This window comes from Glycine max, chromosome 15 (assembly GCF_000004515.6).
Source record: "Glycine max cultivar Williams 82 chromosome 15, Glycine_max_v4.0, whole genome shotgun sequence".
In the NCBI taxonomy this organism is placed as follows: Eukaryota; Viridiplantae; Streptophyta; class Magnoliopsida; order Fabales; family Fabaceae; genus Glycine; species Glycine max.
Window position 1 is genome coordinate 8307025 of NC_038251.2, and position 127723 is coordinate 8434747.

Genomic DNA, 127723 nt, shown 5'->3' on the forward strand with positions numbered 1-127723 from the left:
CCTTTTTCACATTCTTGAGGACGACATACTTGGCCTTGGTGAGTGTGAATGACGACGCTTTCATGATGTCTCCCATGGATTCTTATGTAGAGACGATCTTTTCTAGGATTTGGTGGAACTCCATCTTGAGCGTGTTGCTCTTCTTCTTCAGGAGTGTGTGGCAAGTCACTTTAATTTTTTTTAATAAAATAGTTTATTAAATTAAATATAAAAAATCTAGGTGATACGTCATGTCATTGATACCTCTGGCGTGGCTCCGCACGTATATCACTAACATGTCCAACTAACGGACACGTCATCCTATTTTGAACGGAGATTGACGACAAGGATCTTTCACAAAAGTTTCGAAGTTTCAAGGACCCAACGAGAAATAAAATTTTTCTAGGGATCATTTGCGAAATTTAAGTATATTTTAGAAATCTCCAGCATAATTAAGCCAAAAAAGAAAGACACTAAGCCTTTACCTATGTGGTCTCAACAATAAAAGATTGTTCGTATCTCAATATCCTTTCAATTTTGTGCTATTCCACCCTTCCCTCCCCTTCGCTCCAACCAAACAAATGCTTAAAAATCAAGTCAAAGCATACAATAATTGAAGAAGTTAATGTATATTTTCTTAGTTTCAAATAAATTATGATAGATAAAAGATAGTAAAATAATTTTTCTTTATTTTAGAGTTAGTTAAATTATATTATTTTCATTTAAAAATATATTTTCTTTGGAGTGTTTAATATATGCTATAAATTAATTTATTTTAGGAAAAATATTCATTTTGGTCCTTAAGTATCAAAAACGAACTGTTTGGACCCTCAAAGATGAAAATTTTGAATTTAATCCCTGGATATGCAAAAAGTACAACAAATTAATCTTATTATTAACTCTTCTCCGTTAACTTTAGTGTTTTTGCCTATATGGTAGCTCACGTGTACATATAGGATACTATGTCATTAATGAGTGTACTAGCCTAATATGTCATGTTTATCATAGACTAAATTGTCGGTATTAAAAGTTTTATTTTTCTTTCTTTTATAATATCAAAGTGCTAACAAATTAGTTCCTGAATATTACAATTTACTATCAATTTAGTCCTTCAAAGATATAATTTATTAACTAATTAATTCACAAAAGATAAAACACCTAATTAAATAAAGTGAGACACAACACACTTGCATGCATACAAATTGAAATTACTACTATAAAATGGAAAGCTCGACTCTAGTTGTCATCAACCTAGCCTATTTCAAAATCTTAAACATATTCTTTTTATTTATGTGTAGACCATAGTCTTCGTTTTTATGTTCATGTGTCTGAACATGAGTTAAATTTGAATGATCTCTTAACTTATCGTCAACTTTTATGCAACCCATTCCATAATAGCTTGCTTGTTTTTTAAGACCTTACCACAACCATGTTCCACCACAAAGGTTTTAATTTGAAATCTTTTTGTAACTTTGGTTCATGCACAATAACTCTTCAAAGGGAGTTCATAGTTCGGTTTGGTTTTATTTTTAGATGAAAAATTATTCAAAACAAACATAAAATAAATATGCAATTTGATTTAAATATAACATTATTTTTAATCTATTATTATGATGTAAAATCTAATGACTAAACTTACACAATTATTATGCTATATTATTTTAAAAATAAATTTTATTTTTCATTAAAATTTGTTTAACATATTTTTGTTGGAAATTATTACTTTTTACTTCTATTTGGCACTATTAAAAAATAGCATAACCAACACTTTTTGTAACATGATAATAAATTGTGCATCACTTGATATTTAATATTATTTTTAAGAATATTGCTACATTCTTTTTTAACAAATGAAAGTATAATATGTACCTTGATTATAAAGTAAATGAATGTAATAAATTATCTAATACTTATTATTAATTATCAAAACAAAAATAAATATTAAAAAAAACTTATTATAGATAGAAGTACACTTAAATCACATACTTTAATCATTAAAAATTTAAAACAATATTAGCTACATAATGCAAAACATACATTACTAAAATTAATATAATTATAATATGTGATTTGATTCGATTTTATGATAATAACCAAACATTAAATCAAACCACAAAAAAGTATATGATTTCTTAAGTTTTTTATTTTTGCAAGTTTTTATTTAATTAATTTTTTGGGATCAATTTGACGATTTGCAGACAATTTGATTTAGTTTAATTTGAACACCTAAAAAAATCTCATGGACACCCTTTTATTTGCAAATTGCTGTACCTTTAATGTGATTTTTTTTCCACTTAATATCTCATCCATGAAATATGGTGTAGTCTCTTATAACATCAATAAACATTCTAACAATGGCAAATTCCATCCCTACCTCCAAGTGCACATGTCTAAAATAGTTTTTTGCATTGTATTATATTTCTTGTTTGATAGTTGTCATTTCAGTTTACATTCATGCAAGTATGTTGTGCATGAGATTATCTAATTAGGTATTTTATTTTTCATAGATTAATTTGTCAACAAATTATATCTTTGAAGGACTAAAATGACAATAAATTATAATATTTATGAACTAATTTGTCAACAGTTTTTTTTTTTAATGGAGGGAGGGTGTTGTAATTGAAACAAAACATTCAATACTAAGCATTTAGTCCATGATAAACATATTAACATAGTCTAATACAATCATCAATTGTGTGACATCCTATATATACAGGTGGTCTTCCATGTAGGGAGGTCACATGTTACAAATATTAACGTCAGCGGATAAGAGTTAATAGTAAAACTAATTTGTCACACTTTTTGTGTATTCATGAGCTAAATTCAATTTTTTTATCTTCTAAGGACCAAATTGTTAACACTTGACATTTATAGGAATCAAAATGGGTATTTATCCTTTATTTTAATATGAATAAGTTTTACAAAGGCTTCTTTTTCTCTCTTTTTGGTTCCCCTACTTTTCCAAATTTATAATTTTGGTCCTCCTAATTTTTAATTGTAACATTTAGTCACCTAATTTTATAAATTAATGATTTTAATTCATTAGATTATTAACTAATGATTGCAATTAGTAAAGTTAATGGATTGATTATAAACTTTTTTTTTTACCAAAGTTAATTATAAATAATTTTTTTCTGAATGTATTATAAATGAATTAAAAACCATTAATTATAAAAAAATGAAATTTATTATTACTTAATAACTCTACTAATTATAAATATTTGCTAATAATTTAATAGATGAACCAAAATCGATAATTTATAAAATCAGAGGAACCAAATATTAGAATTAAAAATTAGGGTATCCAAAATCATAGATTTTCAAAATTAAAAAGATCAAAAAATACATTTAGCCAATTATTTTTTTTATCTATATAGTGAATATTTTATATGAAATTCCAAAACTGATAATATGAATAATTTTAAAGTGTTATTTAATCAAATAAAATTTAAAAATTGATGATGTAATATTTAGAATTAGTTACAGATAACCTTATTATATTTTGTTTGATTTATGAAAGAAAGTAAAAGAAAAGAAAGGGAAGAAATGGAGTGGAAAGAGAGATTATTTAGTAAAAAATAATGAAAATAATGAAACTTAATTTTTTTATTGTGAAAAAAGGAAAAAGTATGTACATAAAATAGTATAAATATTTTTTATAAAAAAATTAAATATAGTATAAAACAAGACTATTTTAGGCTTTCAATACCCCAAAACTTTTTTTTTAATTGGAGAGAAAACAAAATGTATAGACCCCGTATATATTTTATTGTTTCCTTTCATATTATAAAGAAACCAAAGTTGAGAAGGTTATCTTTCCCACTCCTCTTTATTTCTTCCTCCTTTTTCATTTCTTCTAAGAAACCATAAACGTCCAAAGAAAAAGAAAGTATTTTTTAGAAGTTGGTTCACATGTTCACCGCAAAAAGTATATATATACTTATTTATGTTAAAATAGATAAAAGTGTAACATATATTAATCTTTTAAATACAAATCTAATTTTCAAAATAATAAGAATCAACAATACATACTATAAAAAATGAATAGTTAAAAGCAACGATATAGCTTTTTTTTGGATCAGCTCCAAGAATTTGTTAGTTGAAAACTAAAAATTAATCTCACAAAGTATTAAATTCTATTTAAAAATTAATTTCTTTTATGAAATGATTTTTTGTACATACAAATTTGAAGATCAAAACTCTGATCACAACTTAATTAAAATGTATAGTTATTTATCAATCATATTACATTATATTGGTATATAATTTTAATAATATTTTAACATCAAGATTATTAAAGATATCAACCGAAGAATTATAAATAAATTATTTTACTGAAAATTATGATAAAATATACTATTAATATTAAATATTAAAATTAATTTTATTCCTTAATTAATATCTTTAAAATATTTGTTATCTTCCTTCTTTTTATTTTAAAAGTAATAAATAAGTAACACCTAATTAAATTTTTATTAAAATTTATCATTAATCATCCGGATAAATTTACACGTAAGAATTGTCTTATCTAATGGTTTTGATTTTAAATTCTAGGCGCATAATTACGTTAAATATTCTTACGAGAAAATATATTTGTAAAATAAATAATACATGCATCGTGCATGCCTTTTATAATAATTGTAATTGCAATTACTGCATGCATGGCTTTTATAGAAGGAGTAAAACATGCATGCCTTCTATAGAATAAATAATACATGCACGTTTTTCAGTTTTCATAATACAATCAATTATAAATGACACGTAAGTTAAGTTTCATTAACTTTTATAATAATTCTTTTAAAAGTTACATTTAAAATAATGTTTTATTGGTTAATTACACATAATCGTGCAGCCTATATATTAAACTCATGTCTCTGAGGCTTTCAAAAGCAGTGCTCAGTTTGGTGTGGTTTTGGATCTCACGACTCTCCCTTCTGCTTGCAAATCTGCTTCTTCTGCCACCAACTGCGGATGTGAGTAAATTCTGCTTATTATCTCATTTGGGGTCTTTAATGTCTCCTTTGTTAATTTTTAGAAAAATATTTCATGGATACCTATTATGTTATAAGACACTTAGTGTGAAAAAAATATAAATATAAAATTTATAATATGATAGGAAGAAAAATATAAAAATAAATGAGAGGTATAGATGAATTGTTTAAAATAAATGAGTGTTTGTGTATCATTGTTTTAATTTTTATGTTTTTCATTTTTTTAGTGGATTTTAATTTTTATGTCTGAATTTATTTATTTTTGGTGAATTATGGTGTTTTAGACTGTTGTGTTGATGGAAGATTTCATTTTTATGCATATATGAGATGGATCGGCCATGATCACTGAACAATTTTGTTACAAGTGAGAAATATACTAGAATAATAATTACTAACAATAGGATTCAACATTATTTTTTATGTCTATTAATTTTACTTTTGTGTTTATTTTTCTTAACGTCGCCCTATACTAAGTAAATAGATGAGAAGATCATGGTCGTACGTGAGATGCCCTGAGTTTTTCTGTCTGTACATTTGATTTTGAACATTGATCTTAATTTTACAAACACCTTTTTACTTTAGGAGTTTCCCCACTTATCAGTAACCGTGTCTTTGTTTTTTAAGTAATGATATATAAATATTTTATTATTTTAAACATTTTTTTTCTATCTCTCTTTTTATTATATTATAAATCTTTTTATATGTATAATTTTTTCTTTCTTTTTCTTTAGATGTCATATAGTACATTGGATGTTGATGTAACATTTTTCTTGATTTTTTTACAATAGTGTCTGTCGCCTAGTATGTTTCTCACTTACCATACTCCTTTTCTACGTTATGCCATTTACAAAGTCTTAGTCTTGATAAGTAGTTTCATGTTGAATTTCCTTTCAAATCACAAAGGGGGCACATGCTTTGTTTTTTTTTTTTTCTGTCCCTTGATTAAGCTTAAATAAATAAGAACCATATTTGATCTTGTGGTCAGTTTCTTCTCTTGCTGTGGATAATTTAAATTGAATAATAATTATATTATAGTTGTGATCTTGTGGTAGTGTTTCTTCTTAGGCAATGGACAATTATAAAGATAAACTTATTATTAAAATTTTCTAATTTAATTTTGAAAAAATATTAACATGTTACAATGTTTGGTCTTTTTTTATAACAAGAAACAAGTTCTTTTCTCTAAAAGAAAACAAGCAATAATGTTGTGTTCTGCATTATAACTTGTTTTTTATAAAAAAAAAAAACTCTAGTTAGTATTTGTTTTATATTCTTAAAACAGCTAAACAATCAGCTATAATTTTTTCTTTTCTTCTAATTTTTAACTGTGAATAAATATCCTAGTTAAGAAGTTAACAATTAAAAAGTTTTATATTAAAAATTAAATGTATATTGAAAATTAAAGTATGGTATATTAATAATATTTCATTATCAAAATTTTAAATGTGTTAAAATAAATTATTTTACAGAAATTGTGATAAAAAAAATATATTATTATATTTTCTTATAATTTTTTATTTCTTAATTAATATCTTCAAATTATTTGCTAAATTGATTATTATTTTTAAGTAATAACCAAGTAACTAATAAATGTTTTTCATAATACTTATAATAATTATTTTGAAAGTTATATTAAAATATTTTTTATCAATTAACAATCTGCAGGCGTATTAAACTCATAATCATAACATTAATTAATGTTTTTTTTACAGAAATAATGGTATATCTACTAATTTTTTTTTATTCGTAGCTTATTTATGTTTTATTTATTAATAAAGAAAATTATTTTTTTCATATTTTTAATTCTTAAATTATCGTTTAATACATATAATTTGTTTTTATTTATTTCATCAACCTTTAAAATATAAATGTTATCATTATTTTCTTCAACTTCTTTTTCTTTTTATTTTAGAAAAATATATATAGCAGCACAAAAGTGTCTTTCTTTTGTATTAAAGTTAATATTGAATCTTTAAGATCTTAATCGAATTTGATATTTGATGAAAATAATTATTGGTCAGACTTTAATTATCTTTCAATCGACTGAATTAGTTAAAATAATTTTCTTCTAACAAATAAGAGGATCTTTTAATATTTATAGTAAGTGGATGTTTGGCTCACATCACATAATTAAGTTTATAATTAATTTTGAATATATTTTTATATATTTGATTTTATGTTTAAAAAAATTCAAAATTAATTATGAATTGGAGTAATTTTTTGGTTAAATCATGTAACTATACAAAAATATCCACTTAGAGTTTTCTCATTTCAACTAATTTATTTTCATCCAAAAGACTAAAATTTTGAGATATTACTTAAAAAAATTGAACCCATCACTACTTAAACCAATGACTTAATTAAAATATCTTCTACCTTAAATCTAAAATTTTATATTCAATTTTATAATAAAAAAATATAAATATAGAATAGATTACTTTAAAATTAATCTTATTCAAAATTAATTTTACTAATCCAAACATAAAATAACAGTAGTATTAGAGAGAGAAAAAATAGAGATGGGACATTGGGAATCAAAAGTCCTGCGGGAGGGGCGCTATTGGTTTGCGTGAGCCATATACATAAGCAACCAAACTCATCGTTTGTCATTCAGTTGCATTCGTTCATTCACTCCCTAACATAGCAATTACTACCATTTACCAAAGTAAACCCAGAGATGGAGTGGTGTGTGTCAATGCCAAAGATTGAGCTGCATGCTCACCTCAATGGATCCATCCGAGACTCCACACTTCTGTAACTTCCTCTTCTTTTATCTATCTCTACCTTTAATTTCTATTTCTTTTTTCTCTGTCTTCAGGATGCAGTCAGAACTTGATGATTATTGTTGTTGTTGTTGTTTTTTCTTTCAGTGAACTCACTAAGGCTTTGATTGGAAAGGGTGTCATGAATTTCTCCGAAGTGGAGCATATCATCCTCAAATGTATGTATGCCTCTCTCATTTGTTTATTTTTCATGTTTGGTTGCTTCAAAAGACAAGACCGCCAACAAACATGTCCCTCTCTTTGTGTTTTTCTATGCTTATTTATCCAACCTCTCTCTTTTTCAATGTACTCCATTTTCCTCCCTTCTTTTCCATTTTCAAATTTATCTTGACATTTTCCTCCTATGGTTTCTGTTCCTAACAAGACCACAAATTTCATCCAAGGATAAACATACTCACACAACCATCCATGAATTATCGTTTTAATGAAAGAAAAAAAAATCACACAACTATCTACTCGGTTCTTTTGCATAACTGTTGCTGGATTTTGCTTTTTATTCTAATTCCTTTATGCCTAATTCCCTTTTGTTTATTCATATTTACCTTTGTTCGTGCTTACACTGATGTTAATTATGTTGTTGAAAATACAGATAACCGTTCCCTAAAAGAAGTTTTCAAGCTGTTCGACCTAATCCACATTCTCACCACTGATCACAACACTGTTACAAGAATTACCAGAGAAGTATGGTTGCTACATAAATTTTTGTTTTTGCCTAATTTATTGCCTTTTCATTGTGCAAGTAATAATAATACTTAAAAGCAGGTTATTGAGGATTTTGCATCAGAGAATGTTGTCTATCTGGAGTTGAGGACCACTCCAAAGGTAACTGAATTTTGGAGCTTGGTAATTCAGGGTGTTTTTGTTGTTTTGCATTAATGACATTTGATTTTGATGAAGAAAATGTTTTATTTTTCTATTCAGAAAAATGATTCTGTGGGAATGAGCAAACACTCTTATGTTGAAGCTGTACTGAAAGGTCTAAGATCAATCACTTCAGTTGATGTGGATTTCATTCCACATTGTGAAGATTCAAAGACTCTTTTTACTCCTGCACCGGTTATTAATGGACATGTGAGAAAAAAAATCTTTGTTAGGCTTCTCTTGAGCATTGACAGAAGGGAGACAACAGAAGCTGCAATGGAAACTGTAAGATGAAATGTGCAATTAATTTGAGAAACTCACATTTTGTTGGGTGCTGGTTTTGAATGTTACAATTTATTGCTGCAGGTCAAGCTTGCATTGGAAATGAGGCCTTATGGGGTAGTTGGAATTGACCTCTCTGGAAATCCAAGTATTGGTGATTGGTACATCAACCTGATCCAGGACTCGAGTGTTGTAATGCATTTTCAATTTTGAGAATTGATGCTTGTTCTAACCCATTTTCAACTTTTGTAGGACCACATATTTGCCAGCATTGAAATTTGCTCGAGAACAAGGTCTTTATGTAACACTTCATTGTGGCGAGGTGGGCTAATTTAAAGCTCTCACTTGTTTTTTTTTGGAGTTTCCCTGACTTGGTCTATTTTTCTGACCTAGTGTTTTTAGTTACCTAATTCAAAGGAGATAAAAAATATGCTTGACTTCCGTCCCCAAAGGATTGGACATGCTTGTTTCTTTGAGGATGAACACTGGAGACAGCTGAAGTCGTCGAACATTCCGGTCAGGCTTTTTTGCCAACCTTATAGTTAAAGTAAACTAGTAAAAGTAAATAATGGTTGAAGTTAAAAGGAAAATTTCAAGTGTGAATTTGATTATCACATCTGAGAAGTTCCTCAAAGATAATCAATCAAAAAGGTTATGTATACTCCTCATAGATAAAAAGGTTATGCTTTTACGGATCAACACTTCAGGGCTTCTGATCGTTGCTAAGTTTTAATGCTTTATATAATATCACTTTGCAATTTATAGCCAGCTATTTACATATTATTTATTTCATCTTAACTATTTTCAGGTTGAAATTTGCTTGACATCAAACGTTAGGACAATGACTGTTCCATCTATAGATGTTCACCACTTTGGTAGGTGCTTTGTTATTTATAGTTGAAGTTGATGATCATAAATATAGAATCAATGGGGGAACTGTTTAACTTCACAAGCAAGAGGATTATAAATCCAGTGTCAAGGCATTTTAGGCTACTTAGCTAGAAGTCTATAATACTCTCGGACATGGTTCATGCATAAATTCTAACACTTCTAAAGTCATTTCAGAGTTATGTAAAACGTTTATCAGAGAATCTGGTTCAAAAAATATCCTCTCTTAACCTCATGCTCTTGCGGATGCAGCTCATTTGTACAACGCAAAACATCCTTTAGCCCTGTGTACTGATGACTCGGGAGTCTTCTCTACCTGTCTCTCCAAGGAATACAAAATTGCTGCTGATTCATTTGGTATGTTTCACTTTACTTTTGCAGCTAGTAATTGAAATTTGAAACTAAGTATGTTCAAAAGAGTGTGTTATGTGTTAGCATTTCTCTTTAAACTAATTGACTATGTTTTGCTGACTACAAGCGTGATTGATTATTATATAGGGCTGGGAAGGAGGGAAATGTTTGAGCTATCAAGGAATGCTGTTGAGCATATATTCGCAGATAGCAAAGTAAAGGAGGATTTAAGAAAAATTTTCAATTCAGTGGCAAAAAAATATGGAAGTGTAACCACAGTTTCATCTTTAGAGAATATCTGCATTTAGATATAATTAATATTAGAGCTTTGTTGATAAAAAAAACAAAATATTAGAGCTTAGCTAACGATCATGCTGGGGATTGCCCCTTATCCTAGTTTGAAGTTGGTAATCGAGTCCTTCACGTGCAAAAAAAAGAATGTGTATAAGTGATAAAATAAGGGTGTAGGATTCACATTTGATTTAATGAGTATTTAAATTCAAATCAGCAGCAATGTTGTCCTTATTATAATTTTATATCCATGCAAATGGTCCTTGATGGAAATTACTCAATCAAGTGATTATTCATCTGGGAGGTTTCGGTTGATGAACCATACGGCATACGCCATTGCAATGGTCAATGGTCACGTCATTGGATATATGCTGACTAGTGGCAATCTTGGCTAATAATGCTGCAGTTACCACTTTCTTTTTTGGTGCCTTGCAATTACCACTTTGAAAATCTGACCATGACAAATTGAAAATGAACTTTTCCATTATGCCATACGCGGGTGAACATAGTGGATTCGGTACATGTTGGCTAAACACGAGTTTAATTATCAAGATAATTATTATAAATTTTAATAAACTTATTTTTGGAGATCAAACATATTGTATTTCAACAAAACAAGTGAATAGATACAATATGATATATTTTATGGTATATGATAATTTTGTAATTGAATGATAATATAAAAAAAATACTTATATTGTTAGTATATTTTTAATGAACTTTAAAAATGGAAGTTAAAGTAATTACTTTTAGTAATGTTGGATTGAGATTTTCTTTAAAATTCAACACGAATCAATCTACTAATTATTTAATTGCCTTTCGGTTCGATGGTTAAGTTAACTCTTAATTTTTTGTGTAAATTTAAAGTCATGTTTTCTGTTACTTTTATTAAATTAAAATATTGTCTATATTTGAATAAAAAATATGGATATTAAATATTTTGAAAAAAAATAGTAAATTGATTGGCTTGGGTTTAGGATTTAATTAAAAGAATTTGATAAACTGATTGGGGTTGTGTTAGTCTGAATTACACAAAAAATAACTTAGACCAAAAGATTAAATTAGTGGTAATTGAATAACTTTATAAGGATTGCCGAAAAAGAATAATTTTATCAACAGACAAGTGCAAAATCATCAAAAGAAGAATAAAGAAAAGATGAACAATATGGGGGGACTAGGTCAAAATCCAGAGAAAGCTAGGTGAACCTATAATTAGGGAGCGCTTGTATATTCTTAAAGAATTTACTCCTAACAAAAAACGGGGTGTTATCCCACCAACAAAAAGAAACCCAGTAAATAAATATGTGGTTGACAAACAAATGCACACAAGTGTTATCCAGCCTATAAAAAGAGTTTTTATGCATTTGATGTTAATATTGACGAAAACTTAACGATTTTACTTTGATTAAAACTAGAGGAGGTTCAGTGACATAAAAAATAATTGACATTAGTTTTGATAAATAAAAAAAATGTAAACAGTTTCATATTAGTCTACTCTAGAATAAATGAAGTTGAATGACACAAAAAGCTTAAGAGAAATAAGCTAGGAAAGTGCTGAGCTAAACTATAATTTACCCAGTTACCCTCATTTATATTTATATATAAAAGTAAAATTCTTGAAGTGAAATTACCAAAAAAACAACTTGAAAAAAAACAAGGTTTTTTTTTTGGGGAGATTGAGAGAAAATACGGGGACGGGATTTATCAACCATATCTGAAAGTTTACAATGTTTTGCTTCGTTATTCCTTGAAAGGGTGGGTAATTTGGACGGGAAAATATGACAAATGAAAATTTACAATGTTTTGCTTCGTTATTCCTTGAGTATTATATTATTGCTTCAAAGTTTTTTTTTTTAAAAAAAAAATAGTTTATCTTCATTCATGTCGTGGCCTAAAATATATATGCATCTTCTATGCCATTGCCAGTTGTTAAACGTATTGATTGAAAGTGACAACAGTCCTTTTATTTTTCTAATGAATTTTAACCTTTAGTTAGGCGTCATGGGACAGCTACTACTCTGTAAATGAGTTTTATGATGCCTTGATGCTATGCTAGTAATAGTATCATGACAATAAGAAAGGCAAAGATTTGACCATCTTCCACCACACAGTGCTGATACATCAGTTGAGTTCACACGAGGTTGTTTTTATAATAACAAATTTGATCATCTAGTTTTTTAAAAATTTATTTATATATTTGTATACTTTAGAAACCGAGTTTATTTACATAACTCAGCTCACTTCTAGAATTGTAATATTACCCGATAACGTGTTTTTCCGTCGTTTAGACAAATTAAATGGACGGTAGTCTGGAAATATAATTTGATCTTTGAAATCATCACAGTCAAACTCAAACTTGTTTTTGTATGCCGAACAGAATCTATTTGCATCACAGTGATGTCGTCATGAGATCTTGAGTATAATATGCGAATCGAGAAAATGATACGTTATAATTATTTCAATATTATTTTCTTTTGTATTATTTGTTACAAAACTACAAATGCTCTCTATTCAAAATTAAGGTTATTTAAAAAATATTTTCTTTAGGAATAAGAGTAGTATATTACAAATTTATTTGTGTTCTAAATGATAGTATAAATTGGAAGGTTTCAACTCAACAGCTATAATTTCCACAATTGTTGTCTATATTTAATTATGGGTCCAAAAAAGTTGAGAGAAATAGAAGAAAAGAAAAAGTCTAAAAAAAAGTGTAAACATTAATTTAAATAGATAGTTACGTGTAAATATATTTAAATTAAGTGTATTTTGTATGTTAAAATACAATCTACAATATCTAACATATCCCAGCACGAAAGTGGGAGATTAGAAGGAATGAAGGGTTATTGTGAACAAAGATTATGGGAATGCTTACTGCATCGATTATTCTATTCCAAATCACTTGACCAGCTCCCACCTGCTTGAGCGGCGAAGAAGCACGTCAGGCATAGAAACAATGAGCAGAGACAGCTGGATTGTGGGCTGGCCCACACACAACAAAATTTTAGGGTTTGGGTCAAAAACAGCCCACTCTCTATGGCAAAAACAAACAAACTGTGGGCATTTGAATCCTGCACCTCTCATTTTGTATCCTGCACCTCTCAGAAATGTTTGAAAGACTAAAACATCTTAACACCTCCCTCAGACTAATCTCAGTCCTAACACATGTGACAACACCTCCCTCAGACTAATCTCCGTTTATGGTGTAAGATTAACATTTGTAATCATTCATCATTTTCATGTACACCCACTAGCCAGTACCCACAAGCTATTCACGAGCAGCCAAACATACAAAACTCGAGTTTGGTTCCTTCATATAATGAAGTCCAAGTCAAGTTGCTCATTTCATAAAACCTTTTTTTATGGCATTTTTTCTTAAATTACTTTTTCATTTTGAAAATTTAGTATTTATAAATATTTTAATATTAGACGATAATTTACAAATAAAAATATATGATCAACGTGTGATATGTAGAATTAAAAAACCACCGGACTATTACATTTTTGAAATCCAGTCAATAAAAAAATAATTTCTTGATTACTAAAAAAAGTAAAACTTCAAAATTAATTTTGAGGCTCTTAACAAAAAAAATTCATATTTCATAATAAATATATAAATAACAAAGGTTGGTAAAATTCTCATAATCAATTTATATAAATGAGTTATTTACGAGTCGTTAATATGAATTTGTAAAGTTTTAGTTCAACTCATTCAAATAATTGAGCTTATTTTCAAGCTTAAATTTATTTATTTGATTAAATAAACAAATTTAAATAATTGATATATAAATAATTCAATTCATTTTCAACTCTAGTCATGAGAGATAAAATTTATGTCCCGCTACAAAATTAATAATTTATCTGATTCAAGGAAATGTCCTCTTGTGTTTTTTATTAATAGAAAAATGACTTGAAAATTCCTTTTAAAATATTTCAACATTAGGTAGGGTAGGAAATCCAATATTTTATTTAAATTTATCTTTTTAATTTGATCAATTGGAGATATCAACTGCACTGGACAACACAACAATAAGCCAACAAAAAACAATAGAACCCATCCCCAAAAAGGACCCTCACAAAAAAAAAAAAAAAATTGCTTCTCTTTCCATTAGCCAAGGCATGGAAGGCGGAGAATAACTTTGACCTGACAAAAGAAAAAAAGTGAACCATTGAGAGCCGAGGGAAATTAAAGTTTGTATATTTTTTATGCGTAGCAAATGCAGAGGAATTTTATTTCAAGGTTAAAAAAACCCCCATTTCATATGATAAGTTACCCTACCAAGGGGTCTCTGTTTGTTATATGTAAATATTATAAATTAATATTTTCTTTGATTTTGTAAATATTATAAATTAATATTTTCTTTAATTTTTACGAATAAAAAAAATAATAAGTACCCTCATCCAAAAAGTAACATGTACCATTACCAATAAAATTCCTGGCTACAGTAATGTTCAACACACTGTTCAATAATGCACATGTGTTTGGGATGTTAAACGCTAAAATTGCACCAATCTCTCTAGACTCTTCCACATATGTTAAATATGTAACATAATACCCTAAAAATTTCTCAAAAATATGATCATCATGTCAAAAGTGCACAGTATGATGTCCGGAAAAACAAGATAGTTTTTATCAGGACACCCGGAGATCATGATAATTTCAACTTTTTAAAGTTTCAATTATGGGAAATTTCATGCTTTTGCTTTTCATAAAGCAATTCAGTATCTACCATTTAATAAAAGACCAAAAGATAGATGCTCTAATTTGAAAATTAAGAACCATGACACAACAATGTTCTTCATGTGGAAGCCTCACTCACATTAACAGTAAATTTATGCACTATATATAAAGAGTAGTGCCATAACAACTAGTGCAGTTGAAATGGCTGCTCCTATTGCTGTAAGGAGAAGGGGCACTATTGGATCTCTAGTCAGGAAGGAAATTGAATACTTCACCAAGTTTGACTTGGAGTGAAGAGCAAGTTCACAAATACCTCAGCAACATTTTGTGGACAATGACATGGTTTCTGGCAGAATCTATTCCTTGCCAAGGCATAGTTTCTGGGAGTTGCTAACAACATGGAAGAGGAAGAAGAGAAGAGGCACAAGTGGGTTTCTTCCAAAAATCTGTTAAGTTTCAGAAGTAGCCGAGAGTAATCACTTAAATAAGACTCCTGGTTACAGCTACATGATCCTCAGGAATGATATCAACAACTTTCATCTCTAAGTTACTCTCTTGTGTTAGTCTGCACTTGTCTTTTGAAGGGAACCAAAACTTGCAATATATTCATTTTATGCTTCATTGTGTCATATCCTGTGTTTCATGCGCCTTACTACTGTGGCTTTTCAGATCTCAGATTCAGTTTAAAATTAGTGTTCTACATACATTTAGCAGATAGAATATTTTTTACTGAGGAATATGCATTAATGTTTATCAGACAAAACAAAACTTAGATCCAATTCTTTATGTACTTTTTGCGATATGTTTGGTTCAGTTAGGAGGTCTCCAACGTATTCAAAAAATAAAACTGAAAAGACTTCTTATTTGATTTTCAGGTGAATCTGATTATAAACTGAGTTTTGTCTCAATTTTATCTTGAAACTCTTTTTGAAATGAAAGGAAAAGGAGGGTTGTTTTTGCAAACTCCAGTTGCAAAATAAAGTTCATTCAAACTTAAGTTTGCAAACTTTAATCTAAACATGTACTTGTTCTTCGATCAGATTTCAGTTTAAGCTCATTAACCTATGCTAATCTTTAGTGAAAACCTTAATTTTGTTGAGAAATAACACCAAAAACACTTAATTTGTGTATCTAAGTTTTGTCTTTTCAGATCTTAGTGTCAGATGTTCAAAGATGAAATGAAATAGAAACTCGATATAATTGAGGAGCATACGTTAATGTTGATCGGACAAAACTTAGATGCGGTTCTTCAGATACTTTTGATATTCCTCATTAACCATTTATTATGCAGATTACTGAAGTGAAATTCTGATTATGACTGTAGAATAACATCAAAACATTTAAGCAAATATATAAAAGTTTTGTTGTTTTGGATCTTAGTGTCAAAAGTTCAAAGATGAAATGAAATAGAAAGGGAAAATTGATATAACTTAATAAAAAAGAAAAAAACAGATGAATTAAAGGCATCCCATTTCAGTCCTAGGGAAGAATTACAGCCTAAAATTTAACTGCAGGATGTTACACCTACAGAATTACAAGTAAGCACTTCAATCTTTCTACAACAATTTTTTTTTGTGTGTGTGCTTTTCAATTTTGCAGTAATCCTAGTCTGTGGTCTGGTCAATGAAGCTACGCCCTCTCAGATCCAGCTGAACTTATAGCTTTAAAATATTCAACATGCCCGGCACATTTTACAGATTCACCAGCTGTGTCTTTTTCTTCAACTCTTTGCACTGCTAGATGTGCAAGAGCCGTCACAACATCATCCATGTAAGGTCGTGTGTCAGCTTCCTCTTGGAGACACATTGCTGCCACTGCAAGGGCTTGAAATAGACCCTTCACAGGGAACTGACCTTTAAGCAAAGGGTCAGCCATTAGAGTGAACTTCGTTCTGTCCTTAAACAAAGGTTGTGCCTGCCAAATGAAAAACATGGACAACCATAAATTCCATTGTCCAAGATTAATTGTAATTGACATCAATGCTTCTCAAACTTATTAATTATTGTATGGCTACTTGTCTATGGTCTCAGTCAATCTCCTCATGACATGTAACTGAATCTTTCAATTTACAATAAAGAGTTAATAAAACTAGGTTATTTGTCACAAGGAGATCAGAACCATGGACACGTGTTGGTCACGAACTATATAATAATTTCTCCCTTAAAATCACATAAATCATTTAAGGAAAATAAAGATAAAAACAAAAAGTAGGTTATGAAACATACCCACTCAATCAAGTTTTGCTCTTCTGTAGCTCTTGAAGCGTCAAATACCCTCCTACCTGTGATTATTTCCAAAAACACAACCCCAAAACTATAAATATCTGATTTTGTGCTAAGCTGACCCGAAGCAGCATACTCTGGTGCACAATAACCAAAAGTCCCCATCACCCTAGTTGACACATGGTCCTGACCATCTTTTGGACCAATCTTAGCAAGTCCAAAATCAGAGAGCTTTGGATTAAAATTTTCATCTAATAGTATATTAGATGATTTAAAATCACGGTATATAATAGCTGGTTCTGCACTGTTATGCAAATATTCAAGTCCTCTAGCTGCTCCCTCAGCTATTTTCATTCTGTTTTTCCAATCCAAAGGCTCCTTATATGCACCTATGTCTGAGATAAATGAACTCTAGTCAGTGTTGCATGTCCTACATGTGTTTCAGTAAAATTTAAATCCACAACTAGAATGTTTTTGGCCATCATACCTAGAAGGTGATTTTCCAAACTCCCATTGGCCATGAATTCATAAACCAAAATCCTATGATGGTCTTCTGCACAATAACCAATGAGCTTCACGAGATTTGGGTGTTGCACCATGCTCAACATCAAAATTTCTGCGAAAAATTCATGTGTTCCTTGCACTCCTTCCCTGTTCAGTACCTTCACAGCTACAGTCTGAACACCAAATATTTAACGTGAGATTTTCATAACCTTGTAAAACGCTAAATATTAGATTATAAAATATGGGTGTGTTTGAGAGGGTATTAAGAGACATACTTGATCAACACTTTTTAAGAATCCTTTGTAGACATTCCCGAATCCACCTTTGCCCACCAGGCAATCAGGATTGTAGTTGTTTGTAGCTTCAGCAAGTTGTGCATATGTGAATACTTTGACATCGTTTTTTGCAGATCCATATTTTCTTATCTCTGCATCTATTCGTCTTTGCCTGCTGCTACCTGCAATCAGAGATCACCTAGTTATTATACCAATGATCCATTCACATTTACATTTGAAGCCTTGGATTCAAATATGAAATTTCATGCATGTTGCTCATGTAATAAGGAAATTCATTGCTATCAAGGAAGAATTTAACACTATTAAAGTATTAATTGTTCATGAACCATCTTTATATAAAGAACAATGTTGGGCAGGGAGGCCTAATATCCTAAGCCAGATCACATTCAAGAGCATGACAGAAATTGATATAAAAATTAAACTGCTACAAACGCTCTCTCAATCATATTAAAAATGATAAAAAAAATGGATTTGTTTTCAAGGTATAATGAGGAGGGAATCATCATGTAACATTTTGATAGAATTAGAAAAGACTAATTAATGTCTGTTATTATCAATAAACCATACCACATACCTGTTTTATGTGACATAGCTGAAGCCAAAGATTTGAATGTTCTCCTTCCTTTGGAAATTTTGCCGGAGGATGCAGTTGAAGAGGATGATTCAGCTTTTGACTTGCAGCATGGAAGGCAACCCATTTTCTCAAGCCTTGGTGGGGGTGGTGCCTGGTTAGGCCCTCTATTACAAATCCTTCAAGAGATTTGTAATTGGGCACCAACACAGTAATCTCCACAACAATTTGCATGCAAAAAAGATTGTCGAAAAAACAGAATTGATGGTTGGTTCGACGTGGCTTAATTTTTGGAACTGAAAATGTAAGTTGTTATTCGGGTTCAATACTAGAAGAATATGTTTATATTTGTGTGTGACGAGAATAAGATTACTTAATTTAGTTTTGGGCATCAAAATGGATTTACTTTTAACATAGTTAATCTTAGCTGGTTTTCTTTAACACGAAAGAAAAGGAACTCGGGTCATCTTTTGCAAGGTAATTATGACAAGGATAACAACTTGTTCTTACCTTGTTTTGCAAACTCTTTTTTTCACTTGGAAGTTGGAATAACAAAAAAAAGAAAAAAAAAGACGTAGACAACATTTTTCACTTCTTTCTTTGACTTAAATCTTCGTTTTTGTAATTGGCCTTATAGATTAGAAAATTTAGTAAAGTAGAAAATAAGAACGAGTTAGATGCAAATAAGGTAAATTCATTCTATTCTTAAAACTTGGGAGGACGAGAATAGATTATTTATTTATTTTAGTTGCTACGAGATGTATCCCTATACTTTTGTAGATAAGATTAATCCAAGTTTGAGGTGGCATTATTCTTACAAATGTTTTTTCTTCTTTTTTCTTTTAATTTTATTTGACTTTCTTTTTTTAAGTATCTGTATTTAGTAGGTACCTAGGCTAGGCCTGCGGCAAAAACTCCTATCAACTTGAGGTATTATTTGAGAGTTTATATTTATGATTAGAATAAGATTATTTTTGTTGGCGGTTACGCGTAGTATTTTCGGTTTCTACTAACTCGAATTCAAATATGCATGTATTTTTTACATGGCATGTACATACACGAAACCTTAAACAAGTTATTTAATGAAATTCACAAACACTTCAAATTTCTACATTCACTTATTCAACTGAATAATAAAATCACTAATTGCATATTTGGTTCATCATGGGAATTACTAGAATCGGCCTAATGGTGAGAACTTAAGTTAAGTTCAATCCTTATTGTCAGCTTTGTGGATAAAATAAAACAGTACATAAAATAAAATATTTCCTTCATCGTCAATATGACAAAAAAGTGCAAGATAAACGTATATATTTAAAGCCAATAAGAAACTTCCATGTTAAATGAAGGGTAAATACTTACTTTGGTCTTTAAAAGTGTAGTTACTACAATTTGATTACTGAAAGATTGAAAATTCTGATTTAGTATTTGGAAGTGAAAAAAGTGCAATATTTTCATCCTGCCGTTAACATGTTTTCATTTGACTATCGTATTAGGTCATGGCTACAGTTAAAGACAAGGACTCGTGTATATGCATAATTAATATTTGAACTGCGTTGGAATACATACTCATCACATGTTAACTAAGTTCAACCCAAAGTCCTTCTGCGTGATAATTTATGCTTATCCACAATCTTTTTGTTACCTATTGTGACTGTGCAGGGTGCTGTTAGTATGTAAACTACAACCTCCTTTCCTTTAAATAAGAAAAAATATAGTAAATTATAACTTGTTTCTTATATATAAAAAAAAAAAAAAAAACAGAGGTAGTATATGTTAATAATCCGTTTGCTTTTTAATTGTCATGACAAGGCAGTCAATTTAATATATACACTAAAATTTGTTTTACCAATGCCCACGCAGAGTAGAACAAGTGGCTTAAAAATTTTCATCCATTCATTTAGGTGCAAGTAAAAGATTTCTATAAAAATTCAAAGTCTGTGTAATGTCTAATTAAACACCGATATGAGCGATATGTGCACCAAGGAGTGTGTGAGTTGTTATAAATCCCCTAATACTTGTTTTCTATTCTCACCGATTAAAAAAAACACCACTATGTGAACTACTTTTTTCTCTTTAGCACGAGATCTTTCATTGTTCTCGGCTGACAATCAAGTGCACAAATGTTACGTTTTCCTTAATGATTTCAGTGACTTCATATATAGCATTTAAAGGGTAAATGACCATTTTGGTCCTTCAATGTGTAAATGCATGCTCCCAATGCATTTTAAATCATTTGATTCATTTTCAATAGCCAAGAGGAAGGGCAGAACCATTACATTAAGAGTGAAATGATAAAAACTCAAACACACCATTTGGCTTGCGTTCTGAGGAAAATGGTTTGGAACGCATGCTATTAAGTGAAAATATTGTAACGGGGCTAAATGAGGCAGTGTATAATAGAGTTTGTAAGCTAAACTGCATGGTCACGAGACTTGAAGGTGGTGATTAAGTGTTTAACATTTCTATCTACTATAAAAAATGCTTGAGCTTGCATTAAAATGCAGAGACATACAATACGGATAAGTGAACAAAAACAATGAGGATCTACTATTGACTCTACATTACCTACACAACTTATAATAGCATCGTACAACACGCAGTGCCCCAAGAAGTTAACTGTATTCAAACAATTATTGTATTCGATTAACATTTAAAATTAATAGACCTATTATATCAACAACAGCTACTGGTCTTTAGCAAACTATGGAGGACGAGCAGAACAAGAAACCAAAACAGAAAGTAATAAACTAATACAGAAATGAAATATACAGGTCCATAAGAGCTCCCATGCAGTGTATGATCATTCTCCCTTCGGAAAAAAAGGGGGTAATACAATTTTAAAGAGGCAAAACAGATGGAAACAAACAGAAAACTGTCTGCAAAACCATTTCCAAATCTATTTATTACTCAATCAAGGAAAACAAAGCATGCCTAACAACAGCGAACATGTTAAACTAACCTGGCAAAATTACCAGTCACCGATGAATTCATTCGAGCAAGCAAAAAGGCCAATGGCTAGAAGAAATGGCAAAACAAAATAAAGCTATTCCAAAGCTGATATTCCATAGTTAATTCAATTTTCAGTGCTCCCCTCCAATTGATCAAAGAATTGTACAATACAAAGGAGACCACACTCTTTCTCACTGAGGCAACCCAGCTTCAATCTCATCCCACTTATCCCCACTCTCAGCAAACTTCTCCTTAATCTGCTTAATAACCTCCTTCGCCTCATCCACCTTCAATGCACCAGCGAGCCCATTCACGAGACTCTTCATGGTAGTAAAATTCGGAACCCAACCTTTCCCCATACACTCCTTAGCAACCTCCAACGCGGCCTCAAACTCACCACCGCAACACAGAAAATGCACGAGCGTAAAATAACACTCCCCATCAGGCAAGTAACCTCTCCTCTTCATGTCCCTGAACAACCTCTTGGCCTCCTCAAGGTCCCCCTCTTTACAAAACCCATGGATCAAACACGCGTAGCTAACTGAATTCGGCTTCCTCCCGTTACAAACCATCCCCTCGAGCAACGCCTTCGCCTCCGAAGACCTCTTCAGCTTACACAAACTCTGAATCCTAACATTGTAAGTACTAATAGAAGGAAAAACACTATACTTCTCCATTAATTTCAACACCTTCCCTACATCATCAAACTTCTTCTCGCGGTAAAAGCCAGAGAGCGAGTTATTCAGAGTGGTGACATTAGGTGCAATGTTATTCTTATCCATTTCAGCGAGAACGGAATAAACGGAGCTGGTTGAACCGGATTCGGCAAAGGCCTTGATTACGGTGTTGTATGTGTCTAGGTTTGGTTGAATTGAATAAGTTTTGGGGAATTCGAGGTAGATTCGAGTGAGCTCTTTGTAGTTCTTGGCGAGGAGGGCAGCAAAGAGGAGGGAATTTAGGGTTTTGACGGAGCGAGGGGAGGGGAGGTCTTCGGTGAAGGTGCGGATGGCGTGATCGAGCATATTGGCCTGGCCGTAGAGGACGATGGCGTGGGAGAGGAATTTTTCGTTGCGGAGGTCGGGGCGGGTTTTGAGATCGTCGAGGAAGGTGCGGATGCCGGCGAAGTGGTGGGCGGCGGCGAGCTTGGAGACGGCAAGGGAGAAGGCACGGCGGTCGATGTGAGAGTCAGGGGTGAGGGCGGCGGCACGGCAGATGTCGAGGATGCGCTCCGGGTTGGTCTCCGATTTGAGGAGGTGGATGGCGCTGCGGGTTTTTTGCTTTGAGGTTAGGGGGGTGGATGAGTTCGGGGAGAGGATGGAGGTGGTGGAGTAGTGGCGGAGGCGAGAGAAGATTGACATGTCTAGGGTTAGGGTTAGGGTTTTTCAGCGGAGGAGAAGACGGACACTCGACTAGCGAGTGAGGTTTAAAAGAAAAGTTGAAGCAGAAGAGTAGGGGTTTAGGGTGTGAAGACTGCAGTGTGAACAGTGATTGCTACAAAGTTTCGGAAACAGAAGAAAAAAAACCACTTATCCCTAAAATAAAATAATAAAAAAAAACTTGAACCTGACGTGAATCGAACACGCAACCTTCTGATCTGGAGTCAGACGCGCTACCATTGCGCCACAGATCCAATTAATAATATAACTGTCTACTCTTTTAAATGTTATTATTCCTATATATAATATTATATATAAGTGCAAAATTTATTAACTTATATAATTATTTGTTTAGTATGAGTATATTAATAAGTTATAATTAAATATTTTCTTAAAATACATTAATGATACTTCTTAATATACTTTTATATTTTATATATATATATATATATATATATCATTGATCGATTTAAAATTATGAGAACTAAACTAAAAATATACCAAAAACATATTTTATCCTAAAATTTAATCAACAAGCAACTTATTAGAGCTCGTTTGCAGGCCATACGAGAGAATTAATAAAATGCAAATGATTAGAATATTTTCAAGACTTTTGAGAATTATTCTCTAACACAGTTCTCAATGTAATTTTTACACTTTCATTCTATTAATCAAGTTCTTTAATCATCTTCAATTTTTATTAGGAAATAAATTATAAAAAAAATTTCAATGACTGAACAGCCTAGGAGTTTATCGACAGAAAAGGTCAAGATAATTTGTCTCTGTAAACTCTTGTCATAAACATAATAAGTAGGCGCAGGAGAGCATCTTTTAAACAGAAGAACAAAATAAAATGAAAAAAAAAAGATTTAATTGCATTTTAGTCTTTTTAATATTTCAAAATATTTTCAAGTTAACAAGGTCTCAATTTTAAAATTAAGCAAATTTAATGTCTGTAACAATTTTCGACTGTTTAATTACAACTCAAATTTTTATTTTTCTACTCAAATTCTTCATTTGAATTATTTAAAAAATAAATCTTCTGACTCACTACCCAAAACATCATTTTTTTGCAAAAAATTCTCATACTTTATCTTCCAATCCTTATTTCACATCTTACAAAATACTTCAATATTTATCAAATTTCCACTAATTTTTTTTACCTTTAAACTTATAAAATTATTTTAGATCTCAAAATCATCATAAAATCTCAAATATTTGGATTAAAAAAAGAGAGAGGATTACAGAGTTTTAAATAGAAGAACCAAATTTGCTGACTTAATTAGCTTAAAAAAACTTTGTGGAATACAAGAGTATATAAATATCTACAAGGTAGTGTCTGACAAATTACGATGAGAAAAGAGGATCTCATTCAGTTAAAACTCTGAACATTCGACATAGTTGCCCCTTAAATCCTAATAATTAACAAATGCACGCGAAAAAAGATGTTTAAAATCTATATATTACACGGTCAACCGCTTTGCTGTTCTGTTGCTAATCCTCTAAACATTTTGATTGCCATTCATTCAATCTTGGTGAAGTTCTTCAGCAGGTGGGGGAGCAAATCTGACATTAGCAGGCCGTGCCACAACAACTGGGTCATCTGCAAATAGTGCTTTGATGAATGATGGTGTTTTTAGCGGCCTACGACCCGTCATCCGAGGATAAACATCTTCAAGAAAATAATATGCATGACCAGCAATCATCCCCTGAAAAATGTGGTCAAGATTCACATTAATTAAGCTGTTGTTTACAAAATGTATAGATAGTAATCAGGTGTGAATGTTAATTAACAGAGGCATTACCAGTAGATCCACCCAAGCACTAGCACCAACGAGTACAGAGAACCCCAAGAGAACCTACAAGCAAAAACTTGAAGGTTAGGTTGCCTTGATGATAAGTATGAACTTAAGCAAAAGACAAAACCAAAGATCAATTAAGTATAAACCCAATTAGATGTTACCCTATCCTATAGAGCTTACGCACCCATGGAAGGTAGGCAGCAGTGAAAGTAAAGAGACCCAGGAAGCTCATGTGAATGAAGGGATTTTGTTTGCTCCACACGTAAACCTGAAAAATGAAAAATTAAGCTTTAATGTTCGTGAATTATTGGAAAAAATCCAAATCTCACATCGATTAAAATTAAGGCCAAAATAAAATATATAAGTGGGGGACAACCCTCACTTCATAAGCTAGTTTTTGAAGTTGAGTTAAGCTCAAACACATCATAAGATGGTATTAAAACCTATCTTGATTCATTAAATGAGTCATCCACCATATCATTCACACACCAAGTCCAAAAGTGTTGTACTTGAGGAGGTGTATTAGGAAAAACTCAAGTCTCACGTCGGTTAGAAATATGATCAAGATAGAATATATAATTGGAAGACAATTCTCACATCATGAGCTAGCTTTTGATGTTGAGTTAGACCTAACGAGGAGTGAAAAATACAAATATATAAAAATGTGACTTACCATCATAAATGTCAATGAGTTGCTAAGGAATATTATTTTTGCAAACGACTCTGATAAATAAGGTATCATGCCCCCAAGAAGAACAATTCCAGTCAATACAGTGGCACCAAATAAGAGCATGTAAAAGAAATCAGCAGTCCTCCCCCTGAACGAGTTCTCCTCAAGAAGCTTGCAGTAACGGGCAAGAAAAAACATATGAAACAGGAAATCCAAGTCTGCCCATTCAATAAGAAAATACCATGTCAAATTTAGAAGATGCACAATTTTCTAATTAAACATCAAACGATGATGAAACAAAGAGAGCAAAGAGAATATGGAAGGTGTGATTGTAATTCAGGAAAATCATAGGGGGAATGTCAAGAACTAAAGAGAGTAAATGGCCATAATAATAAATAAATCATATCAGGATGCGCTGAAGGTTTGAATACAGATATGCATCTGATAATCTAGTCCACAGACATGAGAGCCACAAAAGAAAATAAGGGGTGTAAGGGATGAAGCAACCATTTTATACAATAGACAGCCATTTGAATCAAGAGATTAGTAACTTGTTAACTAATACACATCAAACCATCACTGCAAACTTCAGTCTCCCTCTTATTTTACTTCTAAGAGGATAGGTTGCAATCTGGATTGCATACCACTGCAAAACCACCTCAGAAATGCATGATCTAATTTCCAATACATAAGGGGGTGAGGCAAAGTTGGTAACCACATTTTCATTGCTTCAGATAAGCCCACAAACTGACAAAAGCTCATATCTTTAATCAAATAGTTTAGTTCTGGGAACTATCATGTCCATAGTCATATCTCTTATGATTATGTCAGGGGCAATCGGATTGACCCCTTTTTCCAAAATGTAGGTATACCACCCATCTATAGCAATAGCCTTTCTTCACTAGTGCTCCCTCTGAAAACAGTTACAATTTATTAATGAAATTGCTCTCGTAATGTGATTTACTGATTTTCATCATGTAAGGATTAAATTCATGATGCTTAAAAATGTCCACACTCCCCATTTACCAACGATCAATATTCATTATCACATACATATGTAAGTGTAACTACCCAAGAGCGGGGGACTTTAGTACATGATCTACCTAAACTAAAAATAAAATGAGTTCCTCACAGGTGGCATCAGCAAAAGAATGCCCCAAACATGTGAGCATAAAAAAAAATCGAGACTTTTTCTACATTAAAACTGAAATTGAAATACCCGTATCTGATGAATAACAATTCACTAAATGGTGAACGGCAGAAATTTTACCCATTTTACGAAAGTACAAGAAATTAGTAACCAGACGCCAAAACTGATATTGCTTCACCACCAATCTAGGGTTCAAGTACAAATGATACGGAGAAATTATCTGCAACACCACAAAAATGAGCATCAATCAACAAAGAAACAGTCACCTACAGTTCAAAAATCAGCGCGATCAAAACGAAATTAATCCTTCAAAATACAAAATTTCCAAGGAAAAATAAAACAATAAAACACGACAACTTTTCAACAGACCAAGCTAACAATAAACGCGATCCAACCACAGCTTCATTATAAACTCCTTAAAGTTAACGATAAATACCCACACAACCGCATTCACGATTTGATTTCAAATCGAGATATTAAAAAAGAATAAACCCAAATCAGACGCACCGAATTCATAAAAAAATAAAATTGGAAACCCTAAAAGTGAGAGTGCGAAGAAAGGGGATTACATCAAGGGAACATCCGATGGTGGTGACAACAGCAGCGGTGAGATAAGAGCGCGTGATGACAGGCATCTGCTTATACCATTCTTCAACCGCTTGAGCCATTGTTGCGTTCCCTAATTTCTGCTTATTGAGAATAGGTTAAAGGGCTCAAAGGATTTTTTAGCTGCGATTGGGAAAATGAGAAACTGAGAAGCGGTATGAGAATGCTTGATGTGACAGAAGCAGATGAAGATAGCTGATGAAGGAAGAGGCGATGCAAAGAGGAAGAAGAAGAAGAAGGGGCACAAGAAGATCAGAACACGACGAATGACAAAGACAACACGAATCACGAAGCGCGTGCTTGTTACGAACCAATCGCGTTCTTCTTGCTTTGTTTGCCCTGCTTTTGGTCACACAATGGATTAATTTTAGGGAGAAAAAAAAACATATAAATAAGTTTTGCATTTAATTTAAGGATAAAAAATCATTTAATTAATTAAAATATATTCTTTTACAATTTCATTTAAGGCTGAAATATAAGAATAATTTATTTATTAAATTCATCCACATAAAAAATTATTATAGAAATGAACTAATGTAAAAAAAAAGTCATAAATGTGTCATTAAATAAATAAGAATTATTTTTAAACTTTTAAAAATTAAGAAAATTAGAAACAACAATATGACAAGAGACCATGCTTATATTTTAGCTTTCACTTAATTATAAATTAAAGTTATTATAGAAAATGTTATTATTTTTATAATAGTTATTAAGAATTTGATTAAAATATACCCCTTCTAATAATTTATATAGGAAAAATAACTATTTTATTAAGACAAATGAAGGTAGTTAAGCTAATTAATTTTAATTAATCCTCATATAAAAGGTTATGACGGCGGACACAACAAACGTCATGGTTCAAGGAGAATAATGTTATAAATTGAAATTTTTTAAGATATGATAATTGATATTTTTTCATTTTTGTTACATTAATCTTTTAATTATAAGAGATTTTGATTTAAATTGATAGATATTTAAATCTAAGTCTTCATTTTAATATAACGATTGATATTAATATTTTTTATTTTTAATTAGATATTCTCATAATAGTTATTTTTTTATCATAATGTTCTGTTTTATCAGGATAAAAGAATAATGATTAATTTAAAATTTAATTAAAAAATAAGTAAAGTTTGATAAAAAAATTATTTCTATCAATAATCAAATCCGGATACTATATTTCCAATATATTTATATATATCTAAGTTTATATGCTTCTTCATGCGTCAACTCTTCCCACCATTGTTCATCATATTCACTCATTAACTCTCATTTGAATATTTTCAACTCATGAGACATGTAATGGTAAAGTGAGAACTCCTTATGTTGCACCTTTTTTATTCTCATACATGGATTTGGTTTTCGTATAATGAATAGTATGACAATATGTAACTGAATATTTAAAACTAATTTTAAATATGTGCCTAACATGTATTTAATATATCATCTTATAATTTTAATATTAATGAGATTATTTAAGTTAACTTTTTATCTCTTTCAATCAATTAGTTTTAACAACTTCAGTTCTAAATTGAATTTGAAAGTTTTTAAAAAGAAATTATCAATAATTAAAAATAACAACATATCACTACATAAATTATTTATTATAAACATAGAATCTAACTTGTGTTAAAAAATTGATATTTATTGTAGGTTTTAATTATAATATAATTTATATATTTAGAAATATTTATTTATTATAAATTAAGCTTTTACACTATTTGTGCATAATATTTTTTCTCTAATAATTTTTTATTATATATAATAAATATTTTAATTTGTTCAATGCACATGTTAAAATACTAGCAATATGATAAATTTAAATTTATTTCAAAAAATACTCAAAATTAAATGAATGATGTTTAAGAATAACAACAAATAAGTGACTTATTAAACTAATTTTACAAAAATATTCTTATTATCCATAAATGTATTATTTGTAACTATTGAGTAACTAATGATGGTGGTTGAAAAGTCCATAAGCATGGTACTAAAAAATAATTAGACAAATAGAATTTATTTGGGGTAAATTTTGAATAAAAGTTTAAATATTTTATAGAAAACTAAAAACATTACTCAATGAAGAATTATTTTCAATGCTAAAATATTAGTCATTTTGAAATAGAGGGAGTATTGATTATATTTAATGATACTACACATAATTTAAGGGATAACGTTTTTCACTAATGAATCTAACTTATATTGTCAATAGACAAATAAATTCACCCACTTGCATGGAGAATGAGTGATATTAATAATTTTGTTGCGATTTTGACAACTAGTATCAAATGGCTTAAGTAAAATAATAGTTAGTTGTAAAATATTGTCTCCACAAGAACTTGTGTGATAAGTGGGTAATTAATAATATAATTTATATAGATTACAAAATGTAACCAAAATTAAAGACAAGTACTTAAAAATCAAGAGTTAAAAGGAAGAAACTTAATTTGAGAATTTTAACAAACACTTGGTATGTGTATAAAACGAAATTTGTATCAATGGTGAAAATTGTCGGAATTTGACTTCATTGAATCAAACCTAACATGTATTAGTAATCATTCATATTCAATTAAACCAAAGTTATTATCAACCCACAATTTATTGAAGTAAAGAACTTAAATCCCTTAATCACACTATTAATCCCTTGACTAGTATAATTATTTGACATGTATTAAGAATGAGAGTTCTAACAATGACCAATAACTTCTACCAATCCCTTGACTTAAAGTTCATTGTTTATTCACTTCAATTAGCAATTCAATTGAATTTTTCAATCACAAACAAATAAAAAAGAATCATGCACTCCGGTGACATAAAAAAATAATATGTATGAAAGAGAAACAATAATAATACTTTATTGAATAAAAATTAAGGTACAACATTTTGTGAACTGATAATTTCTTTGGTGGCCCATATTAGCAAGCAAATCCACACAACAATTTGCCTCTATATACACATGAAAAAGGGAAGTATTCCAATCATGCAAACATGCAAATGTAAGCTCCATTGGATGTCTGGATGTTGAAGCATGCGGGAAATTTAAATGACCCTTCAATTATAAAATACTCATTTTGTGTGTGCTTATGATCTTTAACAAATATTAATTATCACTTTTAACCAGACTACTTGGTACTGATATAAGAAAAAAAAAGTATTCAATGAAGAAAACTTATCTGATTATGTAAATGATTCACATTTGTTCCTTTAGAGTGAGGAGGTAAGTTGGTAGTAACATGCAGCTGGATAGTACGGAGTATTATTTATCTCTATTCTCTATTACGGAGTATGTTACTGTTAAGGCAAGTTGTACTTAAATGATCCAAGTTGTTTTTGGTTTTGGTTGGACGATCGATATGATCACGTGAATGTGTTGCATTTCTAAGTGGGAGTGGACAAGGAAGTCCATGGATTTTTTTCCATTCAAAGTTGCCCTTGAATAGAACTTGAAAAGCCAAAATATCGATTACGCTACCCAAAAATATCTGGCCTCCACGACCTGTTTGATGGGGAGATTTTTCCCTTATTGGCATTTTTATACAGGAAACAATTGACCAACAACTCCTACAAAAATATTCGATATTTCCGAACGGACCAAATTATTCAGAGACGTGTAAATCATATTGATTTCCAAAAGGCCATGAAACAACACTGAGGACATTAAGTGATGATATATACTAATACAAGTACTTCTCCGTATATCAATTAACAACTTATTAAAAATATAATAGCATTTAGTGTCTACCTTGTCTACTTCCATAAAAGTTAGGTAAAGTTATGAACGTGTGGCAAATTTGATATAAAAGTTAGCTAAATATCTGCGAGTTGAAATCTTGGATGTCACTTCTGAAGATATAATTGAAAACAATGAGACCACAATTCATAATAATTTTGTACACAAGAATCACTAAGATAAGAAGAACATGGCCCAAATCACGCAAAGACACCATAACCAATGTTTCATTAATTAATTCCCTTAGAATCTGGAAGAATCAATCACAATCAGTAAATGGTAGTTCCTACCTAAAACAAGGACCATTCATTCATTAATTCATTCAAGCAGCTCTTGCAAGAACTTCCAAATTTTCAGGAACATCAGCAGGGTCAATGTAGAAACCTCTCCTAAGTGATCTTGGAACTGTAATAGTTAAAACTCCATCTTCATACCCTGCAGAGATGCCATCAAGATCAACCCTCCCAGGCAGCCTAAACTTCCTCTCAAACTTCCTCGCTGGTTCTGTGGATTCATCCACTGCTTGAGTTCTGATTATGAGGTACCTTGAGTCCTCAACCTCAACTCTCAGCTCCTCTTTCCTCACACCTACCACAAGCAATCACCAATGAAATAAATAAAGACACCAAGTTCAAAAGACCCTAATAAAAATTATGAGGAAAATAAAAAAGAATTTAATTTGTATACACTATAGAGTAAAATAATATCAATCAATCATAAATCATCGATGATAAGATTTTTAAAATAATTATTATAAAAAACAACAAATTTATAGTCAAACTGAAAACAAAAGACTATTATTATTTTCCAACATGGCTAATTAAGGTGCTCACCAGGGATGTCAGCTGAGAATATGTGAGAGTCAGGGGTTTCTGTCCAATGAACATAGTTTTCAGGGATGGAATTGTAGGGAAAGAGAAGGTGAGAAGGGATGCGGTATTGCCAGGGAAGGGAGTGTGGGAACTCCATTGTTTGGTGGTTATGTGAGGGAATTTGGAGTTTCCTTGTTGAGTTGGTTTCTATGTATGGTGTTAGTGGAAAAGGACATATAGGTAAGTTGGTTTTATTTTTTTTAATAGACAAGTGGGCAAGTTGGGGTGATGAACTCATCAGAGTCTTCTGACCACTGCTTTTCTTTTTTGGTTGGTAAAGAGTTGGATACTTGGACCTCATTGTTTTCTCTCTTCTCCCATCGGAAGCTCAACTTTTAATCACCTCTAATAAAAGTATAAAACTCTCTTCTTTATTGAGTTTATAAGGGGAAAAGGGAAAAAATAAGAGTAATGTACTACTCATATATCCTTATAAATATTAATAGATAAAAAGGGAGGGGGAGTTAAAGAAAATAAAATCTCAATAATTTACTTAACACAATATAAATAATATAATTATTTTTCTTTTCTCTAAATATGAAATATCAGCAGGGAAAAAATGAGGGAGATTTAAATTTCGTCTATCTTTTTCCTCCCTTTCGAACTAAATAAGAGAAAACTATAAAAATATTATATTTATTTTATTTTAATTCATTTGCCCGCAACCAAAGGGTGTAAAAAAATGTCTTTTTAATGTTAAAATGATAATATATATCATTATGTAGTGCTAATAAAATTGATACAATCACTTTAAGTAAGTCCTTGAGTATATTGATTAGAGTTTGATTCTTATTTATATGTATGAAAATGTTTATAAAAATATATATAATTTAATATTTTCAATGTATTATTATATTTCTTTAATATTTTTTATTTATTAAATTTCTAATCAGTATTTTTGAGACACTAGTTAACAACATCCATTGATAAATTGTATATATTACGAAGCATGTGGGTCATTCATTGATTGGAAATATCAAGGCTTCATCTTTTAATTTACTCTGAAGTCTGAACAATAGAATGGATTTGAATTCTCAGTAATCTATATAAAACAAAAATATATTTATTTTTAATTCAAATTAAAATAATTCATAAATTTAATTCATGTTAAACTAATTAGGAATATTCTCTTACTTTTCCATTTTAAAAAAGTTAAATCTAAATTAAAAAAAGGTGACATCAATAGAAAATAAATATTTTCTTATAATTCTACTTTTTTTCCTTTATTATTTTCTAAAAAATTCAAATGTCTAAGGCAGATGCAAAACAAACCATTTTGATGTTTTTTTTTTAGATTTTAGTGATCTCTAGAAATTACTTTCTGTACTCTGTACCCTTTGTCTTTAAAAAGCCATGGCATAAACACAAAACAGCTCCGATGATGGAAACAAGACGTAAGTTGCTGTACATTTTCAGTTCTATTACAAAAGGCATTCATCAAAGAAACTTTTCTCACGATCCCCAATTTCAAATCAACGACAAAATGGCCATTTGAGTTGGTAATTGCAAATATGGATACCTAGTTATATATCTATAGGTAAAACTATAGTTGAGAACAGCAGTCATATATACTTGATGCAATGTAAGCATGAACTTCATTGGATAACTTTTAACATTGGTTTATTTCTCTCCAAAACAATTGGGCCACTACGGGTTGAGCAGAATGGTATTGATTTACCACAACAACTGACATTTGATTTCAACTTATACAGACAAGGTTCTGAGGATTCTGAACAAGATTTTAGGAGAGATAAGTGACATAAACAGATAAACTTCAATGTGATAAGGGGAAAACAACCAAAGAACTCAGCCCACTGGAGGCTCTACATAGAAAATTATATAAAAACCACAGGGTCCATAATTCAGAGACTTTAACAAGAGCTCTGGCCAAACAGAATCAATATACATAATTCAACGAGACATACAAGGATTTTCGTAGTTTGCTGTGACTGTGGTGTTCAGCAAATTGCACAACAACCGAGACAAGTTGAAGTTGGCTGCAATTTGAGAATGCATGACAGTAGACAGACTTGTTTTTGGATTTTCTTGGACTGCATTCAAGTATTCACCCCAAAGACAAAACCATTGCTGTATGAAGGAAGATTGCTAGAAGCTGTGAGATTTTTCACAGGTGACCGGAAAGGATTTGGAGTTACTGGATGTGTGATGTGCAGTCCAGCATTCCGAAGAACTTGTTTAGCATTTACACACGAAACTTCGGATTGATCAGTGAAGAAGGCAGGCACCCCAATTGATTTGATTACATCAAGAGCTCCACCCCAACTAGAATAGATTGCTAATCTAGAATTCAGAGCAATGACGACATGTGGAGTAGGTAGGTAGGAGGCTTCCACCTGATAAACACCCCTTACAAGATTCACTCTAACTCTGCTACCAATTCCTGAGGTTGTACCTGACAAATTTGTTGGAACTTCTGGTCCCACCATCACTATTTGTACATTGCCTAATCCATTAAGCAAGTGTCCTACTTCTGCGAATGCTGGCATCCAATCTAACTCTCCTTCAGGTCCAAGGTAGTGGACAATCACCTCTTTCCCTTTCAGTATAAGGTTCTTTGAACTTATATTAAGGGTGGTAAGAATGTGATACACGGTCAATGGATGTGAAAGAATGTCGGCTACAGGACTTGACAATGGAAGTGAGCGAAGGTTGTAGTACTCAGACCAACCAGAGAGAAGAAATGGGCTTGAGATGAAATGGTTATTAAATGGAGAATCATGAGGGTATTCAAATTCATCAATTCCACCCCATAGTTCCTGCAGCCCACCTTTCACAGGAAGGAGACCAAAAGGGCAGTGTGAATAGCAACTGCACTTTCTCCTCCACATACCCTTCTGGTGGACACCTAATGATTCAAGCCACTTACAAGGCTGGTCAGCAGAACATGGGAACATGAAAATCATTATAGCCAGCTCTTCTTCCCTCTCCATCATGGCCTTGTAAAGTCCACACATGCTTTTATGTGTGTCATTCCAGTGTTGTTTCTGGCAGATTGAACTGCAATAAACAACTGCTCTACACCGGCCACAACAAAGAGACTGTTCTCCATTCACTTCTTTCTCACATATTGCACACTGTCTCAAGCCAGTACTTGAGTATGCTTTTGTGTCATTGAATATGTCCTCCCTAGGTGGTTCTACATACTTGGTGGGGGTCGAGCCAGCACTCGCACTATTAGATTTTTCATCATATGCCTGACCGGGTGGGTGGGAAACAGTAACAGCAACAAGGTCATAACCTCCCTTGGCTACTTCTGGAGGCCACTGAACATCAACAGTCTCTATAAAAGGTTCAAAACACACCACTGTTGAATACTTTGGACCACTTTCCCTGTCAACCTGAAGTAAGGAGTGCACCAGGGAAATGGCCTTCATGAATGCATAGACAAATCTAAGCTCTTCAAGGTTTGGATTTCTAAATCGAAGATCACCAGATGGCGTGCATCGTGCAACATCAATAACTGGAAACCGATCTGAGCCTGATGCTTCCAATGACAAAGACTTGATCATCTTCCGGTTAGAAGGGAACATCAAAGACTCCACTTCATATGTGACCCTCAGAAGCTCAACATTTGGAACATGAATGGTCTCTCTAGACCCTGTCATTTTCTTAGCATCATTCTCTGATCTAAACATGTAAAATCCAACATCTCCTCCATCCCCTCCAATGAACTGAACACATGGAAAAGGTTGTTTCTTGCCAGGCCAATCCGAATCTTTCCCAACCCGGACGCCAAACAAGTGCCCTGGACGCAGCCTCTTCCACGGCTCAGCTCTATACAAAGCTGCAGAAGCTTTGTATATAGATTTAATGAAATTTGGAGCAATGCCATCCACTTTCATCATACATGTCCCAGATCCAGGGCCAAGACCAGGACCAGACCCAAATTGCTCCAGAAATCTGTTAAACAAACTCTTCAAATGCAAATCCATTGTCTTTGTCTCCCCAATTCCTCAGATTCCTTTTCTTTTTATGCTCACTATTTACTCCAGTTAAACTAAATCTGTCAACTTCCACACTTGAAATTATGCAATAACTCTGATCTCACAAATTCTCATAACACTGCTCAACTTCAACAACCCAAATTGCCACTATGAACTTTAGCACTAGACTTATCAAAGCAAAAAGCCAAAAAGCATTTGGGTACATGAGTCACATACAGCTTATGAAATCAGCACCCATTCTGTTTCATGCAACAGACAATAAAAACAAAAACTGATAGGACCATAAGATCAATTGTGTCAAATGTTCAATAGAAAGCAAAAGAAAAAAAGATCAAAGCTTTTGTTTTGTACCAGCCCGCAAAAACAGTGACCGAGTTGAGCTCCAAGACCCAATTCCGGATCGTTTCATTTTCGGACAAATGGAATGAATTGACGGGTAAAGTCATAACATGCGGGCATTCGTATTTGTGATCTGTGGGTTCGGAATTCCCATCAGGAAATTGAAGTGAAGTAATCAACGGTCAGAAAACGCTTTGCTAAAAAATAATCAAAGGTCATAAACTTATTGCAAGAGTTTTTCTTTTTCTTTTTTTGAATTGAAACTGCAAAAGTTTATTTACGACTTATTTAAACTTATTTTTCCAAAAATATTTCTGTAAGTATTTGAAAAATATATAAAAATAACTTTCAATTTATATGAAAAAGTTTAGTTCTAAATTTATTTGATTTTAAAAATAATTTTTATATAAATATTAAATAAATTTTATTCAATAAATTTTTTTAATTAATCTCACTAAGTTTAAAATTGATTAAACTGAATATAAAAAATAGAAAATTTTGTTTATTTAGAACAATTTAATTAACTAATATAATTCAAAATCAATTTTGTTTATATGTATAATTTTAAAGTTGATATCACTTTCGTTAATATATATGTCTTATCCTAATTAAATCTATTAAATATTTAATTTAGTTTTTTCTTTTTATTTTTTCAAGTCTATCTTTTAATTTTGATTTTAAATTTAATTTAATAATTACCTCAATTTTTTTCTCCAATTATCTTAGACAACTCTCATTTGATGATTATCTGTATATTTAATTTTTAATTATTTATCTATCATTTTATCTTTATTTTTAGACTAAAATAAAATTTTGATCCTCCTATTTTTTGTAATCTTTAATTTTATTTTCTTTATTTTAAAATTGAGACATTTAATCTCCCAATTTTAAATAATCAGTAATTTTAGTTCCTCGGTCCATTAAAAGATTGATTATTAAGAATTAGTGTTGATTCTCATTACTTGGGAAGCGAATTACTCTTATTCACACGAAAGTCATCTGAAACACCAATCACAACTGAACCTGTCTGGCAAAGTCATTTTCATCATAGTCATCATCTCCAAGCATTTTCTCGATACTCAAACTACCTCCTTCCATAAAAATGCTATGTGGACTCTTAACTGATCCACAATCATCAACTTCCTCCTCCTCTTTCACTGTCGAATACGAGCACTCTCCAATAGTCATCAACATTTCATAACCTTAATTTCAAACCTTGGAGGTTTTTAGTTCAACCTTGCAAGCCCAAAATCGTCAATTCTCTACAAGAAATTGCATGAGATATTAGGGGTTTTATTTTTTTTTGGGTTGAACATCAAAATCAAGTTTGGAGTTTATTCGCATGGTTTTATGTGATTTAAGGTGTAGAAGTGTGGTTCTAATTGGACTTACATTATGCACGTTGTTAGGGAAAGGGGGTTCGTAAGATTATTTAAAAAAAAAAAAACTTCTGACATTTGTTGCCCTTTCCATGTGTAATCTTTTATTTGGCTCCTTTCAAAATCTTATGTAATAGTCACAATTCTAATCATAGACTTGGTATCGAGAAATAGATTGATGTGTGTTTGTTAGAGCTTCAAAAATAGGATAAAATGGTAGTGACGAGGATACTTCAACAAGATTGCAAATCATCACTCGTGAAAATTATGCATTTGTAATGGATAAGTGTGTTAATAAGAATGTGAATAAGAGTGTTGGAGTACTAGTATGAGGTCAAATTTCATATCGTATAAGAATCTGAAGGTTGAACATCATATAAGTGAAGACAAAACTCATAAACATGAACCTTAAGATTTGTGATTAAAGTTTTGTTTCAAATTCACTTAGATGAGTAAGATGACGATGATGGATCCTAGACCTAGGAATCCCTTATATTGAAAGTAAACCTTGCGGTAGGTCTAGGCGGCGTGTCCTGTGGGTGGATTGTTGAAGTACAAGTGTGAGGTAAAGTCTCACATTGTGTAAGAATGATAATTGAACATTATATAAGTGAAGACAATACCCATAATCTCGAGTGTTAAGTTTTGGGATTAAAATATGGTGTTAAGTTCAGGCATGTAGTTACTTATGATCCATTGATGTAAATCTTCATAATATTTATTCCATTAGTTATACAACAAAAAAGAAATGAGACATCATGTACTTCGATTAAAAGTCTAATAGGTCTTTGACAAAGTAATTTTTAGAAAGTCAAAGAGAGAAAGGTATGAAGAATATTTATTAATGAAAAAAACATTAAAGAATAATTTTTCTCATGTAACTAGAATCAACCTTAATCCTTGACCATTAACCTTTTAAATTTGTATCAAGAAACTAAAATCACTATTTTTTTGAAATTGAAAATCAAATAATTTAATTTTTAAATAAAAAAATAAAAATTATGAATTATATAAAATAAGATATCAAAATTATAATGTTATTTTTAAATTAAAATTTGAGATTCTAATCTCTCAATTTTTTTGACAGCAATCAAATCAAATAAGTATTCCTCAAAAAAAAATCAAACTCGAAATACGTCTGCGTTGAGGAAGAGGACGTCAATCTCAGACACGCGTCGTTTTGCACCACTAGCCAATCAGAATCTCCCACCTAATCCCCAAACGATAAAAATCCAATCAATCTTTTAATTAATCATTAACATAAAAAAATAAAAAAATTTAGTGCCCATCACTCGCCACGTACCATACCTTGTTAGGGTTAGGACTAGGTTAGGGTTGGAGTCTTCCTTTAAAGGGGCATCCAGACCTAATTTCATTTCCTCTGTCTTTCTTTGCCCTCTCCTTTTCTCTCTCTAGAATTCTCAGATTTGCGGGGCGAGATGATGCAGCAGCCAGGACCCGGCATGGCACCTCCCACCATGGGCCAGCAGCCGCAGCAACAGTACCAGCAGCAGCCTCCGCCGCAGCAGCAACAACCCTACGTCATGATGCCGCCGCAGCATCAGGCGCCGCAGCCTATGTGGGCCCCATCCGCCCAGCCTCCGCTGCCGCAGCAGCCTGCTAGCGCCGACGAGGTCCGAACCCTCTGGATCGGGGATCTGCAGTACTGGATGGACGAGAACTATCTCTACACCTGCTTTGCTCATACCGGCGAGGTATAATAATAATAATCAATAACCCTTCTGTTTCCTTTTTTGATGCTGATTTTGTTTTGATTAGGCTCTTTTCTTTTCACAGAATTGAATAGACCTTTTGTTTTCTACGTGAATTTTTATTCACTTTTAGGTTTTTTAAAATGTTTGTGCTTTTAGTTTGAATAGGGATTTCTCCTGTGTTAATCGTGGTTTGAATTTGATATTGATTTAGACGTGTGGCTGTTCTGTTGTCGTGATACTGAAGTGTAGGTTTTTGGTGGATTGAAGGTTGAATTATTGTATTGATTTTGTGTTAGCTGTTTTTGGCTAAAGTGATTAGGGTTTTCTGTAGCATGAATTTAGGTCCTTTCTAGATTTTGTTTTAAATACCTGTACTTGTTGATTTATGCTTTTAGGTGTAAGACTGTTCTGTTATGATACTAAAGTGTGGATTTTGTTTTAGGTTGGATTTCGTATTCATTCAGTGTTATTTGTGCTCGACTGAGTTGAATTTGGTTGTTTGTCCGATCTAGTTTTGCATTGAGCTAGACGATCTGTTGTGATATTAAATGTGTTCGACAAAGTTGAATATGGTTTTCGTATTGTCTGTTTTAGGTTTTTTAAACACGTGTACTTGTTAGTTTGAATTTTGTATTTAGTTAGACGCATGAATGCTCTGCTGTGATAGTAAATGTGTTCGACAAAGTTGAATATGGTTTTCTGTTTGTCTGTTCTAGGTTCTTTAAACACGTACTTGTTAGTTTGAATTTTGTATTGAGTTAGATGCACGGATGTTCTGTCGTGATACTAAACTGTGAGTCTGTTTGATTGTAGGTTTCGTCAGTTAAAGTGATTCGGAACAAGCAAACTAGTCAATCTGAAGGTTATGGGTTTATTGAGTTTAATAGTCGTGCTGGAGCTGAGAGAATTCTCCAAACATATAATGGGGCTATTATGCCGAATGGGGGGCAGAGTTTCAGGTTGAATTGGGCAACTTTTAGTGCCGGTGAGAGGTCGCGTCAAGATGATTCTCCTGATTACACCATATTTGTTGGTGACTTGGCTGCAGATGTTACTGATTATCTTCTTCAGGAGACATTCAGGGCTCGTTACAACTCGGTGAAGGGTGCAAAAGTTGTCATTGATAGGCTAACTGGCCGTACCAAGGGGTATGGCTTTGTAAGGTTTTCAGAAGAGAGTGAGCAAATGAGAGCTATGACTGAGATGCAAGGGGTTCTTTGCTCAACAAGACCCATGAGGATTGGACCAGCCTCTAATAAAACCCCTGCCACTCAGTCCCAGCCAAAAGGTATGTCTCTTTCTTAATGTTGTTTGTTCTTTTTGCTGCAAATATCTCTTTCATATGCCGCATAAGGGAAAATTGAGCTGTCTTCGTTAGATGAGTGATACTGGCTGAATATAATGCTGTATGTCTCAGAATATTGTTTTTGGTGTATGCTAAGTGTTATTAAGTTATGATTCTTTTCAGTTACGCACTTGAAGATTTGCAGTCCAAACATTTCTTCCTGCAATTTCCTTTAAAAATTTGGGCTAAATAAATTATATATAATAATAAAATCTTATAGAACTCATGTTGTCTCGAAGCAGGGTGTCAAGAGGCTCTGTCATCCCGGAGCCTGGAACTGATTTCAGCTGAAATGGTTACCATTTTAGTGCATGTCCTTGCTTAGGTCAGTTATCCGTTTATGTTTTGCCCGTTATTTTTTGTGGCATTTTCTTTTTCGCCTACAATTTCAAGTTCTTTTCATTCCAGTTGTTGGTTGAGTTTTTACTCAAATTACATTTGCAACTTCTCTCGTTAATTATTTTTTCAGTCCTCCATTCTTAATCTTTGCTCCTTTAAAATTTACTCCTATTAGTTTGTCATAAGAACTACATCTTTGACTTTCTTTGTTAGCGTTCCCTTGTACCAAAGAAGACCTTATTTATGTTTTAGTAATTTCTTCTGTTCTTCTATCAAATGCCTATTAATTTCAGTTTCCAATCTCTAGTCCACGAGGAAAAAATGTTTAGTGCCTGTGTTTATTACTTTGATTTTCCAGAAACTACACTTTTGCTGGCTGGTTATGTTTGTGTTGTCGTGTGGTTTCATATTTTCATGATGATTAGGTTCTATTCCCATTCAGTTGTTCCCAATTTCTAATCGCAATGCCATTCAATTGACATAGTAATTTACTTTATATTGCTCATTCCTTTCAGTTAGCATGATCTTTAGAACTTGCTGTTGATATCTTTTTTTCTCAAGTGCTAGAAAATTTTAGATATAGGATTGCCGATATGATCAAGTCCAAGGCTGTATCTATAGGCTTTGCTTGTGTATGGTATTTTTTTTCATTCTTCTTCTATTCTGTCTTCACTTCTTTCCTTTTGCTTGCCATTTTAGATTTTAGATATTTTCTGCTTGCATGGACCAGTAATATTATCTTACTTGTGCTTGTGATTTTAGATTAGATATTTGTGGCTTATCAGTTACCATGACTATATTTATCTTTAGTTGTAATTGTGCCTCTATTCTGCCACTGTCACTATATAACAATTATCTTGTTGAATTTACTCTAATTTTATCTAAATGCGCATTCAGACTTTTCTACTGATTTCATTTATATTGGTGAATAGTGTGTAACTACTTATCTAAAGGTTTGTGATGCAAGTTGTTATGTATATATGCTCATGTTAACTGATGGATTTATTGATATATTGTTTACTTATAACATTACTTCTATCGTTGCGTATATGTATCTTTTCTTATTTGAAGATCTGTGGTGCCTGGAAAATTAAGGCACTGGCTAATTTTGTTCCTGAGATTGCACACTAAATATTTGCATTGTATAAATTTCACCTTCAAAGAATATTTTGGTTCTTTTATCAATAAGTTTCATCTTTAACTTGGTATATGTTTCCTCTTTTTTTGTTATACTTTTTGTTCTTGGTGTTTTTTCCATGAATTGCTTCCATCCTTGTTTTACATAATTCATCATTTCACTTCACTTCTATTTTGAACATGCAGCTTCATATCTGAATTCTCAACCTCAAGGCTCACAGAATGAGAATGATCCAAATAATACGACTGTGCGTGCTTCTTTCAATATAAAGACTTCTTTCTTTCCAGCTTGTTTGTGACTTTGAATCTTAATTGCAGATTTTTGTTGGCAATTTGGATCCTAATGTAACCGATGATCATCTGAGGCAAGTTTTCAGCCAGTATGGAGAATTAGTTCATGTGAAGATTCCAGCAGGCAAGCGATGTGGGTTTGTCCAATTTGCAGACAGGTAATGTAACCTCTCCTATATTGAACATTCACACATTGTGTGGTAGCATTAGTCTAGGCAGCTCTCTGACTATGTCTTGATTTTTCATGCATCAGGAGCTGTGCTGAAGAGGCCCTTCGGGTGTTGAATGGGACGCTGTTGGGTGGACAAAATGTGCGTCTTTCATGGGGTCGCAGTCCTTCAAACAAACAGGTAGTTATATAGTGTTGCATCTCTGTACTTGGCTTCAATATGTTCCTGATTCTTTTTAATGACCTTGAAATTTGAATGCTTTGTTTCTCAGGCTCAGGCAGATCCAAACCAGTGGAATGGTGCTGCTGGTGCTGGTTCTGGTGGTGGATATTATGGGTATGCTGCTCAAGGATATGAAAATTATGGTTATGCTCCTGCTGGACAGGATCCCAACATGTATGGCAGTTATCCGGGATATCCTGGTTACCAAGCTCCTCAACAACAGCAGCAAATAGGATATAGTTGAGAAGAGTCTGTTCCTTTTCTTCTGTAATCTTTTATGATACTTATCGACTTGCGTATCTCTTATCTCGTGGAAAACCCACTCTGCTACTTTTTTCCTTTGTTTGCTTAGTAACATTAAATTTTATCGGAGCCGTCTTTTGTATCCATAAATTGCTTGCTGAATACTTATTTATGAATTGATCTCTATTATGCATTATGGTTTTACGATGCTCGTTCTTTCATATTCAGATTGTCTGTCAGTATATTTTTGAAGATTAGATTGTGTAGTTTTGAATGCTAAAAAACCTGTTTAATAGTTATTTTGACTTTAGAATCAGTTTCTTTTGATGGATCAGATATTAAAGTAATATCTAGCATTCATGGTTATACGAGTTTTGGATTTTTCAGATGGGATTGCCATTTTGTTAGGATTGTTTTACATTATATTTTTAGGTGTGTTATTGACATAACAAACATTTATGTTTTCATTGCATTATTAATATTTATACATTTTACTAGAAAATTATGACATTCATCAAAACCTATTCTAAAAAATAAACTATCAAAATTTGTATAAAACAGACTCAAAACATAAATCTTAAATTTAAATCTGGAATAAATGATAAGATAAAATTGTAGAAAATCTAATCCAAACTAAAATTTGAATTTAACCTTCTGTACTACGTAATTTCCTCCATGAATCACCACCATATTGCTTGACCCCTAGTTTTTGAATCATCCCATGTTTCATTGCATTTATTCGAGCGAATAATGAGAATTTTAGTAGAACCTGAATAAAGCTATCTTCATGTACTTAAGTTGTTCATTCTCGTATCATAAGATATAAAAAATCGAATTGAACACCTGAATTTTGTTGTCATCCTCGAAAAAATAAGGATAGTCTTGATTGAACACAATAAAACATTTATATTATTCAAAAAGTTGATTGAATATGAAATTTTTTTGATTGAACACCATAAAATATTTACATTTTTCAAAAACTTGATCGAATACGACAACTTTTAAATGAAAAATATAAAAAAATTCTGAAATCTTTATCCAATACGCCCATCATTGAACATTTTTTACTACTGGTCGGGACCTAAGAGTGCGAGAAGGAAAGCCCTGTAGTGGCCGGATGTTACTGAGTGAACTGCACCGTCAAGCGGCTTCTTGTAATTGTTTAAATATTCAGCTTTGATATACTGTAAATCAATCTCAGCCCTTGTTACTATCACCCTCATTGCCTTGCGTAAGACCTGTAAGTGCCAAAAGGGCAAAAGTTTAGAAGGACTAAAATTTATTTAACCCACAAATATTTTAACAATAAGTCTAACACAGTCATGTTATCTTGAACCACTTATTAATTGTTTCTTACAAGAACATTGTGACAAGTATAATGACATTACAAGAAGCAATTACATTAAATTGAAGCCAAGGGAAATACCTTTGCGAAATACTTTGCAGGATTCTCTGCACATTGAACTATTGTCAGAAGTGCATGAGCATAATTTCCTGATGTTTCATTCTTTACTGCCTGATATAAATTCAGCTAGGATAAGCACCGATAAAGGACCTTAGGAGAGACTACATACAAAGGAAATAAAAGTGATAAAGATACCTTTTCCAACGAGCGTCCATACATGGTATTGAAACTTTGAATATCTTGGAAGACGTGATTAGTGTAGAGACTAAAAAGAATGAGGCAGAATTTTTACATCCATCAGAAATCTAAAACAACCAACTGAACAAGGTTTCCCTCAAGAGACATATGCATGAAACAGAATAAATGGATAGACCTCCTGGAAGTTTCTTTTTATCAGCAGATAGACCAAAAACTTAGTCAACATCCAATCCATAGTTGATTTTAGATTGAAATCTTGCAACTGCCAACAGGCATTCAATCTTTTTGTAAGTATCCAAAATCATTTTGTTGGCCTTGTAGCTATATTCTTAACGGAGTAACTAGAGACAGTTGCCTCAAATGATTTGGTAGAAGTCATTCATCAATAAATTTATGAGCAGAATACAGAGACCACAAGCAATGGCTTTATTGGAAATATCCACCAAACATTTCAGAAATATCTTAATATAACTTTGATGAACATCTGGAGTCTTGTTGTGGTTTTAATTTTTTTGCCATTCCTGATACTTCAAATAAACAACCGAAAGTGCCTCACTAATGCCGTGCTCTTTAACAGGCCAGCATATAGAAACCTTAATGTGACTAATTCGTGATAGCAAGGATGTCTTTCATGGAAGCTAAACACAGAGAAGAATCACCTTTTTATGATCCCCGGAGGTGCATTTTGCAATGTCATCCTCAAGATCAACACCAAATTTAAAATGGTACATCTGCCTTAAACCTTGCAGCTGGGATGAAGATTGCCAACATCATGACTTCAGTAGCTGCGTCAAGATTTTTGGCCCCACATAGAGACTCCTTAAGGATTATTGCATCACGTTCGGCAGGGTCATGCATCCAGAGCAGAACTCCAGTCTAATCACCGGAAAAATATAAAGCCAAACCAGGTATAAATTGTTAGGAAATGGAACATATCCGCTTCACTTGTCTAAATTCTGAGTTACATACAGTTTGGTTAATTGGCTAGTTTCGTAAAAAAATTCGATGAATAAATTACTAATTTGATCCCTCTTTTAATAAAAGGTCCAATATAATTTCTTATTTAAAAAAAATGCTTCAATGTTACTTTTTCATCCAATTAAGAATGATGCATTGAAGTATTTTTTGAAAAATAAGAGACTAAATTGTGTACAAAGAGGGTCATTTTGAAAAATAAGGAATTGAATTGACCTTTTATTAAAAGAGAGACTAAATTGAATAAAATAAATTAATAATTCCGTGAGATGAATGGGTGTATAATATAACTCATGAAGTAGAATGGAGTCCATACCAAACAAAGTTGATATAAGTATTAAGTACCTTCAACTTGCCAGAAAGCTCTTTCAACAAGGTCCCTGGAATATGTTTTTTGTATGCCTCTTGGGTATAGGCACGCTGTGTAGCATCTGGATCAGCAAGTAATTTGATGACAGCGCTAGTATCACATCCTAATCCTGTAAAAACCATTGAGTTGGCACAAAAAAAATGGTTCAACAGGGGCCTTCTTATTAAGTCTAAGAAGAATATCAATAAACTCTTCCACGACAATTTTCAATTTTGCCAAACTTCAATGCGTAAGAAATGTATGTTTCTATCGATAGGCATGCATAATAATAATAAAATCGTAGAGTAATGATACAATTAATGATAGAATTTATACCATCATGCATTCATGCTGTTTTTTAATGATAAAATTGTCCCATCTGATCCCACAAAACATAAAAATGGTAAAATCAAAGGGCAATGAGGAAAAGAGAAGAGCTTGGTAGAGTAGTTTGGCATCGTCTATGGGGGAAAGAGGAACATCCAGGGTGGCCATCCAAAGTCCAAACACATCAGATGCCAATTAAATCAATTTATAGACTTACCAAAGATATCCACATTTCCTGTCCTTACTACCCTAAGCTGACAAGTGTGCTCACGGAGTGAAGTTTAGTCCCTCCCTCCTAATTATAATTATAATTATAATCATAATGACCTTTAACTAATTTACACCCTTTAACAAAAAGTAATTAATTTAATTATTTATATTAAATTTATCAATTATTTATACTATTATTTTTAAAATTATCTTTTTATTTTTTATTTACTTAATTGTTTTTCATTAATATTTATAGAAAGAATAATTACATAAAGATATATAGAAAAAATAATTAATATATCTAAAAATTTAAAAATAATCTAATAAAAAGAGTAATTTTTTTTGAAAAAGATCTTATAATTTGAAATATATGAAATATATATTAAGAAAAACTTTTTTTTCTTCAAAAAATTGGCTTAAATATTTTTTTCTTGTAATTTAGTATTTTTTTACTTTTAGTTCTAGTAATTTTTTTTAGTTGTTATGACATTTTGGTTAATATTTTTTTTTAACCGTTAAAAATATTTATTTTCCTTTTTTCACAAATTATTTGGAAGAGCTAAAAATATTTTTTTTTATAAGGATGAAAAGCAAAAAGCGCTAAATCGACAGAATCAAAATTTTATTTAAACCAAAAAATTTGACAACTCCTGCAGGAACGCAACACTTCTCCATTTTATGTTACTGGTGCTATGTTCTCCTTAACGGGAAAACGTCTTCTATACTTGATTAATAAGATATCTCCCTTCTTCCTTTATACAAAATATAAAGAAAAAAAAACTTAAATACAATTTTGGTTTTTTTATTTTATTTAATTTATAATTTTAGTCTTTTATTTTAAAATAGAAATATTTATTGTCTTATTTAAAAAAAATTGTAAACAAATTCATAATCATGATTTTGAAAAGTACAAGTGTTTTGAAATTGAGATAAAAATTATTTTAGCTCCATTTTAGTTAAATATATTTTTGAAAATTATATTTAAAAATAAAAATTTAAAATTCGCCATCATACCAAACGAGCCCTTAATAATCATATGCAAGTGTTCATAACTTGTTATAGTAATTAAATTTGAATTCATGGATACTCACTTTGACGTAACTTGTCTTATACTAGTAAAATTCGCTTATCGATATTGGGTTTGAATTTGAATTTTTCTTGTTTTGTAGAAGTCGGGTAGTATTTTTTTAAACTATTTTATAGTTATTGCATGTATAAATATTTTATTATAAAAAATTAAATTTAATAATTAAATAATAAAAATTGAAATGATATAATTAATTATAAATAATTTAGATCTTAATTTATTTTCGCTTAATAGTTCTTAAATTTCTTATTTTGTGAATGAGTCAATTCATCACATAATTGAATGAGGTGCTTTTTTTTGGGTGATATCCATCGGTTGGAAGCTCAAGACTAATTTAAGTATTAATATCCATTTGAAAGGGTAAGTTCTCCCAGGTCCAAATAGATGTTTTTTTCATTCTTTTCATATACATATACTTGCCATTGAACTTCTGACCATATATTTAAAAAATAAAATGATCTATTAATTATGTCACATTATATTTATTTATAAATTTTAAATGTTTAATATAATGTTTGACATATGATTGTTTCTTACGAAGGGTGTACGTGAAGTAGAAAAATCATTTTGTAAAACATACAAAAAATATTTTTATTGATTTATTTTTTTACAGGAGATTAAGCTTTATAAGTATGTAAATATGATAATAATTCATTAAGTGCTTAAGAGTACAGCAAGTCAGCAACGCACAAGTGTGAAATCTTTCTATTCTGTTAGAGACTTAGAAATTAGAATACATATAACGTATTTAGTTGTATTTAGGATTTGCTATTATACTTTTAAAGTTAGAAACAAGTAAATTATAAGGATTTGAGTTTATAAAGATCATTTACAATTCTTGTAAATATTTAAGGATTCATATTTATACTTTATAGGTAGAAATGCATGTGTAAATTATAATATTTTAAAATTGTGCATGAGCTAACAATCAAGGATTTATTGTTGTTTTTCCCTCATAAAATGTATACGGATATCTCAGGTTAAGATGTGCAAACAGTAAAATTTAGGGAGAGTTTTGCCTATGCATAACAGAGAATATTATTCAAAAGAAACTTATCAAACTTATCTTCCGTTTGAGTTTGTGGTGTCAACGTTGGTTATAGTTTCAGTGATAAGCTTGGTTTTAGCATCTTCTTGTGTATCTGTTTCTGGAAAGCCCAACTTATCAAGCCCAACTTCAGATGGCACGGATTCATGCTCAGCAGATACAGGGATTTGGTTGAATTCAATAACTGAGCACTTTGGTTGATCAGGACTTGAAGGAGCATTAAATAGATCTCAATGTCTTGAGCGATATTAATCCTTCACTTTTGATCCTTGGTTTAAAAAAAATTGATGATCTAACAACATTCTTACTAGTTCATTGTTGATCATAATGGTCCATAAATACCAAAATATTTGAAAGGCAATAACTATTTACATCTTTCATTTTCGTAAGTGCACCTCATCCCATTTTTATATTTTTCTACCAAATATACTCTTTAAAACTCTTACTTTACACTACCATATTTTTTAGTTTTAAAATCTTATTTTCCCCATATTTTTATTTTTCTTTATACTCTAATTTTGAACTCCATTTTCACTGCATATTCATTATATAATAGTGTGTTTTCCATTAAAATTATATGTAATATTATGCATTTTCCTTCATGTAATACTATGTTTCAAGATACATTAATCACTAACTTCATCTATTATATATATTATAAATTAAACTCCATTTTATTTACATAGTAAAAATAAGATAACAAAAAAAAATATGTTTTCAGCCTCTTAACTCCAAGTCTCTAGCATGCTTCTCAACTCCAAGCCTACAACATTCAAATAAGTGTGCACGACAACGATTAGCGCAACTCGTTAAGCTATGTTTAAATGATTCGAATTTTGTTTTTTACTATGACTACTGGAATGACTTTTTGGAAACAATGTATACCAAGTGTGGAAAGTAATTTCCAGAATTGTGTTATAGTTTTGGAAATTATTTTTCTGAACAGGTATACATTGTTCCAAAAAGTCCTTTTTGATACTATTTTGTTTTGTTTTATCTCATCACAATTTTATTTCTTTTCTAAATTTATTTTTCAAATGCTAACATGAACTATGAACTATTGTGTTAGTAAGATGTCCGAAGAGATGGATATACCAATCGAGGGAGGGAAATAAGATTGTTGATTGGAGAGATAAAACAAGTGCCTATTTGAAATAAATTTATTGAGGGAGGGAAATAAGATTGTTCATTCACAATACAGAAAAAAAGAGGGGTTCCAAGGGGTGTATCGGTGTAAAGGAAAAGGATATAATGATATGTAATTAAAAAATAAAGAGAGGGCTTGGGGGTATACTTAACAACAAGTGCCTATTTGAAATAAATTTATTGGGTCAGTTCATAGCCCAACCCACAAAGCCGCCAGATGAGTGGTTTCACCGCTCTGAATCCGTCTCACTTCCTTCCTCTGCAGAAGTGAACTCTGAAACCGTAAACGTATAAGAGAAAGAAAGAAAATTCATACCTAAAAAAAGAAAGAAAGGAAAGTATCAGTAACAGTAACTAGTAATTTGCATGCAAAATTGCAAAACCAAACCACGTGTGCTGTCTCTTCTTCCTATTAGTATTAGATGTGTTGGAGGGATTGCCTTTGTCATCAATCAACAATGAACTAGTAAGAATGTTGTTAGATCATCATTTTTTTTTAAACCAAGGATCAAAACTGAAGGATTAATATCGCTCAAGACATTGAGATCTATTCAAAGAGTTTTTTTTTTCAATTTTACTAGAGGCATGGACTTGAAATTGAACCTTTGACTTTGTGGTTTGTTGCTGATTTTGGTATCAGATGTTTTTGATTATCAACACTCTTCTCTCACTCTCAACTCTTGAGATTATCTAAAACTCATTTTCTCTCAGATATGTTAGGGTTGCCACGGAGCAATAACGATAACAACGTAGAAGAAGAGCGCAACCAAGACATTAAATAAGAAAATTGTAATGCTTTTTTTTACACCGTCACCAATATTGTAATGCTTCGTAAAAAATTTCTTATTTAAGAAGCATTACAATATTATTGACACTGTAAAACTATAATAATTAGTTTCCCATGTTGTTATTATATACAGTATTTAAATTTATAACATAGGCGAGAACGTGAAAACCAGTAAAATTGGCTCACATCCTGATATATTATAATTAAGGGTGTACATGTTACTTTAGTTCTTTTAGTTATAAATAATTATATGAATAAAATTGAATTAGTTTTAGGCATAATAAGTAAATTTGAACTCATGAATATCAGTCTGATTCCAGCTTGACTTTGATCCAAATTTTTTTTTTCTCCTTAATTCTATGTTTCCCCAGGAAAAAGAGATTCAAATTAATCTGAAGATCAACCAAAAGATAAGTAAAATTATTTTTACCAAGAATTAAATTCAGATATTAAATAATTTAATTTTAACTTTAATACAATAAGCACTTATGTCCAATTAAGATCGATTTTGATTAAGTTTTAATTTTCTTTACATATGTAATTGAACTCGTGTCATAATTATCTAACAATTTAAAACAACAATAACATGTTTTTTCAAGTTCTGTGTGGCACTAGTTATTACTATTTTGATGCTGTTTTTATTTTTAAAAACAAATTGAACATCAATAGTTGAAACATTGTAAACCAATACAGTCATAGATTCATCAAATAATTTTAAATAAAACATCGTTAATATATTTTAAATAATTTGATTGACATAGATTCATCAAATACTACATCTTAAGAAAGAAGAAGAAAATATTAAATAGTAGTGCCAACTGGGAAAGATTATAAAAAAAAACTGTGAAAGGACAATAAATACACAAAAGAAATAAATGAGTAGTTATCGGTAGAGGCTAATTCCCAACCATGTGATGCAAGGAATGCCTTATTTAGTTTCCTTTTGATGTCTGTGGTAGCTACGTACGATACTATTCTTTTAGTAGTGTCCTAAAAAGACACAACTTGTTGTAGTAATCTATTAATAATTGAATATGATTAGTAATCTTCTCTTATAAAACAATCAAATAGTTTCATTGTATTTCTATTATAAAACATGAGGGATACCAAACTGAATTTTAAGATGGGTAGACTTCAACATGACAGTTGATGAAGTATCATAGTCTAACTAATTACAACGATAAGGAAACTAAATGAATAACAGGAGTACTTTTTCTTTAGAAGCAATGAATGCTAATTGAATTTAGTGAAAAGGATTAATTTCCTTACAGATACGAAATAAATTATGTTTAAATTTCTCGAGAGAAACCCACATGCACATTAAGTACCTAACATTTAATACTTAATCGTAGTACCTTAAATAAAATAATGAATTATGTTTTTTTAATAGTACAATACATTTTTACACCAAATATATATAAAAATAGTGAGACCTTTTCTTTGGGCCAGTAAATATATATGCCGAGTTTTGTGTTTTGTATGTGCAAAGTTTTACAATTTTTTTCCTTAATTAACGATAATTTATAGTCTTTTTCAATCAATTTTTTTTTTCGCTTTAAGAAGTCTTGCTAAATAAAGTAGGAATGTACCAATCGAATTCAAAGGCCCCCCCACCCCGGTGGAAATTTGGTCTGTTCTATACTGTGCAACTCATGCTTTTCTCCTTGCTGATCTTTGACTCGAGCTTCTTTGACTTAGAGCTTCCATCAAAAGAAAAAAGAATGCAACTAGGTAGCTAGCGCAGCAATCAATGAATGATTGAATTTCAGAAGAATAATTATAGAGATCCTCTTCAGTGGCAACGTGATGCTTCTCTTCTAGTCGGTGATATTAGAATTAGAAAGGCTATTCACACCACATCTACAAGATACAGCTACCCCCTTAATTAACATGCTATGCCAAATCTTGATCTATTGTAATTTCACTGACAATAGCCTTTGCGAGTAGGTGAAGGACATGCAGTGCCTTATAGTTTATTATATTTTTTAACTAGTATTATTAACTTATTTATAAATAATTTCTTTTTTTTTTTTACTTACAATCTTATCTAAGAATTAAGAGTTATAAAATTGGCTTATTATAAATTGGCTTATATAGTAGTGAAAAAAGAAGGAAGGAGAGGAAGAGATTATAAGCTTGAATCTCTCTACTAACAAAAATTAACAATTAATAAATTAATATTTATCGATAAAAAACTTATAAAAATAATTGATTTCAGGAAATTAACAACACAAATACATAACAATTAATCATTTATTTGTTATATAATTTTTAAATCATTTTTACACAACAACTTGAAATGTAAATATGCAACGTTAAGTTAAGAATATTGTCGACGAATCTCAAATACTTTTTTATTAGTAATATTATTAAATAAATCAAAATAATTTATCAATAAATAACTGACAACTATTGTGGTCAACGTACAATTATTTAATTAGTATTATTGCACATATAACTAAACCTTTGCCCAAGGACGTCAATAAGGTCCCCCCTTTTACTTCTTTGCCACATAAAATTTTAATCCCATGTCACAATGTTCAATTAAAATGATTTAGCAACTTCCCCTTTCCGACTTTTCTTACTACAAACTGAACAATTAAAAAAAAAATAGTGGCTGAGCCCGATTCCCTGAGAGCTGGGATAAATGTTTTAAATTGTGATGACATGTTATAGTTTTGTTAGTAAGAGATTACTAGTTAGTTTGTGGTAATTTGTTAGCCTATACAAAGGCGTGATGTTATCATCTTATACTTATTATTCAGTTTTACTACTTTTCTCCCGTATAGAACTATATTTTCTAAATATGATATCATAACGTTGACACATACTGTAAATATCTCAAAAACTTAGAAATTTTCTAAAATCATATTTCTTAACATGTTACCAGAGTATTTGCACCTATCCTAAAGACAAAAACTTTGATGTTATGGTCGAAATTATAGTTATAGACTAATTTTTAAAACTTTGGCTGAAACTATTGGTTGATATGATGATATTTAAAAAAAAACACACAAATTATGGACACATTTCATGCAGGTTTTTCTTAGTAGCCAAAATACAAACCTAAAAAAGGCAGCATTCATGCAAATTTACACTTGTTGGGGTGGCACTATTTAATGATTAATTAATTATGATTGAATGAAGGTCCTATTTTCTAAGGCAGTTTCTATTTGATGCCAAGGTTTAATTTTGACAAAATGATACTCCTATAGGCCAGTTCAGGCACAGTCATCATGCCCATTATTTTTCAACAAAAAATTTAGTGCACATGATCTGCTTCATCACCATGTATGACATCGTTCCTATGGCCCCACCCGCCATATAGTTTAACAGCACTAGCCAAAACCATACTATAAATATTACTTTCAAACCTTCTATATATGCTTACCATATATTCCTCTTTCTCTTTCACTCTCTCACTCAAGGTTAGACTCTTTTGAAGAAAAAAATGGCTCTGTGTAGAAGGCCTTATGCTTACTCAAAGGTGGACAAGGAGGACCCTGAAGACATAATCCATAGAAGGGCACAGTTTTTGATCCACAAAGTGTTGGAGCAAGCAGATTCACGTAGAAAGCCATCATGCCTTAGAATCAGAATCTCTAAGATGAAGGTGAAGATTGGAAAAAGGTTAAGGAGGCTCAGGAGGAGAATTATGTCCGGTGTGTCTGCTGCTAGACTTGGTTTTCATGGACATGTTATGAGTCAAATCAAAACGTGGAAGAGACTCTTTAGCCGAGGAAGACAATCTCAAACCCTCATAACCCTTCCTCCTCTTATCAAATGATGATGTGTATCTATGTGTAAACATTTTACTAGGAAACTCATGTTTTATGCAATACAATGTCATGTTAATTTCTGTCCTTTTTCTTTTTGTGTTTTCTTCCCAGTTTTCTTTAGTCTATACAAAGAGTGAAACCATAAGCAGTTCTGCCTGAAGATCCATTGAGTTGTTCTTTTTTTTTTTTTTTCAATCTCTCTCTCTCTTGGTACTTTCAGATTCTGAACTCTGATGCAGAAGTAGATGAAACGGCAATTTCTGTCTGTTGTCAATTATGTTTCTTTATTGCACTCACTAGCGGTGGAAATGTCTTTTACTAAAATGAATTGTCAAGTTTGGAAGAGAGAAGGGTAGCAATAAATATTAGAACTAAATATCTATATATATAAAAAAGAAACATGAAATAATAGAAAGGTTTGTACTAGGACATATAGTTACAGTCATATACAACGTGCCATGATTTTAATCAAAGACAACGGACACAACTAAATATCTATAAAGACAATCTTTTGCATTTTAAGCTGTGATTGACATTATTTATGAATAAAGTCATCTATATTATACAAGTAAATTCTTTACTCTTTAGTAATCATCCCTTTATATATCATTTTTCCTTAATTACCTTTTGCCCTGTGAGAATATCTGTAGAAACTTTTACATATATGAAATATGAAAAACTGTGAAATTTGGGGGACCATGACTGCAAAGTCTTCCCATTCCCTCTGACACACTGCAGTCATACCATTCTATAAAAAATTTAAATAAAAATTAAAAACTTAAAATGAAAGTTACCTTTTTCTTCTCTTTTATATGATGGACTTACCCTTTTTCTTCTGTTACATTGAAACGTACACTTTTAATTAAAGAAGTCTTGAAATACTGCAGATGCTGATGTGGCTATACACAAAGTGACAGACACAAATTTGATGAGTAATAATCATGAAAAAGACACGTTATGACATTGGGTGTGGACGGTGCAGTAGTTAAGTTTCTGATATTATCTGCCATCTGCTATTTCATTATGCATTATGTAAAATACTACTAAATAACATCCTAAGCCACATCAAATCTGGAACACGTTGTACCGATACAATAAGGACGTACATGAGGGAAAGACTTTCTAATTCATTGTCCAGTTTATCTCAACTTGTGTCCAATAATATATTAGCAATAGAGACAATCACAAACTTCCCCAAATAAGAACGTTCATTCTGATCAATCAACTCAAAGGATATTATAATCGTGGTTTATTAGGAAAGATGGTGATAATGGGGGACCCTATTAGTAGTTTATTCATTACTCAATTGTAAAAGATAGGAGGTTTTAGCTAATGGGTAGGAAAATCCTCAACTAATTGGTATTTTTCTTTTATTCCGTTACCTAAGAAGGTTAGCTAGGCACTAGCTCAACGAATGGACTTACATTCTATATTACTAACATTAAATTTTTTATATTACTACCATTAAATTAAAAGTGTATCACTTAAGTTATATTATCATCAAGGAATCTAACTTAGTTTATTGAATAAAATATGTGAGTTATTGTAAATTTTTGATAGTATCTTCGATTTCTCCATATTAAAAAGTTATGTTGCCGCTAAGAATTTCTCCTATCTAATTCTGGATAATGTACATAATTTCTTAGATACGTCTGCCTCACTCTCTCTATGGAACATGAACTTGATTAATAGAAGTCTTAATTCTTAATCTGAACCCTTACCCGGTAAACATGCCTGCAAGTTAGGATTCTTTCTTTCTAAGAACTAAAATTGATTTTAGAAAAATAATAATAAAAAAAAAACTAGGCGTGTAAGTTAGTGCAGGCATTGATGACAATAATTGTTGGTGATTATTGGAGAAAAGAGTCAATTCGTCAAATACACCTTCCACTACACTACCTTTGTGATGATCCAGCAACTACTTCTGTACACTCTACTATATTAAATAATTAGTTATATACAGGTATCTGCAAGCAATTGCACCTATGGGTCTTACGAGAACCCAGCCTGGCTAGTAAATCTTGCGACATCTTTTATATTTTCTTAATTAAGAATTGTCCCTCTTGTGAGAAAATTTCGGTAACTTGCAGAATTTTGACCCTCATCCAGGCCTATTTAATTTGTAATTTTTTTCCCTAGGGAAGACTTCATTATTATTAAACACCCTTTTGGATTCTTCAAAGATCTCTAAACTTTCATTCGTTGGATCATTCCTTAATAACACTTACTAACCAATTGATTAATTAATTTTGTTTTAGGTAGTTATGAATCTGAAAGGACATGGAGGACCCGCGCGGTTCATGCATAGCACACATTTCTTTGAAAAGCACAGCTCTTTGTTTCAACACACCACCCCCACCACTATATTAGCGGGTAGCAAGCTTTCACGTTTTTGGAGGGTTTGAATCTGACCAAAGTCAATTGTGGGGCATGAATATTCTCAGCTCTCGTGCCTCGTGAGCGTGATTTCAATTTTCTTGACATTGACTTATGACATTACACATCAAACTGAGAATGAATGGATCCTCTTAACAAAAAATTTTAACTTCACCTGTTAGTGTACACGAGACGATACATTCTCATTGCATACTACTTCCTCTCGGTCTTATTAGAACTGTTCTCATTATCAACTTGTTATGGTATTGGTTTCTCATCAAGTTGTATGTATTCAATTTGTGCATAGATAGATAGGTATAGAGGGATCAAGTTACTCTAGGAATAATTCTGGATATATATCCTTACTATTCATTTTTTTAAAATTTAATTTCACGAAGTTAGATTAAAGGCAAGCTTGTGGAAAGGGTTTTTTTTTTACTCAAGTTGAAGGTGTAGATTTTAATAATGAGGTCTTTTTTCCAATGGTCAAACATTGTTTTATGAGGATATTATTATTTATAGTTAAAGTCAATTAATACAACTTTGAACTAGATCAATTAGATGTAAGAACAACATTTCTTCATGGTGATCTCAAAGAAGCCATATAAATGGAGCAACTTAAAGGATTTGCTAAGGACAATAAAAGGTATGATGAGTTCATGATGATGATGGGATTCTTGAGAAGTAGCTATTACAATTGTGTATACATACTAAGAGGAGAAGACAAGTGTCGCTTATACCTACTCTTGTAAGTGGATAAGATCTTAATAGTTGGTGCTGGTTCAAGGAAGGAAAACATTAAGAAACTCAAATTCGAGTTTGTTTATGAGTTTGAAATGAAGGAGCTTAAGTTTGAGAAGCCAAAAGGATTTTAGATATGGATATAATTAGAGATAAAAAAGAGAATTGTGCGTGTTTCAACATAAATATTTGAAGGATTGTTGAGAGGTTTAGAATGCACATGTCTAAACCTGTGGCAACTCCCTTGGGGTAACTTTATAAATCCTTGTCACTTGCCAGGCAAGCACTAAGGACTGATGAAGAAAGAAGGAGGATGGATACAATTCCTTATGGAGTTGAAACTTAAAAGTATCTTGCATGGTATGGTTTGATATATAGAAAGCTTGATTTGGATCATGGTGTAAGTGTGAGGACATCAAGCAGGCTCTGTGGCTTAGAGGGGTGATAGGTGAATTGAGAATTATGCAGAACAACATAACAATTTGTTGTGATAGGCTGATAGCCAAGGTGAAATATATCTCTCAAAAAATCAAGTGGATCACAAGATATAAAAAGACATATCGATGTCAAAATTCATTTTATCGGAGATTTTATTGAGAAAAATGTGGTTTAGGTGGAGAAGTTGGCACTAGAAACAATCCTACTTATGCATTCATGAAGACAATACCTCAGGAAATGTTTAAACATTGCTTGGATTCTCTGAAGCATAATTCATAAGTGGGAGGGAAATTTAACGATGAAAGGAATTCTTTGGTTTATAAACAAGGTGGAGAACTATAAAGTGTGTCTCAAAATAAGTTTGCAAGTTATTTGTGAAATAATTGACAAGCTCTTAATTACCAGCCATAACAAACTTGTATAATGAAGTCCTCTGTTGAGGGGGTCATAGGCAGTGATACAAGTACAAGTTTATATATATTATGTAACTATTAAGGTAGATGTATGTTATCTACTTCTACAACTTGGAGGACAACATAAAGATTGAGGGTATGAGCTACATATAGAAGGCTTGGGATTCTTACAGAAAATTTCTCTATATAGAGAAAAGAGAAGAGACAAGAAAGTCATGGAAAAAGGGTCTATTTTATAGAAGATCTTGGTCACTATAATACAGTGTAATTGTCCTTTCTCGTAGATGTAAGCCTCATTGGCTGAACTAGGTATATCTTGTGTTAATCTCCCTTATCCTAATCTTTACATTGTGTTCTGGTTTACTGTTTTTGGTGTTGGTGTTGGTTGTTATTAGGTTTTGCCAAAAGAAAAACTCAAGTGTTCATAATAGTTTTAATATCCTCTGAAACCTAAGTTGAATCTGAGAATACATTTTTCAATGGCCTACTTGAGCTGAGTTGTTAGATTAAGGCTATGTTTGGTTTGCCCGTAGGAGAGCTCCAAACTCAGTTACAAATCAAAGTTTATTGGTTCAAAGTTAACCGATTTTTACTAAATCAATCTTATGAATGATCCAAATACTTAATTGAACTTGTTACGAATCCAATTCCCAGTCAACCCGAGCCGAGTCATCATTGGCTTGAGTTGTCAATTCTTTTTGGTTCAAAGTCAAGTCATGACTCTGGTTTTTAGTTCAATGGTCCAGTCCTTGTAACATTGTTTCCTCTTGTGTATATTAATCAATAACATACATTTTTAAGAAAATTCTTAATTAAGTAAATTACAATCATAAAATAACCATCCTGGACAAAAAATATCCTTATTACAAGAGTTATAATATAATTGTGAATCCATTCAGGCATCTAAGTGAAAATATTAATAAATGAAGATATAATGAAAAAAAATACTTAATATTTTCTTAATTTTTTAAATGAAAAATATTTTGAAACAAACTAGGAGAAATTAAAAAAAAAGGCATAAATTCTAGACTAAGACATAATCATCCGTCACTACTATATATCTTGTGTTTTGATGAAATTAATTTTTCATCAATGAATAGAAAAATCAGCCTTATATAAAATCACCAAGATAAAGGATATATATATATATATATATATATATATATATATATATATATGCAAAGATTCATCATCATTAGTAATATAAAATATATTAAGTTCAATTTGTCATCTTATCAACTTTGCTCAAAAGCCATTAAGAACACAACTTATTTGATCTCTTAAATTATTTGAAGCATATTATTACTTGCAAAATTTCCAAGCATACATAAGAAAAAACAAAACAATAATTCATCAACTTTTCTTTTCTTTTAATTTTCCAGTGAGAACTCGAAATCCGAACCCACAACTATCTGTTAGGCCAATGGTCAGCAGAAGAACCATTTCAACTCTGAATCTTAGGTTCCTTCTTGTACCCCCACTTATTTAATCGTTTCTTTGCTGTATTTACCTGCATGCATCATAATGTACGATATATGGATGTTGACTTAATTTTGATTAACTATTAGTATAAAATATTTTTATATTTTCTTTTAATCATACTTTACTATTGCATTAAGGAAGTACGGAAATTTTGATGTAAAAGACTATTGAATTAATTTAAAAATATCCAACTATAAAATTTAATTTTCACTCAATAACTATTTCTATGTATTAACTTTCAATCATTGAATATTTTGGTATTATCCTAACAATCAAGCGCACCAAACTTTGCATAAATAAGACATTTTTAGTCAGGTAATCTTATTGTCGATATTTTCTTGTATTTAAAGAAGTAAATTTTATCGTTAAAAGATACACCTGCTTAAAAATTTACAGGTAGATATACTTATAGTCTTGATAGACCATACGGTTATTGAATTTTTCAAAAAATATGATCTATCAAATTTTCTAAAAAGTAAATATATACTTATTTTTTATGAACTTGATAGACTATATTTATTGTCGATACTTAAAAGATACACATGGTCTATCAAATTATTATGGAAAATTAGATCACAAAATGGACCATTAAATTCTATTTAAACTATCAAGATTAAAAGATAAAATGTATACAACTTTTTTAAGCATAACTGATAACAATTTTTTTGTTCTTGACTATTTATGTATAATTATATAGTTTTGATTAAAATGATAAAAAAAATTGAGTTTCACGTGCTATTTAATGATTTCTCTTTTTGATTTTTTATTATTTAATAAATTTTAATTAATTAGAGAAATAATGTGTTTGAAAAACTATCTTCATAATATTTTCTTGTGAAAAAGTAATATTACCTCTTTATTCCAATCAGTGCGAAGTGTAATCCATAATAAAATAAGGGTCTGCAACATTGTTCCCCCGATCATGCCAGACCATATTCCCTGTATTATGTATCAAAGAAAAGTTTTCATCAATTATTATTTGAGAGGTCAAAGACAGGCTTTGTTGATCCACACTTAAAACGTTGCTCAAAGGGATCGAACGTAGGCCTCTCAATAGATTTTAATTCAACTCATTAAATATTAGCAAGATAATTAATGAAATTTTTTATTAATTATTTTCGTAGGAAATAGTAAATTAATAAATAATAATGTAGAAAGATATATTTAAATTATGTAACCTGCAATAAACTAATAAATTACTGATAAAGCCCAATATAACAATATATTACCTGCACACCTAAGCCGAACGTGAAGCCCAAAACACAGCCCAACGGAATTCCAATCCCGTAATAACAGCCCACGTTTACATAGGCCACAATGGCTTGCCATCCGCACCCAACAGCCACTCCTAAAAATAAAAATTAGAAATGTACAGAAAAACATTTGGGGAGATTTCAATAGAGAATTTTAATTGAGTAAAGTAATTTATCAGAAAATTTAAATTTCTGTAATTTAGAATTCATTGTTTGGATGTTTTTATGAAGAATTTAAAATTTTGGAATTTTAAAACAGAATTTTAAACAACTAAAAATCTAAAATTTCAATTTTTTCCTAAAAGGTGAGAAATTAAATTTTTTTTCTTACAGTCTTTTTCAAAAGAAACACCTCCGAGCTCCTAAAATATCGATTGGGTGTGAACATAAAGGGACACGTATAACTAGCACACCAATTATATTTTCTCTTTTTTCATTCATTTTTTTTCATCCTCATAATTTTAATTTTTTTATCTAAACACAAAATTTTGAAATTAAAAGAATTTCAATTGAAGTATTTGAAATTCTTAAAATTTTAAATTTATCAGAATTTTAAATTTCTCCATCCAAACATTTTAACTAAGGAAAGTAATTTATCTGAGAATTTGAATTTCTATAATCTAAAATTCATTGTTTGGATGTCTTTTTTGAAGAATTTAAATTTTTGAAATTTTAAAATAGAATTTTAAACCACTAAAAATGTGAAATTTCAATTTCTTTCTAAAAGGTTAGAAATTAAAATTCTTTTTTTATAAAAGAACATTTTAAAACCTTTGTGTATTCCCTTATTAACTTTCATCATCTCTTCTACCTTGAAAGTTCCGGAAATCCTTAAATTATTGAAAATTTCTAACTTTAATTTTTTTAATCCAAATACAAAATTTTAAAAATTTAAAATTTATCAGAATTTTAAATTTCTCCATCCAAACACACCCAATGTATCTTAAAAATATATAGACTTACTCACCAGATAACACCGGTTGGATTCCATTAAGAATGAGAGTGACGGCCAAGTAGGGACAGAGGTCTGAGACCGCATTAGCGACGGTTTCACCATCTGTGAATGCATAGCTTACAACCCGACGCAGTGCAAGGACCACCACTGCTTCTATCACCGCAATTATGAAAGATATCATATTCACTACAATCACTGAGAATGCTGCAGACTTTGGATGCTCAGCTCCCAACTCGTTACTCACCCTCACGCTGCACTAATTATCAGTTTACAACTATCACATGCAACATATTAATTCAAACCATGCATATAGATAATTAGTCCAACTAACCTTGCAGCTGCATTAAATCCAATTCCAATATGCATCGTCAACCCTGTTATTGCCATGCTGCACTCACAAGTCATAACCATAGTAAATGTACGTGATTAATCATGCTGTACGTCATATTACGTTCAGATTAATTATGGTTGAAAGAAGTTAATGGTGGTGTGTAATACAAAACAAAATGAGATGAAAATGGGAAAGATAGATGATTTTATTCCATTCCTTCAAATTAGATAGAAAGAAAAGGGTATTGGATAAAATAAAACGAAATTATTTTAACAGGTTATATTTCTCCCTATTCTTCAATGCACATATAGTAATTATATTCCTAACCCATGATTTTTTATTAATAGAGAAAATTTATTAAATTAAATCTAAAAAAATCTAAATTTAATAAAAGATAGAAAAGATATAAAAAAAAGTTAAAAGATAAAAGATATTAAGAAATACTTCTAAAACTCGATCACACACACCATAACAAAATATCATCATTAGGTGAAGGGGGGCACATCAATGGATGTGCTATAACAATTTATCAGTGTCTTTTTTATGGGCTATAACAATTGATTAGATGTCAAAACTATTCCTTTCATAATGGAAATGTTTACACCGTAATAGAGAGATAAGAGTGTAAAACAAATATTAAAATTCAAGTCTGAGAAGTTAAAATTATTTAATCTAAATTGTATGAATCCAAGTAATTAAAAATTCAGATTTTGACACTTCAGAGTTATCCTGAAAGTTGTATGAATCCCAGTAATATAAACTTAAATACAGGTTTCTTAATTTAAGTTGAAACTACAGAGGATCGATAAGGTTCAATTAGTATTTTTTATTTTAATTCTTTGATTTTGAATCGAAGAAAGAAATTTTAACTCGATTCAGAGTTTTATCAGGACATAAGTATACCATGATATCCTTTTATTTATCATTGTTAAAAGTGACCCAACGACTTACCTATGAAGAGACGTAACGTAATGTCATTACTATGTGACTGGCAACTTGGATAAATACCTTTCTTGTCTTATAACAACATGACAGCGGCCAAGTGCCAACTATTCTTTTATTTCTTTTATTAATTCCTGAGTTTTGAAAGATTTCGTTTCGATCCATTGTGCTTTGTTTGGATGACGAAATAAAATGGTTAATTTAACCAGAGTACCCTACAATTTTAATTTAAACATTTTAGAAATATTTACGATCATTAATCAAAAATATTTTTACTTGACGATCTCAGACCAGATTCCTTATACCATGGTCCTATAAAAATCATTAACAGATGTTATTTTTACTATAAAAAAAGCATGACATTGTTTTATAACTCAGTTCTTTATATCACTTTTTTAAAAATATTTTTCTCTTTCTTTCTCCCTGTTTCTCTCCTTATTGTAAGGATGTTCATGTTGTGAGGATGTGTTGTGAAAAGGGTAATACTATTTCTACAACAATATTTTACAATTTTTTTACCATCCATTTTTTTTGTCTCTTTTCATAAATATCATCTATTTTATCCTCATTGTCTTTTCTGATCTCCCTTTTCAATTCTAAAAATAATTTACGATATGAAGAGAAATGTCGTGGGATTAGAATTATCCAACTAATATAAGGTACGAGCCTAGCCTCTCTAAGTTATTAGTTATGTACGTTGAGGTATTAAAACTGATCATTATATATTCTTCATGCTTGAGCTTGTTTGGAGAATTGATATTGTGTAATTTCATTTTAATAAGAGAAATTATATCAATTTTTCATCCAGAAAAAAAAACGTATTATATAATATAATTAACGTGATAAAAAATAGAAGACAATGTTATAGAAATATATTTAAAAAGGGTTAAATTAATTTTTTTTCTCCTTTAATTTGTTTTTTACATTTAATTTGATTCTTCATTTTTTTTTCGAGTTCAATTTGATATATTTTTTTAAATTGATTGATTTACTCTTCTAATTTTTTTGTTCAGTCTTATTATGGTCTAAATTAATTTGAGTAAGTATATTGTTTAAATTTTACCGTATTATCTAAATGAACGTTTTACACGATTTAAAATCAATTAATTTAAGCTATATAAAAAAGGCAGTTTCAGACTTTCAGTGTCCCGACACAACGAACTTGACAGAGTAAAGTGCTCGTACCTATATTAGTTTTGACTTTTGTGCATATGAAAAAGAAAAAGGCCTAATTAGGCAAAGGAAAACACAGTGCAAGACTTTCTCTGCACCACTGAACGACAAAGTAAAATACACATATGGTACAAGTGGTCTCACTCTCAGTCTCACCTCACCTTCCCATGTGTTTTATTTCAGCCCAACACTGCCTCGTGTTTCTTTCCTTTAATATTTTTAACGTACGTCTTCTGAGAAATTATTACATGATTTAATATTATCATTTATCTATAATTATAACTAACCCCACTAAGTGATATATATGTATTTGAGTTTTTTTAATTTATAAAAAAGGTTAATAAAATTTTATTACATGTCATATGAAAATTGTTTAAGATCATGATAATTTTATATTAGATTTTTTAAGACAAATTTGGATATATTTCCTAAGTTTTAGTTGTACTCTTTTTTTTTAATTAAAATTGAAGTTCAATTTTGTAGTTTACAGACAAACTCTAATGTTGATTAGAAAACAACACAAACATGAAACATGTATGAAATTGTATATAACTTTTATCCTTTCTTATAAGATTTTAAAAGACATTCTACGACCATAGTTCTAACTGGTTTTAGAGGTGTTTGCAAGGTGACACAATTATAATTGTAGTTGTATTAATCACAATTGTCTTTAATTTTTTTATAATAAATAATTTCTTATATGCCAACATCAGTTTAGTTGTTATTTTTTTTGTTAGAATGTTAGAAAAAAAAAATTGAAACTACAAATTTTTCCTTTTTCTTCCTTCAATCCTTGAATCTCCTTAATTTTTTTTTATCAGCAAGTTAACTTTATAACTTCTGGGTAATAAACGTACCGTGATCATGATTTTATATCTTGGTTTCTGATAAGGTGGAGAGGAAGCAAGTTTAAGAAAGTAATTGATTAATGAAAGCATTAGTACTTACCAAACTGAGATAGAATCAAGAGAGAGTTGAGGGTTATCAAGCAAGCCAGTAATGAGCACGAGCACCTGAAAATACCAAGTCTCCAAACACAGCATCACCGCGGACGCAGCCGATAGCTTAACAAAATCCCAGAGTCCAGAGAATGCCTCAACACTAAACCCACTCCACGTATCCTTAAACTTTGAAGCACTAACAACATACAAAAACTGTGCCCCAACAATGATCCACCAAGACAAACTCAGCATCAACGACGAACCCATGATCCCAAACCCTAACTTGTACACCACCACCCAGCTCAGCGCCACGTGCAGCACCAGCGTGGCAGCGGAGATGTATGTGCTCGGCGCCACCACGCTCTGCGCCTGCAGAAACTTCTGTATGGGGAAGTTCACTGCGTAAGCGAAGATCTGCGGGATCAGACCGTACACGAACATCGCGGCCACTGATGCCACCTCCGGTGGCTCCCCCAGCAAGAGAAGAATTGGTTTGCAGAAAATGTACACCACCGTTAAGGGAATCCCTGTTATGGTTAGCACGATAATTGCTCTCTGCATGTATATCCCTAGCATTTCATATTTGTTCGCTCCGTACGCTTGTCCACATAAAGTCTCCACCGCACTTCCCATACCCAACTGTACAAACAAATCGGAAGTGCATGTATCTATGTTAGGTTTTGATATTCAATGGGTATTCTCTCTGACCTTAAATATAAATGATAAATTTTTTTTAATCTTAAATATTATTTGATGAAATTATCTTCAAAACTTTCTTCATTCAAGAAGATTATAATTTTTTTTAAGTTTGATATTAAATTATAATGAAGGATAATTTTAAAAAAATATTTTTTTATTTAAATTAACTAATTTAGTTAATAAGTACACAATTTGCATTTTTTTTATAATCAAGATCAGGATAATAATTGTTTTCATTGGAAGAATTATAGCATCATGATTGGATAGATAGAGTCTGAAATAGTCAACAAGGATTTTGTCTTCTGTGTGTGACTACTCGCTAGTGGAACATATATCATATGCAAATCAATTTTAAGTTTAGATGTTCATTTAATTTTTTTTATTCCTATAAATGGAACCCAACTGAGGTGAGATAGACCTTCTAATATGAGAAATGAAATGAATGTTTACCATTAGGCCATAGGCGAAGAGCTGAATGCCACTGTTGCCGAGGTTGGCAGCGGCGAGTTCGAGGTTTCCGAGGTGGCCGGCGAAGGCGCGAGTAACGTTGGACATGAGGTTGTTGAAGACGTAAACGAGGATGGCGGGAGCGGCGAGGGGGAAGAGGAGGTTGAGTTCGATCCATGTGGCGGAGAGGATGCGCTTGGACCAGGGTAGGGTGGGGTCAGAGAGGACCTCTTCGAGACGGGAATCAGCAGAGTGATGATGATGATGCGTTGAGTTTATCAAGGGTTGGCGTAGTAGGTTCTGGTTCTGGGATTCCATCATGTGTGTGTGTGGGGTTGTCGTGTGTGCTGGAACTATAGAATGGGGTACTAAATACTGTTGGGAGGGAGCAGTGAAGCTGATGCATGACATGACGCAGTCCAATAATTAACGTGATCAACGACAACAAACAAGGATGAAATCAAAACGAATTGAAATTCATTGACAGCTAAATTATTATTGACATTTAATTGGAGCAATAAACTAAAGTGCTTATATATATGAATTACAAAAAGTGTTTATATATTATTTATATTACAATATGGTACTATGGTATATCACTGACAGATAATCCTTGTTTTTAAGTATATATATGATAAAATGTTTATATTATAATATGGTACTAAATATGGTATATTACTCTTACATAATCCTTGTTTTTAAGTATATGATAAAGGTTTATTAAAAAAAGACTAAATATGGTATATCAGCAATTTCATCTTTCACAAACTCTAATCCCTTTTTTCTCAAATTGAAAATCATAAACCTCATATTGAAATTGGAATTCTCAAAATCACATAACCAATTAGACTTGAAAGGCCATCAGACCTTCAAGAATCAAAACTCCTCAGATTTGGGTGCTAAAAAGGTTGTGGGTCTACACTTTTGTGAGTTGAGATGAGAAAACAATTAAGATGATGTTGTGAAAGTGATTGTAGGAAAGGTAGATTGCACATCAAATTTTACGTGGATGATACCGTATTGCAGTTGAATTGTTAATTAAATTGTGTGAAGTTTCTGATTTTTTATTTGGAAAAAATGAAATTATGATTTGTGAAAGATGAAACTATTGATGCATTGTTGTTTCTTCCTTATTTTTTTGGTTTGTAACGGCTTTTAGCCACTAGTATTTGATTATGGTTATTGACATTAACTTCAAGTTAATGGAAGAATCATTTTGAATCTTTTAAAAAAGATAAAAGATCAAAATAAACTTTTTAAAAGATAAAGAACCAAAATAACTAAAAAAAAATAAAACAAAGGAACCAATAGGTCATTTAGTCTAAAAATAAAGGATATGGTGAGGGTTTTAATTAATTCTCTATTTTGTTTGTAAATAAAAATTATATTTTAAAGATGTTAATTATTTAAATGAATTTTAGTACTTATCTCAATAAAATTAATCTTTAATTCCTTATTTGTCTACTATATTTTTTTTGTCTTTGTTTGCTCATTTTGCTTACATATAACATATGCATGTGTAAAAAGATAAAGATATCTGGGCATTTCATGTTGTTGGACATTTTGAGAGAAAGAGACAAAAATATAAATATAATATGTGATATAATTTGGTAAAAAAAAAAGAGATAAAGAAAAATGGTATGAAATTAGTATTTGTGATATATAGATACCCATGTATTATTACTCATACAAAAAATATTTTTACATATTATATATTCTCTCAATAATTTATTGACGTGGAAAATATATAAGGCTCACACAATAGTCGGTGTACCTCACACAATAATAATAATGAACTTGAAAGTTCAAATGTCGAACTCAAAAGATCAATTGTATTTCTTATTAGTCAAGTTTATTAAAGTGACAATTGAGGTGATTAAAAAGAAAATTTAAATATTTTTATGATTTTGATTTTTAGAAGAAAATAAATAAACTAACGCAAAGAAAGTTTAAGTGATGATAAGAGTAACCATATGTTATGATTCAGTAGTATTAATTTTCTCCCAATCTGAGTCCCAATCAAATTCCTTCCCCAGGTAATTATTGATTCTCAAAATCAACCAAAACCTATGATCAAGGTCAGATGATGTTCTTTGCCTTAAATTAATACATCAATGATCATAGGCCTATCAATTTAAGTCAAATGATATAATCAATTCTATGAATGATCAATTAAATATTAACTAATATATCAAAGATTACACAAATAGTTTGATCATGCAATTTGGTGTAAAATATTATTTACCTAAATTGACCAATTACATGCAAATGATCACTACTATGCAATCGATTAAATATTAAAATGATCGATTCCAAATACACAATAAAGATAAGGAAGAAAATTAATTAATATAAAATAATGAGGAATTTCATTAAAAATATGGAGAAAACTACAACTAGACAATTACATCATAACCCCATATTAGGGGGATTAGCCTCTCCTGATCAAAACAAAACTAACAATCTTATACAAAATAGACATAGACATACCAATAAGGCAGATATGATGATCCCAATTCGTCATTATGGTGTTGTTCATGCTTCACAAGTCTCAAAAACTCTTAAGGTTCTCTCAAATTCATAAAATGATAAGAGTGAACAAAAGATTGTTTATATAAAGTCTAAAGGTCTATATATAATTTCCTAAATATATCAATCCAAAAAGGCTTATTACGATAATGGTAAAATCTATTACGGTCGTGGTTGGAAGTAACATTGAAACTTAGGAGCAGGATTGACTACAATCCTCATAGTTAACCACGACTCTAATGAATTGACCATAACTATTGTTAAATTGTTGATATTGTTCTGAATAATTGTTATTATCTTATTGTGGTCGCACTGATTATCACAACTGTGATAAATACACCATGATATGATTAAGTATAGAGTCTTTAAATCTTCGTAAGTTCATACAATTTTTAATTCTTTCACTTAAATGAGCGACTATATTACTGTAATAGAAAAATAATGTCTAAATATGAGTTTTATAAAAAAAATACATGTAAACTAACACAAAAACTCATACAAAATATCATTAAAAAAAGGTTTATCACTTATTATTATTTTTTCTATATTTCTCTTGCCTATTATATTCTCTTCCCCTTTTTAGATGTAGATGTAGATATTAATTAAAAATTGGTGTTCGTTAAATTTTTTTCTGTAATTTTTTAAAATATTTTTTTGTGATGATAAAAGGAGAAATGCGGATAAAAATGTGAGATAAGATGCTTTAGGTGATAAAAAAAAATAAATTTTGAAAAATATCATAAAAAATTATTCGAGAACTCTTAATTTGATTAGAAGAAGAAGAAACATTCCTTTCACCATTTGTTTTTTTTTTTTATCAATATCTTGACTCGTGTAACTCGGGTACGTACGTCTTGATATTCTTATACGTTTAAAAACAAGTATTTTAATGTAGTAATGGACATATGTATTTTCATATAATTAATAAATATTTTTAATATAAAATATATTATAATTAAATTTATAATAAGTATTTGGAATATATAAATTATATTTTATATATACAATAAATAATTTATATTTGTGACGTAAGATTATTTTTAAATATTGATATTTGAAAAAAAAATTGATATTTAATTTATATATTAAAAAAACTAAAATTAAAGTTTATAATGTAGGATTAGATTTAGTTATAAATATTACGGAGTAATAAAAGTATTGAGAGAAAAAATTATACATAAATATTTTGGTAATGTGCAATTATTACCTTTTCAATTTTACATTTATTAGGTAATGGGACGTGTAAAATTTAAATGGCAAACGGTTTTCTATTTTATTTTTTGCTTTACCTGCTCAACCATAATATTATGGATACAAATTCAAAGATCATCCTAAGAAAAGAGATAATTATTATAGTGCATGTATAGAAGGAATTTGAAAATTACAAAGTAATAGAAGATGAAGTTGTATATAGCCAAACTCCACCAAAAGGAAGAATTTTTTTTCTTTCCAAATTCTAACAAATTAAAAATAATGTATTGGACATTATCCAGAAAATTAACATTGTATGGATGAGGATGCATATGTTATATACGGATTGAATCCGTAATATTAACACAGAAGAATGAGATAAAGAGCAAATTAAATAATAAAGCTTGAGCAAATAGTAAAACTATATATTGCTTATTGTCTTATTAGTTTATTTAATTTATTCATTTAAAATTATTAATTATTTGTTTATTAACAATATTCTACTGTTTCTTTAACTTGGGCACACCTAGTGACAAATTATGCTTCTTTAATAAAATTAATTTGCTTTTCAATTTTTTAATAATATTCTAAGAAAATAATATATTGGTAGATGTATAACAACTAGATTATCTACATATGGGTAACACAATTAATTATTTATTAAATTAGGATATTTCGATTGAATAATAGTATTTGATTTATATGTTATCTTAAATGGAAAAATCGTAAACGATAAATATAATGAGATATTCGTAAACAAATAGAAAAGCCAACATATTACTGATGTAGCCACATTAATACACAACAATGGAGTCGGTCAGTCAGATAATGCCCATTAAATAACTCTGAACCTCAAAAACTCATTGATAAGGGGGACACAAACTAATGACACGTTGCGTTATATTTTTTTAATTTAATTTATTTTATTTATTACAATAACAACAATGAGATTATATTCGCAGAAAAAAAAAACTAGAATTTCATACAGGCTATCCTAACCCTCCACCAGTAAGTCGATCTAAATAGATTTACGTTACGGTTTGCTTAATACTATCTCCTTCTCATAATTATCGGTAATGTTTAAGGTTAATACATGTAGATTGAAAAGTACTTAATAGATTGACGTTACTGTAACTATTGACTGTTGATAAGAAACAAATTAATCTAAATAATGAATTATCAAAAAAAGTGTGAACCAGAATTAATTAACATTAGTCATGTTAAGTCTGAAACACAAATACAAGACCAGATACAAATAATAGCAATATCTAATCCCACCCCCAAATACATAACCACCAATACCCCCGATGCCATTAACAATGTTCAGAAAATACAAACCAAGGCATTCCCGAAAACGTATTATATATTATTATTGTTAGTATTAATTTAAATAATAGCATTAACTAATAATTAAAGGTTAAAGATTCCTCTCTCACAAAGTAGCAAATTATAATTCGAGCCTTCATTGAGATGAAGATACTCATATAGTATTTTTTGTATACTCATATGTAATTATAAGCGAAATAAAATAAATAAATTTTATTATTGCTTCTCATATTTATAGTTAATTACTTTTTCAAAAAGAAAAACAAAATATTACCAAAGTTTGATGCCTAACCTTGTTAAAAGGGGAACATCAACGTTTTTTTGGGATCAATTTTAAGTAACTATATATTTCTGTGTCTCTGGACTGGTATTACTTATACCTTGTCCTTTTTAATGTATCTCTTTTTTCGCTGATTTAAAAAAATTACACTGATAGCTAGTACATATATAATTATTAAACTAAATATTTTTTTTTTTTTTTATAAAATTGACTCTTTTAACAACTATTTTTTTAATAATGGAATTTTGTCGTATTTGGTTGGTTGTTGTTGCATGTCCCAAACGAGTTAAACTCAAACGTAAAGGTTCTCGACCCAACATATCATCATTAATTTCTTGCTCATCAAGTAAGGGATTTTTTTTTTTTTTTTTATCAATTAAGGGATATATTTTGACAAATTGACAAAAGAATATATATAACCCATGCATGTTAAGATGAAATTCTAATTTCCATTTCATTATTTTGCACTAATTTAATTTCATGCTGTTAAGGTGATATTAAATTAAAATTTATCTCTCTCAACTGTAACAATAACAAAACTGCTCACGATAAAAGCAGATGTCAACTTCTACTTCAATTTTTTTTTCAGCCGACTATATTAAATTATTCTAATTATGTTGTATTCTTTTTGGTGCGCTGCACAGGAGTAACTTTTCTACTTTTATTAAAAATCTGTTAAATGTATGAAAAATAGTCCTTTGACAACCTTTATTTAATATTTTATTTTAAGAATTTTCATTTTGATTTGTGTAAAATTATACACGAAGTAGCTCACAGCTTTTGTACTTGACACTTACAAACTTTAATTTTGAGCATCTTTTTTACTACACTAATTTTTTTATCAATCAATATTAGTTAATTTTTATTAACAGAAAGTTTTAAACTTGACTTTTTTTTTCTCTTCCACCTTATTTCCCTGCAAGTCGATATTAATTATAACTCTTTATCACTCTAATCTTTATTTCATTATCAGGAACGTGAAGAGATAACTCTGTTTTATTTGGGCATCAAAAACTAAGAAATAGCAAACATTACTGTTCATAAATATTGCGGAAAAAAAGGTTATAGGAATATAAATACCAACTACCAACAGTACAGATGGATGGGTCCAAAATTTTTATAAAATAAAAATGACTTTTTAATATTTTGCTACGTGTACTAAATTGACATTATTTCACACTATTGAAATTAGTTTCAACTACCAAATTAGTTAGACTAAATCATTATAAAATTAGAGACAGTTCTAAAATGTAAAAATAAAAAATGATACAAAAGAACTAACTTTTTTTAATCTAAAATTCAGAACACAAAGTACGAATTAGGATTCGATAATGCAAAAATAAGTTAGGGGTTGATTTGACTTAAATTTCCACAGCTACTCTTTTATATTCCCTTCGCCCAAGACGACTATTGTTTAAAAAATTTCACACACAAAAAGTAAGTATTTCAAGAAAATTAACATTTATTAAGAAATAATTTTACTAAAATAATTTTTTTCTTAATTTCAATAAATATATTATTAAGTCTTCTAAGATAACATTATTTATTACATGATAAAATTAGAATAGATATTTTAATATCTCATTAAAAAGTGAGAAAAAATCAATTTAATTTTTTTTTCAAAGGATAAAACTGTAGTTATTTTAAGACGCATGGAATGGATTTTAACTCAAACACGTCACCTTCATTAATGGTTAAATTCACTAAATTCGTTTAAATCCAATCCAATTCCTTCACTCATGAGTCATGAACCCTTTAACCTAACTCAAGATTTCAATTTCTTGATTCTCCTAAATTAAGGGATGTATTGTAGTTCAAGAATTCATTGAGAACACATGCACATCACATATTCCTAGACTAAACATACATGGTGAGAGACTCAATTTCCCATCCAACTACTATTTTCCAATTTGTACAAGTGAATTTTAAACCATCCATGAGTGGTCAAGTCATGAAAGCAATAAGCAAATGAACAACCACTTAATGGAAAGTAAGTATTGACAAGAGAAAAAATAAGAAGAGAAGAAGGTCAATAAAAACTCTTATGAGATTCAAGAAATGGAGATTCTTGAGTGTCTGCAAGTTCCTTACTTCTGTTGCCCTTGAGCAACACTGGTGTGCCCCCAAGATCCAAGAGAAAGGTCTTTTTAAAGCTCTCCCAAAGTATGATTTTAACGTAATTTTAACATGTTTCATGTAGCTTATTTAAAATAGTCTTGATGGATGTCACTTCCACAGATTTTCGTAAATGTTCATGAATTTATGAAACCCAATAACTATATAGCTCTTTACGCGATGAATTCATGTGCAATGACTGTGTCTGTTTCTAGCACGTTATAGTCTTCATATGGGGTCAATTAGACAGTCCTATAAGAACTACAGGATTTGAGTCTCTGACCCACAATTTATTGAGAATTAAAATGGAAAAGTGCATCAATGAATCTTTAATATTATCTCATTGCTGAGTAAAGGGCGAGAAATTAGAGCTTTCATGCTTAACTATGAAATTGGGGAGTTTGGGACACACCTTAAAAACTTAGTTCTACAAGGAAAGAAGGGAGAACATTAAGAAGAGGTGGCATGATGATGATTGTAGAAGATCCTATATTGAACATAAAGAACACTTCTAGCACTGGAAATTCCTATAATACTTAACATGTATGATTACAAAACCTTCTTCGACTGAACTCCAGGTTTACATATCAATCTCAATAAGTTCCTGTATAACCTATGGTTTCTAGATTTTCTATATACAAAAAATTTATTACACAAGCACACAAGAAGAATCATGAATCAATAAGATCCGAAACAGATTGGACATCACCTCCAATTGAGATGTCTCTTTCTCATAGAACCGGTCACAATTAATTAACCTTTGGCATACCACCCGTGCAAAAAACTATCCTTCATGAAGAACTAGGAAAGCTTCATTTAACAAGGAAACCCTCATATAATTACACGGTTGTCATCAAGAGAAACAACAAAGCAACAAGCACAGAGAACAGAATGTCACGGCTGTAAAGGCCTGCAGAACATAAAATACAGTCAGTTAGTGGTTGAAACCAAATTAATAGAGTTGCTGAGATCATTGTATGCAAGGATATGGTGTTATTCAGTAGTATGGCTAACAGTTCCAATCTACTAGAGGTATTCAAACCAATCAATCCAATTAAAACTGAAAAAAAAAATGACTCCAAAAATTGTGAATAATCTGAAAAACCAAAAAAATAACCAATAGAATGGGTTGTGGGTTTCAAATTTGAAAATATATTATACGATTGAAGATTAATTTTGAAATTATATTTAGAATTTAGATTGTATTTTGATATACAAAGATAAGTTTGAACCTGTATTTAGTTTATTTTCATAAATAATCTTAGCCTTGTACATGATGTATTTTTATGAAATTATATTTCTATATTTTGAAGAATTTCTATATTAAATTTTTTAAAAGAAAACTGAAAAACCAATTCAATTCAAATGAATATTGGATGGGATTTACATTTTGAAACCAAATCATTGAGTGATATTGTAAGAAAACCAATTAGGTTGAATCAGGTGGCTTTTCCCTCAAAACTGATTCAATGTGGTACATGAAAACCCATGCAATATTCTTTTCCTTTAAGGAAGTATATAGGTTCATCACTTCATCGTAAGATACATTTAAACACCCATATATTTATCACATACATATATTCTAGCTTAAATTTTGAACAGTGTTTGAAAACTTCATAGATTACTGAACAAACAATACAACCAGAAAAGGTTCTCTTACAACTTTGACTTGATGCTGCTGCAGGAAGAGCAGGGATGTAGATAGCTGCAGTTCCAGTAATGTGGAATTATCAAAAGTTTATAAAAGAAATATAACATTTCACATAAAAATGAATTAAAATGAAAATTGTGAAGCTAAAAAGAATCCAAAATAAAAGGATTTTCTTCTCTCGATAAATGGAAAAATAATAAAATAAAGAGCAGTTTTCCTCTTATAATTATATAAATTTTCAATAGGGTCTACGTACATTTATTGCACGATGAAGAAGTCAGTTGAGATGTAGAAGGCCAAGGAGCTGGAATATTATCATTTAGATCACAAAGGAAGCTGATCCCAGAAATACTGTCAAATGTAGCATCTGAAGGCAAACTAGGTAATAAACAACCAGCCTCTGTTTAGGGTAGACAATGCAGCAAGTCACCTCTCAGTATAACATTAATGCAAGAGGGAATATAATTATAATGCAGCCGATCAGGTATCAGCAGAACAATAATAGAAGAGCATATTAAAGCAGACTTCAATGATGAACAAACAGGCCATTTCAAACGTACAAAAATTTTCTTACCCCCCCCCCCCCCCCTTACCTTACCTTCCTTCCCTCCCCTTCCGTCGCCCAAATATGGCACTTGCATATAATTTATATTGACACAATGTACATTGCGGAATTACCTTGATTTCCAACTGAAGCATCCACATTGTCAATTTCCACACCAAGTTGAATAAGAGAGAGAAAAGAAGAATTATTAACATCAGGTACAAAATATTATGGGTATTGAGTGTGAGCTTAGCATACTAACAAGAAAAGAGAAAACAGAACCTTGGAGGGAAAAGTCTTTAAGGCTTATGTGACAGAGACCATAAACATCTGCAGTAATATTCGATCTTTTCAATTTCATTGCCAAAGCCTCTGCACAATCCAAAGCTTGCAAGTTCGTGATGAAGCTCTGTTTTTGCAAGTGAGACACGTAGCTTTCCATAGCATTACAGCATGCTGTTTTGTTACTTATCTCATCCACACAACCCTTGGCAACTTGCTTTGTGTTGGGGAAAACCAGTGGACAAGCTGGTGTAGAAGACAAAGAGAAAATTTAGGTAAAAAAAGGCAATATTAAGGGGCCAGAAGGATTAGCATCATTAGGAATTATCACCAAGTGATTAGAAAGCACCTAATGCAATCAGCTATAGATAATCTACTAGAATCATCACAGGATGAACATTGCACATTGGGCAAGGTTTTTCATCTATAGATAGACAGAGAAAATAAAGACATGAAGGAAAAAACATCCCAACTCACAATCTACCCAACATTTGTCACAGAGGAATGATATATTATTTTTACTCAAACTGACCTTTGTTCACGTTGCAATTAGACAGTCCTCTAAGAACTTTCTTGGCATGAGAAGGTTCAAGCTTACTAGCTAACCACCGGAGGACAACATTTCTACAATCATTGACCCGATTTGAGTGCTCAGGTTGAACATGTGGTGCATCTATGGCCAAAATATCAGAGCCTTTTGATGCAATTGCTTTAGCTGCTTCTAATATAGCATTCTGACAGATTTGGTAGCAGCATTCTTTCACAGGATCAATTTTCTCACATGCAGTAAGGAGCTTAGTAGTATCCACCGTGTCATAAAAATCATTCACATTTTTTACTGGGCAAGATGCCTCAGTGAGATTTGAAGAACGAATTGAACATACCTGCTTCAGATTATTAGTGGCACCCTGGCCCATCAAAATTTGTTCCACATCTGCAAGGCAATGTTTAGCAACGGTCCCGTTTAAGGCAAGTACATTGGTAAGTTTACTGGATTGACCAATAAGAATTGTGAGAGTGGCTTCCAATTGGGGACAACATATTACATTAGCCAGAAATGGTGCAAAAACTTCCCAGCAATCAATTGCTGTCACACTTATCAAACTTTCAGCAGTAGTAAAGTTCAAAGTGCAAAGTCCTGCAAGATACATGGATAAAGACAGTAAGAGAGAAGGGGAGAGAACATCCAAATTCAAGCATTTGAGAACCCAAAAAAAAACCCAAAGTCGTCTAGGAAAGAACCTGATAACTTTGGGATAGTGGTATTAGTGAATGGAGCCAAAGGTGAAGGTGCGAGAGGAAGAAAGGGTTGCGGAGAACCAAGAGGTGAGGGTTTGATGAACATAGAACCTACACGGCTATCCAGTCGTACAGGACCCTGACGATGATTACTGCTAAGGGATTCAAGTGCACCTACACCAAAACACGAATAAGAGAGTATCCTTGCCTTCGTGTACATGTTTCTTCCTCTTGCTTACTCACTTAGCATAAGTTAGCAAAGCAAGGAATTGCATACAAAAAATTACAAACACTGTTGTGTTAAAGATTATGACTAATAGCAGCCACAGTTCAAGCATGAGGATGTGATGTGAGAACATATCTCACAGTTAAAAGGTACTTAAGCATGGAAATGTATCTCCAACTCAACATTAATTAATTCTCACCCATAAAAGTTTCCAGACACCAAATTTTATTCTATTTCAACTGTCTGTTACATTACAGTGTCAACCCAGTCAAATTTGTTCGACAGCAATTGACGCTTCAAAATATGTATCCAACATTAACGCAACCAAATACTAAAGTTATTTGTTGAACTGAAGCAGAGCATAATGATGACAATGCATGATAGAGTTAAACTTCAATTCATAGCATGATGTCCAGCAGTCTTAAAATTTTATGGGGGAAGGAGTGGTTGTCTAGCATTGCAACACTAAGTCTCCAAAATCAAGGATCCAACTATACCGATCAATAATTAACATGATGTAGCCTAATTTTGGAAGATGAACTCTATATTATAAGGGCTAAATCACACAAGCTCCCTTGTTAATATGATTAAAGACCAATAAATGTCAAAAATAGCAACATTATTTGTACGAAACCAAAATTCATGACCAGAGTTTCTTTCTGTTTTTTACATTGCACAGAAAATTAGCTCTGAATGTAAAACTGAAACAATTCCAAAACCCTAACTCTGGCTGCAGATGCCACTACCCCTTCTCAGTTCTCATCATATAAAACAATAGAAATTAGAAACTAGCAATAGCAATCACGAAACAAGAGAATAATGCAAGTAAGCAGAGTTAATTAAACTCAAAATAAATAAATTTCATCAACAACGAGTGCGCTTTAAACACCAGAGCAATGCTGAAAATATATTCAGCTCAAACACTGCTTCCTCAAAACAAAATACACAACAATGGAATTCAGCACACCCACATGAGTTATAATATGAGAGATAATATAAAAACGATGAAAAGTGAGAAAAGGGGACTTACAGAGAGGCAGGAGGAAGAGGAAGAGGAAGAGGAAGAGGTGGGGCATGGCGCAGAAAAGGGAAAGCAGCATTCAAGGAGAGAACGAAAAGGTGAGTGGTTGTGGCATTGGAGACAGAAGAAGAAGAAGAAGAACTAGAAGGATCGAAAAAGGGTTATATGATATGATGTGATGTGTGAAGCGAAGGAAGAAAGTGAGGAAGCCATGAATGAGTGAGGGTTCAAAGTGAGTGGGGGACTGTGGCTGGCAGACTCAGTATAGCTGTCTGGTGAGTAGACCCCACCATTTCCATTCGCATTTACGCCACCATTCCCTTTTGTTCAATTTTCCTGTTTTGCTTCTCTGTGTTTTTTATAAGGTAATATAATTTAATCTTATAAAATTAGTTATAAGATAAAAATTGTTTTTCATTTATATATTTTATTTGAATACCATCTCTCTAGTCTCTAGGTGTTGTTTTTTCTTTTGTGTGTGTTGTGTTAGCGGTTTGCAGGTTTCCTGTGTTTTATTTTGGCGCCAACTGTGTGATGTGGCAGTTGGTAGATGGCGTCATTAATAGGGTGAGTTGCTTTTATTTATTTTGACATGGAATTGGAGGCTCCTTCCTACCAGTTCCATTTATGATTTACCCCTAATGCATTCAATTCCACATAATTCTTTTTGGCTAATCACCTGTTATAACCATCCTTTTTTTTCTTCGGATTTTATGTCACTGAATCAACCTTGTTGATTCTACAATTAATTAATCACACTTCCCCTTGATGGTTATTATTCTTACACGCCATCGTCCATCAATATCTTGATTTTTTTTCTTTAAAAAAATTCTAATATGTTGGTATTCAAATAATTCACCCATCATAATTAAAAGTCGAGTGCCTGAATTAATTTAAGTTTGAGATTTGAGTATGTAATTGTATTAAAGAGTAATGGTCTTTCCTAACTATATTATCTTTCCTAACTATCAATAACCACATTTTTTTTAATTATCTTTAATGAGGTTGTAATAAATGGATCAAATAGTTGCAAATCAAAAAGTTTCACCAACGGATAATCTTCACTAAAGCCAAATAATTATTAGTTTTAATTATCTATAATTGCTAATTTAGATTACATTATGTTGCATTAAAATAAATAAAATATAATATATTTAAGAGTTTAATATTTATGTATTGTCATCCAATCACAAATCCATCATTTGAATCATTTTTAAAAATCAACCAACTCAAATATTTTGATCCAATAATCTAATTCAACCCAAACATTTTATAAACAAATTAACTTAATTTGATTTTTTTTTTAAATAATCCTAATCAACTCATTTAAATTTGATTGAATTGAATTATAGATTTGGTATAATTCAAAGCATATCGACCTTGATACACCTTTACCTAGAGAATAAATGGGGAGCATAAAAAGTTTTTTCGAGTACCTTTTCTTCATGCACTGTGTAGATTTATTCTACACCCAATATCCGTGTTAATAAACATATGAATCAATTTGTATGATTCATATAAATTACAAATTCATATCTCCTAAAATTTTTAAAAAAATATTTCTAATATTTTTTAATATAATTAATTATAGTTTTTTTAATAATTATTACATTAAGTATATTTTTGTTTTTGGTTTTATTATAATTAATTTTGATCTAATAATGTATTTATATATATATATATATATATATATAAATTTTAAATAAAAAACCGTAGATTTAATAAAAATTTATATATATCAAACAATTAATTATTAAATCAAAATTCATTATCATAAAATTTATTATGTAAATTTATATGTGCATTAAATATATATTAGAAATTTTAGTATTATATATAATAAAATTAATTATTTTATAATATAATTGATCTATTAACTCAAATGTAAAAAATCACAGGTTTAAGTCTTACATAGACCATTGATTCATAAAACATATACTGCTGGGTGTAGAAGAAAAATGACAGGTACGAAAAGAAAAGCCGTCTTTCCTGTCAAACTGATACTAAGAGAATGCCCACAACAATTAACTAAGCTCTTTGCGTCGCAGCCCGCAATCCTTGGCCCCAACTGCCCAGGACTCTATAATTCGGCCTCAGCATGCTTTGTGAGACTCAAAGAGCGCTACTCCAATTCTCGAATTGACGAATCATTAAGGGTCCTCGTTTACAGAAACGAAATAGATGTAAAAGTAAATTGAGATGAAAGTAAGTAAAATATTTAAATTTAAATAAAATGTAAAGATGTGAAACCTATATTAATTTTAAAACTTTCAATTTAAATGCATTTAAGTATAATTAAATCAAACACTACTTATAAAAAGCAAGTTGTGGTCAATAACATTTGGGGCTAGTTGGATATTCTTACATAAAATATAATTGTAATTTAAACTCTCATATGTGATATTCTTTTTTAATAAAAAATTAATTTAATTCTTATCTTATACATATAACCAATTTATCAATAAATCATTAATTTGAGTAATAACTTTTTCTTAAATAAAGTCCAAGGTTCCAGTCTTCTTCAATGAAAAAATGTGATTGAGATAAGATATCCCATTAAAGATGATAAGTAAAATTCTCCTACAAAAATTTAGTTATCAGTAAAACTAGAAAATACTCTGCACCAATATTATAATATAAAAAATTTAACTTTTGTCAACTATTATTGTAATAATATACCATTTATTAAAACGAAGAGTAAATAGTAATAAAAAAGCATTATATGTTAGTATTATAAATATCATAATCAATTTTACATTTAATTAAATATTTAAATTATCGTATGTATATGAAGATTAAATTGAAAGTTTTCATGTAAAGTCTAAATTGAAAAACGAATTTCATGCCTAATAAATAAAAATTATATTTTGATCTTTCATTCTTAATTTGCCAATTGAAACTAATATTAATTAATTTCAAGCATTAATTATTTCGTGTCTGATTTGTCTTTAATTCAACCCCGGCCCTAACCCAAGCAGATTTAAGACTGCATGTTTATTCGTCTTGTAGTCAATCATATTTCAGTCCAATGATTAGTCGGCAATCATAACTGAGAAGTCCTTAGATCTTTATATATATATATTGAACTAGTAATTAGATTTTTTTTTATAGTATGCTCAAATATATAAATTTCGTTTTGACTTTCACCACGTTATTTGGGAGTTATGCCATGTCAATTTTACACGAACAATCCTGAAATTTATCACCGTACAGTAGGAAAAGCAAAAGCAAAAGGACAATTAGTCAATTACTATCGACCTTCAAATTGGAAGGCAGAAATGAATAAATAACTACACCACCACGTATTAAACAAGGAAAAAGACAGTCAGATAATATATATCTTCTGGACAGGTCTGTTCGCGTCATGGTTAGATGAATAACGATACAGTACACGAAACTTCTTTGATTTGGTCTCTTCTTGATTCCCCTAGAGTGTTAAGCCAAATTGGAATCACATATATATTTTCTACTTATTCTTAATTATATCATTTATACACATCAGTAACTCTTGTTGAAGGGATTAACTTCCTTTAAACTTAATTATAAAAGAATTATTTATTTTCTTAAAATCTAATAATTTTTAATTATTAAATTTTAAGAAAATAAATAATAATAATAAATAACTACTCTTAAAATAAGTTAATCTCTCCGCTCTTATAATATATATATATATATATATAACAGTTCCATTATTTATGTCCAGTTTTACACAAGAAACTCACTAGTTTTGAGGTTTTACTCGCAGAATGACGAATATACAAATCACACATTCCCAACCTTACAAGCTGAAAACATATGGAAAAACAAATAAAAGAATCCAGGCTAATTAACATAGTTGGATTTTGTAGAAAAGTAGAAACCTAGCTAAACCTTTTCTGAGGCTCTACACCACACAACCCACCACCTTCCCTTAATTAACCTCAGGTATACTCTGAAGCACGGGCCTCCAAGGCCTATGATGAACATCATCATGATCTCTAGCGTGTATCAAGCGAGCCAGAACTTGTTCCGCCGAAGCGTGTCCTTCACCTAATTGCTTATTATTAATCTCTTTCTCTGATCCCAACAACTTCTCCAGCTCCTTCTTTGAGATCTTTATCTTCACCTTCCCATTGGCATCAGAAGAAGCTCTCAGCGCACCCAAGAGCTTCTCCTTCTCCACGTTCCCCAAACTCTCCCCATGAACTTCATCAAACACCTTATTCTTCCTTCTCTTCTTAGATGATGATAAAGAACCCCAATCATCACCACCCCAATCCATAGATGATGACTCCGTGGCACTGGCACAACAGTTTCCCATGTATATTATCTACTATTGTAAATAAGTATCTAGCTAGCTAGCTTTTGTAGCTTAATTTCTTTAGGATGAAGTGTGTAAAAAAGGGAATGATGAGAGAGATTTGTGAGGTGGGGAGGGTTTGATATTTATAAGGGAGGTGGTGGGTAATAGACAAATGACTTTTGGTTCGGAATATTAAATTACAATTGGATTAATTCTTAGGCCAATGTAAGCTTTGTTGATCAAATTATATATATATATATATATATATATATATATATATATATATATATATATATATATATATATATATATATAAATAATTAATGTAGTGTAGGACCCAGATGAACAGTTAAGGTTACTTGATTGGGTCCAATGAGGGACGTGTGTGAAATGGGGGAAGAGGGGAGCATCTTTGGGATGACTGAGCAAGTGCGTGTGAACGTGCATATGCCATTGGAATCTTAGACTTAATTAGGGATAACTGGCTTGTTCTTTTTTCCATTTAATTTTAGCATATCACGTGTGGGCTTGGTTAATTTAATCACTTTCCATAACCTTTTATCCTCCATGATCGACAAACCCACTAACGCGGTAAAGAATCTTGTGCTTTCAAATTAAACCAATTTTTTTAGCGGTGCTGCGCAGTTTCTCTTCTTGTTAATTAAATTTCTGGAAACTACAATATCGTTGAATAAGTAACTTATTATTTTATACGATAATCTAGAATCATTGATATTTTGAATCGAACGTTATAATTGAATTGGTTAATCTGTTTTGAATCATTAAAAGATTGATTGAGAAGTGCAACACAGACTTCTTATTAACATGTTATTGTTTGAAATTTGTTTATTTACTAAAAATATAAAAAGTTAAGTGAGTCTCACTACAGTTATATTTATATTTTTTAATAAATGGAACTACATTTGATTAATTTTTATTAATATTTTAATTTTTACTTAGTAAAAGTATCAACAAAATAAGAATTAAAAATTTAATAGCGTCATTTATATATATGTGTCATGTGTGTGTATAAATGATAAAACAATAACATTCATTCTTTATAACGCCTAATATTTTAAAATGAAGGAAAAGAAAAATAATAAGCAATATATTGCAACGCAGTCTTTGTTAGTAGATTTTAGGTGAAATCATTTGTGGAATTTTTGAAACACCGAAGAAGAGAGTTCAATGAAGTATATCTTGTTTTCAATATTGATCAGGTGAGTTTCTTTCGTAATTATAAGAATGTTCGGATTAAAACAAGAGAAGAAGCAGCCATGCATTAATATTCCGTAATCTAAAGCCCATGGGAATATAATATTGGGACTCAATTAACTTTGGTATTGCTAGCTTGCACATGGCAAGGAAAGATATTTATGCGTATGCGTTGTTCATAAAAAAGTAAAAGGAAGAACAGCCACAAATATATGGTTCTCTAAGCTGGCTAGTGTTGTGTAGCTATGACTGTATAGCATGCATGATTGTCGGTTGGTAGTTGAACGCATGCAATCTGTCTAAACGTATTGAACAGAGTTTATATATTGAAGTTGCTTAGAAAGCAGAAATATTCTTTATCTAGCTAGTAATCAATATTTTTTTAAAAAAAGAAAAGAAAAGAATCACATGATCTATGATTTATGAGAAGAGTTGTGTTATTCATACATTAATTCATATACTTTTTGCAGGAACATTTTTTATATTTATCTTTTCTATCCATCATTTAGTTATCGTATCTCATTTTTCTTTCTTTTAGTTGTATAACTTATTGTATAAATATATAACATTGTAGATTATATGATCTACCGATAATTTCTTTCTTTTATATACAGAATTTGTTGTATAAATAATATTTATGTTAGAATTAATTTTATAGGACCTAGCTACGTACCGATTCCCTTGAGATTGAGAGAGTGGGCACCGACTTAGATTTTTATTCCCCATGGCAATGTGTCATGCTTTTCTGTACACGGGCAGTGAGCAGAAGGAAAACTTCCAAGAGAAATTAAGGATTCCTTATTATGAATATCTAATTTATCCCACCTAATTTGTAGCATTCTTTCCCTTCCGCAATAATGTATTTATGTCTCGATATTTTAGGTTGGTTATCGAATTAATTAATTCTCGATCCAGAAAATTTAGTTATATTTAGAATTTTTTTATACTTTTATAAAAAATGTATTTTTGGAGTATAATTTCATTAAATATATAATTGTGGATTTAATTTCTCTAATTTGTGGTTTGATAATTAAAAATCTTCCATAATAAACTCTGTAAAACTCAAATTTTAATATTATAAATAGTTTTGATTTAAAATAGCAGTTAACTTGTATTACGGCGACTAACCACGGTTAGATTTTTGTGCTGATTAATTTTTTGTTATTATTAGTCTGAAAGCTAAGCAAAGCATAATTTACCTTTTTTTCTACTCACTTGATTATAATGGTAATTTCCTGGAAAACCCTGCTCCTGAATTGGATAAGCATCGCCCACAGATATCCAAACTGAACCATCGCATCCTTTAATATTCTTATCATAACCTATATTTATAATATCTGAAATCATCTGCTGCGTCATTTTGACTCATTTTCCCTTTGCCTCCGTCTACACAGTTAGGTCACCACTTGATAGAGTTAACACATTCTTTGCTCGGAGCTAAATTTGGCACAAATAGCCAAATAGTTGAGTTAGAAAAACTTCGGTTAGAGATTTCAACTGGTGCAAACTCTAGTGTTTTAATATATTAAAACAAAACTAGACAATTATATATATATATGACCAGACACGTGGTATATGGGGCGCAGACGTTGAGTATCATTTTCAGGGACAGAAAGGTAATTGTCAATTTTACAAATGCATCTCTACTAGGAATCACTAGAATGTTTTATAATTAATTGAATACAAGAAAATAAAAATTTAAATTAATTAAAAGAAAATGATAACAAAAAGATAGTTTCTAATTTAGAAAGCAAGAATGCAAGTAAGTTGATTTAATTCAAATGAGGGAAAACATTGAGATTAAACTTCATTTTTTCCACCAAGGATTTCTAATTTAGGTTTTTAATTAATTCCTTATTTTTTTTATCGGGGTTTTCTAATTTATTTAAATCCTATTTTTTTATGCAATCAAACCTTTACCCTAATTCTCTTAAAAAAAACCTTTACCCTAATTAATAACTCTAATTCCTTGGATGGGATTAAATATAGATAAACATTAAGAATCGAAATATCTAATGTTAGCGAATATATATTATGACTATTCCTAGCTCACAAAGATTGCTAGGTTTTATGTGTAGCCTTTGTGACTGAGTATCAAACTTAAGTCACCTACTTTTCAATGTTCTCTTTCTCTATAGATTTGGCAATGGTTTGAAAATCTTCTAAACATCAGCATAGATAAAAACCTCTATTTTGTCTGCTCTCTCTCTCTCTTTGCTTCAACAGTTGGTCTCAGCAGATTAGGGATATCATCCTTGCTGCTATTGTCTTTATAATTGGTATAATTTGGCATTGTAGAAACTCCAAAAGATTCAGCAACAAATCTATATGCAGAGCTCTATTGCTCTAATCTTGGCCAAGCTACGCATTACTGGTAATGCTACTAAATCTGTCATGAATAATACTATATATGATTTTGTCCTCTTAAGATCTCTCGGGATTCAGGGCAATCTGAGAAAAAGTCAGATTATCAAATAAGTGAGCTGGAACCCCTTATTCAGGGTTGGACCAAGTGCAATACAGATGGAGCAGTTAAAGGTAATCCAGGGACCGCAGGTTGTGGTGACATTTTCAAAAATGAGAGAACATGTGTCTTAGGTTGCTTTGTTTTGAATTTGGGAACTCAAAACTCTTTGTTTGTGGAGCTAACGAGTGTTATATTAGCTATTGGGTTGACTGCTAAGAAAAATTGGAACAAGCTTTGGTTGGAGTGTGATTCTGAGTTGGTGGCAAAGCATTCAGAAACCCCTCTCTGGTTCCTTGAATGCTGAGAAACCGTTGGACTAACTGCATTCATATTACTAAGAGTATGCATTTTCAAGTAGGTCACATTTACAGAGAAGATAATACTAGTGCAGATTTTCTTGCCTCTCACGCAACTACAATTACTTCTTTCTGCTGGTGGGATTGTATTCCCCCTTTTGTGGTATGTTAACTCCTTGCAAGTGTACTAATTTATCCAAATAGTATTTTAAAATGGTAAGACTGTGTGTTGAGTTTATAGGGACTTTGACTATATTCAGAGTTTATATATGTCTAATTTTAAGCAATTAATTAATTAAATTCAATATTGATCGAATAATGATACAGAAATGTAAAATTCGACATAAGAGATAGAACACAAACACTTGGGGTGAGTTGTCGATTGAAGTAGAATCACGGAACATGTTGGGACCCAAAATACTGAAATTACTCTTGATACAACATTAAGGATTTTTCATTATTTTACGTTATTCCAATTATTATCTTCATTATCTAACCTACCCTAATCATGATCTCTCATGTGAAAGAATCTAAATTACCTAATTTCACTCCTAATCCTTAAGAGTTATATCAAATAATTTTCTTTAAGAATACAGATGTATAAATAAGGCAAAATAATATCATTCTATCCCTAGAGATAAATTACCTAGATGTTCTTTTCAAGTTCTTAAGAGATAAATATTTTTCAATGCATAAATCCTATAATACTACATGAGTATGGGTGATCAAACTATAAACATGATATTAAACACAGAAAAAAGACAATAATATTAAAATACCATTACATAGATCGTTAGAATCATTACATCAAGAGACAAGAGTGTTTGGTTGTTGAACTCCCAATAATGAATGGTTTAGCCTCTCATTGTTATGAGAGACTTACAAATACAAAAAGGAAACAAGAGGTGTGGAAGAGAATGGAACAAAATGGAGGAAAGGTCCCCAAGTGAGTAGATTTTTTCTCTTCTCTCATGTCTTAACTCCTTATTTGGTCCTAGTTGTTGCTTTTTTAGTTTCCCTTTTTTCTTCTTTAAAACCCAGCATAATCATGTTTTTCGACATTAAATGTGTGCTAAGTTTGTACGTGCACGCGTTGAGCGTACATGCAAAGTCCAACTGACATAAGTGACATCATGCTAAGCCTGACCTCCAAGTTGGCTTCTCGCACTAAGCGGTTGTTGACATGCTGAACGCGCTGCTTTAATTTTTCAACCATCTTACAGGCCTCCTGCCATGTAATTCTACAAAAAAAAAAATACAATCAAAAGTAATATAAATTAACTAACTTTAACATCTATTGGATAAAAACTCAGAAAAAGTTAAATTCCTAATATTCTGACACAAAAGAAATAATAAAAGAAAGAAAAATTAGATAATTGATATGCGATTTAAATATATAGATTACGTATGTATAACAATTATCATGGTAGCAGAATACAATAAAAATAGGATAGGTCTCCCTAACTATAGATTCTCTTGTTAGATAAGTTGAACTTTCATGGGTTCTAGTTCATGCTCCCCATGACTTTTTACATCTCATCCATAGTAGTGTCAACTTAGTTAGGATTACTTCTTTATGATTAGACCTGAGCAAATAGGTTTGGGCCCACGAGCTATTTGTGAAACTTGTAACCCGCACGGTATACGAGTCTCATTTTTTTGAGTCTGTTTAAAAGTGGACATTTTAGCCTGTCTCACATAACCCACGGGCTAAATGGACCCGCAGATATTTTAATCTCTATTAAGAAAACAAAGTAGGGTGTGTGATTTAGCAAAAACTGGAGGTGTTTTAGCAAAACTAAACCCCTAACCTAAGGCCCAGCTCTAATTCACAAACTAAACCTAAATCCCTTTGGTGCACTCACCTCACCACTCAGACAGCTACCTCCACCACGCACTTACCTCTCCTCACTCAGCCACCAACCAGCAGCCAGTCACCACGACGGCGCCATCACGACTCCTCCATTTGCGTGAGCAGTCACGCAGACTCCTCTCTCTCGCACGTGCACTCCTCCTCTCCTTGTGCTGCACCACGCGCCGCCACGACTCCTCAACACGGCTCGCACAACAACAGTCTCCCTCACACTCCCTAGTAAGTTCTTTTTTTTTAGTTTAATTTATCTACAGCCCTGTTATCTAAGTTTAATTTATCTTCTCTACCGATATTACCACTTAAGACTGTTGAGATATCCAATTTGAAAAATGGGGACGAGGAGATTTGATTTGAGTCTCAACATTGCTTCCTTCTTTGTTTCTTTTATGTGTGATTAGGCTGTTATTGAATAGTTTGTTTAAATAATGCCTTGGATTGACGCCTCTGAACTTCTAGAAAACTTGGTTATAATGCCTCCAGCCACAAAGAATCATTTCCAACAATCAAAATTAAGCAAATCCAAACAATGCGTGAACTTGCACTAAGGAATAAGCGTCATAAACATATTAACTGTTTATTCGTTGTAATAATCATCCAAACATTCATCTGGTTCATAGTATGAATGAAGTGAAACCTAACATCAATATGTTGTGTTCTTTCATGTATGTAGTTAATCCTTTGTCAAACAAACGGCACTCAAATTGTCGCAAAAGATCCAGCCATGCTCTTGAGGAAAACCAAGATGAAAAAATTAAGCCTTTCAAACAAATCCTTTCCTTTGGTGCTTCAAACAAGTTCAGTCAAAGCCATATACTTAGCTTGTGTACATAATGAAATTGAAGGACCAAGACAGTAGCTTTCCAAGTCACTAATGAATTACCAAGAGTGAAAGCGTAACCTGTGGTAACTGATCTTGTAGCATCCAAACTAGCCGCATATATATACTTTTAAATAAATAACACGATAACACCATGTATAAGCTCCATATATAAGCCCAACATTTGATTATTGTGCATGACTCATCTTCTATAAGCAGCCAAGGTGATATTGTAATTTTGCCTCGTGTTTATTTTAACCCTATTTGTTTGCTCAATAATAGAAAGAATCCCTTTGCTTCCGAAAGCACAATCACACTTGCTGAAACTCATTAAGTCACTATCTCCCGTGTGTGCGGTATTGATTTTGTTGTTCAAAATCTAGTTGCTATGGCTAACAATTGGTATATCATGACGCTTAACCCTGGTATGAAATTCGAAGTGGGGAAGTTTATGGAATTGGGAATTTGGATTATAGAAACAAAAGGTTAAGGAGCTATAGGCAGCACAAGTTTTTCTAAAGACATTGTGCACAACTAAACTTATTGGCGCCATTAACAATCTCGATTGGGTGAAGTTGCAACAGAGGACTACGGGAACCATACGACTTTATTTGACAGACAAGGTGTTATATCACATTATGACAATGTTATTATCTCCTTGGCAAGCTATCAGTGTTTTGATAAATACTTATATAAATGAAAAGTTCAACTTATTATCTCTTTGACAAGTGAATCAAGTCATACAAATAGTAAATAAAAAGTTCAAATATCGTGTTTCCAAGGCACTTGGTAATACTTGAAAAAATAGCAAATGCTATTAAGCTATTGAAAAATGAATAATTGTTTCGGAACTAAATTTTAATTGAAATGATTGCAAATTAAAACAACTACTAAATCAAATAAATTGACAAGAAATTCTTTATGGGTAATTTATACAAACACTTAGAGTGAAAAAAAAATAGTTTTAACAATATAAAGGAAATCATTGGGTTTTGACTTCATCAAACCATACACTCATGCTTCAACAATGACATTTGATCAAATTATAGCCTTTATATTACCATCAACCCGCAGATTTACTCTAACCCTAATTCTTTGGACACAAAAGAGATTAAGTTTATTGACTAGACTATCAATCTCTTGATTAATTTCTCAACTTTTGCTGGAGAAAATCATCTATAAAGCTTGGATGTGGTTAAAATGGAAAAATAAAAAAAAAATCTCTTTCTCTATCAATCAGTGGGCAATTTCTCCTGGTGATTGTGTTCATGCAGGGCTTCATGGGGATTGATTCTAAGTGGAAGTCAGCTTGCATTAGTTAATAACGTTGCTCATTTAGGGGGTCTTTTTTATGGCACGGGTTACGGGATTCAGGTTCTATAATATTACTTAATTATGTTTTGGTCTTGTAAATCCTTTATTCTTGGCTAATTGGTGAAGGGCAGTGCGGTTGGGTCGATGTGTTTTGGGTACGGATGTAAATTCATTTGTTCTTAGCGGTGTTGGGGTCTGATTGTATTTTCTTCTATGTGGTTACTTATTATTTAGGTCCACTGTTTGGTCCTAAATATTTTTTAACCATGGTCTTGCAATACTCTGTTTTTTTGCCGGTACTTCTGGTACCTTTTATCAATATATTCGTTTTACTAACCCCAAAAAAATCCCTTGATTAATTTAGCCATGTAACTTGCTTTAAGAGAAGAGATTTTTAAATGATTAATAGACTTGACTTTATTCCATTTCTAGAGTATAAAATTTATTAGATGTCTTTTTCTCTGTATAAGGCATAAGCATCATTTTAAACAAAAATTCACACCAAAACAATGAATTATGGGTGATCGATTCAAAGAAAGAATTAAGCATACAAAAAATTAATATTAATTGAACTATAAACTTAAATTATTTATATAAGAGTTAGCTAGTTACATCAAGTCCCAATAAGAGTAAAGTTAACTACTCATAGAGGAAAGAAAAAGAAGAAATGACAAAAAAAAAAAAATACTTTGTGGAAAATCCATGGAGAGCAAGCGTGAGTTATTCCAACCGCCACACATTGTCCTAGATTGACCCCCAACCAATTAATTGGTTTGAATCCCATCTCATTTAGGTCTTTATTCCCTTTTTTGCAACCCATTAAAGCCATGTCAACATCCCCTCGCTTAGCCTCAACATTTCGCACACTTAGCTTGACAAAATGAGAATTAGGGAGCGCATTCTGATGTTTTAAGGCTAATAATCCTCAACATTCCCACCCTTAGCCCCAAACTGATAACAACAAGAGAAACTTCCTTGATGGCTCTAGGCTAAGCCTTAACTTTTCTCACGTTTAGCCTCAAAATGGCAACTCTAGATTTAGGGACTAAGTAGGTCTCTATGGTTAATTTCATGTGCTGACAGTTAGACAGAAGAATTCCATTAAAATTAAAACAACATGCAAATTTAGGATCCAATTGAAAAATAAATAATTCAGAGAACAAATTAAAAATTTTCAAAGGACTTACAAAGTAATTTAATAATATTCGAAGAAAAGATTGCTGCAAATAATGAAAATCAAAAGATTGCATTAAAAAGCTATGCTAGCTAGTTGTGTCGGTATTGGAATCGAAGCTAACCTTCTCGATCTAGAAACCCATATAGTGTCATCAAATCAAAGTGAGATACCATAAATCACCGCCAACACCTTCTCTTCAAGTTAGTGGCTTTCAGTAATGAGAAGTGATAAAGAATAGAGGCTATCGGAACTGTGCTGCGCATGCATCTGGGGAGGGGCAAATACAGAGCAACGACACCACGGCTATGGACATGGCTTAGTGTTTGATGGATTGAAGTAAAAAATTCAGTAACAATAACACTTAACTGTAAATATAAAATATTTTATAAATTACCATAATTTATTGCACAGATAATATAATTAAGATTTATTGCTGTACTTTTCTTTAATTTCATCTTTTTACCGCATCCACTTTGTTTGAATCTCTGTCTTATTAGTTGATATATAAAGAAGACACGTAGGGATACAGTTTTAATTACTTCTAGAAACTAGAAATTAATAATGTTTGAGAGTGATATTGATACCTAAAGAACCTTGCTGTTTAACAATAAATGTACTCTCTCCTCTTAAACAAGCAAGCACATACACTTTTCGAAAACACAACTATGTTTGGTGGTGAGTCATTTTATTTTTCGTTTAGCTTGGTTTTATTCGACATATATACAACTTAATTTCTTTATCTGATCAGCATGGGAGGCTCGGTGGGAGGACCTATAATTGCGAGTAATGGCTGCAGTTGGAAAATTGACCAACGTGCTAAGTTACGGGACCATATCTATTGTCACATGCTATAATCAATAATTATACTAACCTGATCAGGTAATCTTTATGTTTCATGAAATAATTTGACATATTTTCCACCTATGACAAGTCCATACCAGATTATGTTGAATACTTTTATATTAGGTTCAAAGAGATCATCAAGAGGGAAAAGTGCGTCAGATTTTCTCAGTTTGGCTACTATACGGACTGATATAAATCAAATTAACACGTAGTAGGGCAGGTTTAGAACAGGATTAAGTATTCGAGATATTATCATCTAGCTCGGTGCCTTTCTTTTTTGTTCTCTGTATTTATATATAGTGTATAACTCCGATCATTTTCCTAGGTACTTATTCAGGTTTGTAACACACGATGACATTGATTTCTGCTCTGGCTAACTGTCTTAGAGTGTACATTAGATGATTAAGTTGGATTTCCTTTTATTTATTTTGTAGACTAGTAGTAATTGATATAGGTGGTGTTAGAAACTTGGAATCGGTTGCTAATTAATCTCAGACCAATACTGGTATTACAATAAGTACCAAGCCATTAGACTAGGCTGTAGCCAGACAGACATTATAAAAGTGGAAAATTGTAATTTAATGAGAAAAAAAAAAGAATGAAAATTTATTATTTTCTTTTACCTTAATCCTTTAGTTTATTATAGAAAAGAAATTGTGAATAATATAAAATTTGATCGAAAGATAAATAAAGTTTGAATAATAATTTTTTTCTAATAATGGAATTTTTTTAATTAATTCGGTAGAATCGTTCTTATTTTGTTAGTGTGCAAATATATATATACACAGGTCATGGCTGCATTCATTATCATAGCGGCTATTATCAATCCGAAATGACTTTCAAGAGTTAATTTTAGTTGTATATTAATTAATTATCGGTTAGGTTGAATTATGAATAACATAAATTGATGAAGGCAGCCAAAATTAGGAGAACGTGGGTCCCAATTAAGTGACAATACACATTGACACGTACAGTATTCAAAATGTTCATGTTGTTAGTTATGTGCGGTCTGTTTTATTTGATCTAATATATTTTTTCCTGTTGAGCCATATCAAATTAATTGATCAAACGGACTAGGTATTAAACAGGAACAGTTTCCACTTGTTATCAGCATCTTTAATCATGAAGGATTTTTTAAGTGAAAAAATTATTTTTTATAATTTCTTTTTTATTGGAACAGATGTATATAATAGGAAGAAAGTTTCTTATAAATAAGATTTGTATCTTCTATAAAAAAAAATGATAAGAAATTATTTCTTAGCAATACAAAATAATATTTATCTGACATATAATAACATTATAATCAAGTGAAAATAAAAAGTATAAAAATATAAATTTTTTAAAGTTTCATGAAATTTCTTATTATTGAAGTAAAATTATGTATAGATTTCTTAAAATAATATGATAATATGGGATCACAAAGAATATTGTGGGAACCAAAAAAGTAACTTAGAAACCTACTTAAAAAAATTTCATTGGAGATTTGTTTCATGTATGTATTTTTAGTGGATGATTCCTAGGTTTACAACCTGAGTTGGAATTTTAATTGTTGGGTGCAATAAAAGTTAAGTATTTTCTTGTTTGCCACACCCGTGACTATCTCTAAGTGACATGGGCATTATTTTCTTCTGTCATTCTTAGAACATCTTTGACAAGGATTAGATCTTAACTTTAAGATTTGTTCTTGTTTTATTTACTCCTTTGTCATATGGATTCAAATTAATTAATTTAATTAACAAACTTATATGAATTTAATTGTTGTAAAATTATCTAAAACCTCTTTTATTTTCTAACTGTCACTACTATCAGCACCATCAATACTAACTCATAAATAATTAATTTTAATTCTTTTAAAATAAATATTAGAAAGTAAAATCCTTATAGGATCTATATAAAAATAATATAAGATCTCTAAATAAGATTTACTATTGAAGTAAAAAATTAAAGAAATCTTAAAAATAATATGATATTACATGATCTATCAAAAAAGTGAGTAAGATCTAAAAAATGATATCTCTTATTAAAGATACTCTTAAATTGGGATATTGGCAAAACAAGTCCTTGGTTGCTTGGTCAGTAGTTTGTTCTCCGAAAAAAGAAGGGGGTTTAGGCCTTTTTAATCTCAAGGACTGGAACCTTGCGTTTCTTTCCCGTATCCTGTGGAACTTTCATTGTAAGAAAGATTCTCTATGGGTTTGGTGGGTTCACCATTACTATTTCAGAGGGAGCGATGTGTGGAATTACAATACTTCTTCATCAGATTCAGTTTTGATAAAGAAAATCATTCAAATAAGGGACTTTATTATCTCTAAAGAGTTAAATACGGAAGAGGCCAAAAAAAGGATTCAATCTTGGAGCACCAATGAACAATTGCTTGTTGGCAAAGTCTATGAATACATTAGAGGTGTCAAGCCTACTGTTAGTTGGTGTTCTGTTATATGGAACCCAACAATCCCCCCTAAAATGTCTTTCATTTTGTGGCTTGCTAAAAGGAATCGGCTGCTTACTCTTGACAAAGTTGCTTTTTTGAACAAGGGTTCCCTCTGCCCTTTATGTTCAAATGAGTCTGAGTCAAATGCTCATTTGTTCTTTTCTTGCAGGAAATCTCTCCAAGTTTGGGCTCACATTCATGATTTGGCTCCTTTCCGCAGGCGTTTCATTTCTTTACAGCGCATTACTGACTCTTTAATTAGGGGCAGATCCACATCAGGTGTTCAAAGAAAATTACGTTGTCTAGCTATAGCAATTACAGTCTACTGCATTTGGCTGTCTAGGAACAAGCTGATTTTTGAAGATTATCAATTTTCTGTAATAGAGATTATTAGCAAGATTAAGTTTCTTATGTATAAACAAGCACACCTATTGCATTTGTTTTAGCATCTTGATATAGGTCTTCTTATATTAGGGAGACTTTTGATTTTCTTTAACTGCGGGGTATGCCCCGTTTATTATTGTATCATTTTGGGTTTAATATAATTTACATTTTTTCTAAAAAAAATACTCTTAAATTGTAACTTAAAATGAAAATTTTCCCATCTACCTCGTTGAGAGGGGATAATAGCACGAATTAGAGAAAATTAGTTAGTTTACGTGAGAGAATGATGGACAAATCAATAGCCAAAGGTGTGTTGCGGCTTGAGAGTGTGTATGAAAATACTCCACAAGAAAATTTATGGTTTAATTCTGTTAAAATATCCCCTTGATTAGGGGAAGTATATATCCATGTCGTTCGATTTTCCAAAACTGTGAAGTTTTCTCTTCAGTCTTATTTATTTATCAAAATGACATACAAATCAATAGAGAAAAACATCAACGAGGGTGGTTAGCTGTTGATGCATTGGTTGAGGATGGATTTAGTATAATGACAATAATGAGATTTAAATATAAGACTTCATGTTAATTAGTAACATTTCAGATCTTTCCACTACTAAAGCAATCCTAATGAGTTATTGAGTTGATTATGGGTTTTGGCTTAAATAAATACGATTAACTTATTATGGACATTAAGTAGTTCTAATTATTTGATTCATCTGTTAGCTACATATATTTTTTAATTATATTTTATTATATACATAAAATTTAAAATTAAATATTATAGTTTAATTTTAGTAATTTTATATATTTTGTACTAAATTCATATAATTATGATTGTAATATTATTTATTATATGAAATCTACTTTATTTTTACGTGAAATAAAAATAAAATAATTTAATTTTTCATATATTTCAACCCAAATAATTTAAAATTATTTACATTAGTCTAATAATAAGCAGGGTCATGACAACTACAAGGCTAATATGAAGTAATTGTCTTCGGTATTGAATATTATCTAAGACCTTCATATTTTTTTTAAAATATATATTTATTATTAATTTAATTGTCATGCGACAAATTTTACTATGACATCATATATTATTTGTTACTAATTTTTTAAGTAAAACTGCATAGTCTTAAGAAAGTATTGATTGAACAAAATTGAAAATTTTGGATGAGGATGGATTGGAAAAACTATTATAGGTGAGTAGTATAAGATTATATATCACTTTTTTTAAATAGAGATATTACAATAAGTACAAACAAAAACAATACTCCAGTAAAATATGAAATTAATTATGAAAGAAAGTTATGTTCTTTATTAGATGCAAGCTCCGTTTATAAAATATTATTAACATACACTTGTAATTATTATTATTATTATTATTGAAATTAATTTTTTAAAATTAAAATTGCTTCAATGTTATTCGATATTAACTATATTAAATGATAAATTGAATAAAATTTTCATTTTATATATTTATCGTGAAACAATAGATTAATAATTTTGTAATCAACAAAAAAAAATTAAAATTGATAAGGTATATTCAATTAAATTTTGAATATAAATTCCACCTAAGACCTAAGAAAATAAAATGAAAATTAACAAGTTATGTTAAACAAAATTTAAATGATAATTTCGCCTATGAAATAAAAAACAATGAATTAAAAATTGACAAATTATATTAAATTCAATTTTGAATATAAATTTCGTCCAAAGATCTTAAAATTTCTAGACAGAACCTTGAGGATAAAAAAGTTGTTGTAGTTGATACTTAAGTAACAATTTAAAATAAAATGTGTTAATTTTGGATGTATATAGAGTATGGCAGTATGTTTATATGTACAGTAAGTATTACATTGTCAATTATTAAGAAATTATGATAAACATATATAATTCTAAATAATTATTATAAAAAAAAAATTATTTAACAATTAAATTAATGTCGTCTCGACATGAACAATTTACTCATTCGAAAATATGTCAGTAAACAACCCAAATTAATCTGTACCTTTAGATTTATGTATCTAATATTTTTGTTTGGTCCTAATAATGCCAATGAAAGTCACATTTTTTCAGCATATTCCGGGATGGTGAATTAGTGCAATGTCTTCAGTTTGCAATTTCCAGCATAATTTCATGTTTTATTAATTATCACCTTAAAATATGCAAAAATTACTTCCACCTTGTTTGGATCAGCGTCGTGAACCGTGGACGCATGAAGCATATACTAAGGGGTTTCTGCGTTATCTTACCAAATTGATCTGAGGTGAATTTGGCAGAGTCACCATGCACGTGCTCATATTTAAGTAATCTGCTCAGAAGGTGGTTGTTATATATATATATATATATATATAGTACGACAACAGCATAAAGAAATATCAGGTCTTTTAATTTATGACAGATTAGGGAGACCGTACGTTGTACTTCTCTAACGATAAAATTGAAGATTTTTCTAATGCGATTCGAGAGGCAGGATCCGGATTCCCGTCTTTTTCTTAATTGATTTAGGTGGGGGAAATAAAGCCCTATCTAAATAATAATTGTAGTCCTAATTAAACATTAGACTTTTGAGTTTTGGCTTGTACAATTCAAATATATTTTTTTGGTACTGAGAATTCAAATATTTTAAGGTTGAATAACATTATTTATATAATATGTTTTATAATTATTTTATAGTGTTATTTTTTCTCTCATCTTTCTTATTTTCATTACTTATATATCTTATTATCATTTCTCTTTTTTTTATATTTTTCTTTTATATAATATAATTTATTTTACATATTTGATTGTAAATAACATTACTCTTTAAGGTCACAACACATTTTATATATATATATATATATATATATATATATATATATATATATATATATATATATATATATATCAAAACTAAAAATAACAAACCGTCAATTAAAGTGATTTAATTTGAATATATTTATAGTAGTCACGAGAAGCATTCATGATAAAATATATTACATTATTTTTATTCTTGTAAACAAGAGTTGAGGAAGATTGAAAGAATTTATTAAAAAGCATATTTTTTATAATAATGTAACACATCGTCATAGTAACCGCCTGGGGTTATATATATTCTAGGAATCTCAGGGCAGCAATAGATCGTGATACAGGAAATTGCTTTAAGAATATTAGTACATAGCTAGAGACACTTTTGAATGCTTCTAGCCAGATCTCCTTAGCCCTAGAAAAACTTTTAAAGGTACATCAGGCATATGCTAATAAGGTAAATTGTTGTACTATCAATTAATTATAAATCTTATTTGGTATGATTTCATCATTTCATTTTCACTTTTATTTTTTTTATGAAAAATAACTTTATATTTTTCTCCAATCATAAATTATTATATAATAATTTATTAACTTTTATTATAATTATTTTTGAAGATATAATAACTTTGATTTATGACCGAATAATAATATAACTAAACTCTTTCTTTATATTTTTTTTCCTTCTGTTTTCATCATATATTATTTTTTTTCTTCCTATTTATTTTCCTTTTCTTCTGGTACAATCCACCCCATTTTGGGAAAACCATTATAACACTGCAATGAGATAAATACGGGGATCAGTAGGTGAACGCTCACCAGACTGAAAAATTCCTAAATGCAAACCTACTTATGTTTGTTTGTTTCATCTCTCATGTTTTCGCTTTACTCTTTCTTCTTCTGCATTGAAGCTACATGTCTATAAAGCGTTCTTTCTTTTTCTGTTCATGGCGTCAAGCAACAACATTCAGGCAATACCTCGCCACCGCAGGAGGGGGACTCAGACGAAACACTCTGGTGATGGCAGTTGCAGTTCCCCAGTGAATTCTTGGGAATTAGGTTCCAAGAAAAATGAGGTTTCTGCGAGGAAGCTCGCTGCTGGGTTATGGCAGATGCAGTGTATGCAAGTCTCAAGGGATCATGCTGCTGCTTTCGGACGCAGCTCGCTTCCTTCCTCCGTGTCGCAGGTATATATGTAGTAGTAGTATATATCATATGTCAAGAAATGTAATATAAAAAATCACATTAAATGGTGAAACCGAACACCCAAGTAATTTTGATAAAATTAATATGATATAATATAATATATGATTCTAGCTAGTCCAATACGTGATCTCACACCATGGTCTAAATTTGAAGCTAGTCCAACAACTTAATTATCTCTATCCAAAGTCCCATTTCTGAAGACATGACCATTAATTAGGACCACTGGATATGACTGCAAATCAAATTCTGTACCAAGCTTCATTACCTTTTTTGCTACGCCATTCCCACATGTATGTTGTAGATAATTATGACCTTCGCAATCCCAACCAGTGGTAATAATTAACGACACTACTGAGAAAAGCTGCATTCAAAAACATGATTAGCTGATGATCAAATGATGTTGTGAAAATGACTCTTCTTCTGAGATTATATTTTGTTTGTAGACCGACATACTGCAGAATCCTCCACGCACAAATTCATAGCTTTGGTGGGAAAAATTTGGTCCAGAATATCCTGAAAAAAGAAATGCCAACGATTGCTCAATTTTTCTTTATAACATTTTATATGCTGATCATTTCACAGTGTATGCATGCTCCTTTACAGTCTCAAATGATCAGAAACCAACCTTTCTTGCGTAGTAGACTTTGTATTCTCTTCTAGTCAAAGAAAAATTAGAAAACAGTTTTTCAGGATGCTAAGTTACAATCCTGGTTAACATAATTTTTTATACAGAAATAAATTGATAAAAAAATTTGAGTACAAGGGTACTCAAACTCGTACAAAATCCATCAATAAAATCACAGCAAAATCACCCAAAACAACTAATTACAATGATTCATTAGATGAATTACAACGTTCCTGAACCAATCAGAAATTAAATATCACCAAAACCTATGTGTCTTGTTCAGAATTAATTGAATGTTGCGTTAAAACTGCTATAGGCCGCACCAACCTCACTAGTCATTATAATACACTGGGTATAGTTCATTTTTCAACTGCAGTATATCACATCTCATTAGTTTTGCCGTTGTAATTATAATATTTCTGCATGCATGTTTGCTTCAGCTGGCTAATGGAAATGTAAGGATCAGGTTTCTCCATTATGACAAACCTGAAGAAAAGTTTCAAGATACCAAAGATCAGCTAAAGAGGCCAATAACCATCTTGCGTTCAAGAAACAGACTTCGATGTGAGGTACAAGCTAGTAATTACTTGCTCATTATTATTTAAGTTGCATCAGCTACTTGAGATGTATAGTACGTGTTAAATATGGTACAAATTTCTAAAATCCTCAGGATCTCTATAAAATTTTTTTCTGGAAATGTATTATATCTAAGAAGTTAGCATATTTACATTTCTAAAATCTTCAGAAGCAAGGTTCCCAGTTAGACAGTTTATGCTTTATCCTTATTTAAAATTACTCAACATTCAATTTTTATTTTATTCTTCTAACTTTTTAAACTGTAAAATTGTTAATTAAAATTTTCTAATCAAGCAATTTCAACTTCTCACTTTATAATAATTCATTCAATATTACTATCTTCCATAATAATTTATATCACATTAAATTTTTTTAAAAAAATTTTGAAAGACTTTTTTAATGATGACAACTATTACAAGTATTATTAATAATATTGTATAAATATTCATTTAAAATTAGTTTTTTAATATAGCTTAATACTTTTAATTAATAGAACATTAGTTTCTACCAATGAGTGAAATTAAAGTCAATTTTCTTAATTAAAATCTCGAGTTTTAATTTTATAAATAGAAAAAGTGATTGGAACAACTTGACTCCAATGTTTTTCCAATATCCCAAAATGTCAAAGTTACTAATATTTGATTGATTAAACAATACATGCTCCTCCAAGTATAAATCCAATTCAGATTTAACACAATCACTAGAAGAAGTTTTTGAACATATTTTAAAAAGTCAAAACTCCAATCAACTTTTCCACCATTATTATCCAAACCAAGCACTATTGAAGATGAAGTGGAAATAGAAGTAGTCCTCTTTTCCCTAGATTGATATTCAGAAATCAAATCTTCTAATAATTTTGTCACCTTATTCAATTGATTTGTGCTTTCACTTCCTTACATGAGAGGGAAAAAATAATTTAACAACTTCATTTTCAACCTAGGGTCCAAAATAATTCTTATTGCCATCACCCCATTGATCATGCCCCAATACTTCTCAAACTTGGGAATCATACTGTCAGCCATACCTTGAATGGTGCTATTAGAAGAAAAAATTCATTCATTCAAAGCCAATCGAATTTCACACATTTTTGGAAAATAAACATTTGAAGTTGGTATTGTGTACCCAAAAATAACTCAGTAACTTTATAAAAGATTTCCAACTTCTCACAAATTTTAGTTGCCATTTTCCAATCATCATCACTTGGCAATGACTTATATTGAGGCTCTCGTTGAGTCAAACGCTTGAAAACTTCAAGATATGGCAATGCAGAAACAAGCATTAAATAAGTTGAATTCCATCTAGTTCTACAATCCATCCTAAGTTTCTTTGAATAAGGAATTTCTAATTGTTCACAAGCCTCAATAAATTTTTCTTCTCTCTTAAGTGTTCCAACCCAAAAGGAAACACTATCCCTAATATTCTCAATGGAATCATGGATAATTGACATTCCATCCTTCACAATCAAGTTAAAAATATGGGCACAACACCGCATATGGAAGTAAGTCCCTCCCAAAATAAATGAATTACATCCCAACTTGCTAAGAATTTTAGGAATCATTGCATCATTAGTACTACAATTATCAACAGTTATTGTAGATACCTTTCTATCTAGATTCCATTCAAAAAAATGTTCAATTATAATCTCTGCAAGAACTTCATCAGTATGCGATGCAGGAACATACATAAACCTAAAATAAAATAATTATTCATCTTAAAACCAAGTTCTATGAATACATGTTACTATAACTACACATATTACCAATTATATAAAATTAAAATCATAAAACTTTCAAGTGAATGATTATTTACCTCATAAGCCGACTTTGCAAATTCCAATTGTTATCAATGAAATGGGCTGTAATAGTCATATAGCCTTTGTTTTGATTCAATGCAGTCCACATGTCTGTTGTTATAGCTATGCGACTTGAATTTTTTTGAATTAACTTCATAGTTTTGGCCCTTTCACTCTCATAGAACTTTAGTATATCCAGCTTCAATTTATTACGAGATATTACTTTGAACAAAGGTTGGACAGGATTACAAAACCTTCAAAACCCATTGTGATCAACCATAGCAAGAGGGTATACATGCAATGCAATCATCTTTGTCAATTCTATCCTAGCAGTATTTTGATTAAAGGTATAGTTTCCAACTAAAATAGGTTCGCCTCTATCTCCTACTGAAGATGATGATTGGTGAAGAGTTTTTAGTATTGATTGCTTTGGACCCCTCACTGTTCGAAGCTTACAGGTTCTAATGTGATCGTGCAAATGCTTCGTACCTGACCTTGTATCACCACCAAGTTTTTTTCACAATATTTACATATAGATTTCCATTTTTCCTCTATTTTCTTTCTTTTGAAGTGGATCCAAGCAGCATAAGTTAATCCTCTTTTATTTGGACTTCTTTCAACATCTTCAACTTCTTCTATATTTGGAGAATTTTCTGCTTCTTCCACCGGATTGCTTTGTGCGTCATTAGCAACTTGTTGTGTTTTTAATAGAGCAATAGATGGATCAATAGGCGTACCCATTTTCTGTGCAACAAACAAGTAACAAAATTTACAAATATGAGTCATGTAAAATTGTAAATGCACAAATTTGACTCTTATTGCTAGATTACAAATTTTAAACTCAATGAATCAGCCAAACCAAAACATCACAATAAGCTAGCAGCAGAACAAAGAATTGGAAATACAACATAAATAAATAAATAAATAAAACCGAGGAAGAACATACAACAAAGGAAGAACAATTCGAAGTTGCGAAACCCAAAAATGCACGGTGCGACTCGAATAAGAAAAAGGTGTAACGAAGGCTTCCACGAGTTCACGGCTGAAACGAACAGTGAAGAAGGAACGGTGAAGAAGCGAAGAAATGAAGAGGGTGAAGACAATGTGAAAGGAACAAAGGTGAAGCAGTGAAGAAGGAACAAAGGTGAAGAAGGAAGTCAAGGAACGAAGTGTGAATGTTTGATGCGACGTTTTAGGGTTTAGGTAATGTTTTTGTCTTTGTGACTTGTGAGATATATATATATATATATATATGTGTGATAATTTTATTTTGTATTTTTTAACTAGTAAAATACTATATTAACCCTTATATTTATGTTATACATATTATAAGTTATGAGGGTATATAAATAAAATTCTATATACGCAAGGATGCGGGGACCCTACGGGGCGGGAAACATAGTCCCCGTCCTCGAATTAGCTGCGGGGGATTTTTCATCCCTATCCTCATCCCTTCGGGGAATTTTTCCCCGACCACAGGGCCCTGAATGAGACAGTCCTCACGGGGATTCCCGAGTTACGGGAAGAATTGTCATGCCTACCTAATGCAACTACCTCATCCGCGTCGAGTTAGTCGCGATCCTATTCATATGCCTATATATAACCCAAGGTCACAGACTCTTCATCACAACAATACAAAATCAATGCTTTAATTTGCATCAAAGTTATACTTACCTTCTTAAAAAAAACTACTATGACTTTGTAAAATATAATGCTTTATGTTATAAAAACATTGGACTTTCAAAACGGGTATTTGAATACACTGAAAAGTATTTGATACTTTTTGCTTAAAGTATTCACATAGTCTATGGAGTATTCAGATACCTTGCATAAGTTTCCGAAACTTGTCTCTCCGTGGTAATGAAATACTCCACCAAATATTTGATAGATTATTTAAATACTTTTTCGAGCGTTCAAATTATTACTCAAGAAGTCAAAAGATCAGCTCTTTGGAGTATTCAATTATCTCATTAGGTATCCTGATACTAATTAGTATTTTAATACTTTTTCAAGGATTTTGATACTAAGTATTCTAATACTTTTGGTACTAAGTTTATATGCTCAAATGTAATTTTCAAAACTAAAATAGGAAAACTAATGTACACACTCAATGATTAAACAATAATAAGCACATCTACCCAAAATATATAATAAACCTGAGGCACTCAAACTCAATAAAAAGATAATGATACAACTCAAGAAATGCAATGAAAGTAGGGCGCGCAAGTACCGGGAATCATCAAAACAAATAACTATATAAGGCTGGGAGCTCATGCAGAAGCGTGGAAACAATGCATCATCCTCTTCAATGCATCATATGAAAAGATGCATCTTCTACAACTTCAACTCTTATTGCAGCTCAAACAAAAAAAAAAAGTTGAGGAAAAATATGAAGAAAAACTAAGGAATCATTTATTATGCGACAAGCAGTAGCTGACACGATTTTTTCAAGAATAATGGGAATTATAAGTGCTAAAGATGTCTGAAGTACACTACAAGAAGAGTCTATAGGAAATGCCAAAATACATGTAATTAAATTTCAAATTGTAATTGTGAGCTTGAATTAATAAGAATGAAATGATTGAGGCCGTAGTTTATCAAAGATTATTTATAAAAATTAATATAATATTTTTCAGTGTATTTTAACATCCTTTAATTTATATATTTCTTGAAAAAAAATTAAAGGTGATCTATATCATAATTATCCCAAGTCAAATCACTTTAAATTTTAAAATTCTTAAGTGATAGGTTAATAAAAAATAAATACATATTTATTAGTACAAGTAATACTAATGAATTCTTTTAAATTAACATGTTATATAGTTTCATAGTTATATAACCACTAAACTCCACTCATTTGGGTTGTGTATTTGATTCTCTGTGTCTCTCTCCCTTGAGGCCTCCTAGAAGATGTTCATTGTTCGTATTTCTTCTCCTTTCCACTAATTATTACTCTTTGTCCTTATCAGTGTCCAAGATGTTACAGGCTGATCGTCTTTTTCTTGGTTTGTCATTAAACCACATCATATAGGGAAAGAATCTAGTATGATACTAGTTGTAATGCCTTAACTGTTTTTATGAAACTTTTTAGAAGGTCATTTTGATCCAAACGAAGCACACATATTTTTAAATGATACACTACCGAAAAATGAGTTTGATATCCAACTAACAAAAAATAGTAAAGCTAGGCTCATGAAATTCACCTCCATCATCAGGGGCGAACTACACATACTGGAACAGAGGCAATCGCCCCACCTAGATTCATGGAATGTTATGAACATAACACTAATAATAGATTAATTTAATATAGTTTATTTCTTCTAAATTTCTATATAGCCCCCCTTGCCGTTACTAACATATTAATATAATATACTTTCTAAAAAATTTATCTAGCCACCTCTGCCCCTGTTTTTTTGTTGTCCTCTTCTAAATTTTTATAGTTGTATATATATAAAAAAATTATCAGTAGTATTTACATTTTTTATATTTTTTATATTTAATCAAAACTTAAAAACATAAAATCTATAATAAACTTCATCTACTAAAAATGTTTTTCCATATATAGGAAGCCATCTTAGTGTATCAAATATTGTATTTTTCTTTTTGTTCAATTTTGAGTCATGAATATCGTTTCTTTTTTTTATCTTCAAAGAAATTAGGAGGCCAAAAAAAAATCAAGTTAATTAACATGTTTTTTTTCTAGTTGGAATTTGTAATGAGTCTTTTTCTTCTTTTAAATATGTAATTTCTTATATTGATAAAAAAAAAGAATTAAAATATGTCTTTAAATTTTATAAAGAAATGGCTGATTTAGATCTATTTCATCTTATTCTTATGTCACTAATTTTAAATTATTTCATCACATACTTGTAAACTTGATGAACACAACATTTTAAGAAAAGCAAGTCAATTATTTTGATGTATTATTATATTTACTTTTATAAGATATATGATATTTATTTTTTATTGAATTGATTTTGGATAATTATTATTAATAAAACTAATCATTATTAACCTTTTCTATGAGTTAAATTTTCGTCCCCCTAATCAATATTCCTGGTTTCGTCTCTGTCCATCGTCTATTCCCAAAAGCTTGAATGTCTAATTATAAAGCTTTGACGGGTTAAACTTGTAACCATTTTAATTATATAATATATTTTTTGAAAGGATTTTTAATTATATAACATTAATCAATTTATAAACTGAAAATAATAATATTTGAACATTGATCCGTACATGTTATAAAAAGGAAGAAATGAAACAAATATATTATCACTTTTATGTTTCTCCTCCTGACAACGGTATTCAGACTCCACTTTCCAATCTATGTTGTTTCGGGGTTTTGTTTTTCAGCTTGAATCTTCTATACCACATCTCAATGGTTCAAAAGGAGTGGCCACAATATGGAACCCTACTCGCAATGAAGCATCCAATGAGTTTATCATGATCCATAGCAGGAAGCTTCTTGAAGACAAAAAAGTAGTAGGTAACCATAACTCTGTTGTATCCACTTTGCTTGAAGAACTCCTTCAAGCTCAAAGATCCATCAATAAACTCAAAGCAGAACAGAAGTCCCTCAAGAAAAATGTTGAACATTTTTTGCAAAACCTTAAAGTGGAAAACATCTTTTTGAAGCACAAGGAACACTACAAGATTAAAGCAACATTAGATGACTTAAAGGGTATGTTGGAAAGGGAAAGAAGAAGTAGAGAGAGGATGGAGTTACTTAACACCAAATTGGTGCATGAACTAGCTGAAGCCAACTTATTGGCCAAGCAGTTTATGACAAACTGCGAGAAAGAAAAGAAAGAAAGAGAACTAATGGAGGAAATGTGTGAAGAACTAGCCATGCAAATAGGAGAAGACAAGGCTAAGTTCACAGTAGTACTAAGCGAATCCATGAGAATTTGCGAGAAAGTGGAAGAAGAGAGGAACATGATGCAAATGGCTGAACTGTGGCGTGAAGAACGCGTGCAAATGAAGCTTGCTGATGCACAACTTGTTCTTGAAGACAAATATAACCAGTTGGTGCAACTTTATGCTTCTCTCGAAATGTTCTTCATGTCAAGGGGTACTGAACTTGAAACTACGGAGCTAGAGGATGCTGAGTCGATCAAACAAGAAGTTGAATCAATAAATTAAATATTCAACGTGTTATGGAGCTTTCTTTTGATGCTTAAAACTCCCAAGATATAGTTCATCACATTCTTGGAACATGGTATGAACAGGTTTTCTGCCTTAGGTCGAGACAATAAACCACACGTGTCTAGAACAACAGTTTGGTTGTAATTCATCTTTTCAACCTTTCAATCGTTTCTATGCAGAGGAAGAAATAAGAAAAGAACAAAATTAAAGAAGTTGATTATAAAAATAAGTAACATGATTGAGAGAGAGAGAGAGAGAGAGAAGTGTGTGGAAATTATGATAAAAATTTTGTGATGAGTAAGGTCAGTATTTCAACCTTTTGTCAATTCTATTTACAGTACAAACCATACAGCATTTGGAAATGAGTCTGCTATATGAATATTTCCATTTTATAAATATTAATTTTATGAACATCTATTGTTTCCTATAAGTGTGTTATATCACTTATTATACCTTATAATTTCTTTTTCTTTTCACTCTTTCTTTCTCTAAGTGTGTTGAATAGCATAGAGTGGTTCATAGAATTTATATTTTCCTTTGGAAATTATTGAGCGTGATTGACTTATTCTTTTTTTAGAGGTGCTATGATATCATGAAAAATCTAAAGATTTTGATGCAGTTATTTTTTGGGGGGATAAGTTTGGATATATGAAAGGAGGGAGAAAGGAAGAAATAGCTTCGATTACTTTATAAATTGAAACTCATTCAACTATATTGATTAAAAGAAATAGCATTACCACAACCTTTAAATTTATTGGGAAACTACAAAATTTTTCTTTTAAAAAGACTGAACCATTTTTTGCCTATCTAGCAAGAATTCTTTTCGTTACTTGGCATGTTTTTGTTACATGAAGTCTGTAGTTATCATTATACAAACAAAAAAAATTGTGTAAGCATTTTCTTTTAATTAAACCATACATTTGACCTTTATCATTAATTAGAACATATAAATTCAGAACATATTTGTTTTTACTGCATAAATTCAGAAACTGAACTCTGAAAAATGTGACATTCACAATAATAAAGATGGCAACGGTCATAACTTTTTTTTGGTAACAACAACGGCCAACGGTCATAATATGTGGTGCAAGAAATTAAATTCGTGAAGAAAAATCAAGTTCGCGTGAATTCTCCTTATATAGTTCACGTTACACAAAGCTTGAATTTTTGGGACAGTAAAGGAGGTGCACCTTGATTTTGTGAGGTGCATAAAGCTTTAACCGTACATGAGCTACTTGAATTTTCAACAACAACCCAAACTATATTAAACGTGAGGCCCATCCAAACCAGGCCTTTCCTAGTTTCCTACAGGTATTCGCCTAACAATATTAGTTTTAGTTCTTACCAACATTTGAAAATTTCAAAGATATCTTTCCCCCATAGTGCAACAAAAGGGTGTTTCCGCTATACAAAATGGTTACAAAAACACTACACAGCATAATTACAATTTTGTTGTGCAAGTGTAGGTGAAAAAAAAAATATGCAACAAAAGTGTCATTTCATTGTGTATTATACAATGAAACCATACTTTCTTTATATATTTTTTTCATGCTCACATGGTACAACACAATGGAATTGTAATTTTATTGTGTCAAAGAAATTATAATATAACATAATCATGATTTCGTTAGGTTGTTAGAAAACAAAAAAATTGCACAACAAAATACTGATTTCATTATGTTGACAAACATTAAAAAAAAAAATACTATGAGTAGGGAAGGCTTCATGAGACAAGGAGGGAAGAAAGAGGGAAAGAGGAAAGAAGAAAAAAAGGAATGAAGGAAGAAAGGATGATGGGGAAGGGTGGGTGCCAATAATTGGAGGAAGGAGAAAAGATATTTTGATTTTTTCAATGTGCTGGTAGGAGCCAATAGTAAATTTGGAGGGATCAACATCAACTCTCTTCCTTATATATATGGAGCAAGGTCGAGCTTGAACATGAACCCACACTCTATAATGTCGGCTATTGGTTCCTTCACTTTCCATGGTGCTTCCTGCACTTCCTTTTTCCCTAATGTCCTTTCTTGCATTACATTCTGGAATACACTCTCATTTTGGCTTCTGGAGTAATCATTCAGAAAAGTTAGAAAACATTTTCAGAAAAAGTGCAGGAAGCAAGTGAGAGTGCAGGAAGCATTAGTCCGTGATGTGTTAACAGATAGCCCTCTATCTAACAAAATCAAATGACCCAAAAATTCAAACTCAATAAATTTTGTGGACTCTAGAAGTAGGTACTAACTACGTAATATCTGGAACAAAAATTTAATTTGTATTATCAAATTAATTTAATCATACATTATAATAAAACATAATTAGTAGGATAATAATTTTTAAGTTCACGAGTTTTTTTTTTCTAACAAAAAATAGCTCCTTTGCTAAGCAAGAGAAAAATCTGGCCATGTATCTATAATTTTTCTGTGAATAATTGATGAGGTGCAATGCTAATTTGGAGTATAACAGTTATTAAAATAAAATCTTAGTATTTACTTTTGGTATATTAATTTTAAACACTCAAAATTTAAAATAGAAACTATAAGTAAGTATCCAAGCTAGGGTTTGAAATACATAATCAACCGAAAAGAAAGGGAAAAAAAATCATACGGATTTCCACATAAAAAATTAATCACACGTTTATTTATAAAGATAATAATATTGTAAAATAACAGTATTGCGATGCACTTAAAACATTACTTATACTTTGTTTGAACTCTTGTTCTCTCATTTTGTATCAGAAAGAGTGACAAATAATATACAAAGGTTAAATGGAAATCGTGGTTTCTTTCAATCAATTATTGAATTCACTCGTCTATGTTACTTTACCAGAAAATTCTGTAATGGTTTTCATTTTCGCTACTCTTAAAACATAATGTTCTATATGAGTATATTCGACCAAACAGAATAGCATATTGATATGGATTTGTTGAATTTCCTCGATTGATTACAACCTGGGGCCACTTTTCTATAATAATAAAAAAAAAACATAGATTATTGAAGCAATTATTACTTATAAGTGGCTCACACATCTTTAAACTCTAACGGTGCAACTGTGTAGCAACAGTTATTTAAATAAATAAAAAATCAAGAATTCACTGTTAAATATGCTTTTAGTGTACTTTTGAGATCTCAAATGATGAAGAAAGCTTATGTACCCATCTAAATAATTGTACGCGGATACTTTAGATATGTTTGGTTTAGTTTTCTTAGAAAATATATCTTAAAGATTTTTTAAAAAAATATATCTCAAAATAAAACAATTTTAACCTGCATTTATTTAAATAGTTTTTCATATAAAATTATCATGGAACTAAAGAATTCTGTGAAAGAGTTACCGAATAACGCAGTCCGGTCAAAAGAAAATTCAAATACAAACAAAATTTATAGAAGCTTTGCAGCTTACCCAAAAAAAAAAGGCTTGAGTAAGTTGAAGTATACCTTGATTTAGTATTAACTATTGTTCTTTTTGTTATTATTATATCTAAACTAATTAAGATCAACATCCTGTATTAAAAAAATTACTAATGAATCACAGTATTGATTTGATTTTAATATTTAATTATTTCAATTCATGCATTTGAATTGTAAATTAAGACCACACTACGCCTGAAATTGTTTTTCAAACTATACGTACAACAATTTTATTTCCCTAAACTTAGTAGCAACCACAGAAAGATAACTAATTAAAGTGAAGACATGAGATATCAAAATATGCATGGGGACAGCAATAAATGCTTTTAAGAAAGATGTGCTTTAATCTTTAGTTGATCCACAAGATAGTACAAGTACTACTAGTATATAGAGTAACGAGTTTCAAGTACCTTACAAAGACAATTGCTTCAACAGAGATAAATGAAATCAATTAAATGTGGTTTTTGGGTGTACATTGCAACCATACTTAATAAATATAAAATTATTGAATGCTTGAGTTTTTTAAGATATTAAATATATTTATTTTGATTTAATATTTTCATTATTAAATATTTTAAAATTTGTAAAAAAAATAGTTTAATATTACTCGTTTTAATTGATTCATAAATCGCTAAGAAACAACTTCTAAATTACTTGGGATAAGCACAACTACACCTAGTCATTCTACTATCCTAAATCATTATGATTGATTGATTAGTTCATGTTTAGTACATGCTTAATTTATGGGGGACCATACCCATAATAATTAAAGCTATTTAGCTTAGTACTTCACCCCGCAATAAATAGCCAATTAAAAACTTGATTTGATGTGCCCTGGGGACCTTAATGAGATGCCAAGCAAATCATTCATTGTTCACAGTTCACACTCTCATTTGGGCAAAACAGAGAGAAGAAATAGGGCTTCGCTTTATGATTGTATTGTACTGAACCCCATTTGATCTAGAAAAGCACTTGCCAGGAGCACCACATCCACAAAGTCTTAGCTTTCATCATCATCAACAAGTGGGTAGCTAATCGAGTGGGACTTAACTTAGTAATGCTATGAAAAGACAGAGAAATAATTTATTTAGAGGAGATGACTATTGTATTACTCCAACGTATAAGCAACACTACAATATTTTTTCATTTATTATTATTACTGACGTATTAAACTAATCCCCTAAAAATATGTATTTTGAATAAATTCTTTAATGACTTGTTTTTATTATCAAATTATATGATACTTAAAGTGAGTCAAGTGACATTATCAAAATAGTCCTTGTTTCAAATATTTTAAAAAAATAAAAGGAAAAGAAATTAAAAACAGAATTTATGATTATTTCGAAGAAATTAATTCTTGTTTTTTTTATTGAAATGTCAACATTAATTAGCATTGGTGAGAAGTGTAAATGAATTTCTCTTTATAATATGTTAAAGTTGAAGTACAAGTTGTAATGTTGAATTGCTGAGTCTTAGTCAATCAATTTAAACTTCAACTTCATGTTGTGAAGTCAATTTTTAATTAGGTGTGTTTGTTTCATGAATAACTTTTTAGTCCCAAAAATATTAGTCTTAAAAATAAATCACTAGGATGTTATTTTTATGAATTTTAAAAAAAATGTGTTTGATTAATTATTAAAAATGATTAGGAATTTTTTTTATATGCTACATGTGTTTGATTGATATTTTTCTAGAAATATATATTATAATTATTAAAATATTCTTATTGTTAAAGTTTGTTAAAAAATTACAAATGTGTCTAAGTATAAACGTAACAATCCACACGAAAATTCCAAAAAATAGTGAACATTTATTACAAACAAGACAAAATAATATATGTGCATAAGGTCACCGCTATCCTTTTTTTTTAATGTCTCACACCAAAGAAATAAAACACTTTCATAACTACACAAAATTTGTGAGAATGAAATTGGCGCAACATGCAGGAACGAAATTTGTAAGGAAAAGAAAAACATAGCCCGTAATATGAAGGTAGCATTGAAGGATAGTGGAATAGTGGGCCGTAAGGAGTATATATCTAGATTTTTACTCACATGAAAATAATTTTTTTCTATTTCCTCCGCCGGGATGATTAAATATTGAAGGTGAAATTATGATTATGTTTAATAAAATTAATTAATAAACTAGCTGAATGTTTATAAGTTATAAGATATATATGAGTTAGTTGAAAGCTTATAAATTAACTAATTTAATTGAAAGTGTTTAATAAAATTAACTGATAAATGTTAGATAACATAAAGAAATAAATTTAATATTTTACATTTGAATTTATCTTTAATAACATATATTCTTAGAAAGTAAGATAATAATTTTAAAATTTTGTATTATAAGAAAATGGTAATGATTTGGTGATTTTAAACTCAAATTTTTCTTTTTCTAAAACAGTAAAATTAAATTAAATAAACTATAATTATATTATTTAAAATCATTTTTTGACATTTAAATAATTTATTAATAATATTATTTTTAAAAAAATAAAAAAGTGTTTTTTTATAATTTTCTTAAACATTTATTTTTCTATTTATACAAGAATAACTTGGATGAATGCATATGTCTTTCACTTGTATAATTACAAAACATGATATAAATTAGATCTTCTATTTAAAACTAACCATATATATTTGAAATTCCATTTAAATTAGGTCATATAATTAAAAAATAAAAATAACTTAGTAAATAACTATAAAAATGATATGATTCAAATAATTTCTAACTTTTAAGAAGGATGTGACAAAAAACAATTAACAAGTTGACTGTGGTGTGCATGTAAGAATGATAAATGGTAAATTAGATATTGAGAAGTTTTTCAAACAATAAAAAATATATTTAAATTAGATAAAAGAGTAAAACATGATTTTAAATAAAATAGTAAGAATAAAATTAAAAATAAAAAAGCCAATAGCTTTTAAGCTGGCCTATCAAAATATGCTGTTTGAGACAGCTTATGAAAAATAAGTTATGTACCAAACAAATTTATTTTGGTTTAAGTAATTTATAAGTCAATCAAAAAAGAGTTTATAAGTTTTTCAAAGTTTTTACCAAATATAATCATATATGACTTTTTTAAGAATAAAATATACACAGGAATAATTATTTTATTATTGCTTAATAAATATAAGATAAATTTTCTCTTATATTTTTAAGACTAAAAAAATTATCCATGAAACAAACATTACTAAATTATCTTCTTAAATATGTTTTAATATTTGTAACTTATATCTTTTGAGTGACTAACACACACGGACATATATAGAGAGAGAGAGAGAGCTCTACTTTAAGCAATCAAGCACATTTAGGCACCATTTTTGTTAAACGCCACATAGTTATCAAAACCTATTTGAAAACAGCAATAATAAAGTCTATCTAAAATATTTATTGAGAATATCAGTTATAATTTTTATAAGATTAAGATATAACTTTGATCTCCTAATAATTTAGTCAAAACTATCGAACATATTTATTGAGAATATCGATTATCAGTCAAAATTGTATGTCTATTTTCTCATTTGACATATTTTAAATATTATTATTCACTCGTATAAGCGAGTTTTGAGCTTTCTTGTGAAGTCTCACTGCAACAAAATGAGCAACTGCTAGCAGAAATAACTACACGAGAGATGTTAATTATATGATATCTCGAAAGTGATATTGTACCAAACTATAAATGAGAATAATTTTTGGAAATGGTAACGCTACCATGAAACGTTGAAACTGCCAACGTCGTTGATGCATCTCTGGGTCGATGGGTAACCATATCATCTGTGTCTCACACTCGCCTGCTTGTGCATATTTAATAGCTACCAGATTTTTTATTTATTTAATTTGAACTTAGAGAACTTAAGCAACTAGTCACCACACCTTTTGTTGTGTTGAAAAAGAAGTTAGGTGAATTAGATACTCGAATTTATAAAAACTTAAAGCAATTTTTGGCTTGTAAGTCAAAAAGAAACTATTAGTAGAAAAATTTCTACATAGCTAGGCCCGTAAAACTTGACTCTAAATACCACTTCCCCTCCGTCAGATTTGCATCTTACTACAATTACAGTAATCCCATTCGAGAGTTATGAACATTGGTGAGACAATTCTCAATTCCACATACACCTCAACATAATGGTGTGGCAGAACAGATGAACTGGACTCTCCTAGATAGAACAAGAGTCATGCTGAGAACAACGTGATTGGCAAAATCTTTTTAGGCAGAAGTAGTTAAGACCGCCTGTTACTTGATAAATCATTCGTTGTCAACAACAATTGGTTTAAAGACACCAATGGAGATGTGGAAAGACAAACCAACTGATTATTGTTCCTTATGTGTGTTTGGATGTCCTATGATGTACAAGTCCCAAGAAAGAACAAAGTTGGATCCAAAATCCCAAAAATGTATATTCTTGGGGAATGCTGACAATGTTAAGGGATATCGCTTATGCAATCTTTGTATGATCTGAAGTAAGCGACAAGATGCTAATACAAGAGATTTGATTCCTTCATTATTACTTATTAGCCTTGGATACAACAGACATAATTTAGACCATTGTACGCACTAAAATGGATTTGAGGATAATGATTTCATCATTTTGTTATTATATGTGAATGACATGTTGGTGGTAGGCCCCAACAAAGATCAAATCCAAGAGTTGAAGGCACAATTAGCTAAGGAGTTTGATATGAAGGATTTGAGACTTGCAAACAAGATTTTAGGGATGCAAATTAATTGAGATAGAAAAGATAGGAAAGTTTGGCTTTTTTAGAAGAATTACTTACTAAAAGTCTTGTGACGCTTCTACATACAAGACTGTAAGCCAATTTCCACCACACTTCCTTGTCAATTATAAGTTATCCTCAAGTATAAGTCCTATCAACGAAATAGAGAGGATGGAAATGTCTCAAGTATCTATGCATCAATGATGGGAAGCCTTATGTACACCGTGATTTGTACTAGACCAGACATTGCACAAGTAGTGGGAGCGATTAGTAAGTTCATGACAAATCCTGGTACATAATACTAAAGTGCTGTGAAGATGATCCTTTGAAAAAGGGGTCGTGAGATGGTTATCCAAGATGCAGTCTATTGTAGCTTTATCTACTACAGAAGCTTAGTACATGGCAGGTACCGAAGCTTGCAAGGAAGTTATTAGGATTCAAAGGTTAATGGAGGAACTCGGGCACAAGAAATAGAAGATTACTGTGTATTGTGACAATCAGAGTATCTTTCACATTGCAAGGAATCCAACCTTCCATTCCAGGACAAAGCACATAGGTGTTCAATATCACTTTGTCAGAGAAATTGTATAGGAAGTGTGGATATGCAGAAGATTCACACTAAAGATAAACTCACAGATGCCATGATCAAGCCGATCAATGCAAACAAGTTTGCATGGTGTAAATCCTCATTTGGCCTATCAGACATGTAAGCAACAAGGGAATGGCAAGGTATAGAGATATTTGAAAAGCACACAAAACTAGCTTTAAGTGGGAGATTGTGAAAATGTAAAGCAACTAATGGCTTGTAAGTCAAAAAAGAACAACTAGTAGAAAAATTTCTACGTAATTAGGCCTGTAAAACTTGGCTGGAGGGTAGAAAATATTACAATGCATCAAATGTTTGCGCTCCCATCTTTGGCCATAAATAGCACCTCCATTCCATCAAATTTGCATCTCACTACAATCATAGTAATTCCATTAGAGAGAGTTAGGAACATTAGTGAGATGTATTCTCTTATTATAAGAGAGAGTATGTATATAATTGTTCTCTTCTTATATTTAGAGAGAGGTTATAATTTTCTTTTACTTAGTAAAATTATTTCTCTGATCTTACACGTGGTTTTCCCTTATCCATTGAGAGTTTTTCGCGTTAAAATATTTTATGTCAATATGCAATTCTTATTTTTCTCATCTTTTATTTTAGCGGTAAGATATTATTTTGTTACTCTTATTCCCAAGCAAGGCATGCCGCATGCTGCCAGAATCAAAATGTACTTGTAAAGGTATTTATAATCGCACATGCAAAAGATTCTCGGGATTCTCCGAATTCGAACTCATATCCTTGTGTTATATTTGTATGATTCTTATTAATTACTAGACAAACCTTTATTGGCATTAATAACCACGTATATTGAGCACATTGGGTTTCATTTATAAACTATTTTTTAATAAAGGTTCATTTTGAAACATATTGCGCAGGGTCTATTTTGGTAACCATTTCATCAGCACGATTAGAGAATTCGTCCACGTGACAGCTTGAAATGCATTTCGTCATTGGAGTTGACAAAACAGTCAACATTTTGCCATTAGGGTTGGCAAAAGTGCATTCACGTGACCATCCTGTGCATGTTTGTGGTATTAGCGAAACAAATTTGGAAATATTAAAAAATCTTTATAATTATAAGATAATTAATGCTAATAAATATATTTATTTTATAGCATAATTGATGCTAAAATCGTTTAATCAAATCTCTTAATTGATGCTAATAAATATATTAAACGATTTCAGCATTAATTTCGCCAATGAGAATGGCAAAATCCACTATCAGTATCATGATAAAAAAATTCAATTATGATAACAAATTTAGAAATATTAAGAATCATTTATAATTATAAGATAATTGATATTAATAAATGTATTTATTTTATAGCATAATTGATGCTAAAATCCTTTAATCAAATCTCTTAATTGATGCTAATAAATACATTTACTTTTTTAGCATCAATTAACATTTTATTTTATAATTGAAAAGGATTTTTAATCAAATCTCTGTTAATAAATATGATTTGAGCACCAATTTTGTTAATGAAAATGACGAAATCCACTCTGTTCACCTATTTCGCCAATGAGGATGGCGAAATCCACTTTGCCAAGCCTATTTCGCCAACCCCAATGACGAAATGCACTCTAAGCTGCCACGTGGACGGATTGGCTGATCGTGCTGACAAGATGCTTACCAAAACAGACGAGATGCTTACCAAAACAGACCTCCGCACAACATATTTCAAAATAGACCCTTATTGGAAAATAATTTATAAATGAAACTCAGTGAGGTCAATTTGCCTTAATCACCACACCTAAATAGCTGCAGCCTACAATATAGATTTCGAATGAACTAGCTGTAGTTTTTGGCTGTTTCTGTGTCATCTTAACCAAGCAATGGAGTGCTGAAGTATGGCTAAGTTATAGTATGATTTTTTTGAAGAAAGTAATATGTTAGAGATATATCTATCTGGAGTTTCATAAGAACTAGCAGATCCTTAAATAAGCATGAATCTTCTTAAAGAGAGACTTCACTAATTAAAATATGCAAGTGTATTTAGGACACAGATTAAGAATTAAAAATATATTTTTTAAAAATATTATTAATTTTTCTTAATTACAATAATTTTCAATACATCTCCAACGTCATTTTTTTATAAAAAAAATATACTATTAATTATTTAACTAATGTCTTTAATAAACTGGTCAACAACACCCAATAAATATGAGTATTAATAAATATACAAAATTCTTATTGAAAATTACTTAAGAGTACATTTGATAGCATTAAATTTATATTTTCTTACCCGTAGCATTCTCCAGTAAGTAGGATGGTTGACTAACATGCGTGACAAGACGAGGGTGGTTGATAAAGATGTACAAACCAAAATAATTGAAACCCCGTAGAGTTCTAAAGGTTAGATTTAGATTCCCTGAGAATTATTTATGACATCGTATCCGGTGAATTTGTTATAGAGGAAATCATATTTATGAACAAATTAATTAATGGTAAAGAGCACCTCTCTTGAGTAGTTAAATAAATGGAAATAATACTGGGGCGGGGATATAATTATTTAATTGCTCTCGACTTGATTTTTAATTTCGTAGAGTGAAGAATGCTGTAGCAATCAGCTATTATTGATGTGCCACACTAACCAATTGGAATTTGTTAATGGACCCATGGTGAATTGATATCTGTTGCATTTCTTATCAGTAAGACAAACAAAATTGTTTTTTATAATATTGTAATGGTATCGAATAAATCATGGTAGCTATCAGAAGAAGAAACAAAATATTGTAAGAGAAACGAACCTGTTAAATATATCTATGTTGAATTATTGATAGTAGGACTTGTAAAAACTGTTCCAAGCCTGCTTTGTGTTGGTTTTATCATAGTTGATTTTGACCAATTGGAGTAAAAACTACCATTCTAAACCAAAAAAATAAAAGTAGGACATGTAAATAAGAACATTAATCCATAGATTTTGCACTAAAATCTTAGGTATATTGGTGAATGAAACGATCCAATTGTATTCAGATGGGCACATGCATGCACTCTGATGGTTGTCCCAACTTCCCCAGATGAAAATAACAATTCAAAAGAGAGGGTGATTGTGATTTACGATCTTCAGACATTTATCTATCCCCTAATGCAAATATGATAGAACCACCTACATAGGCAACTGTTGCCACTAAATATTGTTAAAAGAATTAGCATACAATCGTTGTGGTGGACTCCAATGATAAGGACTCAGCTGGCCATATATGTTATAAGAAGGAACATGGCCCAGAAGTAGCTAAAAGATTTTTTTTAAAAAAATTTTGTATAGTGATATCAAAAGCATGAGATGTGAACAGCCTATGGAATCTTACATGGGTTATTGGATATATAGTTCCAAATTCAAGTTTCCAGAATCTAGAATCCAAGAATTAAAGAAAGAATGGACTCTTTCCAAGTTGCTAGAGGCATGAGAAGGACATGAAATGGATTCCATGTTGCCCAAATTGCACTAGATATTCTTACGGTCATTATTATGCATAGCTGAAAATGTCATGAATTGAGGGTTTAAACTTCAAAGCAGGCATTTGCTATTTTGCAATTTCTTTTATAACTATGATTTATAAGAATCATTATTTACCGTTACAAGGGTATGAAAGGTAAACCATGTCTGCACCTATAATCTTTGATATAGTAATGTCTGAAGGAACAAAATTAACTCCCTCTACCCGCTAAAATTAAGAGAAAAACTAAGTTGTAGCTCAAATTAATCTGATGCATTCTACTTGGTGACAGAGGTGTACAAATCCAAAACCAAATGATGTTATGAAAATGAAATATTATTTCTATAGTATGAGTGAAGATGGAAAACTAGAATGGAATCACAAAAAGTAATTATTACACATACATGCACAATCCAGAGTCGTGAAGTTCAAGCCAAAACACTTTCATTCAATAACTACCCGTTTGTCAGTTCCCACCATTCAACTTCGAAGAAGTCCAATCTATCTCCATCCACACTTATGACTAAACACTACTAATGTTTAACGATTCATCTTTTATTTTTTGCATCAGGTATATATCCCAAAAGTATCAATTGCTATTCTTTTCTCTTCTTTTTTTTCTGCAGAAGGCACCTCAAAATTCTTCTGTTATTAACTTCATGAGAAAATTATCAATGAAATGTGACCTTGAGGGAGCAAAAAAAGTTTGCTTTCCAAGCACTTTACGGGCATGTGGCCCTTTACGGAAGAGTGGATCATGATGCCTCGATGCATTGCCATAAATATACACACAAGTTATAATTGACTAACCTAACTCTCAATTTATAAGAAATTACAAAATCAATAAATTTTGTTTAGAAAATAAGATTTATTAGTATAAATTCATAGAAGTATAAGCCTACATTAGTATAAATTCAAATATTCTTAATCTTTAAATTTGACAAACTCAATACAAAATTATATATAGTACAACTGCAATGCTAGACTAAGACTGCTAATCAAATCATATGGGGGGGGCTCTTTTTCTCTTTCACCGATAAAAAAAAATCCCACAGATTCCACTTTAGTACAATATTTTTCACGATGGTGATGCAGAGTATCCAATTGATCCCTAAAATATTTAATAAGTACCAAAAATATGTCATGGTACATGTAATTTGACTTTATCAGACTGTCACAAACAAGTATATAAAACCCATCTGGAAAGCATGATATCACATGCAAAACCATAGTTTCTGTTGCATATTTTTAATTCGCCTTGTTTATTACGTAAGTTAGGGTGGCGCCTAATACAACAGGTGAGATTTTGATTCTGATTCTGCAAATCAATATGACTCACCTAAAACATCTCTATTTCTTTAAATCGTACTTATGTAGTAATAACAAAGTGAAATATTATTCATTAGAAAGAGAAAAATACTATGATTTATCAGCAAAAGAATCCTCTGAAAACATCATAATGGCTGACACAACAACTAAACACCGACTGTGGCAGTTTCTTGGCTGTTTTTGTTTATAAACATGACATAATTGTGGGTCAAGTCTTTGGGACTGTTCTACCTTGTTTGTGTCATTCCTCCACTTGCAATTTTCTTCCTGTGATTTTGCTAAGAAACAAGTGAGGTTCCCAAAGATATGGGATTATTTTAATAAGGTGGTGGGCCATTCCATTATGAGCCGCCAAAGCCAATTTTGCTAACTGATACAATTTATCTTCGGTCACCCATGTTAACACTACAACTGCCAAATGCTTGTGTAATGTACTAAAGTACCAAGTGTAATAATCTTTAGACTGAGACAAATCCGTATCTCTATGATTCAAAAAATAAAATGATCAATTTAATTTTTTTTATCTGTAAAATTCAAAGATAAATTTTTAAAAATTTATAATAATTTACATATTTTTGTTCAATCAACTGAGATAAATCATGTTGATATGACCAGTTTAGACTTAAAAATATGATTCATTGTTTCTTAATTCTATAGAATTAACAAAATTAAAAATAAAACATTCAAATGGTAATTCGTCATTCATTTCAGTCCAAAGTTACACGTAATATATGATTAATGAAACCAATTACAGTTTTAGGGACTTTTTTTAAGTTTTGCTAAATCTAAAGACTAAAATGACAGTGAAACACAATCTTAGAGATTAAATGTTCATTTAATTTTAAAAAAAGGGAGTGTTAAACATATATGATCATAAAATGAATGAGAAATATAGAGGGTGGGATTAAAAACACAGCATAGGATGCTTGGTTGCTCCAACGGGTCCCAACTCTAGGCGAAATTGGGCCCTGGGCCCACTCCTGCCAAATACAACCACTTCCCAGGGGGCCTCCTGTCACGGTGAAAATTGTGTGTGTAACCCACTTGCGGCCTACTCCACAATCGAAGGCCCATAGAAATTTGTCAGAACTCACTAATCCAATATTAGGCAAGAGAAAATGCTCGAAAGGTAAAAGATATAATTGGCTTGAGAAAATATGAAAGTACTATTTTTATCTGTTATTAAAAAAATATAAGAAATGAAAAATAAAAAATAAAGCAAAAATAATCTAATGTGTTATGATAATAAAAAATTAAATATTTCTTAAAATTAAACAGAACTTAATATTTTTAATATTATTACTTTTTCGTTGAAACATCACCCTTATATTTGATCAAAACTGGAACTTTTTCTATGTGCAGCAAGCAGCCTTGTCACACAGTACCCTGAACCCGAGAGCACGACCAAGGAATTCCCGAAACCGCACATTCGTAACAGAACCACCATGATCCTGCATACTTTGTCTTAGAATGGTTTTTGTCCTGCCTCACAGGAAATAGGCTTTCATGTTGAAAATTATTAAGGGTCTATTTATTTAGGTAATTGGTGCAAAATATTCATTTACTAATGACTAATCTTTATCGCAAGATTTAGCTATATCTTTAATAAAATATTTTTCTTAATTATATTTTTTTCATCCCCAACAAAGTTTAAATTCGAGGACATTATTTAAAAAAATCGAGCTTAATACTATTTAGACCAAAGATAGGTTTGTTTAAATAAGCTTATTTAAAAGCACTTATGTATTAACTAATTTGTATAGATATTAATTCTCTAAAGAATAAGAAAGTTTTTATAAATTAACTAATATATGAATTAATTTTAGCTCATGAACTATATATTTTTATTATATTTAATATATATTATTTAGTTGTGTAACTATTTTATAAGTTATAATGTTTATGTCGAAATCATTTGAGTTTAATAATAATAAATTGACAATGTAAAATAATTTTATATTATTATTTAATAATAAAATAGTATTGATATAACTTTTAAGATAATTTTGTAAAAAATAATAAATTTATTATATATAAAAGACTATAATTAAATGATAATATAATATTATTTTATACCGTGAATGTATATTTCTTTTTTCTCAAATCATTTTACTGTAAAAAAATGAGATATTGACATTACTAATTGAGTTTTAATTTACAATTGAACGTCTCAAAAGGTTCTTGTTGTGAGAAAATAAAAGATTACATTAAAATATAAAAACTAGAATATATTTAATTTTCTCTCGTTCTCTTTATTGTTTTTCCCTCACCACAGATAATGATATTTTCTCCATTCTTTTTTGGTTTGAGAAATGGGAAGCATGAGAATGCAAACTATGATTTTATCTGATTTCCCTTAGAATTCGCTGAAACAGATGAGAGCGAATTGACGGGGGTGGTTCTACTTTTTTGTGTTTAATTCCTTGGCTATTGATTGTAATTTTCATTTGTAGCATGTTTTACGAGTTACGACTTTGTTCCTTCATTGTTTTTATTTTGCTACACCAATTGTAAATGTTATTTAATAAAGAAAGAAAGAAAACATACGTTAATACTGACTCAAGCTTTCCCACTTTAAATCGATAATTAAATAATAATAAAAAGTAAAAAGAGGAAGTGCTAGCAAAAATGAAAAAGAAAAGGAAGAAAAAAGTCTTATTATTCTTTTGTTTCAAACCGAGAAACAAGGAAAAAAATGCTGCAACAGAAAAGGAAAAAAAAAAAAGCAACAGTGATCTTCTTAAAAAGGAATGATGAAACAGGAAGAAAGAAAAAAATTAAAAATGTGAGACCCATTCTTTTATATGATCCATCCGATTTTGGACAATAAGAAGAGAAAAAAAGTTTATTTATATGATAAGATGACAAAGTTATCTTTTTTATTATTATTGCATCATAGATGATGAGCATTTTCTAATTTCTAACTCGATAAACTTTGCTCACAATGATTCTTGCTGATCCAAAAAATTAATTTCACATAGAAATGATTGAACATAGAATTTCCACTAAATAGATCATTTACAATGAGACATGTTGCATCAATATAATGAGTTAATGAAGGTATCTTAATTTTTATGTATTTTTTTCATATATTTTCTTTTTTTTTACTTTCTACATAATTAAATAAAAATTTAAATATTTTTTTAATCCTTATGATTTAATATTATTTTACTTTTAGTCCTTGTAAAAAAAATTATTTTTCATCCTTATAACACTTTTGATAATATTATTTTTCACTTATTAAAGTATTATCTACGGTGCTTTAAAGACTAACAATCCAACAAACATAATTTATAAGAATTAAAAATAAAAGAATAATTTTGTAAGGATTAAAGGAAAAAAAACACTAAATTATAAAAACTAAAAATATATTTAAACCTTAAACAAAAAAGAGAAAATTTTATGTTTTTTTAATTTTATTAAATAACCTAAAGATCATTTTACTTTATATTCATTGTCTTTTTTTCTTTTTATTTTCTTTTGTTTCACTTTTTTCAGTAAGCTAACCATACTATAATCTATATTTATTGAGCTTTAGTTTAGTTATCTATTTATCAATTTATTATTTTGTTCAAAGTGATAACATTTTAACTTAATCAATTATCTGTTAAAACTCAACCAACAACTTCAATGTCATGATGTCAGCAACAATTGAAAATTGAGATAAGAAAAATAATATAACTTTTTTCCTAACAATAACTATAATTTAGATAAATAAAAAGTGTAATTTTACGTATTTTTATTATTAATTTAGGAAGGAGTTATTTGAAATAAAAGTATTCATAAAATATACAAGAAAAACTATGTTTATATTTAATTTAGTTTAAAAAGTATATTTAATTATTTATTTTTTATATAATAAATATATCTTTATTTTTATACTTTTTAGTCAAATTAGCTTATCTTAGATAATTCCTTTTTCTGAAAAGTTAATCAAATCTCTTGCTAACTCAGATTCAGGGTCCGAGAGACTGCTTTTTAAGAACTCATTCCATCTCATTACGTGACAGTAAAGTTTGATTAGTTTAACTCTAATCTTCCAAGGCATCAATTATTTGCTGAGGTTAATAACAGGGTCATTGCCATCGTTATCAGATTTCTTTCTCCGTCTGCAATTCTTTCTTTTTTTTTTCAAAGGAAAAAAAATTACAAACTGTCATTGTGTTCCTACGTGGCATTGATAGAGACACATCATTCATAAGGCCATTGTACATAAATAAATAACACACATAGTAGGTGACTGGGAAGTGAAGAAAATTAATAAATAACTGTATTACTCCTCTTATTAGAGAATACAGATATAGATTTATAATAAGTTTAATCCACATAGTTTATATAAATTACGCTTAAGTGTAAGTTTTATTTTTAAAAAAATAAAAAGGAAAACTGGATTTAAATAATTTGATCACAAAAATTCAAATATATTATCATAAATAAATTAACTATTTCCAATATATATATATATATATATGTTATTAAGTAAAATATGTGAATAATTTTATTACATTTAAATACTTATTGTTAGTGATATTTACTATTTTATTAGTAGAATATTGGTAATGCAGTGGCGTAGTAAATTATAACTTGGCGTAGTCCCCTTCTAATCTATACCATGGGTGTTGTGAATCGGCATGGGCGTGGACGTGCACGTATCTTAGCGATTCCGCTTAGCAAACACGATACTCTAGTATTTGTAGAAGAAATTAAAAAAAAAAAAACAGACAGACATGATTAGGGCAAAAAAAGTTGTATTGTAAACGGATCAAAATGTATTTTTAGTACGATTTTAATATAATTATTATTATAAAAGTGAATGAATTTATTATCTATACATATTATAATTAAATAATGATATAAAAAATAATATATTATATTATATTATTTATTTTTAAAATCATAATTTTCAAATTTAACAACTCATTTATTATTATGATTCTATTATAAATATAACTTTAGTTAGTTATAATTAGCTGTCAAACTATTATAATAAATTTGCAGTTAGTTAGTTAGTTACTCTTTCTGATATTATTGAATCCTTTATATATAAATCATTTCTTGTAGCACATTCATCAATTAATTCAATCTATTTTCATTCCTCACTTTGATATATGATATGGTATCAGAGCAATCAATTCCAACTTGTTGAGTATATCTTTTGGCAACCAATCGAGTTTTGTATTTATCCACGGAGCCATCCATTTTATATTTAACCTTATACACCTATCTACAACCTATAAAGTGCATATCTGGTTGTAAAGGAACAAGTGTCTAGGTGAAATTTACCTGAAGAGTTTTGATTTCCTCATTCATTGCCTGACGCCATTCAAGATAGGGGCAACTTGATGATAAAATTGAGATTCATATACAGCTAAAATCTGGTTAATGAGAGCTCTATAAGGGGAGCTAAGAGCCAACAAGGAACAATGATGTTGGATCGGATATGCAGTCTTTGATTTTGGTGTAACATAGTCAAACAAGTAAAAGGGAGACTTAGTGTGGCATCTACTCCTTCTTAAAGTGACAGAAGGCAAAGGGTCAAGTTGATCTGGGCTAAGGGCTAAGGGTGGATCACTTGGATCTTGAATAGAGCTAACAGATGTCTGTGTTGGTTGGCTATTATTATGGTTAGGGTTAGGTAATGTATTAGTGAGAGGGATAGGGATAACCAAATCAAGTAAGGAATCAAGAATGACTTGGTTCTGTGAAATGGTTTGAAAGGGAAAAATTTATTCATGGAAGACAACATCTCTAGACACAAAAAACTTATTAGTGTCTAAACTATACAATTTGTATCCTTTATAACCTCTTGGATAGCCAACAAGTACTGCAGGTACTACTCTAGGTGAGAACTTGTTCCTTGATGATGGAAAAGTGGAAGCAAAGGCCAAACAACCAAAACTCCTCAAGGCATGATAATCTGGTTTCTTCTTAAACAAAATATTGAAGGGTGAGTTATGTTTCAGTAGTGGTGAAGGAGTTCTGTTGATGAGAAATGTTGCAATGGTAACACAATCTCCCCAAAATGATATAGGGACTTTAGATTGAAAGTACAAAGCTCTGGTTACATTGAACAATTGTTGA

The 127723-nt window shown here is 30.7% G+C and overlaps 12 protein-coding genes, 1 long non-coding RNA gene, 1 other non-coding gene and 1 pseudogene across 14 annotated transcripts; 5 read left to right on the forward strand and 10 right to left on the reverse strand.

Annotated features, from left to right (window-relative positions):
• The first annotated feature begins 4873 nt into the window (after positions 1–4873).
• On the forward strand, positions 4874–10642 carry LOC100791357 (N6-mAMP deaminase). The gene is made up of 12 exons (XM_014768355.2): positions 4874–4952; positions 7464–7724; positions 7841–7911; positions 8343–8434; positions 8516–8575; positions 8675–8899; positions 8981–9057; positions 9149–9218; positions 9299–9412; positions 9705–9771; positions 10037–10141; positions 10283–10642. The coding sequence occupies exons 2-12, from the start codon at positions 7648–7650 to the stop codon at positions 10441–10443; spliced, it is 1119 nt and encodes a 372-aa protein (XP_014623841.1). The 5' UTR covers positions 4874–4952; positions 7464–7647; the 3' UTR covers positions 10444–10642.
• Positions 10643–16557: 5915 nt separating this feature from the next.
• Positions 16558–18922, reverse strand: LOC100790828 (serine/threonine-protein kinase PBS1-like). Its single transcript, NM_001255117.2, is given in 5 exon segments — positions 16558–17018; positions 17330–17721; positions 17814–18003; positions 18106–18287; positions 18701–18922. Coding segments are annotated over 5 exon segments (1173 nt in total). The 5' UTR covers positions 18825–18922; the 3' UTR covers positions 16558–16733.
• A 2502-nt stretch (positions 18923–21424) lies between these two features.
• Positions 21425–23151, reverse strand: LOC100793100 (pentatricopeptide repeat-containing protein At1g61870, mitochondrial). The gene has a single exon (XM_003546095.5). The coding sequence runs from the start codon at positions 23005–23007 to the stop codon at positions 21841–21843; it is 1167 nt and encodes a 388-aa protein (XP_003546143.1). The 5' UTR covers positions 23008–23151; the 3' UTR covers positions 21425–21840.
• Positions 23152–23207: 56 nt separating this feature from the next.
• TRNAW-CCA (transfer RNA tryptophan (anticodon CCA)) lies at positions 23208–23279 on the reverse strand. The gene has a single exon. It is a non-coding gene; the product is annotated as a tRNA-Trp (tRNA).
• Positions 23280–24281: 1002 nt separating this feature from the next.
• LOC100791885 (derlin-2.2) lies at positions 24282–27616 on the reverse strand. Its single transcript, XM_003546092.4, has 6 exons — positions 27217–27616; positions 26768–26867; positions 25501–25715; positions 25012–25095; positions 24831–24884; positions 24282–24734 (listed from the first exon to the last, which is right to left on the reverse strand). Exons 1-6 carry the CDS (start codon positions 27313–27315, stop codon positions 24552–24554), a joined length of 735 nt encoding a protein of 244 aa, XP_003546140.1. The 5' UTR covers positions 27316–27616; the 3' UTR covers positions 24282–24551.
• A 3513-nt stretch (positions 27617–31129) lies between these two features.
• Positions 31130–32058, reverse strand: LOC100793628 (15.4 kDa class V heat shock protein). The gene is made up of 2 exons (XM_003546096.5): positions 31817–32058; positions 31130–31571 (listed from the first exon to the last, which is right to left on the reverse strand). The coding sequence occupies exons 1-2, from the start codon at positions 31950–31952 to the stop codon at positions 31306–31308; spliced, it is 402 nt and encodes a 133-aa protein (XP_003546144.1). The 5' UTR covers positions 31953–32058; the 3' UTR covers positions 31130–31305.
• Positions 32059–33442: 1384 nt separating this feature from the next.
• On the reverse strand, positions 33443–36268 carry LOC100792243 (zinc finger MYND domain-containing protein 15). The gene has a single exon (XM_026125816.2). The coding sequence runs from the start codon at positions 35806–35808 to the stop codon at positions 33913–33915; it is 1896 nt and encodes a 631-aa protein (XP_025981601.1). The 5' UTR covers positions 35809–36268; the 3' UTR covers positions 33443–33912.
• Positions 36269–38844: 2576 nt separating this feature from the next.
• On the forward strand, positions 38845–43193 carry LOC100794675 (polyadenylate-binding protein RBP45). The gene is made up of 6 exons (XM_003546098.5): positions 38845–39253; positions 40067–40541; positions 42261–42322; positions 42393–42523; positions 42619–42715; positions 42807–43193. The coding sequence occupies exons 1-6, from the start codon at positions 38978–38980 to the stop codon at positions 42999–43001; spliced, it is 1236 nt and encodes a 411-aa protein (XP_003546146.1). The 5' UTR covers positions 38845–38977; the 3' UTR covers positions 43002–43193.
• An 874-nt stretch (positions 43194–44067) lies between these two features.
• On the reverse strand, positions 44068–46422 carry LOC100792770 (annexin D5-like; annotated as a pseudogene).
• A 7499-nt stretch (positions 46423–53921) lies between these two features.
• Positions 53922–54472, forward strand: LOC100305744 (uncharacterized). Its single transcript, NM_001249191.3, has one exon. It carries the CDS (start codon positions 53984–53986, stop codon positions 54317–54319), a length of 336 nt encoding a protein of 111 aa, NP_001236120.2. The 5' UTR covers positions 53922–53983; the 3' UTR covers positions 54320–54472.
• Positions 54473–59474: 5002 nt separating this feature from the next.
• Positions 59475–66863, reverse strand: LOC100793298 (protein DETOXIFICATION 40). Its single transcript, XM_006597517.4, has 7 exons — positions 66506–66863; positions 65364–65995; positions 62301–62357; positions 61982–62220; positions 60991–61109; positions 60614–60700; positions 59475–59789 (listed from the first exon to the last, which is right to left on the reverse strand). The coding sequence occupies exons 1-7, from the start codon at positions 66821–66823 to the stop codon at positions 59724–59726; spliced, it is 1518 nt and encodes a 505-aa protein (XP_006597580.1). The 5' UTR covers positions 66824–66863; the 3' UTR covers positions 59475–59723.
• Positions 66864–74435: 7572 nt separating this feature from the next.
• On the reverse strand, positions 74436–79228 carry LOC100795744 (uncharacterized GPI-anchored protein At1g61900). The gene is made up of 8 exons (XM_003546100.5): positions 78916–79228; positions 77663–77833; positions 76953–77558; positions 76421–76666; positions 76273–76284; positions 75851–75994; positions 75604–75648; positions 74436–74853 (listed from the first exon to the last, which is right to left on the reverse strand). The coding sequence occupies exons 1-8, from the start codon at positions 78983–78985 to the stop codon at positions 74783–74785; spliced, it is 1365 nt and encodes a 454-aa protein (XP_003546148.1). The 5' UTR covers positions 78986–79228; the 3' UTR covers positions 74436–74782.
• Positions 79229–82578: 3350 nt separating this feature from the next.
• LOC100796265 (uncharacterized) lies at positions 82579–83406 on the reverse strand. The gene has a single exon (XM_003546101.5). It carries the CDS (start codon positions 83204–83206, stop codon positions 82817–82819), a length of 390 nt encoding a protein of 129 aa, XP_003546149.1. The 5' UTR covers positions 83207–83406; the 3' UTR covers positions 82579–82816.
• A 5483-nt stretch (positions 83407–88889) lies between these two features.
• On the forward strand, positions 88890–90047 carry LOC100793833 (uncharacterized). The gene is made up of 2 exons (XR_418323.4): positions 88890–89258; positions 89710–90047. It is a non-coding gene; the product is annotated as an uncharacterized lncRNA (long non-coding RNA).
• Positions 90048–99619: 9572 nt separating this feature from the next.
• LOC102665199 (myosin-13) lies at positions 99620–108505 on the forward strand. Its single transcript, XM_006597519.4, has 3 exons — positions 99620–99984; positions 101069–101197; positions 107350–108505. Exons 1-3 carry the CDS (start codon positions 99745–99747, stop codon positions 108136–108138), a joined length of 1158 nt encoding a protein of 385 aa, XP_006597582.3. The 5' UTR covers positions 99620–99744; the 3' UTR covers positions 108139–108505.
• The last annotated feature ends 19218 nt before the right edge of the window (positions 108506–127723 follow it).

Bases quoted from the DNA above. Each gene is read 5' to 3' on its own strand.
- LOC100795744 (XM_003546100.5), bottom strand. From the start codon at position 78,985: ATGCTGCTTTCCCTTTTCTGCGCCATGCCCCACCTCTTCCTCTTCCTC. The intron at 75,649-75,850 runs GTACGTAGACCC...CTGGAACTGCAG, and splicing joins TTCTTCATCGTGCAATAAAT to CTATCTACATCCCTGCTCTT. The intron at 74,854-75,603 runs GTAAGAGAACCT...TATGTTCTGCAG, and splicing joins AGCAGCATCAAGTCAAAGTT to GCCTTTACAGCCGTGACATT.
- LOC100793298 (XM_006597517.4), bottom strand. From the start codon at position 66,823: ATGATGGAATCCCAGAACCAGAACCTACTACGCCAACCCTTGATAAAC. The intron at 62,358-65,363 runs GTAAGTACTAAT...TTGTGAGTGCAG, and splicing joins CTTGATTCTATCTCAGTTTG to CATGGCAATAACAGGGTTGA. The intron at 61,110-61,981 runs GTGAGTAAGTCT...TTTTATTTTTAG, and splicing joins AATCCAACCGGTGTTATCTG to GAGTGGCTGTTGGGTGCGGA.
- LOC100794675 (XM_003546098.5), top strand. From the start codon at position 38,978: ATGATGCAGCAGCCAGGACCCGGCATGGCACCTCCCACCATGGGCCAG. The intron at 39,254-40,066 runs GTATAATAATAA...GTTTGATTGTAG, and splicing joins GCTTTGCTCATACCGGCGAG to GTTTCGTCAGTTAAAGTGAT. The intron at 40,542-42,260 runs GTATGTCTCTTT...TTGAACATGCAG, and splicing joins CACTCAGTCCCAGCCAAAAG to CTTCATATCTGAATTCTCAA.
- LOC100791357 (XM_014768355.2), top strand. From the start codon at position 7,648: ATGGAGTGGTGTGTGTCAATGCCAAAGATTGAGCTGCATGCTCACCTC. The intron at 9,772-10,036 runs GTAGGTGCTTTG...TTGCGGATGCAG, and splicing joins TATAGATGTTCACCACTTTG to CTCATTTGTACAACGCAAAA. The intron at 10,142-10,282 runs GTATGTTTCACT...ATTATTATATAG, and splicing joins AATTGCTGCTGATTCATTTG to GGCTGGGAAGGAGGGAAATG.
- LOC100792243 (XM_026125816.2), bottom strand. From the start codon at position 35,808: ATGGATTTGCATTTGAAGAGTTTGTTTAACAGATTTCTGGAGCAATTT.
- LOC100793628 (XM_003546096.5), bottom strand. From the start codon at position 31,952: ATGGAGTTCCCACACTCCCTTCCCTGGCAATACCGCATCCCTTCTCAC. The intron at 31,572-31,816 runs GTGAGCACCTTA...TGCTTGTGGTAG, and splicing joins ATTCTCAGCTGACATCCCTG to GTGTGAGGAAAGAGGAGCTG.
- LOC102665199 (XM_006597519.4), top strand. From the start codon at position 99,745: ATGGCGTCAAGCAACAACATTCAGGCAATACCTCGCCACCGCAGGAGG. The intron at 99,985-101,068 runs GTATATATGTAG...TGTTTGCTTCAG, and splicing joins TTCCTTCCTCCGTGTCGCAG to CTGGCTAATGGAAATGTAAG. The intron at 101,198-107,349 runs GTACAAGCTAGT...TTTGTTTTTCAG, and splicing joins GAAACAGACTTCGATGTGAG to CTTGAATCTTCTATACCACA.
- LOC100793100 (XM_003546095.5), bottom strand. From the start codon at position 23,007: ATGTCAATCTTCTCTCGCCTCCGCCACTACTCCACCACCTCCATCCTC.
- LOC100305744 (NM_001249191.3), top strand. From the start codon at position 53,984: ATGGCTCTGTGTAGAAGGCCTTATGCTTACTCAAAGGTGGACAAGGAG.
- LOC100791885 (XM_003546092.4), bottom strand. From the start codon at position 27,315: ATGGCTCAAGCGGTTGAAGAATGGTATAAGCAGATGCCTGTCATCACG. The intron at 25,716-26,767 runs GTAAAATTTCTG...TTGAATGGGCAG, and splicing joins CTTGTACTTTCGTAAAATGG to ACTTGGATTTCCTGTTTCAT. The intron at 24,735-24,830 runs GTAATGCCTCTG...CACATTTTTCAG, and splicing joins GTGCTTGGGTGGATCTACTG to GGGATGATTGCTGGTCATGC.
- LOC100796265 (XM_003546101.5), bottom strand. From the start codon at position 83,206: ATGGGAAACTGTTGTGCCAGTGCCACGGAGTCATCATCTATGGATTGG.